At 35.6% G+C, this 140,802-nt stretch overlaps 14 protein-coding genes, 3 long non-coding RNA genes and 5 pseudogenes across 24 annotated transcripts in view; 9 read left to right on the top strand and 13 right to left on the bottom strand.

Moving 5' to 3' along the window:
• The window catches only part of LOC120166469 (myosin-15-like), an 18,151-nt gene extending 431 nt beyond the window's left edge, over positions 1-17,720 (top strand). The window contains exons 3-34 of one of the 3 annotated variants that reach the window (XM_039175724.1): positions 501-647; positions 752-853; positions 1,060-1,117; positions 1,224-1,325; positions 2,631-2,668; positions 2,765-2,891; positions 2,978-3,151; positions 4,004-4,135; positions 5,001-5,110; positions 5,530-5,590; positions 5,703-5,880; positions 6,460-6,665; positions 6,941-7,060; positions 12,775-12,873; positions 13,041-13,262; positions 13,461-13,600; positions 13,858-13,969; positions 14,159-14,209; positions 14,331-14,420; positions 14,510-14,680; positions 14,826-14,978; positions 15,268-15,444; positions 15,839-15,973; positions 16,214-16,284; positions 16,365-16,464; positions 16,542-16,598; positions 16,697-16,753; positions 16,838-16,918; positions 16,996-17,078; positions 17,209-17,405; positions 17,467-17,495; positions 17,530-17,720. In XM_039175724.1, coding sequence (XP_039031655.1) covers positions 501-647; positions 752-853; positions 1,060-1,117; positions 1,224-1,325; positions 2,631-2,668; positions 2,765-2,891; positions 2,978-3,151; positions 4,004-4,135; positions 5,001-5,110; positions 5,530-5,590; positions 5,703-5,880; positions 6,460-6,665; positions 6,941-7,060; positions 12,775-12,873; positions 13,041-13,262; positions 13,461-13,600; positions 13,858-13,969; positions 14,159-14,209; positions 14,331-14,420; positions 14,510-14,680; positions 14,826-14,978; positions 15,268-15,444; positions 15,839-15,973; positions 16,214-16,284; positions 16,365-16,464; positions 16,542-16,598; positions 16,697-16,753; positions 16,838-16,918; positions 16,996-17,078; positions 17,209-17,332 — 3,478 coding nt within the window. In that variant the 3' untranslated portion in view covers positions 17,333-17,405; positions 17,467-17,495; positions 17,530-17,720. Of the gene's footprint in view, positions 1-500; positions 648-751; positions 854-1,059; positions 1,118-1,223; positions 1,326-2,630; positions 2,669-2,764; positions 2,892-2,977; positions 3,152-4,003; positions 4,136-5,000; positions 5,111-5,529; positions 5,591-5,702; positions 5,881-6,459; positions 6,666-6,940; positions 7,061-12,774; positions 12,874-13,040; positions 13,263-13,460; positions 13,601-13,857; positions 13,970-14,158; positions 14,210-14,330; positions 14,421-14,509; positions 14,681-14,825; positions 14,979-15,267; positions 15,445-15,838; positions 15,974-16,213; positions 16,285-16,364; positions 16,465-16,541; positions 16,599-16,696; positions 16,754-16,837; positions 16,919-16,995; positions 17,079-17,208 lie in introns of those variants that run through there. The other 2 variants (XM_039175722.1, XM_039175725.1) reach the window with 2 other exon arrangements.
• A 6,411-nt stretch (positions 17,721-24,131) lies between these two features.
• On the bottom strand, positions 24,132-24,487 carry LOC120166479. Its single transcript, XR_005519932.1, has 2 exons — positions 24,408-24,487; positions 24,132-24,321 (listed from the first exon to the last, which is right to left on the bottom strand). It is a non-coding gene; the product is annotated as an uncharacterized LOC120166479 (long non-coding RNA).
• Positions 24,488-24,996: 509 nt separating this feature from the next.
• LOC120166480 lies at positions 24,997-25,720 on the bottom strand. The gene is made up of 3 exons (XR_005519933.1): positions 25,623-25,720; positions 25,326-25,379; positions 24,997-25,067 (listed from the first exon to the last, which is right to left on the bottom strand). It is a non-coding gene; the product is annotated as an uncharacterized LOC120166480 (long non-coding RNA).
• Positions 25,721-29,981: 4,261 nt separating this feature from the next.
• LOC120166472 lies at positions 29,982-31,367 on the bottom strand (annotated as a pseudogene).
• Positions 31,368-37,869: 6,502 nt separating this feature from the next.
• LOC120166471 (F-box only protein 13-like) lies at positions 37,870-40,256 on the bottom strand. The gene is made up of 2 exons (XM_039175727.1): positions 39,866-40,256; positions 37,870-39,264 (listed from the first exon to the last, which is right to left on the bottom strand). Exon 2 carries the CDS (start codon positions 39,238-39,240, stop codon positions 38,002-38,004), a length of 1,239 nt encoding a protein of 412 aa, XP_039031658.1. The 5' UTR covers positions 39,241-39,264; positions 39,866-40,256; the 3' UTR covers positions 37,870-38,001.
• Positions 40,257-41,721: 1,465 nt separating this feature from the next.
• LOC120166560 (protein TIFY 3-like) lies at positions 41,722-48,463 on the bottom strand. The gene is made up of 6 exons (XM_039175803.1): positions 48,389-48,463; positions 44,061-44,194; positions 42,947-43,058; positions 42,654-42,861; positions 42,469-42,526; positions 41,722-42,216 (listed from the first exon to the last, which is right to left on the bottom strand). The coding sequence occupies exons 1-6, from the start codon at positions 48,461-48,463 to the stop codon at positions 42,054-42,056; spliced, it is 750 nt and encodes a 249-aa protein (XP_039031734.1). The 3' UTR covers positions 41,722-42,053.
• Positions 48,464-55,111: 6,648 nt separating this feature from the next.
• On the top strand, positions 55,112-71,678 carry LOC120166474 (probable E3 ubiquitin-protein ligase XERICO). Of its 3 annotated transcripts, none has more exons than XM_039175730.1 (3): positions 55,112-55,240; positions 55,288-55,884; positions 71,665-71,678. In XM_039175730.1, the coding sequence occupies exons 1-2, from the start codon at positions 55,204-55,206 to the stop codon at positions 55,848-55,850; spliced, it is 600 nt and encodes a 199-aa protein (XP_039031661.1). In that variant the 5' UTR covers positions 55,112-55,203; the 3' UTR covers positions 55,851-55,884; positions 71,665-71,678. The 3 variants fall into 3 exon arrangements, with proteins under 3 accessions (XP_039031661.1, XP_039031660.1, XP_039031663.1); XM_039175732.1 differs by lacking the exon at positions 71,665-71,678 and having other exon boundaries at positions 55,115-55,240; positions 55,288-55,411; positions 55,448-56,096; XM_039175729.1 differs by lacking the exon at positions 71,665-71,678 and having other exon boundaries at positions 55,113-55,240; positions 55,288-56,096.
• Positions 58,894-63,159, top strand: LOC120166559 (brefeldin A-inhibited guanine nucleotide-exchange protein 5-like). The gene is made up of 7 exons (XM_039175802.1): positions 58,894-58,939; positions 61,655-61,688; positions 61,822-62,087; positions 62,310-62,488; positions 62,583-62,664; positions 62,983-63,074; positions 63,148-63,159. The coding sequence occupies exons 2-7, from the start codon at positions 61,669-61,671 to the stop codon at positions 63,157-63,159; spliced, it is 651 nt and encodes a 216-aa protein (XP_039031733.1). The 5' UTR covers positions 58,894-58,939; positions 61,655-61,668.
• On the top strand, positions 62,971-63,718 carry LOC120166478 (annotated as a pseudogene).
• LOC120166470 (pectinesterase-like) lies at positions 65,787-67,661 on the top strand. Its single transcript, XM_039175726.1, has 2 exons — positions 65,787-66,854; positions 66,931-67,661. The coding sequence occupies exons 1-2, from the start codon at positions 65,816-65,818 to the stop codon at positions 67,620-67,622; spliced, it is 1,731 nt and encodes a 576-aa protein (XP_039031657.1). The 5' UTR covers positions 65,787-65,815; the 3' UTR covers positions 67,623-67,661.
• On the top strand, positions 68,175-70,752 carry LOC120166558 (putative pectinesterase/pectinesterase inhibitor 45). The gene is made up of 3 exons (XM_039175801.1): positions 68,175-69,613; positions 69,719-69,879; positions 69,991-70,752. The coding sequence occupies exons 1-3, from the start codon at positions 68,175-68,177 to the stop codon at positions 70,680-70,682; spliced, it is 2,292 nt and encodes a 763-aa protein (XP_039031732.1). The 3' UTR covers positions 70,683-70,752.
• A 550-nt stretch (positions 71,679-72,228) lies between the features above and the next one.
• LOC120166414 lies at positions 72,229-74,248 on the top strand (annotated as a pseudogene).
• Positions 74,249-74,336: 88 nt separating this feature from the next.
• Positions 74,337-77,252, bottom strand: LOC120166434 (DNA repair protein RAD51 homolog). Of its 2 annotated transcripts, none has more exons than XM_039175691.1 (8): positions 76,967-77,252; positions 76,250-76,394; positions 76,030-76,140; positions 75,793-75,884; positions 75,465-75,559; positions 75,026-75,386; positions 74,739-74,875; positions 74,337-74,674 (listed from the first exon to the last, which is right to left on the bottom strand). In XM_039175691.1, the coding sequence occupies exons 1-6, from the start codon at positions 77,060-77,062 to the stop codon at positions 75,248-75,250; spliced, it is 678 nt and encodes a 225-aa protein (XP_039031622.1). In that variant the 5' UTR covers positions 77,063-77,252; the 3' UTR covers positions 74,337-74,674; positions 74,739-74,875; positions 75,026-75,247. The 2 variants fall into 2 exon arrangements, with proteins under 2 accessions (XP_039031622.1, XP_039031621.1); XM_039175690.1 differs by having other exon boundaries at positions 74,337-74,658.
• Positions 74,527-75,145, bottom strand: LOC120166556 (DNA repair protein RAD51 homolog B-like). The gene is made up of 3 exons (XM_039175800.1): positions 75,026-75,145; positions 74,711-74,860; positions 74,527-74,658 (listed from the first exon to the last, which is right to left on the bottom strand). Exons 1-3 carry the CDS (start codon positions 75,143-75,145, stop codon positions 74,527-74,529), a joined length of 402 nt encoding a protein of 133 aa, XP_039031731.1.
• Positions 77,253-77,630: 378 nt separating the features above from the next.
• Positions 77,631-86,444, bottom strand: LOC120166555 (annotated as a pseudogene).
• Positions 86,445-87,047: 603 nt separating this feature from the next.
• On the bottom strand, positions 87,048-88,140 carry LOC120166413. Its single transcript, XR_005519928.1, has 3 exons — positions 87,991-88,140; positions 87,495-87,586; positions 87,048-87,245 (listed from the first exon to the last, which is right to left on the bottom strand). It is a non-coding gene; the product is annotated as an uncharacterized LOC120166413 (long non-coding RNA).
• Positions 88,141-93,287: 5,147 nt separating this feature from the next.
• On the bottom strand, positions 93,288-114,274 carry LOC120166429 (eukaryotic translation initiation factor 3 subunit K-like). The gene is made up of 7 exons (XM_039175680.1): positions 114,213-114,274; positions 114,037-114,099; positions 113,419-113,469; positions 113,275-113,341; positions 113,020-113,102; positions 112,711-112,930; positions 93,288-93,304 (listed from the first exon to the last, which is right to left on the bottom strand). The coding sequence occupies exons 2-6, from the start codon at positions 114,091-114,093 to the stop codon at positions 112,727-112,729; spliced, it is 462 nt and encodes a 153-aa protein (XP_039031611.1). The 5' UTR covers positions 114,094-114,099; positions 114,213-114,274; the 3' UTR covers positions 93,288-93,304; positions 112,711-112,726.
• Positions 93,780-100,796, top strand: LOC120166426 (annotated as a pseudogene).
• LOC120166554 lies at positions 102,991-104,463 on the bottom strand. The gene is made up of 4 exons (XM_039175799.1): positions 103,944-104,463; positions 103,755-103,858; positions 103,520-103,698; positions 102,991-103,054 (listed from the first exon to the last, which is right to left on the bottom strand). Exons 1-4 carry the CDS (start codon positions 104,461-104,463, stop codon positions 102,991-102,993), a joined length of 867 nt encoding a protein of 288 aa, XP_039031730.1.
• LOC120166428 lies at positions 105,932-108,558 on the bottom strand. 3 transcript variants are annotated; one of them, XM_039175679.1, is made up of 5 exons: positions 108,404-108,558; positions 107,212-108,164; positions 106,689-106,889; positions 106,354-106,549; positions 105,932-106,266 (listed from the first exon to the last, which is right to left on the bottom strand). In XM_039175679.1, the coding sequence occupies exons 2-5, from the start codon at positions 108,079-108,081 to the stop codon at positions 106,082-106,084; spliced, it is 1,452 nt and encodes a 483-aa protein (XP_039031610.1). In that variant the 5' UTR covers positions 108,082-108,164; positions 108,404-108,558; the 3' UTR covers positions 105,932-106,081. The 3 variants fall into 3 exon arrangements, with proteins under 3 accessions (XP_039031610.1, XP_039031609.1, XP_039031608.1); XM_039175678.1 differs by having other exon boundaries at positions 107,212-108,176; positions 108,404-108,538; XM_039175677.1 differs by having other exon boundaries at positions 107,212-108,167; positions 108,404-108,538.
• An 8,631-nt stretch (positions 114,275-122,905) lies between the features above and the next one.
• LOC120166598 (sucrose synthase-like) lies at positions 122,906-126,603 on the top strand. Its single transcript, XM_039175830.1, has 12 exons — positions 122,906-123,018; positions 123,118-123,244; positions 123,324-123,475; positions 123,564-123,756; positions 123,918-124,349; positions 124,453-124,626; positions 124,728-124,844; positions 124,936-125,102; positions 125,218-125,442; positions 125,527-126,090; positions 126,181-126,319; positions 126,409-126,603. The coding sequence occupies exons 1-12, from the start codon at positions 122,921-122,923 to the stop codon at positions 126,436-126,438; spliced, it is 2,418 nt and encodes an 805-aa protein (XP_039031761.1). The 5' UTR covers positions 122,906-122,920; the 3' UTR covers positions 126,439-126,603.
• Positions 126,604-126,765: 162 nt separating this feature from the next.
• LOC120166618 lies at positions 126,766-135,561 on the bottom strand. The gene is given in 11 exon segments (XM_039175852.1): positions 126,766-127,328; positions 127,468-127,781; positions 128,016-128,247; positions 128,513-128,668; positions 128,766-128,968; positions 129,534-131,975; positions 132,937-133,359; positions 133,620-133,754; positions 134,018-134,203; positions 134,314-134,590; positions 134,822-135,561. Coding segments are annotated over 11 exon segments (5,400 nt in total). The 5' UTR covers positions 135,547-135,561; the 3' UTR covers positions 126,766-127,021.
• Positions 135,562-140,802: the final 5,241 nt, after the last annotated feature.

Genomic DNA, 140,802 nt, shown 5'->3' with positions numbered 1-140,802 from the left:
CCTTCCTCTTGGATGTTTTTACAATCTAAAGGCAAAATTACCAAATGGAACTTGAGGGTTGGTTTGGGAATCGCGTTGTTTACTTGGTCGACAATAGTTTATGTTGATTTGTTCTGTGACTGGTGTGCTAATTAATAAATCTTTGATAATCATCCTTTTGAGTTTGGTTACTTAATGGGGCACCTCTTAATATAATATTTCAATATTGTTTGGAACGAAAAAGATGAAAATCAAAGTCGTAATTAATTATCATTAGTGTATGTAAACGTTTATTGTATAATTAGGTCAAATTTCAGCAATAAAAGTATATATTTTAAACACCTAATATTTGTCATGGGGGTTGAGTTTATTAAATAGTCTGTAACTTGCAGACCGGCAATGAAATTGTAGGTTGCTGGCTAGTTCAAGCCAGCCACTCATTGATCTGTTCGATTTCCATTGTTCATTTTTTAGGTTTTTATTCTCTTCTTAGGCACGTTACCAAATTGTTCATTTACCAGGTGTGATGTGAACCTCTTGTTGGCGACATTGTGTACTCGTACCATTCAAACCCGTGAAGGTAGTATTGTTAAAGCTCTTGATTGTAATGCTGCTGTGGCTAGTCGGGATGCATTGGCAAAGACAGTTTATTCTCGATTGTTTGATTGGTATGCTTATGTTGATGCATGTTTATAGACATTTATTTTATAATGTATATTTTGTATGATAATTAAATCTTTTCTGTTCTGAATTTTTCTTTTTATTTCCTAAGGCTTGTTGATAAGATTAATTTGTCTGTGGGCCAAGATCCGGATTCCCGTGTACAAATTGGAGTTTTGGACATCTATGGATTTGAATGCTTTAGGCATAATAGGTAAATTCAATTATTTGGTTTTGTATGTTCATTTAATGTTTTTATTTGTTATTATTATTACTATTGTTGTTGTTGTTTAAATCTACTGCTTTAGTGTATCTTATGTGATGTATGCATATGTACTCTCTAGTGCTTTGCATTTCTCAATACTTAGACTTGTATTCCTGTTTCTTTTCTTTGATTGATTGTCATCTTCTGTGCCCTAGTTTTGAGCAATTTTGCATTAATTTTGCAAATGAAAAGCTTCAGCAGCATTTCAATGAGGTTAGTAATCAATCTTCTATGTAATGAAGTCTAAGTTCATTTTGTTTGTGCTATTCTGTCCAGTTTACTTGTTTTTTTCTTATATTCTTTTCTTCACTTATTTCAGCATGTATTCAAGATGGAACAGGATGAGTATAAGAAAGAAGAAATTAATTGGAGCTACATCGAATTTATAGACAACCAAGATGTTCTGGATCTGATTGAGAAGGTTTTTATTCATGGTCTTCTAAAAAAAATGTATTATCTGTTTGTTATTCCTGTCGGCAGTAGAACATTGCTTTTGCTATGTTTATCTTGCTTATAATATGATCATGGTAGTCTCATCTAAGATTCTGCAGTTATCATCATGGTTTATTTGGATTTCACTTGCAATATCCCCTAATACGGTTGGATTACTTCAGAGCTTTGTGTCATTTACCTATGCTGTTATTATAAGTAGTGTTTCTTTTAGGGGCAAGGATGAGTTTACCATCAGGATGTGCACTTGAAATTTGCAGCATTATGATATTTAATTTTTTTTTGATAGGAATATTAGGCCTCATTAAAAACCCCCTTCATGATTAATGGAACTCTGAAAAAGTTCCTTAATCAACGGAAGGAGGAAAAGAGTGCCTTGGAATTTATTAATAATAAACTTAATACAATATATTACAAAAAATTAAAACTCCTTGAAGGAAATCAAAAACCTAAATAGTTACAACCTTAAAAACAACATAAATATTAACCAATTCCAGCCTTAGCTAGAGCGTCCGCCTCTAGATTAGCTGCCCTATTAACCCATCTAATAACACCTTCACACAGTCTAAGTTTTTCAATAATATCTTTAACGATGTAAGCATAAACAGCAGGACATGAAACGAAATCCCTAACCCAGTCAACTGCCACCCTGCAGTCACTCTCAATTATCAACCGATCCTTTAATCTGTGTCGTATAGTGTGAAAGAAAGATAAGCCCTTTAGGATAGATTTCAATTCCATCAAAGTAGGAGGATCAGGACCTGCAGATTCCTTGTAAGAGTCAATGATTGTCCCGTTATCATCTCTCAAAACACCACCTATCCCACTTCTCTTCCAGTCAGTAGTAGTAGCAGTATCGACATTTAATTTGATGAAGCCCTTTGGGGGAGGGGACCAATTAATCACAGTTGCAATCAGTTTGGAGTTAGGAGAACATGAATCCCCTAAGGAAGGATCTGAAATAAGCAAATCCTTAGAGATCGAAACCTGTTTGTACTTAGCTAAGTACCATGAAGCTAGCCTGAATCTAGCTAAAAAGAAGAGTTCTGCTTGATCTACCTTTCCTCCTTCAAAAACAATATAATTTCTGAATTTCCAAATTGTCCATAGGACAACCCCTGGAATAAATGACCATATGGTTGAATTAATCCTCAAATCAGCCCATGCTAGGAGAAATATTTTTGCATCAACATGAAAGACAGATTGAATGTTCTTCTTTCCATTTAAATGTTCTTTGTTCCCATTGAACCTTATACTATTGTGATTGCATATGCAGAAACCCATTGGGATCATTGCTCTCTTGGATGAAGCTTGGTATGGATTAAATCCTTCATTACAAAGTGGTGTGTGCTGTTCTATACTATTTAATGGTTTCTGTTAATCCTTATCCTGATTTTCATATTTGTGCAGCATGTTCCCAAAATCCACACATGAAACATTATCGACCAAATTGTTTCAGAATTTTCGAGGTCACCTGAGATTGGAGAAGGCTAAGTTTTCAGAAACAGATTTTACTGTTTCCCATTATGCTGGCAAGGCAAGTGGTGGAATATTGTGCCCTAGATAATATAACTATGTTCAGATATGGCAGATATAGTAATGATGTACTTCCTTTCTTTTTAGGTTACTTATCAAACAGATTCCTTTATAGACAAAAACCGGGATTATGTTGTAGTAGAACATTGTAATCTCTTGGCTTCTTCTAAATGCCAATTCGTGGCGAGTCTTTTCCCTTCACCTCCGGTGGAATCTTCAAGATCATCGTACAAATTTTCTTCAGTCTCCACAAGATTTAAGGTACAGAACCCTTTTTGGTTTTGATGGCTTTCCTTAGGAGTTAGAGATTTGAAGAAGTTTTTACTAGCTATGCCATATGATATATTCAGATAATTTTTATTAGTTCTTGTTGATATTAATATGCTTGTCACTTGAGAAGTTAACTTCGAGTCCAATCTATGATTCGAAAACTGTTTCTTTTAGTTCTTTGTGCATGGACTCGGCATTTTTTAACCTCCTATACATGTTGATGTGACGGCATGGATTTGTGTGTGGAATGTGTATGACATTTTGATTTTTATTCAGACTAAGGTCTCTTTCTTGTACAGAAAATCTGAAAACCCCAATTCTGTAGTAGTATTATTATATTCGTACAAATTCTTACGATGATCCCTTTTTTTAATCTTATTTTTTAGCCGAATCTGTGAGTACCATATTTACCAGAAGATGAATCTAACACATGGACACAGACTTGTATTGACTACTCATACCTGAGTCCATCTAACATAGTTGAACACTTGTTTTAGGTAGCCCTTGTGAAGGTTCAGGCATGTCATTGATGATATTTTTTAAGGCAATAAACTTGTTACAGGAAATTTGGCTGCTCGTATATTTTCTTCTTTGCGGTGTTGATATTATTCTTTCTTGGACCTTACTTTTAGGAAGTGGGATGGCTTTGAAGATTTTGATGATTTATTTTCTTTATTGATGTTCTTGGTTGAGTGGCTTGATTACTAAAAGATTTCCCTGTTAGTATATCTATTTACATGTGATTTACTGATGAGGGTTTTCTGTTCACTGTAAGCACATCAAACATAATGTCTTTAATTTGTTAATGCCAATGCTGCTAATTATTTTTCGTTTTCTTTATAGCAACAACTTCAAGCACTCATGGAAACCCTCAACTCAACAGAACCTCATTATATACGCTGTGTGAAGCCAAACTCATTGAACCGACCTCAAAAATTTGAGAACCTCAGTATCCTTCATCAACTGCGTTGTGGGGTATGTTGTCTCTTTATGTATGCTTCCTTTTTTGAATTAAAGTGCTATCAATCACAATCGAAATGCCATTCTAAAGCTTTGTGCTCCTGATGTTGATTAGTGTGTTGTAACATTTGACCTAGGCCGTCCATTTTTACATAAATATTTGCTCTTTACTTTCCTAATCTCTTTGACTACAATTTTCTTTTCTTTCTTTACATGGATAACACATCTGTGTGTCTTGGCTCCATTTCATTCAGGAAATTCTTTGATTTCAGTTGATTTATGAGTCTGTATTTGTAAGTTTTAGAGAATAAACTTTCTCTAAGATTTTATTTTTAATTTCACTTAATTACAAATGAAGAGATATCCTTAACTTATACAACTCTTAGAGAACAATCCTAAGTAAAACTTTGCAGAACATATTAGAGATAAGACTAACAGATTAAATTTGAATTTTAAACTAAACTAAATTAACTAACTATTATTCAGGGATCTATAATCTACAGCATTCATTTCTACACGAAAATGGCAGGGGAGTATTTTAAAAGCTTAATAACAACAAATGCATAACTTTTGCATTTTCAATCAGACTTGAAAATGTTGCTTTCTGATATAGTAATAGAATAGACAAGCCTGTTACAAGAAATTCCCGATAACATCAATCAGGTCAAATACTTAGTGCGCTACTTAATTGATGGCAGAGATCCCTGGTGCAAGTGACACATGATTGATTCTTGATTGGTTTTATATTTCTAATTTCAATGTTACTGCCTGTACATTTTGTATTAATCTGGCACATGGATATCTTACTCTTCCAGGTCTTGATTCTTGGTAGATTCTATAGATGTGATTTGCTAAGATAACTTTATTGATTTGAATTTAGGGTGTTCTGGAGGCTGTTCGAATAAGTCTAGCTGGCTATCCAACTCGACGAACTTATTCTGAATTTGTGGATCGCTTTGGCTTGTTAGCTTCAGATTTCATGGATACAAGGTAGTAAATGTTTTATAGATACACCTGCATGCCATGCAGATTACCATAGCACATGTCAAACTACATATTTTCTTATAGGTTCTCTTGTTAGGATGGTTAAATTATAATTGGTAAGTCTCCATATTCCATGTAGTAATCCCTTTTTTCATTTCTGTTAAAATCTGTCTGTGCTGTACCTTGCACATCTAGGTTTCTCAGGAATTTGCTTACAACTTGTTATTCTTTGTTTCTGAATAGTAAAGGGCTTCCTTGCTTCCCGATGGCTGTGTTTTTCCAGAATTTCTTCTAAAGAAATCCATTTCTTCTCCATTTTGCTGTTCTCTGATAGCTCTTTTTCTGTTTCTTTTTATAAGAGTTATAGGCCTCGTTAAAAACCCTCTTTTTCTGTTTCTTATTTAACTTTAAAGTTATATTTGCAGTTATGATGAAAAGGCATTAACAGAAAAAATTCTGCAGAAGTTAAACCTTCAAAATTTTCAGGTAATCATGATTAACATTGTATAATTAAAATTATTTTTAACTTTTTGTTGCTTCTTTTTCAATTTTTTGATGGCCTAATTTTTCTGATTCTGTTTTCAAATATTTTTTGCAGTTGGGCAAGACAAAAGTGTTTCTTAGAGCTGGTCAGATAGGTGTTTTAGATTCACGACGGGCTGAGGTTTTGGATACATCTGCGAAATGTATTCAGCACCGTCTGCGGACATTTATTGCACGTAGGAAGTTTATTTCAGCCAGGGTTGCTGCAATTGCACTCCAAGCATATTGTAGAGGTTTTCTCTCTGGACAGTGCACCTACTTTTCTTACATAAATTACTTTTAATTCATTTTTTTTGTTTAATTGCTTGAAACTTCCTTTTCTTTAAGTTTTTTTCTTCTATATATTCGTCAAAGGTTATGCTTGGCTGTTTTTTTTTTCATTTCCTCACAAAATTAATATCTGATGTAAGACACAAGGGTAGATATGACTTGAGAAGCTAGAAAAAGGAAATAGAAGGAATTTAGGTGAACAGAGGAAAAAGGGAGGATGCTAGAGAATCGAATCTCGAAATTATTCAATCTATCTACATCATAACTTCAATGTTCAAAATATATAATGAGAATTCATGAAACCCTAGTTCTAAATGAAGATTCCAAATATAACCCTCATTAAGCTAAAGAAAACAAAGTACCTAACTAATGAAACTTAAAATACAGAATCTTAAATCAAATTTTTCATTGCATAATACTATAAATGATTTAGCCTCTTCTGATAACAAAGTGTATTTTGGTCATTAACTGTCCTTTTCACAAGATAAATTGTCTCATGTTTGATCTTTGCTTTAGTGTCAAAGTTATCATGATTTCTGCAGGATGCCTTGCTCGAAAGATGTTTGCTGCAAGAAGAGAGGCAGCAGCGGCTGTTTGTTTACAGAAATATGCCCGGAGGTGGCTATTGAGGCATGCTTATCTGAAACTATTCTCGGCAGCTGTTTTTTTACAGTCCAACATCCGTGGCTTTTCAACTCGTCAAAAGTTTTTGCATGGAAAGAAGCATCGAGCTGCCACTGTGATCCAGGTGAGCAAAAAGTGATCATATTTCTGTGCATTCATATGCTATCATGTGGTTTTCAATATGTATATGATTATGTTCATCATGGTTTTAGGAAGTTGCACTCTGGGCATGTGTGTGATAAGCAATTAATGTGTTTCGACTGTCCTCAAATTCATTGCATGCTTATCGTCTAATTGCTTTTTGTGAAGCTTTTTCACCTTTGTTGCTTGTTTTTGGGTAAAAATCCTCCGCAGGCTGGAATTTGACTCTTAATGTCTTCTGTTTCTTGCATTGAGCAGGCTCATTGGAGATTGTACAGATTCCGCTCTGCTTTCCATAATTATAAAAAATATATCATTGCAATACAATGTCGTTGGAGGCAAAAACTTGCAAAAAGAGAACTCCGAAGGCTTAAGCAAGTATGTGGAACTGCTTATTCTATTGATTTCTTTCACTGTAAACTTCGTGTTAAATGTGTTTTGTGGAATCTACCGAGTGCTACCTCGAAGGTCCAGGAAAAAATATTTAAAGAAAAGAGAATACTTGTTTAATGAAAATTGTGCTTTTAGTATCATAAAGCTTTATTTGAGTCTCATTAAGTTGTAGGCATTTATTTAGGAAGTCAAATGGTTGATCAGCAATCTTCGTATATGTGAGTTATGAAATCAGTCTAATTCTGCTGGCTGCTTGGTTTTGTGTTTTGTGCGTATGTGTTTCGTGCGTATGTGTTTCCTTTGTTTAATTCTCTGGTTTGGTTATGCTTCCTGTCCATTGTATTGGGAGCACTCTTTTTCCTCCACCTAGGTCTAGGGAGGATTTTTAACGAGGTCCCTTTCAATGTGCTACTTTCCCTATTCAATAAAATTATTACTTTCAAAAAAAAAAATTCATTGCAGAAGCTAACATAATTCCTTCTGGGCCAGCTTATACAATCAATAAATTTGGTAAATTGGTTCAGAATAGGGAAATTGCAGAAGCTAGCTGTGCTAGAAAACAATATAAGGGGTACTGCTCTATTCCAGGTTTGTCTGGCAGCACAGATTTTGAGGTTAAAAAAACTAACTCTAAGCTGATAGTCCCTAATTCAGAATTATCAAAGAGTTTCTCTAGGGGTAAAACGATGGTTGTGCATAGAAGTTCCCTTTCTACAAAAAGTGAGCCTTTTCAGAGGAGGAAAATGGCCAGCTTCAGAAGAGTCTACAGAAGATGTAAGGAGAGGAACTACTGGTATGGGAATGACCAAAAAGGAAATAATGGTACAAAGGATGTTCTAAGTCCAAAGCAGTCTAATGATCAGGTTTGCAAGACGGTTCAACAGATTTCTACAACAGCAGAGACTAATTTACGGGGCAGTGAGGATCCAAATTATGTGGATAAAGTTGGTGTCGGTAGTTTCGTTGGAGAGCCTGAGGGTTGTGTTGTGGATAAACATTTGTCTTACTACAATTCTGGCATTTCTTTAGGAAAAAGAGAGAAACAGAGAGCAATATCAGAGATTAGTCTCTAACTCTCATCCTTCTTTTCTTTGGTTACAAGAAACTAAAGCAGAGAAGACACAAAGGTCTTTTTTGAGAAGGAATGGATTGACTATTTTTCAGGGAGTTATCGAATCTCCAGCTACTGGTTCCTCAGGGGGGTTATTATTTTGTTGGGATGACAATGTGTTTGAGATGGAAAATCACAGCATTAACAGAAGATTCATTGCGGTTGTAGGGAAATTCATACTTAAACAGTTCAGAAGTGTTCTCATCAACGTTTATGGTCCTTCAGTGGAAGAAGAAAAAGAAAGTTTTTTTGAAGAACTTAGCGTGTTCATTTCTGGACAGAATCTACCGGTTTGTATTGGAGGGGACTTTAATGTTTACTTGTGTGAGAATGAGAAGGTGGGCAGAGCTCAGAACAGATTCTCTGTGAGAATTTTCTCTCAATTTATTCAATCTTCAAGCCTAATTAATCTGCTATTGAATGGGGGAAGGTTCACTTTGTGCAATAACCAAGATGATCCAACTTTTGCTAGGTTGGACAGGTTCTTGGTGGATGGACAATTTTTGGATGCTTTTCCTGAATTAATTCAGTCACTTATTCCTAAATATATTTCAGACCACAATGCTATTCTTGTACAAGATGGTGGAGTTGATTGGGGGAAAAAGCCTTTCAAACTTTTTAATTATTTGATGGAGGAAGAAGGTTTTGAGGAAATGGTTTGTCATACTATAGCAGATTGTAAGAAGGCTGGGGGAAAAGCTGGAATCCTAAATGTTCTGAAGAAGTCTAAGGTTGCCATTAAAAAGTGGGCAGGGCAGAAGAATAAGTTTCCAGGAGCTTCAATCTCAGATCTGGAAAAAAGAATTCATAAGCTAGAGGAGGATGTTCAGCAGTTGCATGACAGTTCGGTTCAGGGGAAAGTCGAGGAGTTAAGTGTTTGCAGATCAGAGTTATGGAGACTCCTTAGAATTGAGGAACATATTTGGTATCAAAATTCTAGAAAGAAGTGGATTAATGATGGGGACCGAAACACAAGATTTTTCCATACTTGTGCTTCAGTTAGAAGAAAAAGAAATGCGTTGAATGCTTTATTAATTGATGGGAATATTACTCATGATCCAGTTGTTATTAAGGGCACTGTTAAAGAGCACTTTTTTAATATTTTCAATAATCGGTCTACTTTGGATGTTGAAGACATCGGGTTGATTTTTCCTAGAATTTCCGTGGATCAAAGCATTCTTTTAGAGAAGGAATTTTCAGAGGAGGAGGTTTGGGAGACTTTGAAGTCTTGCGATAGTAATAAAGCTCCGGGGCCCGATGGATTGAACTTGGGATTTTTCAAAAGGTTTTGGTCTGTTCTTAAAGGAAACATCATGCAGTTCTTTCACAGATTCTATGTGGGGAAAGATTGGGAACATGGTATTAACCATACCTTTATCACCCTTATTCCAAAGGGTTCTAACATTGGGAGCCTAGATGATTATAGACCTATAAGCCTAGTAGGAGGTGTATACAAGATTCTATCCAAGTGTCTATCCAGGAGGATTAGAAGCTGTATAAGAGATATCATCAGCCCATCTCAGTTTGCTTTTATACCCGGTCGACAAATTTTGGATTGCTCCCTCATTGCTAACGAGGGCATTGATTATTGGAGGAAGAAAGGGCTAAAGGGTTGTGTTCTCAAAGTTGATTTTAAAAAGGCTTATGACACGGTTGATTGGCCTATTTTGTTCAAGGTGATGGAAAAGATGGGTTTTGGTTCGACTTGGATAAGCTGGATTAGGAAATGTGTCTCTACAGCCTCCATTTCAGTGCTAGTCAATGGGGCTCCAACCAAGGAATTTTCTATGGCCAAGGGTCTAAGACAGGGATGTTCACTCTCACCTTTGTTATTCAATCTAGTAGGGGAGTTGTTGAATCTATTAATACTACGGGTTGTTTCTGAGGGATTATTTTCTGGTTTGACAGTTGGCAAGGAGGAAGGATCTTTTAAGCTCACACACTTACAGTTTGCGGATGACTTAATTATTTTCTGTGGAGCTTCGAAAACGCAGATTATGAATGTGAAGAGGGTGCTCAGAGTTTTTGAGGTTATGTCAGGGCTACAACTAAACCTTAAGAAGAGCATATTGTTTGGGATTAATATTTCCCAAGAGGAGGTTTAGACTTGGGCAGCTTCTATTGGCTGTTCTATTGGGAGTTTCCCCTCTAACTACCTAGGTCTCCCACTAGGGCCCACTAAGAATGCTTCTGTTATTTGGGAACTAGTGGTGCAGAATTTTCATACTAAATTAGCGGGTTGGAAGGTTGCTACTCTCTCATTAGCAGGGAGACTGGTTTTGATCAAATCGGTTCTTTCCTCACTGCCTACGTATTTCTTGTCTATGTTCAAGATTCCAGCTTCAATCCTTATGGCTCTCAACTCGATCATGTCTAATTTTTTATGGGGAGGGGGAAATGGTTCAAAGAAGATTCACTGGGTTAAATGGGATGATGTGTGTAAACCTAAGAATGAGGGAGGCTTGGGAGTCCGAAACCTGACTAGTATGAACAGAGCATTGCTAGGGAAATGGTCTTGGAGATTTGCAAATGAGAGAAATTCTGTTTGGAGGAATTTTATTTGTAGTAAATACAACATTGATTCTTCAAGGTTACTGTTCGATAGCAAGATTTCTCCTCAATCTTATTGGCTTTGGAGATCGGTGGTTAACAATCATTACAAGCAAGACTCATTTGGTTCTAAGTTTCGAAGTTTGTGCAGTTTTCATGTTGAAAATGGTAAGCTTATTCGTTTTTGGCAAGATAGTTAGGCTGCAGACTATTCGCTTCAGTTTCTTTTCCCTAGATTGTTTTCGGCTTCTTCTAATAGATTTGGCAAACTTTGTGAGTTTGGGGATTTCCTTCCATCTGATTGGGTTTGGGATGTTCAAGTTAGAAGAAATTTAAACGATTGGGAGGTTGAACAATGGTGCAACTTAGTGAGCATCATCTCTCCCTATTCTTTGTCTAAAGATTCCAGTGATATTTTACTTTGGAAAGGCAGTGGGGATGGTGTTTTTTCAGTCAGTTCTTGTATATAAAGTTGTGCTTCAGGCTCAGATGGAGTTCGTTTCTGGAATAAAATTATTTGGAGAGGTTTGGTACCCCCTAGAGTTGAATCTTTAATGTGGCAGGTTGTGCTTTGTAAGTTAGCTGTTAAATCCGAATTGATTAAGAGGTATTCAAGGTATTGAGGACGATTTATGCCCTCTCTGTAAATTGGTTGAGGAAAATTCCACGCATTTATTCTTTATCTGTTCGGTTGCATGGTCTTTGTGGAACAAATTTTTAAACTTTTGGAGGTTTAGTTCTGTGTTTCCTGCTGATGTTATAACCTTTCTTATCGCTTGGGATGAGCTGAAATCTAATTCTGCTATTTGGACTTTCATTCCAGGGGTTATCATTTAGACCATTTGGAAGACTAGAAATTTTATTGTCTTTGAAGGGGGAAAGCTTGAACAGATATAATTATTTTTCTTATCAAGAGTTAGGCTTGCTTCTTGGTTTCTAGCTAAGAATAAAGATGTTTCTATTCATAAGGATTCTTTGATTATTGATCCTTCATTAGCGGATTCCTACTCGCCCTACAATTTATTGAAGTTTTCTTTAATCCCGTGGGTACCTCCCCCTGCTGGCTTTTTTAAATTGAATGTTGACGCAGCCATTAGCAGTGATTGGAAGAAATCGGGTATAGGAGGTATTTGGAGGGATCATTCATGTACAGTCCTAGGTTCTTTTCAGGAGTCAGCTGGTCCGGGACCTCCGACTATGCTGGAACTTAAAGCTATTCAAAGGGGTATTTCTTTCTTTGCTTCTGCTCAAGGGAGGGTTAAAGATAGGCTGATTGTTGAGAGTGATAGCAGGGTTGCAGTAAACTGGATCAACAATGTCGACTCATGCCCAGTTGTTTATGCCTTCGTTGTTAGAAATATAGTTGATAATCTTAGAATTTTGGGGGGATTATTAATTGGGTTGCAAGGACAGCTAATATGGACGCTGATGCTTTAGCAAAGGTTGGAATAGGCTAATTTTTATGTTTGCATTTTCAGTTTTGTCTTTGATTCCTGTTCGGGTGGGTTTTGTTGGCTGTTGTAAGGGTTATTTCGAAGAGATCGCTAGGCTGTAATTAGTATTTTCTTTAATGAAAATCTAAGACATTCTTTTCCTCCTTCCGCTGATTAAGGAGCTTTTTTCAAGCTCCATTAATCAAGAAGGAGGTTTTTAATTCTTTCACAAGAGCCAACTATGAGGGAGGTTTTTAACGAGACCTCCTATTCCTATAAAAAAAAGGAGGTTTTTAATGAGGCCTTCAAATCTTATCAAAAAAAAAAATCAGTCTAGAAAAGTCCTGTATTTTCCTGGTCTATTAAATGTTCTTTACATTTCGATTGTACTCATGTAAGGATTTAAGGAATTGTAAAAAAGGACCAGGTAATTCCTTGTTTTCTTGAGTTTGACTTGAAAAGTGAAGATTCATTTAAGACCCATCTATGCAATGAGATGGGATCTTCTGATTTATGTATTCATTACAGTCACAATTCACCACCAGACTTTCCACATATTAAGAACTTTCTTGCAATATGACTACTTTTCCATATACAATTTTCAGGAGGCTAATGAAGCAGGTGCCTTACGGTTAGCTAAGAACAAGCTTGAAAAGCAATTAGAAGATCTCACATGGCGACTGCATCTAGAAAAACGAATGCGGGTATAACTTATAGTTTCTGAACTGTTGTTTTAGAAAGCTGTAATCATATAAATTTGGAATGTTTGTACTTTGCTCTTAGATCTGTTATCTAGTGCCTCTGTTCTTTTCTTTAATAAAAGTATTCTGTTATTCTATGTTCCATTTTTTTTAAACGTGGCAATCTGCAGGTTTCCAATGAAGATACGAAGTCAGTTGAAATTTCAAAACTTCAGAAAGCATTGGAATCTTTGAAGCTTGAGTTAGATGCAGCTAAGCTGGCAACAATTAGTGAGTGCAACAAGAATGCAGTGTTGCAAAATCAATTGGAATTATCAAGAAAAGAAAAATCTTCTTTTGAAAAGGAACTTACTATGATGGCTAAAATGAGAAAGGAAAATGCATTACTTAAGGTTTGGTTTTTTGTTGATTACCATTTTTTATGATTAGGCTAAGAAAACTACTTACTTTCCACTTTGGAACGTTGTAGTTTACTTTCTTCTGATTTAAACATTTTCTTAGAAATTGAATTTAGAATATGCTTTCTGTATAATTTTCATCTGCTTTGCTATTAATAAGGACTTTCCTTCGACTTCTGTTTACTTTTTCAGAGTTCTTTGGATACCTTGGAAAAGAAGAATTCTTCCCTGGAGCTTGAGCTCAAGAAGGCTATAAAAGATGCCAATGATACGGTTGAAAAACTGCAGGAATTGAAACAAAAGAATTTTGAGCTCCAGAATAATATGAAAAGGTATCTTTCATAACTTGAAACTGTGGTTTAGACTTAAATAGATGCATGCGTATTCTATGCTTTGCATACTGCTTTTTTTTAAACTTATTTGTTTGTTATGGTGACATTGGATTTTGTTCTGCTATGATTTAGTCTTCTACCGACTGCTTTTTACATTGAATTATTTTGTTTTGTCATCTGAAGTGGATATACTAATTTGGTTTGCACACTAATTAATTTTACTTCCTCATTCATTTCGTTTGCTGATTTGTAACAAGTCTGGAGGAGAAGCTCTCACATTTAGAAGATGAAAATCTTGTTCTACGACAAAAAGCATTGACCCCGTCCCCGAAGAGCAACCGTGCTAGCTTTCTAAAGTCATTTTCAGAAGTAAGTGCATTATTGTTTTATCTTAGATGGCTTATATTTGCACTAATTGTAATTTTTTTGAATCTCGGATGACGCTGGCCTTGCATCCTTTTTCTTATATTCTCTTAAATTATTTTTCCTTTAAATTTGCATTTATTTGGGCTTACTGAGAAGTGGTTATTGTAAATTAATCTTTTCTTAATAACCCAGAAATATGGTAGTGCACTTGGTCTTCCTCAGACTGACCGGAAGCAAGCATATGTAAGACACACACACCCAAGTTTCTCATTTCTCCATTAGAAAATTATTGCTGCATTTAACTATTTTCAGCTCTGACTGGTGTGCAAGTTTTAAGCTTTCCTGATTATGTTCTCTTCTGCAGGAATCTCCCACACCTTCAAAACTTATTGTACCATTCTCACATAGCATGTCAGAATCAAGAAGGCTGAAACTAACAGCAGAGAGACAACAGGTTTCTTGTTTATACGGATATCATTTAAGTTTATTCTTTTGATAACTTTGCATTTGGATGACTTAAAATATAAGAATTTGTTTCCGCAGGAAAATTATGAATTTCTTTCAAGATGTATCAAAGAAAATTTGGGGTTTCACAATGGTAAACCGCTGGCTGCTTGTATCATATACAAATGTCTTCATTATTGGCATTCCTTTGAGTCTGAACGGACTGCTATATTTGACTACATAATAGAAGGAATCAATGATGTTCTGAAGGTACTTGCAGTACATCATCACAAACTTTCATGAAATTGAAAGGCCATTATTTGTAATAGATACTGAATCAATCCCATAATATTTTGAATAACATTTTAGCCTTTCGTGAATGTTCTCCATATTCAATCTTTTGACATTTTTGCAGGTTGGGCCTGAAAATGTAACCTTACCTTATTGGCTGTCCAACACCTCAGCACTTCTGTGTCTGCTGCAAAAAAATTTACGATCAAATGGCTTTCTTTCTGCTGCAACTCAGCGTTCTGGAGGAAATACTGGTTTAGCTGGGAGGGTTTCCTATGTGAGTTCCGTCACAATATTTTGAAATGACCTTTTTGGGTTGTAATTTTGTTATATCTAGTAGAGTTCTTGTTTCCTTTTAAAAAAAATTAATGCAATTCCTGCTAAAATATATCCCCATTTTTGTTTATTATGTTATTGTTATCATATGACTGAAGCAGACACCTTTATTTCTAATAATAGTCATCATTGCTGTATTAGGCTTGTAGTCATGTTCTATTCTTTTTAATTTTATCGCGTCATTGAACAACTTTGTCTAGTGAGCTGAATTTTGTTTTTGACACCTCTAGGGTCTAAAATCCCCTTTCAAATACCTCGGGTTTGAGGATGGTATGTCACATATAGACGCAAGATATCCAGCAATACTATTCAAACAACAACTAACAGCCTGTGTTGAGAAGATTTTTGGCTTGATTCGTGACAACATTAAGAAAGAATTATCTCCGCTTTTGGGACTCTGCATTCAGGTTTGTATTGAATGTTAGATGTTAATATCTTGTGCAGATCTGGAAGCTAAACCCAAATATCAAAATTATGACTTACCTGGCCCCAAAATGAGTTTTGATTATTATTTAGCTGTGTTTCTGCTATGTTTCAATCATCTGTTTGTGCTGTGCGGTTCAAGTGCTTAGCTCACTATTGAAGTGTTTGCCACTGTATAATGGAACTTGAGCGAAATGGCATTCATTGTCTGATTATGATTTGATCAAATTTTTTTCATATATGTTTTCATGTATATGCAATTCTTTTATTTATTTGTTTTCTTAAAATAAGGTATATTTGTTTGGATCCTTTGAGAAAGCACCAGAGGGTTGGAAACTTAAAATTGTGATTGTTGGATACTATTTTCTGATTTTGAAGGTGCCAAAAAATGCACGAATGCTTGCTGGGAAATCAAGATCTCCTGGAGGGTTTACCCAACAGTCACCTAGTAGTCAATGGGATAGCATCATCAAATTCTTGGATTCCCTTATGGATCGTTTACGTGAAAATCATGTACGTGTAATAGTTTGAAGCAAGGTGTTCCTCTTCTAGAAACAATAATTGCAACTGATAAACCTTAGTTGATAAGGTCATGAAATATGTGCAATTCTTGATGAGAGAATTGAATAATATCTTTATTGACTAATTAAAAATGGTTTGTCTTACAAAATTAATTAGAGCAGTAAAGTTAAAAATCATCCAAGCTTTTGTTTTCTTCAGTTGCCTTCTCTGACCCAGTCCCTGTGCATGTAGGTATCCTCTTTCTTCATTCGTAAGCTAATAACTCAGGTTTTCTCCTTCATCAATATGTCTCTTTTCAACAGGTATGTGCTTATCGTGTTTAAAATTTTCTTTAGAAACAATTGGTTGAATGATCAAACTATTAAGATAAAATTTTATCCAGTCTTTTGCTTCGACGAGAATGTTGCTCGTTCTCAAATGGAGAATATGTTAAATCTGGCCTAGCAGAACTAGAGAAATGGATAGTCAATGCAAAGGAGGAGGTAAATAACTTTCTTCTGCGAATTATTGTACCAATTGAATGCAATAGTATTTTATTCTGAAATATTGGAATATACAGTATGCAGGAACCTCATGGCATGAGCTAAACTATATTAGACAAGCTGTTGGTTTTCTGGTCAGTGTTCCAGCTTCATACGCACATGCATGTATATATATATACATCTGGTCTATTAAGCTATAAACCATTCACCTTTTTGTTCTACATTTATTTAGGTAATACATCAGAAGAGAAAAAAATCTTTGGCTGAGATTAGTAACGATTTGTGTCCGGTAAGCTATGCTCATCTGAGTCCCCTATTTCATTTCTCCTCTTGGAGGTTAATCGTGTTTCCTTGTATTGTGGAACTTGTACAGGCATTGACTATTAGGCAAATTTACCGAATAAGTACTATGTACTGGGATGACAAATATGGTACCCAGAGTGTGTCAAATGAGGTGAGTTACAGACTCGGTGTCTGGTAAATTTATGTTTTTATAATGTCACTTGGGTTTCTGACATTATCTATCATCAGGTTGTTGCTGAAATGAGGGAGATGCTGAACAAGGACAGCCAATATCTGGCCTCAAACTCATTCTTACTGGATGATGATCTCAGGTAATGTGTTTTCTGTTAAAGTTATTTTTTCTCCCCTGCCAAAATCCTCTTGGTTTTATTTAGGTCGACCCATGTTTTGTATATTTTCACCTAGGCTTGTTATTGAAGTAGAATTATTTTCTGATTACAGCATTCCGTTCTCAACGGAAGATATAGATATTGCAATACCAGCAATAGACCCTTCCTCCATTGAACTCCCTGAATTCCTATCGGAATATTCGTGTGCACAGTGTCTAATGCAGAATCAAAAGTAAGTCCACCACGTGATTCTGAAGCAGCTATTTGAACCCACAGTAGAGTTCGTGTTGAAAGTTAATGCATCGAAGATAAAAGATTTGCGCTGCAAAGAATCTAAAAACTAGTGAAAATACATCTATAATCTCCCATCTCTCTTGATGGAATCCACATTGGGTAGTTGTAGGACGTAGGTAACCACAATATTGACATTGAGTAGGCATAAGCCATTTGTATGGTTTTGAATTGAGAAGGATGCTTCTTGTTTTTTTCACCTGTGAAGCTTGTCCTCTCCTTTTTCATCCTTCAGTCACATTTGGTTTTAACTGTAGAAATGCTTTCATGTTGTATTCCTATGCCTGTACAAAGAACGTTTAGATTGTACATAGAATTGCCATTAATGCTCTTAAATCATGAACATTGTGCTTATTCAAGTGAATTCAGAGTTCAACTTGGTAGCTACTGATACAAACTTGAAATTTAATTTTTATATGTATTTAGCATTAATTATACTGATAATCACTTATGTTTGTGTTTTGTCTATTTTTGCTCACCTATTTCAAAAAACGTAAGATATGATTACTTTTGTTTTTATTTAATGAAGATGTATCACTTTTGTTTTTATTTAACTAAGATGTGATTATAATGGGTTAACTGTCGTGATCAATTGTTAAATATTTTGATATAATCACACATTTAGTTTTTGTTATTTTACATATTTTCTCAATTTAGTCATACTTTTAATAAATTAAAATAAATATAATTATCCAATTGAGTGATGCCACATGTCATGCCAGTAGGGGTGTTTAAAAGTACCTAACTTGTTGACCCATTAACTCAGTTAAAAATATCGGGTATTTATAATAAAAATATATGATTTTCTGGTAGAGTATTTGGCTTGTTATTTTTTAGGATTTTTGGGTTGGACTTGGGTCACAAAGTTTTGCTTAATTGGATACTCGTCGACCCAATATTTGATTTATTATATATATATATATATTATTTTTATTTTATATTAAATTTTTTATTCATAATTCTCAAAATTATTTCATTCTAGCATTTTAAAATATTAATTTCTTAAATTTTGATACCATAACGTTTTAAATTCATAATTTCTTAAATTATTTCACATTAATGTTCTAGATTATTTTTTTAAAATAGTTATTTTAACTTCAAAACATGTGAAATTTGATTATATTTCTATTTTAATTTTTAATAAATTTTATTTTAATTATGTAATTTGAATTTTTTAAACTTTACATGTGGATTATATATATTATAGACTTTTAAAATTTAAATTTAGAATATATATTTATATATATATTAAAAATAATATAATTTAAAGAAAAAAATAAAAAATTATGAATTAGGTACTCATGACTCGAATTATATATAATATAATTTTATATATATTAACTTATTAAAAATATTTTATTATTAGCTTAATTTACATGTATTTTATTTTTATTTTCATTTTAAAATATATATTTTATGTTAAAATTTATTTAAAATTATGACTAAATTAAAAGAATATGTAAATAACAATGACTAAATTTGTTATTATATCAAAATATATAACTGCCGTTCACGACAGTTAACTCGGGTGACTACATCTTAATTAGATAAAAACAAAAGTGGTCATATTTAAATTAAATAAAAACGAAAGTAATTATATCTTATGTTTTTTTGAAATTAATAACTAAAAGTGAACAAAAGAGAAACATAAGTGAACATCCGTAGTTAACCCATGTATTTATATATATTTGTTAAAAGGAAGTACTGAGCAGATGATTTATACACAACATGCATTAACGTAAACAACTTCAAATTGGCATAAAAAAAAGGAACTTGAGCTTGATTCCCGTTTGAGTATATACATCAGACACTGTAAAATCTTCAAATGCTTATCAAGATTGTTTTTTAGAGATGGTTTAATCCTCAACTAGAGATCAACGTGTATGAGTGCTGCCCACAAGTGGTGCATTCCCGTCACATATCAGCCCACAAGGTCCGCCGATTATAGAAATTCCGGCAACTTAAAGACCGCGACGGTGGAGTGCTATACAACTGAAAAAAGTTGTGGTTTAAGGTTGGGTGCAAGGGAGGAAGAAGTTGAGGGCATGAAGTTGGAAGCAGAGTCGTAACTTGTGGTACCGCTCATGGCAACTGCTAGAAAAGCCAATGCAGTTTTGCTTGATCTCTTTGTACCACTTCTTGTTCCATGCAAGGTTGATGGGTTTTTTTTTTTTTGAAAGACTAAGCGGGGATACGAACGAACCTCACAGGCAAAACCCGGTGGAGGCAATCCATGGTGTCGAAGCCACCATTAAATGAGCTTTGAACTTCATCTTCGTCGGAGGACACATCATCACTATTCATCCCGACCAAAGACGACGTCGTGGTAGACGATGAACAATCATCTTCCTCCTCCACCTCTTTCATTTGGTCCACCAGCGTGGGTTCAAATCTGGAAGCATTATACGCTTCTATGCTTCCCAATACATGGAAGTAATTCTTTTAAATTTAAGCAAAAAAAAATCACATTTTTTTAAAGAAATGTTAAGAACTAAATATTTTGTAATTAAACACAGAAAGGAAGGGTTGAGCCGGGGAGGAGTCGGCTTGAACCTTGAATGGGCCGAATGGTTTTGTAGTATCGCCTCATAGGAGTGGGTAATTGGGGCCGAGCCCGAGATGTTTAATTTAATATAGTAAGTTAGTTTTTATAATTAGGTAACTACATATTTAGTACATGAACTATCAGTTTTTATAAAACCACATCTAAAATTTAATTTTTTTTGTTTCATTTTAGTACTCATGTTTAAAATTTAACGTTAAAATTTGAAAATATTGAAAGTTTAGTTACTAAAATAGACCAAAATTGATAGTTTAGGTACCAAACACGTTAAATTTTTAACGATAGAGTATTGATATGAAACAAAAACTAAATATTAAGCATGATTTTAAAAAAATTTAAAAATTTAGGTACTAAAACGGATTAAAATTGATAATTTAGATACTAAATGTATAATTTACCCTATAATTAATAAGTCACGTGCGGAACCAGTTCAACGTTACGTCTTTTGTTTCGCTGTCAATGCAGTTGGGTTTTAGGTTAGTTTCAATGCTTATGTTACTCGCCTAACTGCTGCATCAAGACTCACGCACTTTTATATAACCGGTTCAAAGTAATATTTGTTATGAATACTATTAATTAGGGGTGCACAAAAAATCCGAAAATCCGATTTTACGAAAAAAATATCCGAAACCGGATTTGGGAAAAATCGGTTTTTTTTTAACCGGATCGGATTTTTTTTAAACCGGTTATTTTAACCGGTTTGGAGAAAAAACCTAGACCGGTTTTTTTACCGGATAAAAAACCGGTTTGAAAAAAACCGGTTAAAAACCCGGTTTTTATCCGGAAAAAAAACCGGTCTTGGTTTAAAAAACTAGCCGTTAATATAGCCATTGGGAGGGTTTTGTGATCGTTTTTGACTGTTTTTTTCTTTAAAAAATTACCATTTTACCACCATAAACATGTATAAATAGGTTGGGGATGTATTTGGTTGATTACAAATTTCTCAAATCTTATTACACAACACTTAAACATCTTTCAAATCTTACTTTTGTAATTTTTTGTTCATCATGAGTAACACGGCTGAATCTTCCGTCGGGGGAAACCTTGAAGTCGTGAGAGTGATCGAGCACACTCGAAACAAAGACATTTGGGATCACTACGATTTATGTGAGATGTCAAATGCTCGAGGAGGGCGCGTTGTAAACTTGTCTAAAGTTTCTTGCATCGGAAGGAACACAACGTTGAAGAACCATTTGACAAAATCATGTAAGGCACTTCGCTCAAGATCAGATCCTAGTCAATCGAATCTTACACCGTAAGGTGATGTTTTTGTTTACGACAACGAAAAATTACGAGAAGCGTTTACAAAGTTTGTGATTACAAAAGCATTGTCGTTCGACCACTTTGATGATGAAGATTTCACGATAACAATTCAACAACTAATGCAACCACGTTATACTCAAGTAAGTCGTACGACCCTTAGAAGATGCTATAAAAATGTGGCGTACGGCGAGGGAAAATGATTTTAGGATTCCAAGAACCCATTATGGTGTGAACTTACATGTGACGTGAATTATTGAGAGACGCATACCGGTGCTAATTATTTACACTTTTAAAAAGGGTAATTTGTCTTTATAAATTAGAAAATAAAATTTTTTTATATCCTTTGATAATGCATCGAATAATACAAACGCGGTTCCAAGATGAAAATATTACTTTCACCGATTTTAGACGGTGCGTTTTTCATACCCGTTGCGTTGCACACATAATTAATTTATCCGTGCAAGCCGGTTGGAGGTTATTGAGCCGATTAGATTAGAATTTAAAACAATGATAAAATCGGTTCTTTGTAACAACAACAAAGACTAAATGATATAAACGATTTGTAAGTCCGTTAATAAAAAAAGCTTTGGGTCTTAATTTGGATTGTCCAACTCGTTGGAATTCAACTTGGATGATGATGCATACTGCCTTAAGGCAAAGGGAAACATTGCAAACATTTCACGATCGGCTTTTCGAGAGGGGTCATGTCCCAAACATTTATCCGGATTCGAGTTGGGAAACTATAGCCAAAATAACCGATTTGCTTGAGGTTTTTAAAAATGCAACAACTTTTTTATACGGTGTTTATACCCTACTAGCCCGTTGGTTCTTAATCAAATATTTTGTAATGACAAATTGTTATTATATCAAATATATAACTGCCGTTCACGACATTAACTCGGGTGACTACATCTTAATTAGATAAAAACAAAAGTGGTCATATTTAAATTAATTAAAAAAACGAAAGTGATTATATCTTATGTTTTTTTTTAAAACAAAAGATAAACATAAGTGAACATCCGTAGTTACCCATGTATTATATATATTGTTAAAAGGAAGTACTGAGCAGATGATTTATACACAACATGCATTAACGTAAACAACTTCAAATTGGCATAAAAAGGAACTTGAGCATGATTTCCCGTTTGAGTATATACATCGACACTGTAAAAATCTTCAAATGCTTATCAAGATTGTTTTTTAGAGCTGGTTTAATCCTCAACTAGAGATCAACGTATGAGTGCTGCCCACAAGTGGTGCATTCCCGTCACATATCAGCCCACAAGGTCCGCCGATTAGAAATTCCGGCAACTTAAAGACCGCGACGGTGGAGTGCTATACAACTGAAAAAAGTTGTGGTTTAAGGTTGGGTGCAAGGGAGGAGAAGTTGAGGGCATGAGTTTGGAAGCAGAGTCGTAACTTGTGGTACCGCTCATGGCAATTGCTAGAAAAGCCAATGCACTTTTGCTTGATCTCTTTGTACCTCTTCTTGTTCCAGCAAGGTTGATGGGGTTTTTTTTTTGAAAGACTAAGCGGGGATACGAACGAACCTCACAGGCAAAACCTGTGGAGGCAATCCATGGTGTCGAAGCCACCATTAAATGAGCTTTGAACGTCATCTTCGTCGGAGGAACATCTCACTATTCTCCCGACCAAAGACGCACGCGTGGTAGACGATGAACAATCATCTTCCTCCTCCCCTCTTTCATTTGGTCCACCAGCGTGGGTTCAAATCTGGAAGCATATACGCTTCTATCTTCCCAATACAGGAAGTAATTCTTTTAAATTTAAGCAAAAAAATCACATTTTTTTAAGAAATGTTAAGAAGTAAATATTTTGTAATTAAACACAGAAAGGAAGGGTTGAGCCGGAGAGGAGTCGGCTTGAACCTTGAATGGGCCGAATGGTTTTGTATCGGGTCATAGGAGTGGGTAATTGGGGCCGAGCCCGAGATGTTTATTTAATATAGTAAGTTAGTTTTTATAATTAAGGGTAACTACATATTTAGTACATGAACTATCAGTTTTTTATAAAACCATATCTAATTAATTTTTTTTATTTCATTTTAGTACTCATGTTTAAAATTTAACATTAATTTGAAAATATTGAAAGTTTAGTTACTAAAATACCAAAATTGATAGTTTTAGGTACCAAACGCGTTAAGTTTTTAACGAAGATTGATATGAAACAAAAACTAAATATTAAGCATGATTTTGAAAAAATTAAAATTTAGGTACTAAACGGATTAAAATTGATATTTAGATACTAAATGTATAATTTACCCCTATAATTAATAAGTCACGTGCGGAACCGTTCAACGTTACGTCTTTTGTTCGCTGTCAATGCAGTTGGGTTTTAGTTAGTTTCAATGCTTATGTTACTCGCCTAACTGCGCATCACTCACGCACTTTTATATAACCGGTTTCAAAGTAATATTTGTTATGAATACTCTTAATTATTTGATAATAAACGTTCAATTACACTGGTGTAATTATTATGCTCGAAACTGTGACCTCTAAAAATAACAATAATTCTTTTAACCACTGAAATAAATTAATTCATACATGCACTTATAATTAGATATACTACTCATATGGTCCAATAACAGACCACAGTTAAAGCCTAAGTTTGGGGTACAAGAATAATTTAGAGCAGACTTGGAATTTTATAAACATAGGTGTTGTATTAGTAGGAAATAAATATCTTATCATCTTCATATGTCGATCCAATATCTCCCACACAAAACAACTCATCTGAACAAATCAGCCCCTAGAATCATGGGGATTTTAGAGAGAAAAAAAATGTGGGGAAATCGAAACTTTAGCCGTGATGAAAATAAGGCAGCATTCCAAAGATGGGTGTTTCCTCCAACCTTAAAAACATCCAAATGGTGGATCCACAGACTCAATTATGAACAGTCTTTGCCATCGTTCACAACAACCCGGCCTCGAATAGATCTCTCCGTCTCAAAGACTCGTCAACGAGCTTGAAAGTTTTCTTCACAAGCTTCTGGTCAAGAGCATTGGTCCTGTATCTTAAAGACCTCGGTCTACTCGATCAGGGCCGGAGCTTTGAAAATATAACTCCTCGAATTTCTTTTTTACGAACCTTAACAGAAAGAGAAACATAAACAGTCTTGGAATGAAAATTCCTTCTTTGTAAGATTTATGATGGAATTAAAAAAAATTGCTTACTCGTATGCATGCTCGATCTCTTGTTTTCCCGTTGAAACGGGATGGTAGTCTATGAACCACTGGCATACATTTATTGGAACCTACATAATGTCGGGCGTCAAACCACACTGATACTGACCATAAATATCCTAAAATTTATACCATACTTCTGGACTTTACCTTTAGAGCTTTCTTTTCAATATATCGAATTTGTGAGACAGTCTGAAGGATGTTTCTGCAGAAAAGAACCAGGTTTTAGATAAGCAAATTGCAGCTATGATCAATACTTGATTATTAGATACACAAGGAGCATATATAGCCTAAAGAGAACCTCAAAGCATGGCTGCTTTAACACCCAATCAAAGAGTTCTTAGTCTCCATCATCCGCTTCTTCTGTTCATCCTCGAAAGTGTTTGATCACCTAAAACCTCAACAGTTTCTCAGTTAACATTTCTGCATTTTATACCACGCTCTGATATAGAAACAGCTAGGTACCGTCACCTATACAGACAAAACAGAATTTAGAGACGGCAAAAGTAAAACGGATCTTACTCACTAATAGCAGCACAAAATCACAGCTGTTACACCTTCAAAAAGATGGATCCCCTTCTCTCATTTCTCTGGCCTCCCACATCGAAGAGTCTGTATACTTCACCACTTTTCTTATTCTCCCCCACAGGGCTGCAAAGCAGACGTCACAGACGACACAAATTAGTAATCATATATCCTACAAAATGCCAAACACAGGAACCATGTAGCATCTATGATGAAACCATAATTGAGTACCAATTTTAATTTATCTATATAAGCATATAAATCTGAACTCAATCAGACTTCTGAGAAGGCGAAAACATGGTTCCTTTATTAGGTTTAACTTAATGCTCACATCAATGAATTTGCATAAACAAAGGAAAGACTAAATCACTAAATATAGTTCACCTGAACCGGATTTCGACGACACCAGTTGTACGAACTCTTGCATATAGAACATTCCTCTCTATACGAACCAGATTAAGAAGCTGATTTAGAGAAAATATCTTTGGAAGATAAGTTTATATAATGCAATGCCAACAACGCTTGAATGTTAACAAAGCCAATTTTCGTTTCAAGGTTTTGTTTATCAAGCATGCTCATCTTGAGTGTATTGATCATATGTATGCTGATTTTTTTGATGGGCAAGACATATGCATGACACTAAAACCTCTTTAAGGAGGAGATATTGCAAATTCTAGATACCTTTGTTGGAATATAATTGGCATCCGACAATCTTTGCAAATTTTCCATGAAATAATGAGTACAATCTGGTACTTGAAGTTCATTACCACGAGTATAGGCTTCCTACAAGTAAACAGAGTGATTAAGTACTAAAACACACCATCGAACAGACCTAAACACAAACTAAGCAATGGAGCTACAAATCAGCTTATATCATTTATATAAAGCATACTAGCATATTTCCTGAATTGCAGAATCTACACCTGAAGGGAAATAAACCAACACACCCTTTTCAGGTTTTGCGTACTTTTATAGTCTGGGTCCTCTACATAGAATGTTTGGTCCTTGCATGGTGGTAGCAAAGCCTCAAGGTTTCTTGCTGGCAGTGGATATGTATTTGGTGACTAGCAGGAACTGCTGCATCACTATGGTAATGGTGTAATGTAGCTGAAAATTTGAGATATCCTGCTTCATCTTATGGAGAAGATCATATTTCAGCCAGTATTTTGAACCTGCCACTCAAACCTTGGGACAAGCAACTTGTTAACAGTAATCAGCCGATTGGCAATGGGAGAGAGGGGCAAACATATAATGGAAATTCTAGACATGCATTCGTCAATGATATTTTGGGTGAGCAAACAGACATGGATGATATGATATGAGTCATGTGATGACTTGTATCATCTAATTAGATATTAATTTATTTAATTAAATTAAAACAAATATAAATTGATAAATATTTATATTAAGTATTATATTCATAATTATACCAATTTTAAAATGTCATATCACTAACTCTGTTAAATATAACAAATATAACGATTAGTAGTCTGATTAAAGAATTTAAATAGTTAGGTATTTGATTGATGAAATTGGAACAGCGATGGTCAAATAAAATTGAGCAATAGTTGAATGATCGATCGTGCAGTTTACCCGAAAATAATATATCACTTACATTATCTTGTAATTTGAAAGAAAACTGTACGCTTTTTAAAGAAAAAATTATAAATACTAAGATTTAAAATTGAAATAATTTTCGGTATACAAACATCGGTGTCCTTTATTAGAGTTGACCCCTAATATTATTAAGTAGGGTTCCCACCATATTACTATAAAGTTGTTGCCTTAAAAGCAACTACATCGTCGAAAAGTATAATAATCCAGTTATATGTATTAAACTATTACAAATTAATTATTATATTTTATTAAAATATAAAATAATTATCAAATTTATTTTACTCATATATTATAATATTTAAATAAAATTATATAGATTTCTTTAAAAATACAAGGTCAACTTATTTTTTAAAATGAATATTCATTTATTTTATTTTACATTATAACATATAAAAATTACATAAAACTTTTTCTTTTAAAATTTTTAGGGTTTTGACACCCTCATCTTAGGGAAAAGACGTGTTACGATTAAACGCTATCGGTTTTGTTATTATTTAAATAATAAAATCGGTTAAAAAAATTAACGAAAATATTATTGTTTTACCGGTTTTATTATTATTGGGTGTTTTACCGAGTTTGTTAACAAAACCGATAAAACGCTATCGATTTTGTTATTGTTGGGCACTTTTTCGGAAATATTAAAAAACAATAATGTTTTAGATAAAAATAATAATAATTTAGGTAAATTTTTACCGATCTTATTATTTAAATAATATTAAAACCGATAACGTATTTTTTTAACCGTATTTTAAGAGTGCCGACTCATCTTATGTTGGGTCCGCCAGAAATGATATCAAAACAGTAAGAAAAATCAACCCAGATCAAACGAAACATAAAACAAGCTCTAGTTTTTGGAATTGACCCACCGCTCGGGCGGGTATGCCCCATTTTACATTATTCCGTCCTTTTCTTTTTCTGCATATATTGATTTATGTTTGGGGACGGACTATTGACCGACACAAAGGCTAAACCTAAGCAGAAAGGGAGGTTTGTAGTTAAAGATGGAAACTTTCAATTTTAGCTGTCTAACCGACATCATCGAGCCCAGTTACCGAAGGATGTTCGAAAGACGAGAGCGGGTCAATGGAGCTATCATTTAAACTAATGAAACGTACCTCTCCACTCCCCAGTTGCATACTTGGGCATAATATAAGCCCATGCCTGAAAGCTGCACCGTAAAGAGATTGGATCAGAAGCTGGGCTGGCTTCAGAATTGACCCGAGTGTGTGTGGATTATGGGCAATAGTGATTTGCAAGATATCATTCTCAATATGAAAGATCTTCTTCAACGGGTACGGCGTTGTCGGTATTATTTGTAGATATAAAATCTCTTTTATTCAGTTTTGTTTGTTGACATGATATGATAAAGACATGCAGGAAATGATTTGACAATTTGCAAGGAAATATTGTGCTTAGTAGCATGTGTCGAGGCTTTGACGCTTGCCCCTTTACATGCCTGCATTCCTACACTTGGACCGCCTAAACCTTAGCTTATACCCCTCTTCTACTCTTACATTTCCCCTTCACGTTTCTTCCTTCCCTTTTATAAATACTTTACTTTTATTTAAACCGATTGAGTTAATATTATGCATTAATTTATTATTTTTTAAAAAATTATTACCCAAATTCAAAATTCATTAAAACGAAAGATATTTCGTAAGCACGTTCGAACACTTTTTTTTATTAATTTTAGATAAATATAAAGCAGTATATGTTTTAAAGGTAACTCTCAATTTTTTGACATTTAACCCTTTTTTGACATTTAACCCTTACACTCCTAACATATATGATACTCAAATTCAAATCCTCAAAGATTAACAACAATATATTTACCACGAAGATAATTAATTCGTACAAACACATTCTTTTAAATGTTGGTAAACTCTCATCCATTATTTTTCATTTCACTACTATTTAATACAAACTTAATCACAATTCATCATTAGTTATGATTACCATTCACGCAATCAATAAAATGAATCCTATAAATATTTTTGATAATAATTATTGTATTAGAAAATAATAAATAAAATAATAATAGACTGAATCTCAATCCTTAAATATGGCAAAACTTTCGAGATAATGTTCTCGAATTTTTTATTTAACGATATAACGTACTTCCAAGATTAATTGCTCAAATAGGGCGAATTGCACAGTGTTGGTCCGGGCGACCTACGGCGTGGCTGCTTCCCAGCATAGGTTGTCATGCCCTCCGGGCGACCTTGTAGGTCTCCATGCACGCTGGGCAACCTTGTTCTGCACCCTGCTCCCCGCTGCATGCTCGCCTGCTCCCCACTACATGCAGGCGACCTCTTCCAACGTGCATGGTGACCTCTTCCGACGTGCATGGTACATGCAAAGCTTCATCCTCTCACCACAGCTCGTAGCAAAGCTTCATCCTCTCGCCACAGCTCGTAGCAAAGCTTCATCCTCTCGCCACAGCTCGTATAAAAAACTTTTGTCGTGATTTCATTGCTGCATGCATGAGGGAGATAGGGGTGAGGGAGGCAGAGTCACCTTTTTCGTGATTTCAGCAGAATCACGGAGGAGTTCGAGCTGCTTGCATGGCGACCTACAAGGTCGCACCGAGTGTATGGCTACCTATGATCTCGTTTGGCTTTCATGGCGACCAATCCATGCACTGTATAATTCACACCATTTGAACAATTATTTCTTGGACAACATTATCACGTGAATTGTTTTTTTTCACAGTAATATCTCGTGAGTTTTGCCCCTTAAATATTATGAAATAAATATGTTTGATAATAATAATAGTCTCAACCGTTTGAGCTCAGATCTACACTCGGCCGCCGGAAGACCTGGAAATATTACTGGAGGGGGATGCTAGCAGTAGAGGAGCAGCCAACACTGGCTGATTAGAAGACTAATATTTTCCTTTCTCTTCATGTATTCAAAAAAAAAAAAACTATGCGGATCAAATTAAAATTCAATAATTTTTTAAAATTCAATAATTTTTTTTAAAATTCGACCCTAAAATTAAAATTTACTGGCTCCTAATTGCATTTCCGATAGCTGAACTAGTGTCTTTAATCCAAATGATTTGTGTAATTGTTCTTAAGACTTTTTTGAACAAATTGTTTTTTGGACTCGATCAAACATAGTTAAGACAAAGAAAAATTAATTAATGTATTATTTCATCAATGATATCCCATTTAGCGAAAATGTGATACTATATAATATTATTGAAAAAAGGGGGCAATAAAGAAATTACAATAAAATATATAAAAATGATGGATATTGGAAAATTTGTAGAAGAAAAAACAAACTCTTCTAGCTAGACACATAATAATATTATTTTGCTGAATGACCTGCAATGCATGCCGAACTTCCACACATTTGCAAGCCTGTTATTTAGATTTCTAGGAACAGCAGTGCTTAGAAAAGTGGGAGGGGGGGGGGACTTAAAAATGAAAACAAAAGGGACATAAATTGCCAAAGGTTTGATTAATTAAAAAACACAATCAATCCTTGTTAAGATAGCCATTCCCCATCCATTCCTTCAATTTCTCCAATGTCCATGCTGTGTAGTAAACCCAACCAATTAAGTTAGTTAACTTGTAAAATCTCAACTGATATACTTGTAAAAAAGTTTTGGATTCTTACCAAGGTAAGGCGGGATCCTGGGTAGTCATCAGGGCAAATATCAGTGAAATGGTGTTGCAAGCAGGCGTCATTTGCTTCAACCAGGCAGGGAACTCCATCACTTGATCAAATGGTTGATACTCATCCTCCTCCTCAGCTTTCACTTCCGGTGCCCCAAGTTCCATAGTCTTCAAGTACTTGAACCACCATGCTGATGTTACCAGATTCACGGTGTCATCCCACTCCTTCTGGTGCTGCTCTCCTAACGATCTGATCTCCGTCATTTCCTCGTCATCCGTAGTTTGATGCAGCCCTCCCCCTCCGTGGGATTTAGTTAGATCAGCCCCCACTTCATGTGATGATAGTGCAACCGAAGGAACTTCTTCGGTTACAACCGACAGAGTCGGCGAGGACGAAGACGACGGAGATGATGATGAATAGATTGATGGGTTGTTGTTGTTACGGTAAAGGCTGGTGTCTATGGTGTTGAAATCTTGAAAGTTAAGGTTTAGGCCTAAGGTTTGGTTTGGCAAAGTGAAGTTGATAGCATCTGTGGGAGATGAAAAACAAGGCCAAGAATATGGATTTGCAGGAGCAGGCGTAGGAGGAGGGTAATGTTGAGAGAAAGATGAAAAACTGTATAAATTATAACTAGACAAGTTGTTTGTGGTGCTTGATGGGTATATCCTAGGACTTCTACACTTTGTCTTTGGTTCTTGTTCAAAAGGTGGTGGTGGAGAAGAAAGATGAGAGGTAGTATGGGACAACAATTGCTGCTCTTGCTGCAGATGCTGTTGTTGGCTCTGTTGATCATTTGCATGTTTCATGGAAGCTCTATGGGACTTGAGTGCAGTGACAATTTCTCTCCTAGCCTCAGCCATATTAAGCAGCCTTTCTTGGTAAGGCCTGCTGGTGTGAAGTCTCCTCCTCACCTGCTTCTTATGTTGTTGAGGTTGGGGTTGTTGCTGGGTCGTCTGTGGCGGTGTTTCACTGAAACCCTCGCCGAATCTGGCCGAGTTCTGCCCGTCGAAACCGTCGTCGGGGTGGTTTTTGGTTCCGGAAGTGGTGAGTTGTTTAACAAGGTTACGGATATAAGCACCGGACAGATGAGGCTCTTCTTTGAGTTTACTACTTTTATCAATTTCCATTCTGTCTTTTGTTTCGTGCTTGGAAGATCGACCCTTCATGTCTTCTGTTTCTTTCTTTCTTTCTTCTTCTTCTTCTTCTTTGTTTTTGCCTTTTCAAGTTGGAACTTAGAACCGAATAGAGAAAAGGTTGGTTGGAAGAATCATTGATTTTACACTCAAATATTCTAAAAGAAAAAGGGAGAGAGTAGAAAATGCACAGAGGCAATGGTTAAGAACAGAGGAACTGAAAGGGAAGGGGTACTTTATAAAGACTAGACGGTAGGCAGTGTCCTAGGGTTTCTCATTTCTTTTGGATTTTTCCTGGTTTTGGTAATCAACATTTGTTACCATTTTACTACATGCTTTAAATGGTCATTTCAGGATTCAGATTCTCTTTTACCAAAATGCCAACTCTATTCAAACATATATACATAAACAGTGGAGGTTTTGGTTGTTGGTCATTATGTCAAAGGGGACAGCTTCTGACTCATAGGTTGAGGATTTTGGACGGTGAAAATGAGGTGAAATGGTTGAAATCCTTTTTTTATACACTCAAATCAGGTAAATCGATATTTTACTTTGTAACTTACTGAATTTTAACCAGAGTGAAATGGGGGCAAGGTAGATGTGAAATATATGGTATATTTGTCCGCAAGTACGATGGGACCAGGCAATGAGAAACGTCAGCAACATCCTAATACAAGAGACTGACAGAAGAATCTCCATTACTGTTTAACTTTCCTTTATATATAAGAAAAGAAGGAAGAACGGACTTGGAGTATTTCTGTTTTTAAAAAACAAATTTGTTGGACGTGATTATTTGAGTCTGAACAGAGAACTTGGACCTTTTTCGCAAACCCATTTACGGCAAGTTTGTTTGAGCCTCTTCTGTTCTGTTTGATCAATCAAACAAATTGAGGACATGATTTGTGCCTGTCCCATGCCACCATCTCCATCATCATCTATTAAACTGTTTACTGCAATTTTAACCAGACCCCTTCATTTTTTACTGCAACTTTATTTCTTACTCCAATGGGAGGTGGCAGAGTCAGAGGCATGGCTTTCTGCTGATTCTATCAGAGCTTTTCAGGCACCAGAAACAAACAGTGAAAATAAACCCCAGAGAAAAGATATTATTACTGTTGTCTAATGATAGTAATATAAACAAATCACAGCTTAAAGCCTTTACCATGAGGCATTGGCGGCTCAGAACTTATCTCAAGCTTGCAGTAGCATCTTGAACTACGTTAAGATTACTACAAATAAATCATAAGTAAACAGGTAGAACTGTAGAAGGAGAACAACATACACAACAAAATGGGGGATAAAAGAGAGGATAATTACAGACTGTCAATAAATCACGATTATGGTGAAAAACTATGCAGAGAAAATGGAGTAAATACAGCACAGAAACAAACATGTGAAATGTATAAGCGTGGCCATTGGGATACTTACAAGTGACACCAGAACAGACAGAAATATTTATAGCAAGGATAAAGATAAACATAATATAAGATTTTAATACATAGAGAATATATTGGTGTAGAATGGATATGCATGCATGGCTAGGATTGTAAATTAACCGAATGAACACACGAGTATTTTCACGTTCGTTTGTTTAATTTTAACTGAACGAATACGAACAACTAGACGAACGGATTTTTTTGTTCATGTTCGTTCGTTTAAATGATAAACAAACGTAAATGAAGAACGTAAACGAACATAAAATTATTTGGATTTATATTTGAGAAGAGTTTTTTTCTTTTCAAATAATTTTAGGATTTATATATTTTTTAATTGATTTGTGTTTTTTTTATTTGAGTTTAAAATTAATTGAGTTTAAAAATATTAATACATTTAAGGTTAAGATTGATTAAGTCTTAATATTTCAAACGGTCTAGAGAAAATAAACAAACAAAAACAAATGAACATAAACAAACATATTATCGAATGTTCACGAACGTAAATGAATAAACGAGCCTTTTGTTGGTGTTTGTTCATTTGATTAAACGAACATAAAATCTTGTCCATATTCATTCATTTAATAAATAAACAAACTTCTCATCAAACGGTTCCTTCAAATTTCGTTTACAAGCGGATGCATGGTATTAGGCATTAGAAATGAAAATAATAGCATGACTTTGAAGAGGGTTTCAGTGTGCGTGTGTTTTCCTGAAGAGTAATAAATATGTTCACCTAATTCGGCGTAAAACTATGGTTTCAATGTTTTATACGCCGATTTAACCGTAAAACTATGGTTTTGCTCCCACCTCCCACCTGGTAAATCCTCGTCAAACGCAGAATTAGGAGGACTAATAGCTGCAATTTTAGACCAAATCTGTTCCGGAACAAGCTAAAAAATGGGATTATCGCTGGTCGAGGCAGTTAGGATGTGCACCTTAGATTGCAACGGCAACAAACCAGCTGGCAGAGACCTTCTATCGGATGGGTTAAAGGTAGCTCTGATGGACCGATGGATTGCTTAACTAGAATAGCTTCTGCAGTTGGGGTTTTATGAGGTTCGAACGGTGGTTGGATTGCCGGATTTGCCCGAAGCATTGGTATGTGTTCCGTCCTAAATGCAGAGCTATGGGCTATACATAATACAGGATACGTTGGAATTAGCTTGGAAGTTTGGAGTGCATAAGATAGAAATGGAGTCCGACAGCATAGCGGCGATTGAAGCGACCAAAGGCAATACCCAAGATGTAGCCGATAATCTTGTTAGATTGGCGAAGAGGAGTCCGATTGGTGTGAAAATATTCAACGAACCTCCAATGGAGGTGGCTGATCTGTTGGATCTAACTTAAGTCTTCTTTCTGTTATGCTAGTTCAGTATTATCAAAAATATATATATGTTCACCAATCCCTTGCGCATGATATGTCATGGCAATATGGCATGCCCTCGGATGAAAAAACATTGCTTTCAACGAATCACATAATTATTATTTAAGCCAAGGTAAGGTAGCATACGTTCGCCGTCCATGACCATCCATATATCCATTCATCCCCACATATGCTTCATTCTCTTTCTCAGCTGCATACTTTTGGATTCCGTTCACACCACCCCTGGAGATTTTACTTTACCTTTTGCAAAATTACTATCCTCACCTATACCATCCGTCCATTTTATTTAGGCATCAAAACAAGGCTTCTGTAACCAGCAATCGTAAGCTGTCACCTGATAAAGCGATACCACGTGTTCATACCCGTGTGGCTCCAATCAGAGGCAGTTTGCCACGTGGGATTGCACGGAAAGGGACAACTTCTTGGCTGGCACTTCCCACCGCCGATAAAGCCTGCGCCTTTGCCCTTCATTTCCCTGTTCTCACTTTCATGCTTACGTTATTGTAACCTCAATAACTTTATCTTGACAAATCCACGTAAATGAACAAACGGTACGAGTGTTTATCCAAATCAAAAGAACAAAATGTTGATAAAAAACCAAAAAAGAAAGAGAAAATTCATATCCAAATTCAAGCAACTTGACCCACTATGATTCTCAAACCGTTTTGTTTGAAAAAAACGATCATTTTGTTTTATATTCACGCTTTTATCTCTTACTCTTAATTACTTGCTGTTCAAGTTATTTAGGCAAGTTGAATTCTCTCATCTGACCAAACAGGATCCTGGCCGTAAAAACTAAAACAGTGGGTCATTGCCATCAAGAATGGCTTAAATACAAGTCCAATTTGAATTTGTCTTCATATCCTGCCCCATCTCTGCCACAGCACATTGCTGATGTTTCAGCCTTCGTATTTAATAACTGCAGCTGTTATGTTTTCCACTTAAGTTCGTGTGGTGAATTATTGAATTGAAACTAGAGGAGATGAAGGTGTGCTTCGAGTTATACCGTAATCGATCACGATATCATTTGTTATTTTCACGATCGTAATAAATATGAGAGTATCAAAAAATTTAAAACTCAGTTGTTTTTTTCATGGGATGATGCAGCCCCTCATACTGTGTTTTGCTCTCCATTTACCCTCCAAACTGAATGGTCACTTTCCGCCATAAGTGGGAGGGCATGGGGGTGGCGGTGGCGGTGGGACCATTTTCCATATTTCAATCTGCTACCAACAGCATACTGCTACTGCAAACACAGCTCTCTCTCTCTCTCTCTCTCTAGAACACAAAGATGAGAGAGATAATTAGTAGGCATCAAATGTTTGGAGTTTGGACCCTTGGTTTTTTTCTTTCTTTTTGTCTATTATTACTGCTTTGGTTATGGTTTTTTTTAATGGCAAGTTGCAGCCAATAAAAACCCAGCATTTCCAATCCAATTCTATGCCAGACCACTTTCTTTTCTCTGAAATATAAAGTGCAAGGGGATGACCACAAAGAGAGAACTGCAGTGCAGCAGTCCCTGATATCTTTCAATCTTATCACAATTTTATTTGAGGTGTAATATTGGAAAAGAAATGTAAATTTTATCCCACTTTAATGCAGGAACATGATAGGAGCTGATGGTGAGAGGTGACATGCATGCAGGAGGAAGAAAATATCAGACTCATCAGCCGCATGCATGCATTCAAATTAAGAAGCAATGGGCTATCCATAAGATAATAAAATGCTTCTGCATGCAGCCAGCGTCTTACTGTGGAATTTTCTCAAATCAATTGCTAAGCAAAGATCAATTGATTTGAGAAAGTGAGTAATGAAACCAAGTTTGCTGATGTGGGTGCTGATTCACTTTACATGGTGCATTTCCTCAAGACAATATATACATTTGTTTTTATTACGACTCCTTTTTTCAGTTTGTTGCATCATCTTGTGCATATCCTAGTTCTTTTCCTGTATAAAAAGATGACTTTTCGAGCGTAACCCAATCCATTCATGCACTCTTACATGATGACATTCAAGACATTTAATTCGAACCAAATTCTAAACAAGTGATCTCTTTTTATCCCATTTTGCGACTTTTGTAAGTGAAGAAAAAGAAGAAGGGAGAAGGGTTAGAAAGATTATTCTCAAAACTACTCTCCATGAGATTAAAAACTTTGTATGAATCATCGTAGAAGTAGCAGATGAAACTTTTAATTTTACCAAATAATATGTCGTTATATTTATGTGATCTCGTTTAATAAGTTTAGAGTCAGCAAACAATTTCTTTTTTCATGCAGAATGGGTCAATAATACGAACAAGATTGATAATATCTAAATTAATCAGATCACTTGAAATCCGTTGAACATCATCAACTCTATCAAATTCTACTTCAACCCGTTCAAAATGCTAGTTGTAGGCCGCTAATAACTACCCATAGTTCAACCTTGTCTGGTCAGAACTTATCGGGTTCGGGTCTCATACCCTTCTAACTCAATAGCGCTTGAGGCTTTGACTAAGCTGTCCAATCTTCGGCTTGCCTGTACGAGCCGTCCCAATCCCAGCAGCTAGGCCCACGTTATTAAACATTGAAGCCAATGGCCCATTCCATTAAATGCAAAATGAAAATGGTAATATTTCATATTTTTTTCAAGAATCATTTTTCATCAATAAGAGATCATTGTGCAAGAAGTCTCCGTATTATGACTCACATTTAAAATTAGTTCTTAAAATTCAAAATATTTTTATTTAATTCTTAAACAATGGATCCCATTCTAGATTGATCCCTAAATTTTAAAATATTTTATATTGATACAGTAGACGCTGCATCCTGCAGCCATGTTTGAGTTAAACCAAAAACTACCAAATCGTGGAACCATTCTACAATAAGCATTGCCTGTATAGGCATCGGAAAACGAAGCCGAGTTATGACTTTTATGTTGAACTAAACGGAGTTGAAATGATGGGTTATGGTCACTGTGGCGCTGTTTTAGCTTTTTGTCGCCAATCTTCAACGCAATCCACTGCAATGGTATTACTTAAATGTGCAATCATATAGTTTAGATCTTTATTCAGTCTACCATAACATGCAAGAAAGTAGGCTTACACTAGGGATTAGAGAAGGAGAGAGAGAGGGTGGTAATCATGCAGAAATGTGAAGGGATGGTGCATGTAGTAATCATGATTCCAAGTCTTTGCAATGAAACGGCCATGCTTTTTAGCATGCTTCCTGGTCCACTCCCATATGAAGAGTACAGCAAAAAGAAGAACACCGATAGTTTTCTCTTGCTCTCGATGTGGCACGATTTACATGTTTATACCCCTGCTAAAGTGAAAGAAGAACATCAAGCATTGAGACAACTTCCTCGGATGCATGTCCTTGCAGCGAAGGAAACTTGATCTGAACTTTGGGCTTTTATGGAACAGAGTTGGCTGAATGTTTGGAGAAACATACTCATGGGATGTGACAATGCAGCACAAACTGGTCACTTTTTCGTGTCATCGGTCATGCAAACACGCAAGTTAGGTCGTTATTCGGCACGATTCGTTGAATCGTTGACTACTATTTTCAGATGATCAAGTGTAAAAACCAGTGACCATCTTTCTGGTATAAGGTGCAACTGCATCAAGAAACCAATAAAATTTGATGGAAGACACATTAGCATTCAAAGTAAAAAAGAGAATTTTGTATATGAAAATCAATAGTCTCATTAATTAATACATTCAGCAAAGGAACTGATTTGCTTAAACAAATCAAGTGAAGAAAATCAATGCTCTACAAGAATACAAGAAAGTACAAAATAAATTAAGCAAAGGGTAAAAAAAAGGAAAAGAGAATCACAGAGATCATTATCAAATCCTTCAAAACATAGCAGAGTCCACAATGTGTTCATACACAAGCTTCAATCCTCGGCTCAAAAGAGAAAGCAGACATGAAGTTCATGGCTTCACCATTCATACAACACTTGGGAAGTTCGATCCATTCGTTAGCCACGATATCACAGAGAACATAACTGCAAAGCTCAACAGAGCTTAAGCAGATAAATATCTGGTCGCCTGCCCCAACACAATTTACGTCAACTTTCTTGCCATAATACACGTGTGACATTGCAGGAGGCATGCTTGCAACCTGAAGCCAAGTCTTTGTTTTCTCACCAAATCTCCACACCCTAAGGCTTGCACTTTCAAAGAATTCCGATAACATAACTACCAACATCTCTCCTTTACACTCCACCACATCGATGGAGTACTCGAAAAAGACAGGCAACAGTCTGGGATATTCAGAGAGGTGCTTCTGGGTCAGATTGCAAGCCACGACTGTCCCGGAGGAGCTGAGAAAATAAACAATCTCATCACCGTCTTTAAGAGTAATAACCGATGAATATTGCTTGGATGGGCTTCTCTGCATGTTAGTTGCCACTACGTTTCCAGCTTTGCTAAGGAAATACATGGCATCATCATCGTTGTCATTTGAATCAAGTTCTGTACAATCATCATCGGTTTTTCTCCTTAAAATAATCTTCTCTTCCCAGCAGTCAGAACTAGAGTTATAAACTTTGAACGAAAGCTTCGAAAGATCACCAGAGACTAAGACTAGCTTGTAGGAGTAATTGGAATATGCATTCACTGCTATAGCCAGAAGTGGCGGATCAAGAGAGTCCGGATTCACTGGAGGTAGTTCACGGCATGATCCTGTCACCGGATTGCATACAAAGTAATCACCGGACATATTGCGGAAACACACAAGCCCACCAGCCGCTGCAACCGGGATGGAGTCACGGTTACAGTTACTCGAGAGGAGAGGCGGATGGTTGAGTTTTTTCCAGTTTCTCTCAGCAGAGTCAAAAACCACTGATTGATTAAGGCGGGGATCCACCATGAAAAACCAAGGTTCCCTTGAAGGAATCCTAAAGCATGCCAGCTTAAAACCTTCAGAAGCAGCAACTGATTTCCATCTCTTGCACACTGAAAGGAGGCGAAAGAACGTCGATGTTGATAACCACGAAAGAACCCTTTCAAGGAGGTCGTCAGTGAGCTCATCCAAGGATAAGTTCAACATAGCATTGCCTTCTTCAGGCAACTTTCTTTTCCTGGATGGCCTCGAAATGCAGCCGTTAGCCTTCTCCATTGGAAGATTACTTCAGAAAATAACCTGCAACGATAAAGAGAGGAAGACAACAGCACTATTAAGAAGATACCATTATCACTCATCACTTATACCATCATACAGATGAATCAAAACCTAAATTCCTTTTTTCAAATTAATCCACATCGTAGAGAATATATGAAACGAGGCAAATAAGGCTTGAATATCACATCAATTAAAGATTAGAGAAAAATTGACAACCTAACTAACATAAGCATTAAAGGCCCGCATGTGACTAGAAAGCGCTAAGAGGCTCTCTCTTTTTTTCTCACAAGGGGTCCAACAAGAACACAAATCAGCTCTACTCAATTTCACTTCAATGAATGCAGAGAGTAAATTCTTCAAGGAAAGTTGCTAAAAGAGCAACAATCACGGAAAGCCATATATTAAACAGGGACTCTTTTTTACAAAGGGGTCAATTTTGCTTAAAAGACAATCAATTTGCATTTAGCAAGGGGCACTTCTTTTTTTAAAAAAAAAAAATCTCTTTAGAAAAAACCCTTGAAGAGAAAGGTCTTTTTAAAGCTTGACAAAAACAAATCCTGAATGAGCTCGAAATGGAAGAAGAGGGCAGAAAGGTCAAAAAATAAACGAAAGACAAATGTACCTGATGATACGAAGCTGAAGGGGAGGCGTTGAGTGAAGCTTAGTGAGAGCTTTGGAGAATTAAGCAAAGGGACAAGGTTGAAAATTGAAGCAGCCCCAAAAACAATACAAAAAGAGAAAGCAACAGGGCAAAGAAAGGAAAGCAAATGAGCTTTAGATGAAGAAGGGAAGTAGTAGTAAACTTCCCAAGGTTCCTCTTTTCGTAAGCGTTGACAATAAAAGAGGGCATAAGAGTGAGAGAGCAAAATCAAAGATTTATACTCGTTCGAAAACAAAAGTGAAGGTGAAGCCTCGCACAGTCACAGACTCACATTACTCGCACACACGAACGGGAAGAGAGAAGAAGAAGAAAAAGAAAAAAGAAAAAAGAAAAAAGAAAAAAGCAAAACAAAACTATCTACTGAGTTGACTCTAAATCTACACTCTACAAGGATGAGTAGTCTACAAGACAGGGTCAGTATACGGTAATAGAGAGAGAAGTGTGCATTGGATTCTGGGTCGGGCCGACCCGTGAACTAAAACAAAAGTTCAAAGCTCAAGGATTTTGTTTGTTGTTTTTTGCACTTTAATCGTAAAAGAAAGCGAAGTCACACGTAGCCCTGGTTGAGTAAAAGAAAAGAACGGAATTCCTATGTCAATGGAGCGAGACTGTGAAGGGTTGAGGCATCTCTGAGGAGGCGACCTTTATAATGCATACTAATATTTTACACATAAAGCAAAAGCAACCGAAATAAAGAGAAACAGAGTTTCTTCTGGTTGGGTATAATTTGCTTTGCCTTCCTCGTTGAGGAATCTCTTCACCTCTTTTTCTTTCATTTTTCCCCTTTTGGTTTTGGTCTCAATCAGATTAATATATGTTGAAGTCAAAATGCCCGAGAACCAAGAGCCGATCCCTATAAAGTATAAACCCCAAGAAACCAGTAATCTAAACTGGAAGGACAAAAAAGCCGTTAATTACGTCCTTCTTTCATGCAGTGATTTCAAACAGAGAGACCCGCATCTCGATGCCACCTTACATGGGCGGACCCGCAGTTCTCAGCCCTTACCAAATTTTATCAATTTAGCCCATCTCTTGGACTATCAATGAAAGGGATCAGGTTTGGATGTTATGATGTTAACTCATTTCTTTCCAAAAAAAAAACATAATGCAAACTCAAAATTTATAACAAAAGAGGCTGCATAATTTGATTTGCTGGTATTAGTAAGTACCATATTTCGAAGAAATAAAATACATTAAAATTTTAGTTTTAAAGCTTATAAAAATAACGTTATACATGCCATCAGGTTTAACTTTTTCTTAAAAAAATCGTCATTATAAATATATCATACAACCGTTTAATTGTCCGATTTTACCTTGAACACTCTAATAGATAAAATAAATGTTATACACAATTATATTATGATCTATGACAAGAATTTCACGAGATACGTAAAAAATAAAGTCATAACCTGAAGAAATGGTACATTAATCCATACCGATATTAAGTGGGAAATAATGTCACAATATTACGCTTATTGAGTTTCCCAGGAAAAACCGTTTTTGGCTCGTCCCTTGGGTAAATTACTCCATTGATGCACCTCGGCGTTGTCCATTTATGTTGCAAACGATGATTAATTTACATCTTCCGTGATGGCGTTAACAGAGATAAAACCTGTTAATTAGTGCTCAAGTAGTAGCTGTAAATCCATTATCCTTTTTCCTTTTTCAATTAATTGTAGTGTATGATGCGTATAAACGCCGGTCCAGTTTAAATGTTTCTATGATATAAAGCTCTGTAGATGCTAATCGGAAAACAATGCAACGTCAAAAGTTCCATAATATCACACCAATGACAAGTCTTAGTATATGTAAACAACACAGAAAAACAACCAAGTCAACGTTACATACACATCAATGCCTAGATAGCTTAGTTCTTCAATCGTCAGACATATTAGAGACAGGGTAACCGGGTTTAAAAGACATTACAACTGCCCCTAGATGCAACAGGAAAACAGGAGAATTTCATCCTACATCAGACGGTACTCTCATGGCTGATAGCAAGATCTACCATGAGAACTATCTTAAGTTGTACACTTGTAATCCACATCAATTCCAAACACTGATCAAAGTCATTATCCTAGTGCAGTTTGCATTTCACAATAGCTTTTCTTTTTTATCAAATATATGTAAGGATTCATATATGCTTAGCTTAGGCAGCGGGGGCCGGAGCTTTTGGCTGGAATTCTTCTTCAGGAACAGGTGATTTACCGAAGCAACCCGATTCTGGGGAAGATGCAGCACTGAGGTTAGCTTTGGTGTCATCAAATGATTTTGGTGTTGATGGATTAGGATATGGGTTCCTGTTCACCAGCCTGCAAAAAAAAAAGCATATGGAAACAGTGACCACCTCGACTATATTCCCCAATCCCCAAGCTTGGCACAAATGCTGGATAGTTAAATGTTATCCACTTTGAGAACAGTTGATAGTTTTTATCCAAAGTAAATCACAAAAAAAGGTAACGGTCATGCAACGTCATTTTACAGCATATATGAAGAGAAAAATCATTAATGCTTAGGATTATATATCTAAATAAGAAAGTGGTAGTTCGGTATGGAAGGGGTACCTGTCACGCCGCTTCTCAAAAAACCGCTGAAGGGAGTGTCTCCTTGCAATTGGTAATTCTGATCCAATAGATATTTACAAAAAGCATCAAGCTATATTAGTTAGCATGCACTGAATCGATTAATCATAGAATATTCACATTTCTAATTCATCCATCTTCCAGATAAGTTAGTTAAGAGTTACCACCTTGCAGTTTGCAAAAGGAGGGCCTGTTAACGGGATACACTTGTGCCTGTGGTGAAGCCAAAGCAGTTGCAGTTGCAGTACTTTGAAGCGAAGAAGACCTCTTAAGAGCAGGTGGAGTGCTGGCACAATCAGTTACAACATTCTTCATGTCAACAGAGTTAGCAGCAGCGGCTGCAGCAGATGCAGCAATAAGCATAATCTCCCGCACCTGATGGACATGAACCAATAGTCAATTTTGGTATAAGACCACCCCTTCTGCTTAAGTTAGTAACACCTTCATAAAAAAGACCAACCTTTTCTGCCGGAATTGCATCAAACACACAAATACAACCATTATAGAAAATGGTGAGTTGGGAAGGAGAAGGGCTTGGAGTATTTAGTCCAGATGCCGGCATTGCTACGGAACTTGTTCACCATAACAAAAAGAAAGAAAAGTTCAGATAACATCATAGAAGCTTGTAATGGGAACACAATATGCTGTGAAAATTAATAAATTTATCGCTATAAATATTTGTAGAATAAATGAAGAAGTAAGCATCTTCATGTGCTCTGGGAAAAAAAAGCATACATCAAAGAAAAACATAACGAGAACCAAAAGTTCTGGAAAAAAAAAATTCAACAAAATCCTAACACAACCTTAAAAACTAATATCCAAAGCTCGGTGTAGCCATACGGCCCATACCCATTCCATTTTTTTAATAAATAACTAATTTCAGAATAAAAGAAGACGGCAACTTACAAGCGCTAAAATTTTAACCGATACTTTTTTTTTCTTCTTGAAGGTAATTATAATCAACACAGCTCAAATAATTATTATCATAATGAAGCATTAGAATGAACAATCAGACTAGAAACCAAAAAAATATGGAAAGAGTTCACACATGGTTCACATATGACAGGCTCAACCATGGATTTCAAAGTGGACCACAACCTTATCATTAAACCAACGCCATACATGCTTGACCGGGACTTGTTAAATTACATTTTTAAGGATGACTACACTATCAAATCAAAGGAAGCGTGGGCTGCCTTCCGACCCCATCACAATAAAAACAGCTAGTACTACTACTATATTCTCAAAAATAGCAAAGCACGGGTCACCTTCCAACCATTTAATATCTCAATAAAAACTAACAGTACTACTACTACTACGTTCCATTTACAGTACCGTTAAAATAGCCCAGCAGGAAAAGGATAGATCATAGTCGAATAATTATACTCAACAAATGAGATTAGTTATGGTAATTAATTAAGCATTATTTTTCACGTAATTAAGTTAACCAACACAGAGCAAATCCTTTCCATTTCCGAAACCAAAATTCAACAATAATTGAAAAGAAGTCAAATAATATCATTACCCGAAAGATTTCTCTTCGTTTCCGTGGAAAGAAAATAAAAAACCCTTACCAGTTTTGGAACTTGGAAAGAAAATCAGGGGCTTCAACGGACCCCAGATTCCCGACAAAATCGCCATTACTTTGTTTAACGACGACGTTTGGCTTAATTTCCTCGTACGAACCAGCTTCCCCTTCCGTGAAAACCTAATTTTGCCTTTTCTTTTGATCTTTCCCTTCGTTACTAGATTTTGAACTGCTCCGCTGTGGACAGACCAAAATGTGATTAAAAACTGAGAGAGGAAAAAAAAAAAGCAATATTAATGAAAATGAAAGTGAACCGATCTAAGGGCGGTGGTTGGGGTTCTTTGTTTGTGATCACACGTGTCTGCTATACAAGAAACCAGGCTGTTGATGAGATGATATTTAAATGTTTAATTGCGTGGTTTTCAAAGGCGGATTTGGGACCATTCCACGAGGTGCAAAAGCGACATAGCAAATTGTAGATTTGTAGTACATAATTTAAGTCCAGTTCACGTTTTTTTTTCACTTCAATTAAAAATGGATATTTATTTTTGCTTCTCAAAGGGGTAACTCCACAATAAACCATCCAGCTATAAAAATTATTATTTTTGATCACTCAAATCTAAAAACTTATAAAGTTACCACTAAAAATGCATTCTGTTTTAATTTTGACCACGCAATTATAGCTTTAACATGCCTCACCACTTAATTGGCTCGATAATTAGATGAAAATCAAATATTAGTGTTAGACTTAGGATTATAATTTAGATCTGCCTGGAAAAGCTTTTTATGTCAAACCATTACATACACTAGTGTTTGACAATATTTATGTTAACTTTGACATTTTATATGTGATATGACATACGAATTTTTTATAATTAGATATTTAATTTTAAAATTTATATGTAATACGACATAAAAATTTTAATGGTTTGATGATATATTTATTTTTTATCGTAATTCGTATCGACATAAATTGTAAGTTCAAATACATATATCTAAGAGTGAGTTTATATTCATTTTGGATCTATAATGATACTAATTTTACGAATTTATAAAAAGTAATCAAATATCTATAAATATTTAAAATTTAAATTTAAATTGTCATCCCTACACCTAGACCATAAATGGCCAAATTATATACAATAATTAAACTCAAAAAACTAAATACAATATTTTTTTTTTGTAAATCTATCCAAATTTAAAATGATTTCAAAAATAATTTAAAAGTTCATATAAACAAAGTATCTTCTTCGTATTATTTAACTAAAATATTTTTTTATCAATATTGAATAACTATCAAAATCATATCATATATAATAAATAAATTTTTAAACAAACAAATAAAAAAGGGTAAACTATTCCGTTGACCATTTAGTTATTTAGTCCTTTTACTTTTGTCATCGATCTTTTAATTTTATCAATCTTACTTGCTGTAATTAAGCCACTAAGGGGGCGTTTGGATGGGGAAATGTGAGATTCCCATGGGAATAGAATCCACATTCCCCCGTTTGGTTAGCTCGGGAATCTCATTCTCGGTAATGTAATATTACCAATAGTGGATTTTTTGGGGTATATTATCGGGAATGTCATTACCTCCCTTTTCATAGGTATTGTTGGATTACCGACGTTTTGGACTAAAATGCCCTTAATTTTTTTTCTTTCAAAAATATCATTTTTCTGTCATTGAATAATAAAAATTCTACAAATGTTAAATTACAAATTTATCCTTAAATTATTTTAGATTTACAAAAAAATCTATAATTAAAATTTTATATGAAGTTCATGGGTTAAAATAAAATTTTACTCTTTCATTAAACATTTTTATATTTTCAGTTTTGTAAAAAAAATTATATAAATTTTATGAATTTAAATTTTTTAAATAAAATATATAAATATTTTTCAACTTGTTAAAAAATAAATATAATAAAGACAATTTGGTCAATATACATTCTAATAATCTTTTAATCCTTTAACTAAACACGGTAATCTTACATTCCTGCTAGGCCAACCAAACACAAAATACAACATTTTCAGTATTCCTATTCCTGGTAATCTTATATTCTCACTGATAATCTTACATTTCGTGAACCAAACGCACCCTAAGAATTAACATTTAACGAAAATATTGATGTGACAGTTAAAAACATTGTTATATTTATACAATTAGTCCTTAATATTTATATATTATCTTAATTTGATCCTAATTAAAATTTAATTTAATAAATTAACTATTCAATTAGGATATAAGGATTTTATTTATTAATTTTAGTTTATTTAATTAAATAATTTATCTATCCAATCAAAAAGAGATTAACAAGATTAGATAGAAATAAATGGTCATGAAACTAAGCTAGAGGGAAATCGAACTTTTAACCAAATTTGGAAATTTGGGGCATTCAACCACTGCACCAAAGGCTATTAGCAGCTTTTAACTTACAACATCATTTATTTATCCTTTAAAAGTTTATTTATGGTAAAAGAAAATAGAAGTGAAAAGAAATTAGAATTAGAACATACATAAATTATAAAATAAAAGAGCATATAAATAATTAAAAAAATATATAATATTTTATTTATATCTAAATACACATAATTTGGAGATAACTGTTTTAAGGGCTAAAAAGCTAATTTACAAAGATTTAGGGGCGACCCCTGCCTACCTCCGAAAAATATTTTTCGTAAAATGAATTACATTTTTCTAAAAAACATCTGGAAAACATTTTATGATATTTGGAAGATGTTATTTAAACCCTTTTCCACTAGTTGAAGAGTTTTTTAAAAATTATTTATTACAAATATTAAATGTAATAAATAATATTATTTATCATAAAACTTAATATCATTATTTTAAAATATTAAAATAATTTATTTATTATAATATAATTTTTATAATTTTATTAATAAAAATAATAATTTTGTATATTTTAGTGAAATAAATATTATAAATTATATTAATTATTTTTAAAGTAATAGTGTTATTATATTTTAAAAAATTAATTAGTATATTTTAAATATCTTTATTAAATATTATTTAAATATATAAATAATATTATTCATTATTAAATATATAAATTTTTTATTATATATTATTAAAATAAAAATATAATATCTTATATTATTATAATATAATTGATTATTTTATATAATATTAAAAATATTATATTATATTATTATAAATATTAATAAATAAATAATATTTTGATGAAAATGATATTAAAATATTTTATTAAAATTAAATTCATAAAATAAAATTATTTTGAGTATTTATTCTTTGAAGTAAAAAGTTCGGAAAATGACTTACGGAAAATTAATCTGTAAGTCATTTTACAGAAAACACAAAGGAAATTCTGTTACTAGGAAAATGAATTACATTCCGGAAAACCAATTACGTTAAACAAACATGGGAAAACATTTTCCGGGAAACGAATTACGTGAAACAAACACGGGAAAACATTTTTCAGAAAACGAATTACGTGAAACAAATACGGGAATTCGGGAAAAACCAATTCCGTAATTCAAATTACGGCAAACAAACACATCCTTAATACAAAAATAAGTAACTAAAGAATATATTAAAAAAATATTTTAATATCTAAAGATTTTTTTTGGGTTAAAAATAGGTCATAAAGTTTTTTTCATTATATTTTTAAATGTCTACGGTTTAAAAAAACTCTGTTAAGTGACATGTGTTAAGTACATATTTTTTTTAAAATAAAATATTATTTAAAAAAATCTATTTAAAAAAAATCTGGACATGACATGTATCACTTAACGGATTTTTTTTTAATGAATGAGAACCTAAATTGTAACAGAGAAAACTTTAAACACATATTTTTAAATAAAAAATCTTTAGACACAAAAAATTAATTTTAAGTATAATTTATGCACTTATTTTTATATTAAGCCTTTAAACAACGCATTTACTTGTAGAGTAAGTCCATAGAATATGTCAACCAACCCCATCAGACATTCTAAAATAAATATTAAATACACTTTAAAAATGTTTTCAAGAAAAATAATGAAATCGCATGAATCAAAATTTCTCAGTAGTTAAAAAAATGATTGTTAATGTTACAAATCGTGAATTTGAACATCAACGACTACAACAACAAAGATTATTGAATATTCGTCGTCAAAGAATTAAAATTTTTTAAAATAAATAATATTATTTATAATCACTTTAACTTAATAATAATAATAATAATAATAATAATAAAATAATGAAACCAAATGGCTTGTCTCTTCTCCGTTTTGCAGCATCATTCACTCAGTCTGCTGTCATTGAATTTTGTGTTCATCTTTGAAACGTGGTGCTTTACCCACTCGAAATGCTTCGATAAATTATTTATTTTCGTCCAATTGAAGAATGGAAACCTTCTCTATTTCTGGGCCATCCTCGCTCGATGCTTGTAGAATAATGGGCTTGAAATCTTCTATCAAAAGTTCCATGATTCCATCTGGATAAGTAGAGATTAATTCTAATGAGATTAAAAGAGTGGTGGCGATGAGTTTTTTTTAACGTAAAAAAACCTCATTAAAAACTCTTATTAGACCTAAAAAGGGAAAGAGAGGGACCCCACGACCAAAGAACCAATCTAGAGAGGATAGGTGTGGGTAATGCTTAAAATATAACCATTTCATAAGATATTTAATTCTATTAAAAATAGAATAAAATTTGATATTTTAACCCTCACTATTTAGCCTATAAATAGTGGACACTTTCATTCATTTGAGCATATATCTAAGAAAATGTTTTCTTTGATTCACCCTTCGATAAGTTTTGTTTTGAGTTGAGAGAAGAGAAATACCATCAAAATTCACTCCATCTTTCAGGTGTACGAAATTTGGAGAGCCGTGCTAACTTTGGGGGTGGGACGTGGGGGTTTCATTCGTCTATTGTAGCGATTACACATATCAGAGCGAATTCGCTTTTAAGCTATTGGTTAATACCAAGTCACGGTTATCATTTTGATTGATTATTTCATTTAATATTTTTTAGTTAATGCTAACGCCTCATTTTATGGAAGTTAAGTTTTCTAATAATTTAGAAGCGAATTCATGTGTTGTTGCTTAAAGTTGACCGAGCTTAATAACGAAGCTTTCCATCCCAGTTAAAAGGTACACTATTGTTCTTAAATTATGTATTATACACATGCGTCTAATGCTTTATGATTTCTTAAGGTCATATTGAAGTTATTGGTGATGAAAAAGGCATACGTCTAATACTATTTAAGATTAATTTACCAATTGAGGTTGGGATATTAAGTGACTTTTAAACGAGTAAAGTTGAATGATGAGCAGTCATTAGTAAACGATTCGACGAGCACATGCTGCCGCATAGATTACCGAAAATGTTGCAAGCTAGGAAGTTAAGCCTATAGATTTTGATTGTCTGATGCTTACAGATTTATTGTGAATTAACTTCATAATTAATATGTAATAATTAGCAGCAGCATGAAGGTGTCGTTACATGCGTTAAAGGTGACTAACATATTTATTCACTAATAAGTTTGGGTTGAAACAATTCCATGCATATACTGTAGTTTTAAAAGTGGTTTATGGGCTTTAATGCACAAGATTAATGCAGAATAACGCGGAACGAAAACATCTGTTATGGATATTAAATAGACACATTAAAAGCATGCTGTTTTATGAGTTTAAAGCACGAAAACTTTTTTTTTCTTCAAAATAAACTTTTAATAATCTAAATACAAATGATTTGAATCCTGTCACTATTATTATCATTTATAGATATATAAACGTATTTTTAATATTTTTAGTTTGCATTGATGTTGCAAAATTGAAAAGACAATAGAGACGTGTTTATGCCAAAGAGTGTTGGCACAAGCGGTTGAGATTCAAGAATTTGAGCTAGAAAGGTCAAGTTCGAATCCTATCACTGTCACTTTTGGTGGGCAATCTGTAAATTTCTATGTAGATGTCAATTGAGTCTTACGTATGCACTGACCCTGGATTGGAGGAGTCACCCTTAACTTAAACTTTTTAATACCAATAAACAAAAACAAAAATAGAGACATATTTATTAGTTTTAAACGTCACTTACATAGTTATCTAATGCTTTTAAAAGGGTACAAGGCTATTACTATATATTAGTCAAATGTTGATAATAAAAGCAAATTGTGATACAATTATTTATTGCTTAATATTTATTGAAAATATGGTTATTTTCAATATATGTATTGCTTTCACTACTTTCGTAACTATAAATACTAACCAATTTATGTATAGTGATAGTTGGTTCATGTGGAGATATGAAATCGTTTATTTTCATGTGGAGGGTAAGATTATATAGTTCTTGAAAATTAAGGTAAAAATAATTGTGAATTATTTTTATCGTACTAATAATTCCTTTTTGAGAATTTTATAAAGATAACATGACCATTAGAAATTTATCTGTCAAATATCATTTTGAGTTGAAGGTAGAACTGATAAAACTGAAATGAGCAGACATGATTAAAAAGATAAGAATTTATTACTACTAATTACCTATTATTGCTAGTAAATCATTTTTGAGACAAACAGTGTAAAATCATCATTTGGGTTGCAAAATTAACATATTCAAGATATATGTAATTCAAATGAAGTTATTATCATGTTAGATTTCATACCTTTTTAGAGAAGATGATGCAAAGATTGAAGTTGCAGGCATTGTGAGAACGGATAAGTCTATTTGAAAATTATGATTCTACATGTGAGGTCAGATTATTTAGACTTGTTGCTTGTTAATTCATGCTTTATAAATACATAAATCAGTTCAAATAAGCCTTTAAGTTTGTCTTTAAAACTTGGTGGATACATAATGGACTGAGATAAACCACTTGTAAAATGACTAAGAATAAGACTAAAGCATTAATGAGACCAAAATGTGTATGCTTAATAAGATATTATTGTAAATAAAAGTATCAAACATAATTCCTTAAGAGACCTTAACAAAGAGAAAATCTATAAATGATTTATTGGAAAATATTGTGATAAGTATGAAAGTGCATGTTTGGGATTGGTTTTATGAAGACCTGCTATCTAAGCGTGCCTAGTGTGCCACCTCTCTTAGAACCTTACTTGGTATATTGTTCATTACTATGCTCACTATTCAAATTTCATAAAATACCCGCTTATTGGTACCACCCGTTTTAAGAGAAAAAATATTTTAGGTACTTAGATGAAAAGATGATATAATTTGTTGGTACCTGGTAATGCACAAAGGGAGTAAGTGCATACATCCTATACTGGGAAGGAAAATCGTTGGAAAGGTATTTAATGGGTTACCATTTTCATTTTTTATCACAAAATGGTTGTTTTAATATTTAATTACATTTTTTAGTTATCTAGTCTAACGATTTCATTTTATAGTTTCAAAATTTTCAATGTACTTTAAGTATTTATTATGGTTCGAGCCAATTAAATTATTTTGCCATAAACTCATCCAAATATAGGCTTAAATGTATGGGAAAGTCTCATGTTTTAATTTCCCAGTATTGTTGCCCAAAGGCAGTATGTATTGAAGTGCGATTGCACCAAAATCAGTGCTAAACGCGCCGACAAGTGGGTTAGATACTTAAGTTAAATCCAGAAGGACCCTAAAAGAACCCAATGACAGTCGGCTTAACGCATGACAAAGCAGTCCGCCAAAGGAATCGAGCAAAACAACAGGCAAACAACGATTTGATTGAAGGGGATCATTATATGAGAAATCAAATAGACAAGCAAACGTGAAGGAAGATGGGCAGTTTTACCCTGTTAGTCGACATGAATGAGCTCGACTCGTCACCTTCAACAACAAATTATTTCTCATAATGCTTCATGCCGTCAGCTTCAACAAGAAATTATAAGTATAATGCTGCAAGTGTACGCGATTTTATGATTTATATCTGGTAGACAAACCGTGAGACATGACACACGACAGAAGCTCGATCCAGACAGTGTTTGCTAGTCAGTAATAAAAAGTTTCCAATGAAAAATACCAAACTCGTTAGGTTTGTTACTGTTATGGTAGCAAATAACGAATGATAGAGAGAATATGATGGGTCACCTTGTTAGTACAATAATGCAATTCTGGTAAATCATAATGTGGTCTAGCAAAAATAATACTTAATATAAAAATAAGTATCTAAACTGTACTTAAAATTAACTTTTGGTGTCTAAAGATTTTTTTGCTAAAAATAGATTCGTTACATTTTTAGGTGTCTACCGTTAAAAAAAACCGTTAAGTAACACGTATAACGTTCAGATTTTTTTAAAATAATATTTAAAATAATATTTTATTTTTTTAAAAAAATTGGACACGACACGTGTCACTTAACGATATTTTTAACGGTATGCACCTAAAAGTGTAACAGGAAAAACTTTAAACACTTATTTTTAGATATTAAAATATTTATCGATAGATTCTTTAGACACTTATTTTTGTATTAAGTTAAAAATAAACATAACGTGGTCGGTTGATAAACTATTCTGTTTTACATCTTTCTTTAGGTTTTGCACTCTTTTGAACAAAATCTTCTCAATCATAAGTTTGCCAACGTTGAAATAAAAATACTAACGGTAAATTACAAAAATCATCACTAAAATAATATTTTATTTTTAAAAAAATTGTACATAACATGTCACTTAACGATTTTTTTAACGGTTAACACCTTAAAATATAAAGTAGAAACTTTAGGTATATACTTTTTACAAAAAAATTTAAAATATTAAAACATTTCTCAAAACATTAAAACATTTTTTAAACACTTATTTTTATATTAAATATGAAAATAAACATAACGCGGGCCTTGATAAACTAGTCCGTTTTACATCTTTCTTTATGTTTTGCACTCTTTTCAACAAAATCTTCTCAATCATAAGTTTGCCAACGTTGAAATAAAAACACTATCGGTAAATTACACCAATTATCATTTAATTTTATTTTCTCATATTTTACTTGATGTACTTTAAATTCGTTCAATTTCTTCACTAAATTTAACATAATTAATATTTTTGGTCACTCATCCGTTTTCTCACTAAACGACGTTATAAATAAACTGTTATATAAATACAAAACGATGTCGTTTTGGTGAAATTTTTGTTTTTCTAAAACAATATCATTTTAACGCCGTTAAATATTTAACGGTTGAGTGACAAAAATGCTAATTGTATTAAATTCAGTGAAGAAATTGAAAGAATTCAAAGTATAATGAGTAAAATAAAAGAGATGATAAAGTTTAATGATGGGATAGTTCTGTTGTACGACAGTCTTAATATAAGACTAAAGAAATATCCTATCGAAAATATTAATATTTTTTAATATTTTCGGTAAAGCGCTACCTAAAACATTATCTCTTTTACCATAAATGTTAATTTCGCTACCTAATTTCCGGTAAAAAATCAACATTTTAAGTAGCGCCCAATATTAACATTTTTTTTTTAGAAAAAATAATGTTTTAGGTAACGTTTTACCGGAAATGTTAAACATTATAGGTAGCGTCTAATATTAATATTTCCGGCAGAAAAAATATTTTAAGTAACGTTTTACTAAAATATTAAAAAATTATTAATATTTCTAATAACGACTTTATTTAATTATATATTAAAATTGATGTACCTTATACATCTCCTCTTCAATGGCTTTTAGCTTTAGGTAACAAACCTTCTTTTGTTACCTCAAAGTCAAAACCATCGATGTACAAGTTATTTCATACATCCTTTAATAAGTTTTCTTTTTCGCTCATTGACATGGAGCTGAGTGGGATCTGACTTGGATCGTGGAAACCCACGTTCGATGCGGGGGCCATTTCTGACGTGTCAGTGAGAAATCAAAGTAATCTTGTTTGTTTTTACATGCATATATGGGATGATATTTTCCTTCTCTTCTACCTAACATTCTGAAATTATTATGCTATTGACTTAATGAATGATGTGTGATGATGATTAAAATAGGTCATTATTCCCCCATTGCCCTTGCTTTATTTTCTTCTCTCTTTTTTACCCTTTCTCTACAGTTGATTGGAATGCTGCAGGCCTTCGGGCAATGGCAGAAACGGGGCAGCACATGCAGGAGAAAAGCATTTCAATTAACCTACAAGATGGGTCCGGTTTTAGCCTAATGTACTGCATGATCTTAACCTCTACGGAATCTCATAGTACAAAGGTTTTTCTGTATACGTGCTTTGATACTTCATCAGTAGGAAGAGTTATACAATATGTGTTCCTACATTTTATCGCGAAAGTTGACACCAAATATAAAATTCCATCAATTTCTTATACTCCATTAAGTATTCTTAAATATAAATGTCTAGAAGCAAATAATTTTTTATATATAACATTAAATTATTGAATTACGTTTATATATGATATAGTGGAATTTACTCCTTAATTTAGATTGACAATGCGATTTCTAATAAATGCCCAGAAGTTTAAATTTCTCTTTTTATCTTACTGTTTAAGAAAAATTGAACATTGCAGCAGCGATTTTAGTGCTAGGCAGCCTTTTGACGTATTTCCATTACCAAGTTGCTTACGAAGCAAACACCATATTCACTCAATACATCCACAGGACCACAATCTCATGATCCGATCCAGTTGCTTCACTTTAAATATTTTTAGAACCCGATAACTTTAAACGAATGCAGTTAAAATTTAAAAAATATATAACGGAAAATGGTTGTCCCTTTTTTCTATATGTATGAAGTAAGGGGGAGGTAAGATAGTAGACTACCCTAACATCATGTTGAGAGCAGCTTCCGTAAGAGACCTCCAAATTATGAAATATCCTCCGTGGGACTCGATCTCACAACCACAAAATTAAGAACCTTGTGCTCTATCAACTGAATTGTATGATCATTTCTAAAAAGTATATAACGGACCATTATATATATATAAAATTTAATCCATGTGTTATCTCCTAGTTTTTTTTTCCTTTTCCTTAGTGCGATTAATATTTCCAATTAAATACCCCCCCAAAAATAATGAAAGATACTTGAGATTATCGACCACCGTCCTTGTGAGCTGTGACTTACACGATTGCACGCGAATGGTGGCGTAATCACTCACTTGGCACCCTCCAACCTCCCTCCCGTCTCTATCTTTCCTTTCTTCAAAAGCTTTACTCGCACACCGACAAGATTCCAACAAAGCAATCCACCATCTCTCCCCACTTGGGCTTCCCCCCTCCTTTTATATAACTCCCCAAGATGCTCCTCAAATCCCCCCCCCTTTTCCTTTCCCTTCCATTCTCTTGAGAAATTACTTTCAATTCTCTTCCCCTTCATTCTTCTTTTTTCTTTCAAAATTTCCAATGAGTTTCTTTGTAGAAGATCCGGGGTTAATCGTCACCCACCTCCTTTACAAAACAGCTGTTGTTTTAGCAGTTTTAAGATGGGTCTTGTCTTGGCTACTTAGTTTCAAAGACATGAGCCTATTTAGTATCGTTTTATCTTCCGACTCCCAGGACAACTCTTCTTCTTCATCTTCCTCTGTTTCTTCGCAAATGATTAGAGACAGTCTGGCGCTGACGAACTTTGAAGATGCTAAGGAAAGGATGCCTTGGGTTTCCGACACGTGTGCGGTCTGCTTGAGTCAGCTGAAGGAAGGCGACGAGGTCAGAGAGTTGAGGAATTGTTGCCACGTGTTCCATAGAGATTGCATTGACAGATGGGTTGACTACGATGAAGATCAAGACCACGATCACGTTCAAGAAGACGACGACAATCACAAGACTTGCCCCCTTTGCAGGGCCCCTTTGCTCACTTCTTCACAATGCTTGGTGTGGCCTAAGAATGAACCCAGCTGGGCCGTCGAGCGACTTCTTTACCTATTTGGGGACGATCTTCTCCCTTGATCCACGCCATTTACCTATTCTCTACATCTTCTTCGTCTTCTTCCTTTACATATTGTTTTCTCAATTAATCATTGAGATGGAGCTTGGAGCAATGGTTATTGTATATTTTAGTAGTCAGTCGATAGTTTCAGCTTAGCGAAAAGGGTCAATTTTGTTATTTGGAGTGGTCAAGTGGTCTAAACTCTAGAAGCTTGACCCTTTTAATAGTGGTGTGTATATATATAAATGAATACGTCTTAATTTTAATTTTTGTTTTCATTAAGTGCCTATCATCTCTTGAGCAAAAATACCATGTGAAATTATAAAACTGTATGGGTTGTGTATACCTATACTTTATTTTTTAAAGGAGCTTTCTACTTTCCAGTGAGTGGAAGAACTGGTCAATAACTTTAGTTCAATGAAGCCTTTGATTGCCTATCTTTTTAAGTCTCTAGTCTAAGTGGTAGTTATCACTGCCATTAATTTTTTGGGTAAACTACACATTTAATATTCTAACTATTATTTTTGCTATGTTTTAATCTTTTAACTATTATTATTTTTAAATCATGCATAACATTACGTTTTATTTTCATTTTGGTCACTGACTTGTTAGAAAATTAAAGAACCATAGACGTTATATTTTAAAAAATAAATAACGACATGGCATTACCAAAACAATACTATAGGTATAATTTTGAAATATAAAATAGTTCAGTGATCAAAACAAAATAAAAGTGATAGTCAAAATACTAAACGTGTAATTTACCTAATTTTTTATACGGTTATCTTTGGACCGCACATGGTTCATTTTATTTAAAGTTTTTTCCTTTGTGCAGGTCGCTCTTTCATACTTTAGAAATAAGTTTAATAATGGAATACGAATCGTGAAAATGGAAAAAGGAAAGTAGGAAAAAAAATGAGCGGTTGTTGATAGATAATCAAGAATCTTCATTAGTGACATGGCTGCAACTGTTTTGCCTTTGTTTCTAGGCTCATTTGTATGGTATGAAAAAAATGAGCGGTTGGTTTTTTGAAGCACATCAAATGTTTTTCATGAGATTATTTTTCATGCTGATCCTCCTGTTTGATGATTTCTTTTGTTAACGAAAGACTCTTTGGATCGATTCATTGTATTTTATTGGTATGAGTATTCTTTTTCTCTATTCAGGGTCATGGAGATTTTTAACGAGACTCGTATTAATATTTTTGTATTACCGTTTGTAGTCATGCATTTCACCAAAAAGAAAAGAAAAAAAGAAACCCTCTTTTCACTCTTCAATCTTAATTTTGTTTTTGTTTTATATTCTTTCCAGAAAAATAAGTGTAAGCGAAGCGAAGGGGACTGTATTTTATGCTCTAATGCTATGGAAACAAGGGACCATCTGTTCTTACTATGTCCAATGACTATTTCCTTATGGGATTCTATAATGAACCTTAATGGGTTGAGAATTTCTACTTCGTCATGGGAAGACATGGAAAGATGGGCATGTAATGCTTGGAAAGGTAAATCGCTTCTCACAACAATATTAAAAATTGCTTGGTATGCTTATATATATACTCTATGGGAGGAAAGAAACCGAAGAATGTTTCGAGGTAGCGCAAAAACAACCGAGGATCTCCTCAAAGTCATTAAGGAAAGCGTAGGAATACAATTGAAAGGGAAACAAATCAACATAATTGATAGTATAAACCTCACTCTTTGTGATTATTGGGGTATTGTCTAACCGATCATTTTCTTTTGTATAGTTGAATGTTGAACTATGTTGATGATTGTACTTTAGCAGAATTGTGATTCTTTCGAGCAATACAAATTTGAATTATCTAAAAAAAATAAGTGTAAGAAGAAAATATGTGGCTAAATTGAAGAGTCAACCGAATAGTATGTGTGCTAATTCAATTGGTGGGGTGATTTTTCATCCAATAGGTTTGGGTTCCACCACATAGGATCATTAACATTTCTTGATGCAGTCCAACAATGGTGGGGGGAGTCAATCTCCCATATGCTACTCCTCATTTCAATCTTTTTTTCAAAAGGCCCTTTTACGGATCCTCCATGAGGCATCCATGAAGTTCAAACCGACCATCTCTGTTTTACTAAAAAAGGGACGATTTACCATAGGAGCATACTTGTTGATATATGCTCCCCCAATAGTACGATAGAGATATTCAAACGGTTAATTCAGTCACTGATCAAATCAATTTTTTATAAACCAAATCAGTTAAACTTTTTTCTTTAACCATTAATTGAATCGAACTTTTTTTTAAAAAATATTAACCAAACATAATAAAGTTTGATTATTTCACTCGGTTAACCTGATTAACCGATTTTTTTAATAATTTTTAATTAGATTAATTGACTTTAATAGAAGTATTTTTTTTCTGGGTTAAAATTTAATTAGGTATTAACAATTTAATGAGCTTATTGTGGTTAAAATATAACTTGATCTTAATTCTTAATGCGTTTTAGCTTAAAATATGTATTTAATATATGTATATATATATATATAATAATTTCGATTAATCAATTGATTCGAATCAAATTAACCGTATGAATATTTAAAAAAGTAACCGTTTCTCGATCGAATTAATTGAACTAATTCGTTTCGATCGATTAATTCGGTTAAAACCGAATAATGAACACCCCTAACCATCCAAGACTACCCAACGAAGTAATCCTCACAAACCCTTGCTACATGTTAAAAAGAGATGAGCTCAACAGATCCGCTTGACTAAGTCCTAAATAAAGTAATACACGATCGTTTGATTCTCCATTTAAGGTCACTGAATACGATAAAGATTCTACATCATGTATCACTTTTCCTGTACTTTTTTTAATGCAAATGATAACAGTTTGTTTATTAAAAAAGAAAAATTAAAAATTACAACGACATTTTTCTCTCGGCAAATATAATTTTTATTAGAATAAACATAAGAACAAGTCAAATAAAATGTCTTGTTCAAAACATCCCTAAACCTAAATGGAGGAAAAAAGTACATCATACCCGGTAAAACAAGGACAACACGACACAAAACCAGTCAGGTAAATGTTGTTGGTGCATCTCTTGGTGCGTTGGTGCATCTCATAGAGGTTGGTGGACACCAATTCAGTGAGAATTGTTGAGTTTGTAATTAGTTTTCTGTTACTAATTAGTTAGAAATAGTTTTGAGTTAGTTAGGTGGTTAGATTGGAAGTTTGTATATATATATATGTGTGTGTGTGTATGTGTGTGAACAGATTGTAAATTTATCTGACGTATAGATATGAAAAACAATTTCTCCATTTTCTCATATTACATTTAACATGGTATCAGGCTAGTCCGATTCTACTGGGCCTTTTCCTTCTTGGGCTGGTTCTTTTTTCTTTTATTTCCTCATTTATGAAGCCACTCCGTTTACACCATCACCGAGTTTGTTACGATGCCACCAACGACGATTCCGACGACCGAATCCACGCTCGTTGATTTTAATCACCCGTTGTATCTCCATCCTTCGGATACTCCATGCACGATTTTGATTTCGCATCAACTGTCTGGACCAGACAACTACACCATATGGAGTCGATCGATGCGAATCGTGCTCCTTACCAAGAATAAATTAGGGTTCATCGATGGAGGTTATTGTCGTAATGATTTTCAACCCCCTCTCCTAGCTCAATGGGATAGATGCAACGCCCTTGTGTTTTCATGGATCATCAATTCCGTGAGCAAGGAATTGTCTGTTGGAATTGTTTTTGCGTCAAGCGCAGCGTCAGTTTGGGTAGATCTTAAGGAACGCTTCGATAAGGTAGATGGTTCCTGAGTGTTTTTCCTTCATCGTGAGATTGCGACGATGGTTCAAGGTGAGCTTTCCATTTCTACGTATTTCTCGCGGTTGAAACTCTTGTGGGACGAGTATGATGCATTGGTACCTTATTCGAGTTGTACCTACGAAAATGCTCAGTCCAATTCGAGGCATGTTTCTCATCAAAGGTTGTTCCAGTTCTTGATGGGGTTGAATGATTCATATACTGCCATTCGAAGTCAGTTATTGTTGATGCAACCCTTACCTTCAGTCAACAGTGCCTAACTTCAGTTGTCTGGTGTTGTCCCTCTCATAGATTCTACAACGTTGTACTCCAATGCTTCTGGCAATCGTCGAAGGTTCACTGGAACCTGTGAACACTGTAAGGTGAAGGGCCACAAGAAGGAGAATTGCTATCGCCTTATTGGTTTTCCACCTGACTTCAAGTTCAACAAGAAAAAGGGCTCCCAAGCTGCCATGGTATCTCACTCTGATCGTGAGTTGGTTTCTCCAGCTCCACCAGTCTTCACGTCTGAACAATATCAACAACTTTTGGGGCTTCTGAATCAGGCTTGAACTCAACATTCTAGTCCAGATTCCTCTGCGAATTTGGCAGGTACCTTCTGCTATTTTGCTCATAATTCAATAGAATGGATCCTGAATTATAGAGCAACTGACCATATTCTGTCAGACCTTAAATGCATGATTGATCTTGTGTACTTGATAGACTGCAAAAATCATTGTATGGCCTTAAGCAAGCCTCCAGGCAGTGGAATCTGAAACTAACATAAACATTGGTTTCAAGTGGCTACGTTCAGAGCAAGTATGACTACTCCTTGTTCATCAAGAGGCAACAAGGTAAAATGGCCTTGTTATTAGTCTATGTTGATGATTTGGTAATCACAGGTGATAGTAATGAATTGATTACTGAATTAAAGAAAATGTTGAATAGTCATTTTAAAATGAAGGATTTGGGTGAGCTAAAGTATTTCTTGGGTATTGAGGTATTGAGATCAAAGAAAGGCATACTTTTGAATCAAAGGAAGTATGCACTTCAGTTAATCAAATATACTGGTTTGGAGGAAGCCAAGTCTGTTGCTACTCCTTTAGAACAGAATATGAAGTTGACTACTTTGGATAATGATAAAATTGTGCAGCAAGATACTAAAGATGAATATAATCTAGTTGAAAAGTCAGTTTATCAAAGACTTATTGGGAGGTTGATTTATTTGACATATACAAGGCCTGATATTACATATGCAGTGAATTTTCTCAGTCAATTCATGCAGCAACCTAAGAGATCTCATATGGAGGCAGCCCTAAGAGTAGTTAAGTATGTCAAGAATGAACCAAGACAAGGAGTCTTGTTAAAATCTTCTTCAGATTGTCAAATTTTAGCTTATTGTTATTCAGATTGGGGATCGTGCCCAATGACAAGAAAATCAGTGATAAGTTTTTGCATTAAGATTGGTGATTCACTGGTTTCATGGAAATCAAAGAAGCAAAATGTTGTAGCAAGGTCTTCAGCAGAAGCAGAGTATAGGGCTATGATAGTAGTTACTTCTGAGCTGGTATGGTTGCAAGGCTTACTTGCAGAGCTTAGCATAAAAGGCCTGAAACCTGTAAAACTTTATTGTGACAACAGAGTTGCACTTCAAATAGCTACTAATCCTGTGTATAATGAAAGGAAAAAGCACATTGAAATCAACTATCATTTCGTGAGAGAAAAAATACAGGAAGGGATGATTCAAACAAAACATGTTTCAACACATGAACAACTTGCAGACATCTTGACAAAAGCTTTGGGAAGTCAGCAACATAGTTATCTACTATCCAAGTTAGGAGTTGAAAATGTTTTTCAACATCCAACTTGAGGGGAGTGTTGAGTTTGTAATTAGTTTTCTGTTACTAATTAGTTAGAAGCAGTTTTGAGTTAGTTAGGTAGTTAGATTGGAAGTTTGTATATATATGTGAACAGATTGTAAATTTATCTGATGTATGAATATGAAAAACAATTTCTCCATTTTCTCATATTACATTTAACAAGAGTGACTGGGATATGTTGTTGAAGAGCATAAGGTCTGTATGTATTATGGTTTGATAATAGTTCATAATTTTTTGACAATTAGAATTAATATTTGTTAGTTATACGTAACAATTGGAATTTTTATTGTTATTTATATGTATTTTCGTTACTTTTTCCTATCACCAGAGATGCATCGTACACAACACAACCACTTGAGCTACTCAATGTGTCGGTCCTAGAGAATCCAATGAACCCCTCAATTTTAACAGGAGATTTAAAGGCTCGTACAGGTGGTGAGGTCCAGCAGTTTGATTCTACTGATAATGGGAACATTTCACCGTTTCCATCCTCAAGTTCAGGCATTAATAGCAGCAAAAGAGATACTAATGCATCTCTTTCACAAGATCACAATCAAGAATCTGGGTTACAATCTAACCCAAATGGATCTGAAGGTTAGCTGCTGAGTTGTATCTGTCATCAGTTTATACCATTTATATTCGGAATCAGTTTGCATAACTCTTACAAACTTTTTAAAAAAGTTAAATTCTCCTCTGGTATTATTCTGATGCCCTGTTTTCCTTCATACTATGAGTGAAGGGAAGAGCCTTGTGCTATTGTTGAAACAGCCCAATCCATTCATTAGTAAACCTTATGTGTACATTGTTGTTATGTAGGTATTCCCTCACCATCAGATAAAGCTCAGAAATCTGCTGAAGCTGCTAGTCTCCAACGAATTCAAACGATAGGTCAAAGAATCATGGGGAATATGATGGATAACCTATTTCTTAGAAGTCGTTCTGCAAAATCAAAGAGTGGTACATCAGATATTCCATTTCCTTCTTCACCACTAAAGGTAAGCTAGTCATCTTTGGTTGTGCTGTTTGGTGGTTATCAATTTCCTGCCGTGGATGTTTAATGTTCCCCTATCTGTGGAGGATTAATCACAGGAGATGTTCTATTTATGGGTTCACTTTTACCTTATAGAAGACACTATAGAAGTTCTTGATTATCAGTCTCCACACTCCACCGGTATCAAATATTATTTTATTGGAGCATTGGTTCACATAAGCCTTTAAAAAGATTTTCTTGCTTATTTATTTCACTCGTTATAGAAAAAGAAAAAAATTACTTATTTCACTCAGTTTGTTTTATGTTTACAAAAATCTTTGCTTGCTAAAAGCTATTTTTATCATTTCAAATCCACTAATGCTGAGAGGATATGCCACATCTTCATTTATGCATATAATGTGTAACTGACGTAATATGCCTAATCCTTTATTTAAGGTCACTCACCCCTTGTTTATTTCATTTAATGTTTCTCTAGCTTCCTGAGGGTTGAACCTGAAGCCAAGGATGAGGAGGAAAGCCCCCTTATGGAAACTTTTAGGGGCAAGCGCATCACTCAGTTAATGATTCTAGGTTCTATTGATGGCATTCAGGTTTGCATCTTTGGACATTTTGTCGTGGTATATTTCTGTAATTTTTTACCGATTAAAATGTCTGAACTGGCAGAAAAAGTACTAGGAGAATTTGAAAGCACCTCAGAAGATTGCCATAATGGACGTTTTGTTATCCTCGATAGAGTTTGCTGCATCATATAATTCATATTCTAACCTGAGAACACGTATGCAACACATTCCTGCAGAAATGTAAGAAAAATCACATCTCCTGATTTCAGTGTTTATCATCACCTAATCGGTTCTGGGAGGAAGCTGGCTTTCAAATAACTTCATATCTCGTCAGGCCCCCTCTAAATCTTCTTCGCCAGGAATTGGCAGGAACATGCATTTATTTGGATGTCTTGCGCAAAACAACTTCTGGATTTACTGACAATATAGGACAAAATATAGAATCCAATAGTTCCCAGGATACTGATATATCTTCAGACAACAATGGTTCAAGATTGGCTGAACAGTCTTATGCAGAAACAAAATTAGAAGGAATAGCAGAAGAGAAGTTGGTCTCTTTCTGTGCGCAGGTACTCGGGGACACATCTGACCTCCAGTCTATGATAGGGGAAACTAGTTCGGTGGATATTCATCATGTTCTGTAGTTGCGGTCTCCAATTATTGTTAAGGTATAAAGAATGTCTAGTTGCTTTCTAATAATTATGCTTTGTATGTGAAACAATAATACAATATAGTCTTGCTAAAATCGTATAAGTGCAAATCCATGAATGGCTGTATCAGTATATTTTCAAACATTGATGTTGTCTGTTGAACTATTAGCGCATTGCGTATTGAAGTGAAATGCCTACCTTACTGACATTCTTTCAGTGGATATCTTATAACTCTATTTCTATTGATCAGATTGTTTGCTTGAGATAAGCTCCTTCTTGGAGTCCATATTAATTGTTAATTTACCAACTTGATTCTCTGCTCTTGTGATCTTTTTAGGGTGCAGTTGAAAGCTCTCCTACCTAAACAGTTTTAGCAAATTATTTTGTTGGGAACCTTGCGGAATGATTTTCAGCGTTGCTGCACATTCCATATGAACATAGGCATGAATTATTTTGGGGGTGAGAAAATAGGTCGGAAATTCACTTTTTTTTTTGGTACGGTCCGGGTGCTTATACTTATAGGTATCAGTTAAGAATTAATGTTATCCGATTAAGAAAAATAGGATGTTGGAATTGACATTTTATTTTATTTTATTTTTGTAAGGTTCGAGTGTTTATAGGGATCAGTCAAGAATTTCGTAACATTTTAAGAAAATTTTGCCCATTTAATATGGTACTTCTGTTTTCTTTTTAAATCTTATTTTGATTAAATGGGCAAAACTTCAGTTTAATTCTGATGTGGGTTCTTGGCTTTGAAACTTTTCCTCATGGCAGGAAAGCATAGCGATCAATTTACACATTACAGGGCAGCAGACAAGATGGGAACAGCTGTTGTGCTGAAGAATTGCCTGTCTGCCTTAGTTATAAGCATGTTTGGTCTTACGATGTTTGGAAAAGGAGTTCCCAGCACCGAGAAGGTTCCACTTATCACGTGATGGGCAGTCTCTAACCATGGAGGCCTGTTGTGGCGTTAAGAATCGACAAACCCAATAGAGTAAAAGTGAGTCTTCAGTAACTTCTTTGGCAAAACAATGCAACAAATTAGGCACCAATAGTTTCCCTTTGTTACTTGTACCAACAGATGCTTGAATGTAATCTTTCATTGACCTTTTTAGCAAAGTACAGAGGTTCAGGATGATCAATTGTATACTTCTGCTGCTCGTTAGAAGAGTTGAATTTCTGAACTGCAAGAGCCTCGATAAAAATTTTCATTAGTAGAGTTGAATTTCAGACATTCGATTCCATTAACACCTAAAAGTTGTAACTATTGATCAAGACAGCAAGAAAATGCAGAGGATTGTCAGAAACCAAGGATCTAAAACGAGAGACTTCAACTGCTGGCTGTGGCGTAGGTCCCAATACTACATTCCAGTCAATGCAGAGCAGAGAAGATTAGGATCAAAATTTGACCGTATGACTATTGTGTAAAATTTCTTAATCAATATTTGTATAAAATTTTACTTGTAATTATAAAACCCAACGGTAACTGAATACAGATCCGCAAAACGAGGCTTAGCCTGTGTTGGTGCTTCCTGATGTCGGTTACCGTTGCATATAAAAGAAAAATTGTCGTCCCACGACCTAAACTTTCAATTTTTAAAACCATACCTAAAGTTTAATTATTATTTCATTTAAGTATCACATCGTTAAAAACTTAAATGCGTTGAGTACCTAAACTACCGATTTTGATTCACTTTAGTACTTAAAACTTCAAAAAAAATTCAAAAGTTAATGTTGAATTTTGAACAAGGGTATTAAAATGAAACAAAAACTAAACTTGGTATGCTTTTAAAAAAATTAAAAGTTTAAGTATTAAAATGATCAAAACTGATAATTTAGATACTAAATGCGTAATTTACCCATATTTTTATTAAACAAGTCTATAGATAATCCCACTTGCCACTTCAAGAGTGCATTACAAGTTTGCCCTTAACCATTAAATTTAGCGAAAATCGTGTTTGATGCTACTACAGCTACTAATTAGCTCATTATTAAACTGACAAATCTTGAGTCTTGATCCCCTCATCTTCTAGTATTTAAGACCACCAAAATACTATCAGTTCTCTTCATAATTTCCCTTAAGACTTAGCTTCTAACTCTAGTCATCGGCTTCCGTCGAAAATGCCCATCTCCGGTGATGCTGGATTTGTGACATCCCAGCGTAGGAAAAAGCTTTTCTTGGCTCTCTTTCCGTCTATCCTTGTCGTCACTGCTATCGTTGTCTTTGCCACCACCATTTCCAAAAGGAAATCCAGCGACGAAAGCAGCAATAACACTGCAGCAGCTCACTCCATCATCAAATCATCATGTAGCGCCACATTGTACCCACAGTTATGCTTCTCAACTATCTCTTCAGCCCGAAATGCTAAGACCGAAATCAAGAACCCCAAGGATGTTATAGAACTGTCATTGAACTTGACGGTAAGTGCTGTCCAGAGTAACTATTTATCCATCAAGAAGCTCATCAGTACCCACCGGAAGAGCCTCACGAAGCGCGAAATGACCGCCCTCTATGATTGTCTCGAACTGGAGGATGAAACTTTGGATGAGCTATTCAAAGCGGAACAAGATCTCGTAGATTATCCCGACTTCAAAAAGTCGATTTCTCAACACGCTGATGATCTCAGGAGCCTTCTTAGTGCTGCAATGACCAACCAAGAAACTTGCCTCGACGGGTTTTCTCACGATCGTGCTGATAAAAAGTTGAGGCAAGCGATACTCGATGGGCAGATGCATGTTTTCCGTATGTGCAGCAATGCCCTGGCAATGATCAAGAACTTGACCGACACGGACATGGCAAGCCAGGGTTATCCATCATCCGGGAGGCAACTTAAGGAGCAAGACGAAACCGAGTGGCCTGAATGGTTGTCGCCGGGAGATAGGAGACTATTACAGGCGACAACAGTGACTCCTAACGTAACCGTGGCGGCTGATGGCAGTGGTGATTTCCTCACGGTGTCTGAGGCGGTGGCGTCTGCGCCGGAGAGAAGCAAGACTAGGTACATTATAAAGATTAAAGCTGGAGTGTATAGGGAAAACGTGGATGTTCCTAGGAGGAAAACCAATCTCATGTTCGTGGGAGATGGGAGGGTCAACACCATCATCACTGCTAGCAGAAATGTCGTTGATGGCAGCACCACTTTCAACTCTTCCACTGTCGGTGAGTACCCCGTTTAAAATTTTGAATGAACAATGAAGTTGAAATTGAACAATTTGTATCTTAATCATTTTTGCAGCTGCTGTGGGGGACGGATTCTTGGCCAGGGACATAACATTTCAGAATACGGCTGGACCATCGAAGCACCAAGCAGTAGCACTTCGCGTTGGATCGGACTTATCAGCATTCTACAGGTGTGACATGTTAGCATACCAGGACACTCTCTATGTCCACAGCCTTCGTCAGTTCTATTCAGAATGCCATATTGCAGGCACCGTGGACTTCATTTTCGGAAATGCAGCAGCCGTGTTCCAAGACTGCGACATCCATGCTCGTCGGCCCGATCGGAACCAAAGGAACATGGTCACCGCACAAGGCCGCGATGACCCGAACCAGAACACTGGCCTCGTGATCCAGAAATGCAGGATCGACGCTACACATGACTTAGAAGCCGTGAAGGCCAATTTTTCTACCTATTTAGGGATACCATGGAAGCAATATTCGAGAACCGTTATCATGCAATCCGTCATAAGTGATATTATTCATCCCGCTGGTTGGTTCCCGTGGAATGGTGATTTTGCACTAAACACTTTGACATATCGGGAGTATCAGAACAACGGCCCTGGCGCAAACGCGTCAAGTAGGGTTACATGGACGGGGTATAGTTTGATCACCAATGCATTGGAGGCTCAAAGCTATACTGCTCGGAATTTTATCGCCGGAGCTAATTGGTTAAACGCAACCGGCTTTCCTTTCTCTCTTGATCTTTGAGTAATGTCGAAGTTTAGATAAATTCTTAAGACGATTCACTAACAAGTATATGAAGTACAAACTTTCCCCTTCTTCATGCATTCGTCTTAATAAACGACCGGAGTTCATCGGAAAAGCAAGTGCCGACAGGTCACAAGTTAGTTTATAGCTTTAACAGTCGACCAGAACCACAGAAAAAAAATGTGTTTTTTTCCCATGTTTGGAATTAATCTTCTAAAATTGAAGCTAATTTAACACAGCAGCCATTTTTAGCATGCGGTTGAAAGCAATTGAAGCCCAATGTGAATGATAGACACGGAGGGAAATGCGGTGAGGAGAGAAGAAAAGTGTATCATTCATTAGAATAGGATGCCTAAAACTTCTCCTGCCCAGACTTCATTTGTATGTTTCATGGCAATAAGATTGAAGCTGAAAATCCGAACCAAGAAGAAGGGTGACAAGGGAAGAGACAAAGGGATATATAATCACATTGGGTTTCCTTGGTTGCCCTCTCTGCCTTAGCTTGAAACTAAGGCAGAGAGAACTCTCTGCCTCAGCCCAAGATTGATAAAAATGGTGTTCCAAGATTTTGATTTTATACAAGAACGTCGGAGACAGGAGAGACAAAGGGTACTCAAAAAGAGGATAACCATTGCCTTGTCTATCTTAGTCCTTGCTGGTATTGCGGCAGCGGTTGCCATGGCTTTTGTTTCTATGAAAAGTAGCACCGAAAATAGTAACAAAAAGGAGAACAAAGGTGATAGTAATAACTATCATCAACCTCCTCCATCAACCCCGCCAGCAACCCCACCACCGTCTCCTAAACCTCCCAAACCATCCGGTCCGAACGCTCCTCCTCCAAAACCATCATCTCCCAAAGCTACGAAAGCTCCGGCGCCATCTCCTCGAAAACCATCATCTGCTCCGGCTCCATTTCCAAAACCACCATCACCTACACCGGCTCCGGCTCCATTTCCAAAACCACCATCACCTACACCAGTTCCGGCTCCATTTCTAAAACCTCCATCATCTACACCAGCTTCATCTCCATCACCTTTACCAGCACCATTATCTCTACCTCTATTACCTGCACGAATACCATCATCTCTACCTCCATCACCTGCACCAAAGCCTTCATCTCCATCACCTGCACCAATACCATCATCTCTACCTCCATTACCTGAACCAATACCATCATCTCCATCTTCATCTCCTTCAACAGCACCATCACCTCTACCTCCATTATTTGCACCAATACCATTAAATCCGCCAACTCCAGCTCCAGCTCTTGCACCATCAGCAGCACCCAAAGAATTAGTGACATCGTTTTGCGAGGGTACAACTTACAAGAGCTTATGTTCGGACACTCTTGCGAAGATTATAGCACAAAATCCAAATTCGGTGACTCAACCCACAGAACTTGTCAAGTCTTTCATCATGTCAACGACTGAAGAGCTCAATAAGGCCTTTGCCAAAGCCAGCACGATCATATTGCATACCGAATTGGAGAGAAAAGCGTTTGATGTTTGTAGAGAAGTGATGGAAAATGCCAAGGACGAATTACAGAGTTCTGTTGATAGAATAGGAACAATTGTTCCAGGGAAGCAAACAACCGATGGGGACTTGACCACTTGGTTAAGTGCTGTAATGTCGTACCAGGAAACGTGTGTCGATAGCTTCCCTGAGGGGCTATTGAAGCTCCAGTTCGGTACTACCCTCAACAGTAGCGAGGTTCATACTAGCAATTCCCTTGCCGTGGTTTGTGAATTGGCTAGATTGATGAACCCACATCAGGAGAAGCCAACCCTCAAACGCGGCCTCTTACAAACCAGATTTCCTTTGTTGGCCGAGGATGGGCTTCCCAGCTGGATAAACGATGAAGAACACAGGCTGTTGAAGGAAGAGGAAGATGACACGCTGACACCAAATGTAACCGTGGCACAAGACGGTACCGGAAAGTTCAAAACAATTAATGAAGCACTTGCTGCCATGCCACCAACATATGAAGGAAGGTATGCTATATATATAATAATGATCCATCATTGAATTCACCTGATCATCTCCGTCATAATTCTCATTCATACATAGACATTTATCCACTTTCAACCTGCATACAGGTATGTGATATTTGTCAAGAAAGGAGTATATGCCGAGACTGTAATCATTACAAAGAAGATGGTGAACCTTACCATGTATGGTGAAGGATCACAAAAGTCCATTATCACAGGGGATAAAAATTTTGTCGATGGAATCCCCACTTACCATACCGCAACTTTTGGTATGTTGACGATTACTTTAAGCTTTGGAACTGAACTCATAATTCAGAAACTTGTTCATTTTTGTTCCAACTTTGAGATATAATGAGATGCTTTTTTTGTTTTTGTTTCAGTGGTTGCTGCCCCTGGATTTATGGCAAAAAGCATGGGATTCAAAAACACCGCAGGGCCCAACAAACATCAAGCAGTGGCCGCGAGAGTCTCCGGCGATAAGGCGATTTTCCTTAACTGTCGATTCGAGGGGTTCCAAGACACCTTATACGCGCATACTCACCGCCAGTTCTATCGAAGTTGCGTGATCACCGGCACCATAGATTTCATCTTCGGTGACGCAGCCTCCGTGTTCCAGAACTGCTTGATTTACGTAAGGCAACCCAACCCCAACCAAAAGAACATCATCACTGCCCAAGGGAGGAAAGACAAGCACGAAACGACCGGCTTTGTGCTACAAAACTGTAATATATTACCAGAAGCACCATTTAAAGTGGTCTCAAATCAATTCCAAAGCTACCTAGGCAGGCCCTGGAAGCTATACTCGAGGACCATCATAATGCAATCACTGATCGAGGACTTCATTGACCCTGCCGGGTGGCTTGAATGGCAAGGCGACTTTGCACTTAACACCCTTTTCTACGGAGAGTTCAACAACACAGGGCCTGGCGCGAGAACTGACCGTAGAGTGAAGTGGGCAGGGAGAAGGGATATTAACAAGGAAGAAGCCATGAAATATACAGTAGAAACATTCTTAGAAGGTACATGGGTAAAGGAAGCAGGCGCTAATGTTCGTATGGGACTGGGGAGTTAAGGATTCATTTTCCTCGTCTTTGATTATCTCATGAAAAACAGTAGTAGTAAACTGAGATAATTCAATGCCGTGAATATTGATGTTTTTTAATGTCCCTCTCGTGAAAAAGATTTGAGCTTAATCACATTATTTAAATTTATTTTTAATAAGCTTCAACTAAATCAATAAATAATCGAATATCATGTTATTGTATATCAAAAGGCTTAGTACCCATAAAAAGAGAGAAAAACATGCAACGTATTATACAAAAGTTTCCTCTTCATTTTTCTATGAACCTTAAGAAATGATTACAAATGAAATTCAGAATAATTTATAGGTTTGTATAAGTATTTTTTAGGATAGGTTTGTATGGTCATTAGTAGTTGACTTTTTATACTTCAACTTTTCAATCTATATTAGGGTAAATTACAGAAATGGTCATTAATATTTGAGTAAGTTTTCGTTTTTCCCCACTAAAGTAACAAATTAGTCACAAACATTATCGATTTGTAACAAAACGGTCATTCTCCATTAACAGTAGTCACTGCAGTAGCAAAATGCTGATGCGGCACATTAGTTGACATATGTGGTCCTATTTGACCATACAGGCTGACTTATCTTAAGAACCCATTCATTTTCCCTTATTTTCTTAGCAACCAAACAATCATTTTCTTCCCTAAACCAATTCAAACAAATCTCTATTCCATCAAGAAATGATTCTCTGTAATTCTTTTATCACAAATTTCTCAAATGTGTCCGTTAGCACAGATCTGGAAATCACCAATACCATGTGATCTTGCCAATCGATTCTTCTTTATTCCATGTGAGGCATCATCATCATCTATCTCCATGGTTCGTCCTAAAAGTGCAACTATTATCTTCATCCCTAGTAGAGCGACCAATTTGTTACAAATCGATAACATGAGTGACTAATTTGTTACTTTTGAAACTTTTCAGTATAGAAAACGAAAATTTATTTAAATTTTAGTGATCGTCTGTACAGTTTACCTTTTTTAAAAAATTATCAAGTCAAGTCAAATTTGATATCAAATCGACCCACATAAGCTTTCACTGGTTTTTGCTCGTGGCCGTGGTAGCTCAAGAAACAGTAGTAAAAACAATTAAAATGCAGTAAAACGCGTGATGGAATTGTCGCCATCGGTTTCCCGTAATCAGTAAGTTAAGCCGGCCAGACCCGTTCAAGAAGACGTAGTCGCGAGTTCTGAAAGTTTCCAAGCAGTTGGACAAATGGAAAGTGGAAACTGCTTGTGACCTGGAAAAATAATTGCCTCTTGGTGTTGATTGAAAACAACGAACGTTTTGTTTTTCAGCAATTGGCCTCTTGCATAGTACAACTTCGTTACAGTTTCCCTGCAAATACTATAAAACTTCAGATTGATGTTGACTCGGCTATTGCCGAATGCCGATTTGTCAACGGAGAAAGAGTATATATATTATACGCAAATTGTACATCAACCGTCACATCTGGTTCGTCATCAGTTTGGCTATTTCAAAAGAACCAACAGCATCTCTATCCCATGACCGTGGTTAGTCGACCATGGTTGATTTTTTTTTTTTTTATATTGTAAAATGGGTTCATATATATTTCTTTACTCTCTTGTTCGTAGCATTTGTAATAACAACGAGAATAGTCATACATGGATTCAACGAAATCCTTTCAGAGCTATTGCAGGGCAGATGAGCTTGAAGAACAGGCGTACCGGAGAAGGACTCGAAAGCGCTGCATCGTCATCGGACTCTCTACGGTCATCTTGATAGCCATCATCATTGGTGCAGTCTTTGGTACGCTTTTTCCTTTGAAAAACTCAAAGTCCAAAGACGATCTACCGGCTTACACTGCCGAGAGCATCAATGCAATATGTAATGTAACGAGGTATCCTGGTTCTTGCGGTTCAAGCATAGCTGCCCTTAAGAGCTCCTCGAATGATACCGATCCGAATCCTGGTCCTTCAAAAATCTTCATGCTGTCCATGGAAGTTGCGCTTGATGAACTGACTAGCCTCTCATCTTTGCCCCAGAAGATTATCTCTCGTCATGTGAAAATTAATCCCCAGGAGCGTACTGCGTTGAATAGTTGCGAAAACCTTTTCGTGGATGCAGCCGGATACATAAATGAATCAATATCAACTATGCAAATGGGGCAAGGAGAGAAAACGGTGTTGTCAACGGCCAAGATCAACGATATCAGGACGTGGCTCAGCAGCTCAATCACGTACCAGGAAACATGTTTAGATGGCCTAATTGAGGCTTCGAACAACACGGCTGTACTTCAAGAAATGGAACTTGCCATGAGGAACTCCACTGAGTTCAGCAGTAACAGCCTGGCTATTGCATCCCAGATAATGACCATCCTACGTCAATTCCAATTTCCGATTCATCGTAAGTTGCTAAAACACGACAGCTATTCTGATCACGAACATGAACCTAGTTTTCCTGGCTGGGTCCATAGTGGGGACAGGAGATTGCTCCAGGAGGAAATACTAAACCTGATATACCGTGGCTAAAGATGGCAGTGGAGATTTTAGGACAATAAGTGAAGCAGTCGAATCAATCCCAAAGAAAAACAAATCCAGGTTCATTATCTATGTAAAAGAAGGCGTATATTTGGAGAACGTGACAATCGATAAGGATTATTGGAATGTAATGATTTACGGAGATGGAATGTACAAGAGTATTATCTCTGGTAGCTTGAACAAGGTCGATGGAACCCCCACCTTTTGGTCGGGCACCTTAAGTAAGTGAAATGTAAATTGTCATTAGTTATTTTCACCTTTAGCATATTGATGTTTTCCTCTTTGATTAATTAAAAACAATGGCTTCTTCCCTTTACAGTTGCTGCTGGAAGGGGATTCATGGCAAGAGACATGGGATTCATAAACACTGCAGGCCCGGAAAAAGAGCAAGCTGTTGCAATGCGTTCGTCATCGGACCAATCCGTGTTCTACCGCTGTAATTTTGATGCATACCAGGATACTCTTTACACACATTCCAATAGACAGTTTTACCGTGATTGTCATGTCACTGGAACCGTAGATTTCATATTTGGAAATGCAGCGGTGGTTCTACAAAATTGCAGTATCCAACCAAGGCAGCCTGGGCCTGACCAGTTCAACACAATTACTGCACAAGGCAAGACTGACCCGAATCAGAACACCGGAATTTCAATCCAACAGTGCAAGATTACTCCTTTTTGACAATCTGACGGTTACCACGTACTTTGGTAGGCCATGGAAGGATTTTTCGACTACAATATTCATGCAATCATTCATCGGAGACATTGTGGACCCAGCAGGTTGGACCCAATGGACGCAGGGTGTCGATCCACCTGATACTCTATTCTATGCCGAGTATGAAAATTCAGGACCTGGATCAGGTACCAGTGGACGAATTAACTGGCCTGGTGTAAACCTCAATGCCAGCAGTGATGAAGCAAGAAGATTCACGGTGGAATATTTTATTCAGGGAAGCCAGTGGTTGCCCAAGGATAATATATTGTATGAATCAAATTTATGATGAAGATACCTGTGTCTTTAAATTTTTTCCAAAAAGCTAATTGTTCTTTTCTTAAATTTTAACATCCAATTGAAGAACTTGCAACAATTGAAATAAATTATGAAGAAAAAACACAAATAAATAGCGTGTTGTGATTCTCCAGTATAATAAACATAATATAACAGATGTCAAGGCTATACACAACGAAATGGACAGCAAGATTTTATAACGCCTTCCAAATTCCAACAATCTTCATTTCAGATAAGAATTACAGAGATTTGGTATGCAGTTGGCTATTAAAACATATTGATCAATAGGAGTTTGCTTTACTTTTGTAATGAGCTAAAATGGGTTAGTCCTTGACATCAGAAACACCACCTGGAGAAATTTGAAACCGTGCTTTGGCTTCAGCCAAGCAAGGCGAACTTATTACTTTACAAATACGCTCTTCCCCTCTTCCCCTCTTCCCTTCCGGAGAGCCAATCTGTAGTCAGTGAGAGCTTCTAGTTAGCAGCTTTCAATGAAGAGTGGGGAACATGGGATATTAGGGCTTCTAGAACAAACCTTGTTGTGGAAGCATGAGTCATGATGTTACCACCGATAGGCTTGATTTGAGGTCCGGCAAAGATTGCTGAACCATCCACTTGGGAAACTACTTGGTTTGTGATTACAACAGCCACGCCAAACTACAATAGCAGACACTGCCAGGAAAAAACATCATAATAACAAGTGAAATAAATGACCCAATTCCATAAAGCGTCTCACACAATAAAGTTCCAAATGCATTAGATACTGGCAGTAGTAATCAAAGCCTCAGTTATACTAGTAGAAATAAATACGTAAACACTCACCTCGTCTGACAACTTCTGAAGGCTCCTGAGGAATTTTGCAAGGTGCATTTGTCGGGCAGAGAGCTCACCCCTCCCAGTAAAATCTGTTCTATAGAGGGCAGTAGCGCTATCTACTATCATAAGCGCAAATCTACAGATAAATCCATCAAATGATCAATCTGGTCTGCAGCTTGTTTGCTCCAAGTATACAAGAGATAATTCTTCTTGGTAGAAAATTAGGGACTATGTGCGCGGTGTCAGGCAAAGGAAATGTTTTGAGAACATTGAAGCTGCTTCAACCAAGAGCCTCGACTGATGGTCAGTGTTATATGCTCTAGCATAGGCCACATTCTCCAAGACATCAGCACTATTCAATCCAAACCTGCACAATTCAACAGTTCCACTATCAGTGCTGCTTTCAGTGGAGCAGCATTGCCATATCAAGGAAGCCATGTATCACCTCTCTCCTATCTGAAAGAGTCTTTGTGACCTGAATGTCCCTTCAGCATCTATGTACATTGCTTTTCCCTCACCGCCTCCTTGATCTAATGGAAGCTGAAACATAAAAAGAAAAATTCAAATAAAATATTACAAGCATACCTTGCCAAATTAACTTACTGGGTAACATAACAACAAATTTGCAATAACATAAACTTAGGGGCTCTGCCACACAATGAGCAGATATTAGGAAGTAAAAATGAAGTGCAAGCAACACACACGAGAAACAGTAAACTTCAAACCTAGAAAACACCTGTAGTTGCTGGGAACATGAAAAAGAAAACTCTTACTTGGCATGTGACACATAATATGTGACAGAGCTGAGTCTTTCCAGAACGGAACTCACCATATATGTCAGTAATAGATCCTGTCTCAATTCCACCTATTATAGAAAATGATACAAAACTTAATTAACAAGCAGAAAGATCAATCTAAAGTTCTTAAGTGTTAACCGGTTAAACAAGTAGACAATTGGGTGTTTAGAATCCAAATCAAACGAAACTTCACAGGCATCAGAGCACATATACCTTCCAAAATTTTATCTAGTTCACTAGACCCAGATGTTATCTGAATTATCTCCAGCCTCTGGGCATGGAGCTGGCTAGCACTGGTGAAACCCAACGAGACCAATTTGGAAGCTGCCAAGAACCAAAGAAGATGAAAGTACCAATTTCGGATCATTTTACAAGTGATGGTAAATGTCATCACTGAAAGTTTAAACAACTGCGGAAAGTGGAAACAGTATACCAGCTTCCATGATCTTGTCAACTTTAGCTTCACTGATTCCTTTGATCTGGAGAAGATCTTTCCTTGGCGTGTAAACAATAGATTCAACCGTGCAAAGACCTGCATCCTTAAGCTTTTTTATGTCCAAGGATGCAATGCCGGATTCCTTTAGTTGAAGACAAACAATAAGAATAATAATTAGAACTGTTAAGCCAAAAAAAACATGGAAAATCTCATGAAAAACAGGAAAATGCAAAAATCCAAATACGAGTCATCAAACAAAAGAAAAGTAAATTAAACTTGCATTTCAATTAATAGAATCTTGATCTCCCATAGCTCAAAAATATTAAAGCTTTTTGAGGATCAAATACATATAAAATTGTAAAGAAAAAAACTAACAGAAAATCATCCACCTAACAGGAGATCGAAATAATATAACCCATTTGATCTAATATTAGGTAAACGAAAGGTAAAAGGCGATACTGAAAAGAACCCATGCTGAAGTAAACCTAAAAGCGGTGAAAAGGATGAACAGAACTCGTTTTTTATTTTCAGAATCTTGAAAAAGAACGAACGGTTTTTCTATTTTCTCTTTCTGTAAATGTGGACAAATCAAGAAAAGAAACAGTTTTCGGAAATTTGGAGAAAAAATAAAAGAAACCCCACATATAAAAGCGTCCTACTTTCCAATAGAATTGAGAAAATAAACGAAATCTTGAAGATGATTTCTTGTTTCACCTGAAGTTGCTCCATAGGGAACGGGCCATGTTGTATCTCCTCAAGCTCCTCTGGCTGCTGCAGTTGAACCACCGTCTGGTTTCTCTGCTGTTCCATTTGTATATTTATTAACTATCCAAGTATCTAACTTTAAAAGAAATAACAATCGCAGTATCTATTTGAAGAACAGATCCAAGCCTGGAGAAGGAGATGGCTTAACACAGGGAAAGAAAATGAAAAGAGGCAGGGGACTAAGTGCGATGGTGGAGGGAAAGGAAAAGAGTTCGAAAGGAGTTAAAATGGGAGCGCCAAAAGCTTGTGAGGGCAAGTTTGGAGCTTTTATCGGGCACTTGTCGTTTAAATGGGCATTTTACTTTGTTGCAGTTTTCAAACAAAGCTGATATTGTATTGTGATTATTTTTAGCGTTATTGGTTAATATGTCCTCAATCTTTTTTGAAAAGTCAATTAGGTCCCTCATGATATTTTGTATTTAACTGTTCAACTAAATAGACTCTTTAGCCAACATTGATTGTTGCGACACTTAACAAATAAAGAATCAATATTTTTTATTGACTGAATCATATTTATGATTTTATTGGTGCGATCACTTTATTTTATATGTCACATTAATAAATTTTAAATTTTATTAAAAAGATTTTATTAATTCCTCTATTGAGAAAGTTACTCAAACAAGCTCTTATTTATGATAACTTAGAAAATAATTGAAATAATTATAAATTGGTGGTGGCACAAACTGAGGGCTTCAATTGTCTGGACCGAGATGACCACAACTGCAGCCATTTAACAATTACAATTGGACCGAAGAAAAAAGAAAAGATAGGCGAAAATGAATTTAAAATAAAGGTAAATGTATGCAAGTATGAAGTGAGGGAGATGTGGGTATTGAACTTACATCTTGACATATACAGACAAAAGGACTCGAATTATAATTCAACAGGGTTACCACTGTGAGTGTTTTCTTCACAAAGGTCTGTCTGCGACCCACTAGGAACAGTTGTTGGAGGAGACCATTGATCTGGCACCATGAGAAAATAAGCAGTCATGGCTTTCCTGAATCGTTTCTTGTACTGTTGAGGCGAGATGACCGTCGGAGGTGCATTTTTAGGCCCACCGAGGATGCCCGAGGTCTTCACCCATGTTTCAAGGTGCTTGTCCCATGTGTATTGCCTCATGAAATCAATTATTCCAAGAACAAGCTCATGTTTTTCCTCATCCACGCCAACTAGTAACGAATAGTCCATTACATCAACCAACTGTTCCAAAAATGTACACATAATTATTAGGAAAGATACCAAGTAGCAAATCAGACCATCAATTCAATTAGCTTATATGCATAGCAGAGATATGAAGAGCCCATCGCCATGTAATTCATAGCATGAAGAATGCTAAAGAGAAATAAACAATCCAACACTGTGCAATACAGCCCACACCGACTACATTACCCACCATAGTTTCTTTCATTTCATAATGATAATTACCAAAATATTATTTGTAAAATATAAAGAAAATATACGGAATGGTACGCGCAGCCCAGTGACAAATGAGAAGTTGAATTCCAACTTACAGCAAGGAAGGAAGTGTCATTCCAAACGGCCCTCTCCAACAACCGCTTCGACTGGCTTCCAACAAAAATTGGAGAAGTTGGCATTGCTTCAATCAAATTTTGATCCAGAAGAACTTTGTTGCTGCCACTTGTATCAGGATTATACCTTGATCGTGTAGATCCTTTAAGGTCATAAAGTCTTGTAATCTTGCGCCTGAAGAGGAGATTTTCCATCACCAAAACATCCATTTTCGATTCCTTACCTTCTTTAAGGTGTTTTGATGAAACCTTCAAGGCAATGACACCGGAAGAAAAATTAAACCAAAAATAAAGGTATAATTATAACGAAATAGTAGAAGACTAATTTTGGTTTAGGAAACTAAAACATAATAAGCAGATAAAACTTGAAAATTTTCTAAGCGAGGTGCACTTAGGTTGCTCATATCTCAGGCTTTATAACATCTATAACATTAGAATATCAAGTGTTGCCACAGCATATTTGGACACATCTAAAGTGGAATTCATATACAAATCAGCAAGGAGATGCGCACGCACAAACACATATCCCAAATAAATCACAACATGAAATGAGCTTTAAGCAGAATGAGAAAAGAGGAAGAACCGACAGATGATTTAACCAGAGTGCCTCAAGAATTGGAAAGCATAATTGACAAGATAACAATGCTTTGTGGTACTAAAACATTTTTTCCCAGAATTATTTTCAGATATTCACTCATGAAGTTTAACTACTTTAAAGAATACCTGATATATGCCCAAAATCTTTACCAGGCAAATTGGACTTCTTGTATTGATTGAATCAGACAAATACTTGAAATAAGCAGGTCCAAACTAATAAATGATTCTAGTTCTGTCTTTGTGACTTGTTTGAGGATAAATCGATCATCTAAAGTTTTTGCAAAGAAAACTTTGCTCTTGCCGCCTTGGGCATCCCACTTCTTACAACGACTGAGAGACCGTATAAAATCCATCTCAGAAGGACAGCAAGTCATCCTCAAGCTCTCAAAACGCTTTGCATAATAACAAGTCACCGAATACTTCACCTTCCCAAGGGAACCATCATCGGAAAAAGAAACTTGGGCATGCAAATTTTCTGTGTATGAGAGGGGATCAGAAGCCAGGGAGTTATGTGACCCAGACAGAGACAAGATACTATCATCACCAGATCCAAGACTTCTGAAAGTATCAGATGATATGTCACTAAAAGAATCAAGTGAAAACAGTTTCATTGAATCAATAAGTGATGATGAAACTGCAGAGTCTGCACCATCTTTTCTCTCCAGCTCAGACAATTGTGAATGGTAATCTGATGAGATAAGTGCATAAGCTATAATATCATCATCATAAACAGGCACAACTGTGTCATTAACACCGGTAGGAAGCAGCAACCTGGCACCACTTTGCTTTTCCAACTCCCTAAATGATGAGACGTAGATTGGATTATACTCACTGATATTGAGCTTTTGAGCATTGAATGAAGAATTCTTATTAAATGAGTCAAAAATTTCGAAATGGCACACTTTCCCTGCTCATGGATTTCTCCAAAGTTTCAAGTTCCTTGGTGGGCAGAGCAGACTGAGGAGAACATGCCACTTCCACCTCACCATGAACACTAGCATGAATTCCCATATCCGAAATTACTGCAGTTGACATATCTGACACAGCCGAAACAGGATCAATGTAACCATTCTCCTTGGGAAGTATGCTAACTGGGTGACCTTCACCAGTCCACACTGCCTCAAGGGTGTCAGATACATCTTCCATATTCGGAAATTCCCCATCTGACAGGGACCTTCCAACAGCTCTTTCAAATTCCACAGCATCAGGTTTCTCGCTGCAATTTAAACTAGAAGAAAGAGAAGATTTAGCCTCCTTCCTGTTATTAAAGTCCTGGTCCATCTCTTTTTCTTTGTGGTCTCCACCTGGTTTTCTAATTTCACCAGTATTGCCTCCTTGATTCATGTTTATATCAGGCACGTTATCAGCTAGGGCAGAGTCGCAACTACTAAAGCCTTCAGTTGACTTGGGACTAACATTCATCAAAAAGCTTATCCACAGAACTTATAGGCTTCAGTTCAAACTTTGGGATGGAACTGCTTCTAACTTCCTGGATATTTTTGTTAATTGAACCATAAGCATGAATCAGGAGTTGGTCCCAAATGTAAGAAAGAAAGAGTAGTTGCCTGCGTAACTTATTGATCTCAAGAATGTCAATGACAGGTTGGCCGACTTTCACCTCCTTTAAAGATTCCTAAGGAAAAGTAAACAGATAAGAAATGAGGCAGTGTATCAAGCTCGTTTTATCCACTTAAAGATAACAAATCAAAAATGGGGTAAAACTTCTGAACAGCTTGGTTCAAGCGTTAATTATAACCATCAGATAGCAGCTGTTGCTCATAAGGGACAAGGAGAGGATGCACACAATGAGTTTCAAATAAACTACCTGAAATTCTTTTCTATCCTTTTGGAGCATTGCTTCCAGTTCTTCGATACAGATTCTTCTTTCAGGTGCCCTTATGCCACGACTATCAGAACCTGAACCTAATAAATTCTCTGAAAGCTTTCGAAGAGCATTATACACTTCAGTAAAAAGGAATTCGGCCCTGTTACTCACCTGCAAAACAGTATCAATGGTTTTGTAGGTATTAATTTGATTCAAGAATAGTTTTATGAACTGGAACAAGGTTTTAGGATAGTCAAACCTCATTTGCTTCACTTTGTATCCATTCCTGATTACCATAATTAAATTCCAGTTTTGATGGTGGAAGATAAACAGAATGGACATGATGGAAGCATATCGAAAACAAGCAACCATTCTCCCGAATCTGCATGTAGTAACACAGTACAATCAGAGGATATCAATGCAACTAATATACTTCATCTGATTATTTCTTACACCTTTGAGTTCTCTTACAATATATCTCATACCATTAATTTACCCTACCCTTTCCATCCCCTTCTCGGCCAATAACCCTCCTTATCCAGAAGGGAGTAACTGGCTTGGGGAATACTAGGATTTAAGGCACTTTATCTTGGAGCAATAGCCACTTGACCAAGTTCAGGTGTTCCCCAAACCATGGAAACCTCATACATGTATAGACAGCTACATCCCTTATTAATGAATATCCAGGGAACCCATAAGTCAGTATTAAACACCAGATACACTATACAAAGGGATGATTGTTGATAACCATTATGATAAAAAATAAATACCAATCTATCAAAGAGAAACAAATTCATTGCTTAAAAACTAGAGAGAAATTGCATAAACAGAATAGAAAGACTAATCCTACACAAGTGTCATCACTGCAAGTGATCACTCCATTTAAAATGGTAACCTTTATGCTCTAATTAACATAATACTGCGCATTTCTTAAGTAAAGCCTTACCCATAAAATCGAAGACAATCTCTGTGAAGGGAATGACCACACCTTGCAACTCTGCTAGCAGCTGCATGGTTAGAAAAGCTAAGCTCCAAAAATTTCCCGAAGGACAAACCCCAAGCAGCATCAGACATTACAACTCTTCTTGTGGCTGGAGGGAATCCATTGATCCAAGGGCATCGCAAGCACCTATGCCACATCCAAATCTTTCCTTCCCGCTCTCCTGGTAAGGGAGGACATGGTAGTTTCTTAACAGATATTATCAGGCTACCTTGCCGATGAGTAAACAATGAACATGTGCTTCAGATGGCATCTCACATGAATGACAATGGAAGCTCTGATAAAAAAGAATCTTAAGTTCTACTAATGAGAAGCAAAGAGGAAGATCAAGTTTTCTACATGAAATAACAATAAAATACCTGATCAACAGATGATCTCGTAAAAATCGGCCCAGCGGCTTATCAGAGCTCCATAGTATTTGATTCGGAAGAGATGAGACCGTTCACACACAGTGCTTGTCCACACACAACGGGTTGATAATGACACCAAAATGCTCTGGTGGTCTGAAGGTGGAGTAAACTCTTCCTTTGAGGATCCTGCTGCTTCATTATTGCTAGCAGGCTCTTGTTTTAAGGATGCCAACTCTGGGCCATCCAGGTGATTTGCAGGTGATTTGCATGATACTGCCTACCGTGCTGTGGTGCTTCTGATAATCTTTGAGAACAAAGATGATCCATCCTTGAAGCTGACAGTGAATTCAAGGAAGAACTAGCTTGAACATTGTCAATGGCAGATTCCTCATAGTTTGACATACTTTGAGGACATTTTGACCAGCAAGATAAACTGGCCTCTGTAGATTTGCAAGAGGGCTTATCGTTGACAGATGATGGTCTATTGAGATACATCTGTGTTGGATTTCTGCAATTCATGAATAGATTGGGAATCCATGGGCTTCCTGGAGGATGGGATGGTAAAGCCAGATACAATGGAAATAGACCTGTCAATACCGATGGTTTATCAGGTAAGGCAACAGTTATAGGAGACTTTAAAGGGAGCTCTGGAAGTGTGGCACCTTCATCGGCTAGAAATGATGTCTCAAGATCAAGGTGATAAGCTGCAAAAACTCCATATTGGACAACATGTTTCACTTTTTTCAGTTCATCTCCATGCGCACCCTTGAGTAAAATCTGAAACAAAGTTAACCATTGGACCATCTTAGCACCAAAAATTTTTATTTGGAAAAAAACAGTAAGATTACAATGTAAATGGCTGACATGAATGACCAGAACTTCATGTAACACATTCTATGCATCACCATCCTAAAAGTTAGCAAAACACCTGATTGCAAACAGCCACAATAGTTTCTGCTACACACAACCAAAAATTTGCATGATAAAGAAAACCTAAGTGGACTATTGCTGCCACGAGGTGCTTTAATCGATGCAGTTGTAGATGAATATTAGAAAGCATGTTAAGGTGGCAGATAGGTTCTTCCCCATGCAAGTTATGAGACGACCAGAAGAAGCTAGATGGCCGAAATTTCCCTTTTTCATATTAAGGAAGTCATGGTGTCACCTGATAATAAAGGGAATTGCTCAATCAGCAGAACCTAATGGCTACAGTAACAAATTGTTTCAGGTACAAGTTATGGTCAGTGAACCTCAGAAAATGGCCATTTCTCTTCTTGTGGTTATGTTACAACCGTGAGTTTGGGATTGAGTCATGGGTGATGGACCGGAAAATCACTCATACTCATCAAAGGGAACCTGAAACCTTAGGGCTCATTAAAGAGAGACCCAAATCTGTTTTAGGGTTTTGATAAATACTCAACTTTGTTTTTAATCATCCCATAAATAAAAATTAAAATAACTAAAGAAATATATAAAACAAAAAAAAATTCCTACCAAACACAACTATTTTAAGAGCCCTAAAGCAACTTTTATTCTAAGCATCCTACATGAAAACTACTACTAAGAGTCCTACCTAACAACTACTAAGAGTCCACAACAGGCTACTCCAGGTAGATTGGTTAGTATAGTAGTTGTTCCACATGTGCTTTAGAGAGAGTGTTAAACTACTGGACTCAAGTCAAATATTATAAAGAATGTTGAGTAGACTCCATAATTGCTCATTAATTTCATATAGCCTGATCTGTTTACCCCATTTTTAGGTTTAGCAAGAGCTTTTTAGAGTTTTTTGAGTCCCTTCAGCATTTATGTTGCTGAGGGTGTGGTGCCTTAAAAACTGTTTATGCATACTCATCTTTGTTAAAAAAAAATGCATCTTCAGGTACTATGAAAAACATCAACAAAATAAAAGATTACCTAAGAAATATAAATAATAATCATACTTATCATGCAAAAGTTTTGATAGCTAACATTGTAAAATCAGCAACATATATTGAAAGATTTTCCAGATTATAAGATTTTTTTCAGCAGTAGCACTAGGAATGGATATATGTACCATGCATACTGAAAGGACTTACTGTATAACCAGAGCTTTGGCAACCCTCAAAAAACTTAGTGTCTTTGTCAATTTTTTCCCACCTTGCCCAGCACTTCCATGCTCCTCAAAAAAAATTTCTCCACATGGAACACGTCACAATACCCAACTTTGGTGATGTCAGATGATCAATGGATGGAACAATTTGAGCACCAGTGCAGCGGGCTATACGCTCTAAGAGTGGCCTCTTAATATTGAGAACAAGAGATATGTCTTTGTCAAGAAGGTACTCTTGAGCATACGGGACACAGATTTCTCCACCAAAGAACATTAGGATGATGTGCATCGATTTTAGCAACTGCCATCTTCAATGGTCCATTTCCTAGAAGGTAGGAATCAAAGGAATGTTCCTTGTTTAGCCCGTATTATGAACCTAGGTTAATTAACAAACCAAAATAGAAGGGAATAGTTAGAAATACAAACCTGCTGCAACAATGTATCAAACTTGACAAGTGATTAGAAATGCGCTGATATTCCAAAGCTCCTCCAAGAATTAGAAAACGAGGGTTTATCGATTTTTGAAGTCATTCGTCGTGAGCTACATTCTTACAACTCTTTAACCACGGCACTGCAGAAAATATTAAAAAAGGAAATCAGAATCTCATCACAGAATGAAATAGAATGAACAACTGCATAACATACAAAGCATTCTTTTTGTGACATGTTTGATTTATTGCTAATTGTAACCATCTCTCCATGTTTGTTCTCTCCAAACTGCCTCAAATGAGCATCAAGAATCACAGGAAAATTATTGTGAATGCTCAATACAAATATGAGGCCTATTCACAAATCACAAATAATAGCTGAGAGAGAAAGGGATGTGATTGGGAAATAACTTTAGGGTATGTTCATTCACATTAAAATCAAAGAACAATGATCAGTACCCATCACCCAAGAAAAAAGAGATGGGGGAATTATCAACCTTTAACATGGGAATTATAGATGCCAGAAGTATAAACCAATGCAACAATTACATACTTCAAGACCTAATGAGTCTGATGCTTGGCCATGAACATGGTTAACCATCTTGAAGTCAATAAAGTTGATTAGTAAGAACAAAAAGTTATTTGTATGTTTGGATTGTTAAACTATCCTGCTAAGAATATGAACTAAGGAGAAGTTGTTCCTGTTGATGATTAAGAAATTTTCAAATTGAGGTCGCCAATATTACCTTTCACTGCGACGCCCAGCAGCTATGCATTTAACTTTTACGTATCCTCCAGGATCCATTCCCTCCCTCGCTTGTATCTGGCTTCAGAAGTGTTGCAGCTTCCCATGACAAAGATGTGATTATCCAACCAATTCTCTTTGCCATCATCATCCCCAACAGGAAGGTTCAGCCACAAAAGCTGAGATACCAAAGCTCTAAAATGCCCTTCTACCACATTTTTCAGGCCTTCCTGTGCTCCTCAACAGACCCTGCTACGTTCCCTAGTTCCAAACTATTAGATCGTAAATATCCCCACTCTCTGTAGCACCCATCATCGTCATCATCAAATAAAGCAGCTTCTTCTCATCCTCTTCATCCACAGGCTCTGGAGGGAGCCACAGTACCTCATTGCTCTCAAAATCCACAGGCACGACACCTGTACCATCCACATCATAAGCAGGAGCTTCACCCTCATCAGCATTCTCTAGCTCCTTTTTTCTACAAATTTCTTGATTTCATGCACACTTGGTATATCAAAATTCTTAGATAACGGTGAACCACTCAAAGACTTCGCCTCTGTGTTCTCAGCATGAGCATGCATTTTATCTGATTTATAAACACAGTCAAATTCATGATTGTTGGCTGCACCATAATACTCTTCAGCATGAGCATAATGCTTCGATTCTGAGTCTGAATATGCACCCATAATCATCATCTTCATCATCACTCCTGGAATCAACAGTTAAGAAAGTATAAGTATTTATCACTAGCTCGAAATCGTAAAATAAAGCATAAGACTTATGGATTCCATCCAAAGCAGTTTGTGTAACTTGAATATGAATTGACAAACACAAAACATAGAGCAAAGAAGTAAAGGCCATCCCAACACAATTGATATCATGAAGGATTCACTGGTAACCATTAACGCTATCCACCCCACCCCCAACAAGCCTATAATATATATGCAAAGGCGTGTGAAATTTCAGAGCCAGATTCATAGTAAATGGAGAAGGTACCTGTTACCACAAAAAAGCCAAAATTTGCAGAAATCTACTAAGGCTGAACTTTGATCTGTGCTCATCCTAGATGACTCACTGTTTGTTCAGCCCATTCATATGGGCAGATTCACAATGGCTAAGACCAGAATTATGTTCATACAGTAGTCAGGTTCAGTTGAATGGAGTAGAACCAACAATACCCACTACTACTATTACAGGTGCAGCTGGAGTTGATACTGGCCAAGCTTGCTGCAGAAAGATGGACAGAGACCAGAACTAGGTGTTTTTGTCCATTATCGACTGCTGCTATCCCTGCTCCCTTGCTTGAAGCAGTAATTACATACCCCTAATCCTTTCTGAATATTCACGACCAGCCCTTGGCTCATCAGATGGGACAAAAATTGAGTTTTTGTACAGTTGGCACAAACACGGCCACAAAGTCGACAATGATGCCTGCGATTAAATACTGTAAATTGGGAGTCACACTCGTAGCATACTCTACACTCTGATCAGGCATCCAAATCCCTCGACACATTCAGAGGCTCCTCCTAGGGATCCACGACTTTGTGTCTACATGGTCAGATTGTTTGTCGTCAGGGTGCCCATCTACAACTATCCCAACAGATCCAGTAATCATGATTCATTTTTGTCACTCTCACAATTCAAACCACAAAATCGCCACCCCTAACACCATAGCCATTATTAAACCACAACAAATAAAATACACATACACAATTAAGTTCCAGCAAAACTACTACCCTAAAGCTTATTATCCAAACAAAGTAGTAATTGAAAGTGGAGGGAAAACTTAGATTGGAATTGACACAACAAAAAATTACAAGTTTGAGCGACTAATTTAAATTACATTAAAAGCTTAACATTAACATTTTCAAAAGAAATAATAAGAAACTAAAATTGCTGGAATACTAGCACCTCAAGTTCCGCTATCCAAATCCCCAAATTCCAATATCTTCTTTGCTTCTTCTTTCTTGTTCTTCTTCAGTTAGGGATGTGACTTCTACTCACTGCTCAATACGATAAAACCACGAAATTAGAAAGCAAAATAAATAAACTCATAGAAACCCTAAAATCAAATTAGTAAGTTAATTCTTATTGAGACCGATTAACACAGGAAAGACAACAACAATAAGATGACGAGTTTCTTTCTGGAAATCTCATCAAGAAAACTGAATTACTCTTTAATTGATTAAAACTAAATCAACACGTTAAGTAAATTTCCACAAGTACAACAATAAAAATTACATTGAAACTGCCCAACAGAGAACGATCGAAAGCAAAAAGCTAAAGCCGTTAACCTCCACAGTTAACTTCGTGGAAAATTTGACGGCAGTGATGCAATGAAATGGGGGAAAAAACACGATCTAATTTTCCAATAAAAAAGGAAAATTAATAATACAAAATCACGTACAACACTTTTCTTCGATTAACTTTGTTTTTCTCCCTCGGTTTCACGCTTCGCTTTATTTATGTATCCTGTGAAGTCTGTGCTTTTTGTTGTGTCCGTTCTAGACCTCTCGTTTGATTGTTAGCTTTTGTTTTTCTTCTCTCCTTTCTGCACATGACAACGGTTCTATGGTTTTCAGAACCGGATCGGTTAGCGAACCGATCATGCTATCGGTTTATTGGTTTAATCTGTTGAACCGATTTGATCGGTCGAAAGAATCGAACGACGTCATAATTATTTAAAAAATTAAATAAAAATACCAAAAATATTTAATAAAAAATAATTTTTTATATCATAACATATATAAGTTAAAAACCATAAAATCAAGTGAACAAAATGATTCAAATTAACTACAACATAATTTTATGGTAAATATATTAAATAATAAAATATAATTATATAACTAATTAAAAAATAAATTTGGGTTAAAAAATCATAACAAAATTATATAACTATAATTATATAACTATTCTTTCACTTCAATCAAGCTCGAATTTTAGGCTTCAATCGAGCTTCTAATTTTTTTTTGAGTTCAAGCCTTTTTGAGTTCAAATTTCAATATTATATTTCGAGTTTGAGTTGAACTTGATAATTTTTAGCTTGTGAGTTTTAGTTGAGTTGAGCTTACTTTTAAAGTTTTCAAGTTCGAGTCGAGCTCAGCAATACTTGAGTTCGACTTGGCTCGTTTAACAAACGATGTTGTTTGATTTAATTTTTTTTTTAAACAAAAATCCCGATTTTTTCCGGTTTTTTCCGATTTTCTGTCGGTCCGGTTCGAACGGTTCAACGGTTCTGACCGATTCATTAATAGCGGTTCAACCGATTTAGATTGAATCAGACTAAACAACGATTTTCGATTAAACCAATTAAACCGACCGATCCGATCCAATTTTCAAAACAGAGCTCATAATTCATTAATTTGGTTAAACTTATTTCACAAAAGTGTCATTAATAAATGTTTTTCTATTTTGATCCTCTGTTGTCAAAAATAATAATTACTTTTTAAATAGAATAACAACACGTGCCACTATCTTCTCAGTAAAAAATGTGTTAAAAATAAAAGAACTTGAACGATCCTTTAAACAAATATCCGAAGTTTAATCATTACAGAAAACTAGAAATTTTATAAATGATTGATAAAAACAATATTTTATTTTAAATTGTGATTGAAATTGATTGTATTTATATAAATTAATTCTTTTCCATCTTAATATATATATATAGATATATATATATATATATATATATATATTTATAGCACGAATCAAGCAGTCTTGATGTAAATGAATTGTTATTAATTTATTATTTTTTGAGATCTCGGATTTGAACATTAGAAATATCAAGAATGTAAGCGTTCAATGTCAAATAATGAAAAGTTATATATGAAAAATATTATATTATACTTGTCTAAGATTAATAAAAAAATATTTATTTATAATAATAACCAAGAAAAGTAAACCTAATATAAAGTAGACGTATAATAAAGAAAAACAATATTTTCTTTATTCAAGAGAGCTGGTATATCATCTACAAACACATTTAAAATAGTCATATTGTAGTGCGTATAGTAAATTATCTTCATTTTATTATTATTTTTATTGTATATACACGTTTTGCATAAAAATGATAATTGCAAAAACTTTTAGGGTGAGTTTGGTTAACGAAATATAAGATTACTAGTATGAATAAAAAATTATCGGGGAATATGATTATTGGAATGTTGTATTATGTGTTTGGATGGTTTAACATAAATTTTAACAGGAATTTAAGATTACGATGTTTGGTTAAAAGAATAAAATATTATTAAAATGTATATTTTACCAAATTATTTTTATTATATATTTATTTTTTTAACAAGTTGAATTCTACTATAATATTATTATAATTAATTTATATATTTTCTTTAAAATTTTAAATTCATATAATTTTTTTAACAAATTTGAAAAGATAAATAGGTTTAATGAAAGGGTAAAATTTTATTTTAACCCCTGAACTTCATATAAAATTTTAATTATAGATTTTTTTTTGTAAATCTAAAATAGTTTAAGGATAAATTTGTAATTTAACATTTGTATAAATTTTATTATTCAACGACAGAAGAAAGATATTTTTGAAAGAAAAAATTAAGGGCATTCTAGTCCAAAATGTATGTAATCCAACAATACCTAAGAGTAAGGAGTAATCAAATTCCCGATAATATACCCCAAAAAATCCCATGTTGGGAATAAAAGATTACTGAAAATAGAATTACTAATTGAGTGATGCTCCGAATGTTTTTTATTAAATTAAAATGATTATAAAATAATATTTATTTTATATACTTTTAATTATTTGACAATAAATTTACAATCATTTTATTGCAGTTGTTGGGGTCAAAAATTATATATATTAGTAAGAGGTGTCATTTTAAGACTAATTGTCAGGTTTAGGTGGTAACATAATTGTAAAAAAAGATTTAGGTACCATTTTGAGGGTTGGGGGATCAAATTTTTGAATTAATACATTAAACATAAATGCGATGCTCATATACGAATCCTTTAGATGTTGAGATTCATTTACGACTTGTGACCATTGGTGATAGTATTTGGCAAAGGAAAAGCTAACAAAAGTAAAATTTCCCATAACTTCTTTTTGCCATTTTTAACACTAATCTAGAAACTCGATTACAAAGCTTGGATTTTAATCGCCTCTTATATACACTTATACGATAAATCCTCGATTACAAATTAACGGATTGATTCAAGTGATAGACAGTTTGATATCATTTAAGTAAAATCTCACGTTCGAGTCATTGTGTATATAGTAAATATTCGTTGGGAAGCTAAAATTAGGTGTACGACTAGTGGTATTGCATTTGTTTCTTAAGAATTTTCTCTAAAAAGATAGTATTCGCGCGGACGTGTCGAAGACACGTACGACCACGACCACGAGACGAGACGGACGGCGGCGGCTGCGGCGCGCGAGAGTCCCCCTTATTCTCTATCACTCAACAAGGAAGTGAGAAAGCCAAGCCTTAAATACCATTCACAATAGTGTTTCCAATACTATGTGAGATTGAGCATTAACAACACTTGTTTCCAATACAATGTGAGATTGAGCCTTAAATAGTGATATTATTTTTGAATGTTTTGCTTAAAATTGCAATAATCGTGATTGATTGTAAATTGACATTTAATTATGACATATTTAATCGTATAATACTAATGCAATTGGTTACTGATTCAGTTGTTTTAAGGTGCATGATTGTTAATTGTTTCCTGAATAATCACATTGTATTGGAAACAAGTGTTGGTAATGCTCAATCCCACATAGTATTGGAAACACTATTGTGAATGGTATTTAAGGCTTGGCTTTCCCACCTCCTTGTTAAGTGAAAGAGAACAAGGGGGACTCTCGCGCGCCGCCGCCGCCGCAGTCTGTCTCGTCTCGTCTCGAGTCGGGTCGGGTCGGGTCGGGTCGGGTCGTGGTCGTGGTCGTGGTAATGGTAATGGTAATACGTGTCTTCGACACGTCCGCGCGAATACTATCTTTTTAGAGAAAATTCTTAAGAAACAAATGCAATACCACCAGTCGTTGCGATTTTGGATTATCACAATGCGAACTTTGACTACCGCAATGCGATAGTCGAAGTTCGCATTGCGATAGTCCAAGTTCGCATTGCGATTTACATATTCACATTGCGATAGTCAAAGTTCGCATTGCGATAGTCTAAAATCACATTGCGAATCTGGAAACTGATTTGCGATACCGGAGATCGCGTTGCGAATTATCGATCGCATTGCGATTTAGTTAGTCATTTTGACAAATCTAAAAAAAATTGATTAAAATCGTATATTATAATGTATTTTTTGTCACTGAAGTTATTTTCTCTAAATAAATAAACTCCACGCACAATTATATTAATGAATTTTAACTATATTTGTAATAAGCAAAGGATTAAAAAATAGAGTGTAAAATTTTAATATATAATTTTAAATGAGTATGTATTTTTCCTTTTTCCCTTTAATATATAAAATTAAATTTAATGAAATTTTAAAATAATGGATATGTACCCTCTCCCTTATGGGGCTTAGTGCAGTTGATCGTGCTTTCATGTAAGATTGAGTAAACTTTATTAAGTCAATTTTTTTGAATTAATCAAGTTGTCAAATTCTATTTTATCATTTAAACTTTATTTGATTTTTTTTAGTTAAGTTGAATTTCAAAAATTCGAGTCGAGTCGTTTAAGTTTATATTCAAAGTCACTTATAATTACTTTATGGGTAAAGTATAGTAATAGTTACTGAATATTTCTAAAAGCTTGTATTTAGGTCCCATAATTTTTAAAACTTACAATACAGTCTCCCAACAGTTAATCCGTTTGCAATATGGTCCCCGCCGTTAAACCGCCTTTAGAAGAAGATGACGTGATAGTTAGATACCGTTTGCAGCTATGAAAATCATGGTAAATTATATAAATGTCACTAAACTTTTTAGGCACTTGAATTTAGGTCTTCCAACTTTTAAAACATACAAAATAGTCATTAATTACATTCTAAACCCCAAATTCCAAAGTAATTCAAGTGCCTGAAAAGTTTAGTGACCATTTATATAATTTATCCTAATTTTCATAGCTGCAAACGGTATCTAACTGCCACGTCATCTTCTTCTAACGACGATTTAACGACGGACCATATTGCAAACGAATTAAATGTTTGGAGACTGTATTGTAAGTTTTAAAAGTTGGGAGACCTAAATGCAAGCTTCAGAAATATTCAGTGACCATTACTATACTTTACCCTTATTTTATAATATTATGATATGAATTGATTCAAATTTAAAATAAATTTCTCTTACCATATTAAATATACATATATATTTTTTATATTCTCTTTCACATGTGAAATTAAATTTTGTAATATTATTTAATAAACTAAATTTCATCTAAAATATAAAATATATTTATAATATTATTTTTTAATGATGAGGGTTTGAGGATAAAGTATTGATATGAGTATAAATAAGTAAAAGATTTAATGTAAAGAAGAAATTTATAAAAAAATACAATAAAATGACTAATTGAATAAAATATAAAGTTGAAGGATTAAATTACAAAATGATAAATTTTATTATTAAATATAACAATTGAAGTTGCAAAATATAAAGTATTCTCTTTACCCTTATTTTATAATATTATGGGTTGTGATACTGGGAGCATGTTTTACTACCAATGTTCAAATCATATTATACATTTGATATTGATAAACGCAAATGAATTAAAAAAAACAGCCATTTTTCTCTTTTCTTTTCTTTTCCTCCAATTCCGAAGACATAAATTAAGAGACAGCTGAATAAAGAAGAAGAAAAACAAGGAATTGAATCCAGAGAGTCGCGGTTCTTACACAGTGAGCGGACTTTGTAAATAAATTGTATTTAATGCAAGACCCAAGAGCAAAAGACTGATGCCGATGATCATCGTCATCATGATTATGATAATGGAAATGATAATGACGATCTCGGACAATGAGAATAGAACCAACCGGTACTGGTACTGAATTAGTGTCCGAATAAAAAACCAAAGAAAGAATCCACTGCATAAGGGAATCTTTATGGTAATCGACTAATCTTGCGGCGTAGGAGAATTTTTAATGTCAAGAACACAAAAAGCTGGGATCAAATAAAGCAAAAAAATTTAACGTTCTCGAAGTTCGCGATTTATGTTTATCTTTTGAAAGCAGGGTAACATGAAGTAATATGCTTGGAAGGGCTTTCTAGTATCAAACAAACGTGAAACTTCAAAGAAACAGATTAATAAAAAGTCAATTTAGAATTTAATTAACAACTGGGTGTATATTTTTTCTTATTTGTGGGTTCCCCTGATCAAACGGTTCATGGGAATTTTTGTTTTTGACTTGGATTAGATAGACGAAAATGTGATTGGGGAAAAGGAAACTGTAGTTATTAAAATGCAAACCGACAACAAGAGAAAAAGGGAAAAGATGGACTGGGCTGTTTGGTTTTTAATTAAACTACCCGAAAATGTTTTTGTTGCAATAATTTATAGCGCGATTTTGAATTTTATCGGATTTTGATTTTCGGTTTTTATTTAATTTCTTTTTAGATTTTTATTAGGTGAAAGGAAGATGTGTACTTTCGAGGTTCTTATTTGAGATTTCTTTATTATTAGAGTGAGTCTTCTAAATTTAGGGTTCTTTCTTATTCTTTTTGGGTACTTTTTCGATTATTGTTCTTTGGGAGCGTTGCATCCCTCTGTTTTTTAGAGAGAATTTTCTCGGTATCCTCTTTCCTGGTAATTTGCTCATCTGGGTTTCCGATCCCCTTAATATAATCTCATCTGCGTCGGGGGTTTTTTTTTTAAGATTTTGAAGTCGTCAGCTTTTGTATTTTAGGGATTTGAAGTATCTCTGAATACAGAGGGAAGTTCCATTTTCGCTCTCCGGTGGAATTTTTGGAAATTTCGGAGATTTTTTATTGGTGTGAGTTTTTAGTTATCTGGTTTGCAGCAAGCCTTTCAGGGTTTTCATATGATTTCACTCTAGTGTTTTGGGTTATTTAGATTTTTTTTAAAAAAAAAGCGGGCATTGGTGTCTTATACATAGTGACAAGCCTGAGTTTTATTGGTTCTGGCATGTTTGCATGATGTTTAGTGCTCAAGGGTCTTCGAGGAATCATTGCAGTGTCCTTGCAGTTCATTGTAGTAGTGAAGTTTCTGATAATAAACATAGGAAGCGAACTTCTGATCATAATCCTAGATACCCGCTTCCAGAGCTTGCTTCTTCAGGGCGCCTCGAGGTATATAACTCATGCTAAGAGTCCTGCAATTTTGAAGCTTAGATGTTTTAGCTTAAAGTTATTACTAAGTTGTGACATTTTCATGTGTGTGAGTGAAGGTCCAGCTTCTGAACAATCCTAGCGTTGATGAGTTCGAGCGGGTTCTTGCATCTTCAGAGCCAAATATTGTTTATTTCAAGGGGAGCAGAATGCAGATCATGAAGACATTGGCTCTCTGGTTTGGGGAGATGTTGATTTGTCTACTCCTGAAGCCTTTTGTGGACTCTTTGGTTCCACATTGCCCACCACTGTTAGTGATGCATGATTTTGTTACTTTAATTCTTTTTAGAGTTTATTACTTGATCCTTTCTCAATCGCACAATAAAAGTGTTAAAGAGCTGAATTGGGTTGATTTTTTTCCTGGTGTGTGCGCTTACATATTCTCCTTTAAAGTTATTTTTACATTCATTTTTCCTTCTATTTAGTGTTTTCTTTTTACAACTTCTGCAGGTTTTAATGCTTATTTAAAGTTGTTAATCATTATATATGTTGAATAATCTATTCGCAAATGTTTGTAGGTTTATTTAGAGATCCCCAATGGTGATAAATTGGCAGAAGCACTTCACTCCAAGGTAAAATGATTTATTCTGGTTGTGGGCAAATGGTTGAAATTCATTCTTTATGTTTTTATAAAAGCTAACATTCCTTTATCGTTGCCAGGGAGTCCCTTATGTTATATATTGGAAAAATACATTCTCACGATATGAAGCCTGCCATTTTCGTCAAGCACTTCTATCAGTTATACAAAGGTACATCTTCTACTTCTACTCCTTGTATACACAAAGCATGACCAGCTTTCTAGACCTCCCTGAATAGTGGCTGCAGTGCGTTAGTTGTCCAGAGGGGTTGCTGCCACTACTGTTAATTTCTGGAATGGGTTGATAATTTAAAGCTATGCCTCCATTTTAGACAAATTTCACCTTGTTTATTTACCTACAAACTGGAAGAAATTTTATTTGGAAACAGTACTAAAATTTTGCAGTTTTGGTCTATTGCAGTTCATGTAGCCATACCTGGGATGCATTCCAACTTGCCCATGCTTCTTTTAGACTGTACTGTCTATGGAACAACAATATTGCCTCCTCTGATAGTCAGAAACGAAGTGTTAAGCCAGGACCATGTTTGCTTGGTGACCCTCCCAAGATTGATGTTTCTCAACCAGAAGTCGATATGCAGGAGGAAGATGGCTCTCTCGAAAATCTTCATGCCATAAAGATATACGATGAACATGTTAATATGAGGTTTCTTGTTTGTGGATCACCACGCCTATTGGTAGGTTAAGTTTTCCTTTGTTCAAAAAATAATCATATATACTAATATTTTGTTCATCCTTTTATATTGGTTATTACTGTATGCCCTGCAGGATGCGTCCCTATTGGGATCTTTGGAAGATGGACTTAATGCCCTCTTGAGCATAGAAGTAAGTTCGTAGAAGTGCTTTTTTTTCCTCCTTGGATGTATATCTTTAGTTTACCTATTTCAGCTTATATGTTTATTTCCACTATCATCTTTTGAACGTCAGAATATGAGAGATTAAACTAGTTATTGCTGCATCTAGATTTGGTTAGTCACTTGGTGAGTTTTAATGCCAAATACAGGACAGCACAAGATCTTATATTCCTTCTATTTTTTAACAGTTTCACATCTCCATTGTCTCATCCTAAATGTTCCAAATTATAGTTTTATTAGAATTTAGTTAACCATTCAGTCTTAAAAGGCATTATGAGTTCTCCATTGCAAAATTCACTTTTGCTTGAAAAGATCAGCTAGCTGAAAAAAGAGTACTGACACGCTTATCAAGGGTTCAGATATCGTCATCACCTTGATAATCAAAATGGCATTACAAAAATTTATTAATGAGATCAATATTATTCTGTGCCAGCCCTCGAATTGAGTTGGATATGGTTGCACATACAGGAAAAAATATTAGATGGATCCGGTTCACCACATTATCCGTGGTCCCAACCAATAAAATCCATCCATCTCATTTTTTTCCCAAGGTGAATCTTCTCCTCTTTCCTACATGTAAATAAGGAGTGGGTAGTTATTTGAAAGTTATTTTGAAATGGATAATTTTTTTTTGGTTGGGACCATGAATGACGTGGTGAGTCGGGTCCATCAAATAATTTCTCCACATACTGTGGCTTTGCTATAATAGGGCCTTATGGCATGAAAATGCAGACATCTATTCAATTGTTTGATGTTCATGTTCACATGGGAAAGCATCACCATATATTCTAATGATTATACAATTGTCGTGTGTTGTGGGTGTGGGTGTGTGAGAATTATCTGTGCTAATACTTTTAATCCGTTTTTAACCTCTTATTAACTAGAAGGCTATTGTTTCAGATACGTGGGAGCAAACTCCATAACCATGCGAGGTATCAATAACTTTGAGCTTAATTAAAGTTTCTTTTGGGAGGTTAATTTTTTTTGGCTTTGTTCAGGTTTTGAGGTTTAGTGTTTGTGCCCTTGATCTTTTCTTTTATGGACTTCCCATTCCCCACCTACTGCTACATCAAAGCTCCTTTTGTTTGATTATCATCAACATACTAATGGCATCTATTTTTATAGTGCTCCACCACCACCACTTCAGGCTGGGACATTTTCTCGTGGTGTAATGACTATGCGTTGTGATTTCTCAACCAGTAGTTCAGCTCACATATCACTTTTAGCTTCTGGCAGTGCACAGACTTGTTTTAATGATCAGGCAAGTAATTCTGATCAGGTTAATTGCTATTGTTATGTCTTTAAGTTCACACTTAACAGTCTTGTTTTCTTGTTCCTTATTTTGCTGTCTCAGCTGTTGGAAAATCATATAAAAAATGAGCTTATAGAGAATAGTCAGCTAGTCCATGCACAGTCAAGCTCTGATGGAAGCAAAATGTCTTCATCTGAGCCTCGCAGATCAACCTCAATTGCCTGTGGTGCAAGTGTGTTTGAAGTGTGCTTGAAGGTTCCCTCATGGGCTTCACAGGTCTAATTTTTATCCTTAACCCTCTTTTTCTTGCTGTAATATTAATTTTTTTTTATTATATGTTATGGGTGCTTCTGTAAACTCTTGTTTGTTCTTTTTACCAAACTCCATTAGAGGTATTGATAAAAATTTGAAGGAGAAACTTTTACTGAATTATGTTTTGAGAAATACTTATGTTATGAAGCCTTTTTTATTATGGTAATTTTTTTTTGACTTAGCTTGACTTAAATTTTTGTAACCATGATCTGTTTCTGGGAATGGCTTAACAGGTTTTTAGGCAACTTGCACCAGATGTATCCTACCGAAGCTTAGTTATGCTGGGAATTGCTAGCGTTCAAGGGTTGTCGGTTGCTTCTTTTGAAAAAGATGATGCAGAACGCCTGCTTTTCTTTTCTGCGAGTCAGGAAAAAGATCCCCTCTGGGATGGTTCTATAATTACCAGATCTCCCATCTGGTTGGTGCCTCCAGCACCTTGTCGTAAAAGATCAGAGTCAATAAGGGACACTAAACCTCTAAACTGTATTATGATGGAAGGTGTAAATGGTAATGCAAGACCGAAACCAAATGTTGCTGCTATGAGGCCAATTCCTCATACCCATGGTCATAAAATGCTTCCCTTTTCTGGATTTTCTGAGGCTGGGAGATATGATGGTGACCAAGGAAAGGTTAACTTGCCAGTCGTGCCTGTGAAGCAGCCTGCTCCTATTACACATCGGAAAGCATCGTCGAATTCTTATCAGGCTCAGCAGATGATTTCTTTAAATCCATTACCTCTTAAGAAACATGGTTGTGATCGAGCACCAATACAGTTTTGCTCTGAGGTTAGTCATCTTCTCTGAGTTTAAGAATTTGTTGATATGGCTTCCATATTTTTGTTTCATTTACGTACTGTAGTGCAAGATTGTGATCTATGCTCAGACGCATATGCCTTTATGGATATTTTTCTTGAACTCTACTGGTTTTTTTCCACTCTAGCTGATATTGCTTGTCTGATGTTATTGTCTATTATTGCATGCTCAGGTATAGAGATGAATTAGCACTGTGATAATGAAGCTTTCATAGAAAATGTGTTGTCAGAATAACCTTCTTATTTTTATTTCCAATGTTTCCTTTTATCCCTTCCCTTGTAATAAAATTTGATGGGTTCTTTCTCAAGTTCCTGCTGAAGACGGGGAAAGTCGTACATCTATTTTTCCTTATATTCAACCTTCTTTATGTTATTTGAATGTGCGAATCATTTATGTTTATGAGAGATTGAAATATTTTAAAAAAAATTGTGGTTTGTTTTCTCTGTTATACTTTGTTGATCTGCTTTTCCTCGCCATGAACAATGACAAAGGTTTGGGCGAATCTCACAATGCGACAAGAGAAGTAATAGTGAAACTTGCATGATTTAGTATCTTTGTGAGTATATTCGTCTAATATATCCTTTTTATGCCTGTTGGTTTGTTTTCTCGCAGGAAGAATTTTTGAGAGACTTGATGCAATTTTTGATTCTTCGGGGACATACTCGTCTTGTTCCTCATGGTGGGTTAGCTGAGTTTCCTGATGCCATTCTGAATGCAAAGCGTCTTGACCTTTTTAACTTGTATAGAGAGGTAAACCATTCTTTGTTGTAAATATGATTGGGAATCTGGTAAAAAAGTTGTATTGAAAGATATTTCTTACAGGTGGTCTCAAGAGGAGGCTTTCATGTAGGGAATGGCATCAACTGGAAGGGACAAGTTTTTTCGAAGATGCGAAACCACACATTGACAAATAGAATGACTGTATGTTTTCGAGTTGTCAGCCTTGTTGTTTCCCTTTCTGAAAAATATTTTTATTGATATAGTTTGCAGTTTTTGTAGAGCTTCACTAAAAATGATAAATCCTGTGTTGTTTCAACTGTTATATTTTTTATCTCAAGTTCTTTAAATGACATTTCATGTTTTCCACTCTGTCTTTTTCATATCTTGGTTCTTTCTATTGAGTTTTAGACTTTTAGCTTGTCGTCGTAGAACTTTTCTATTGTCTGTACGACTTATTGGGTCTTATTCCGTTAATTACCTAGGGAGTGGGCAACACTCTGAAAAGACACTATGAAACTTACCTTTTAGAGTACGAATTGGCTCATGATGATGTCGATGGAGAATGCTGCTTGTTGTGTCACAGGTCTCTCTCTCTCTCTCTCTCTCTCTCTCTCACTCACACACACACACACACACACATGTGCATGTGCACGAGCACATTACATGATCACTCTTGAGTTTGAAATACTGACTTTGGAGAGCTTTTGTGGCAACAGTAGCGCAGCAGGTGACTGGGTAAACTGTGGAATTTGTGGCGAGTGGGCACACTTTGGCTGTGATAGGCGGCAGGGTCTTGGAGCCTTTAAGGTACCTTCTCAGAACTTTCTTTTAAAGTGATTATAGGCTAAACAAATTTATAAAGAGAACCACCAACAGAGTAGCCTAAACTATACCTTGTATGATTTTGAATGAGATCAGCAGAAGCGGCCTATAACTGCTGCAACTAAATGTATGTTTGATATGTGCTGAAGCACTGATTATGAGACAAATTGTATAATACTAGTGTCAGTGTCATCTTTTGAGTAGATTCTGTTGCCTTGGTAGGATTTCAATTAACTCCATCTTCTAAACGACAGGATTATGCAAAAACAGATGGGCTGGAGTATGTTTGTCCACACTGTAGCATCTCAAATTTCAAGAAGAAACCCCACAAAACTGTGAATGGTTATTGACTCGCTTTAGATTCCCTACCACCATAGAATTATGGGCTCATTTAGTTTTAATTTCAATATTTCTTTTTTGGCTTTTGCCCACTCCCCAATATTAGGATGTAATTATTGTATTGTATTTACACCTCCATTGTTGTTCCCATATATAGATAAATGCCATTGACCCACATTTTGTATTCTGCAAAACAGAGATGAAGAAGAGTAAGTGTAGAATATATTCGTATTTTGTTCAATTCACATTAATGAGCTAGTTTTCCCCTACTATTCACTAGTAGGTTGCGTTTTGGTGCATTGGGAAGATCTTCCATTCGATGATTGTTTATTGGCGCTTGGTAGAATGATTTCTCATCAATTAATTACTTCAATCTTTAGCATATTCAAATGTTTTCGACTCATTACTATATGGATCCCAATCAGATCAATTTATCTGTTCGCTTTGCCCGAATTTATGTTGATAAAGACCTTGTACATATGATAAACTTTTGATCTATTTTATAAAACCACGTTTTTATAAGTTCAAAAAGAAAGCTTCAGCCATCAAATATGTTGTTGAGAAAGCAGAAAAATGACGGGATATGTTCAGTTCAACTGATAAACTACGACTGAGGGAGACGATAACAAAAGTGCGACACTTATTTCGATATTCCAATGCTACTGAGTTTGTACTAGTAACAAATATTTATTCGTGCTGTTACGAGCTGGGTTTTAAAAGGTGTGTCTAGGTGCGAGGTGCATCCGGACAATGAAGGTAGCGCCCGCCTAGGTTGGGGTGAGGTGATTTACTGGAGGTGCGTGCCTACGGACTTTAGGCGCCGGGCGTAACGCCTTTGTGCTCTTCAGATTTCCCCCCCTAAGAAAATAGGAAAAATACTAGATTAAATAGGAAGGAGTGGATAGACAGAACAGAAAAAATAGAAGAATGGCATGGCGTGACCATAACAATAACACATAAAATTACTTATAAATCGGTCCAAATCTATAGTCCGCTCTAATATTTAGTTATTTATAAAAAGCCATAGATTCTTTCAATGTTTACATGTTTTTATTGAAAAAATTATTGTTTTTATATAAAAAATTTATGTTACTCAGCCATTAAATAATCAACAACGTTATAACATAACTACTTATACCAAAATGATGTTGTTTTGGATCTCTAAATATATCAAATTTAGATAAGAATGTCGTGATTTTAGTCTAAATAAAAAAAAACTACATTTCCTTTTTTCCCCTTCATTTATCTCTCTTTTCCTTTTTTTTCTTCTTTCTCCTCATCCCATTTCTCTCCATTTTCTGTCCTCAACCTAAGATCAACAATTTGTGAGGGCACTGCTTCACATGGTTGTCCCCTGAAGTAAAAGGAAACACGAGCAAAAGATGATACAGATAGCGTAGTTCTTCCCTGCTGTCACTTAATGATTCCATTATGTAATAACCGGACTTGACCACAATGTGCCTTGTTGTTGTTACTAATCAAGGAGAAAACTTGAGTTGCAGAATGCTCTTGGGGTTCAATTTGTTTTCTTGCAAATCTTTAGACTTTACTAATATTAGATACGATATGAACGAGATTAAAAAAGTTGAGAGGGATTAATCGAGAGCCAGTGACGGACCCAGAAATTTATGTCGGGGTGCGAACATAGGAAGTTATACTAAAAAATTTAGAAGGTGTGAATTTATAAAATTTTAAGGGTGCGAAATTAGATAATCAATAGAAAATACAAAAATAAAATCTAAAATATTATAGAATTAATTCGAAAACTCTAAAGGGTGGGATCGCACCCCTTGGTCCATCCCTGGTGAGAGCTGATACTGTCATTTTGTGGATGCAACATGCAAGACAGTGTTCAATGAATAATCTTTAAACAATCTCGTTTTTGGTTTCTCCGGACTTTCCAATTTTCTAATAAAAAAAATAAATTAATTAATCCTCTCATACCATGATTTGTTATACTTAAACATGTCCCAAATACTAATAGTTCAAGAATTTAAGTTTTTGCTGTCCTTTCTTCCGAAAACCATTAAAAAGAAGAGGAGCAGGGCTTGTTCTACTTCCATGATAGGGAAGGAATGAAAGAACCCGGTCAACAAGTCAAAAGATAACAAAAAATGCCATGCCATCTAATATTTTATTTTATTAAATTATAAATCCTACTTGACAGGTAATAATTCACCCTATCAATGAGAAAATGGTAGACTGACAAAAAAAAATATCAATGTATAAAAATTCAGTGATTAAATTAAAAAAAATTAAAAGTATAATAAATGAAATAAGAAAAAGAGTAAAATTCATTGTAATTTACCCTAAACAAAAATCACCCTTAGGAAGATGTAAAAATGTGTCTTTGCATGATCAAAATATATAACAAAAAGAATTCTCTGCAGAAGGAAGCATGTATAAATGCATATATTAAGATTTGTGTTAACGACAAGAAGTATGACCCACTTGAGATGATCCACAGCCGTAGCAGAAAGCAGCTCCACACCTGTTATTGAAATGTAGCAGAAGGAACAAGACGAGACAAAGAAAAACAACAAGAACAAGACAACACTAGTTATTGAAATGTAGGAAAGATTTAAAACAGAATCCAAAAGGTTTTCCATATCCAAATTTCACTTCTTAAAGCTTGCAATCTATATGATACCAGAACAGTGTAAGTTTCTAAAGCTCTTAAAGCTTGCTTAAAAGCTTTTAACTGACTGATAAAGTAGTTTTTGCTATGAGCAAATTTCCTGATAACTATGAACATGGCGTAGGGTTAGATGTCAGCAAACTTAAAAACAATGAAGAATGCTTGTTAAAATAGAATGCATGTTAAAATATGCCTCGTTCAAACAGTAGCAATCAAACCCAGAACCATAAGACATGCAGATGGAAACGTAAACCAAATAAACGCCACAAAACTGATAGATTAACCCACTGTAAAAACGAAAAAGAAAACAGATCTAACCTGCAACTCTTATACTTACAACCCTGGGTTCTCGAAACAACGAATCCACAGGTAGGGCACCTAACCCACTTGTTTTTTGTAGCAAGCTTCATCAACATAATATCTTCCCTTTCTCTTTCATCTTTATGCAACTTTTGAAATTCCCCGCAGTCAATCTCAGCATGCCACGGAACCTTACACTGTGCACAAAAGAATCTATTGCAACTAGGGCATTCTGAACCCCTCAGTCCCTCACAGTCTCTCCTCCATCGTCAATCAAAAGCATGGAACAGTCTTTGAAAGGACAATAAAACTTTTGAGACCCTAGAACCATGGCCTCGCATAAAGCATTCCCCCCACCTATCAAAAACTTATTTAGGAAGTATATTGTGACAGTACTCTAGTTCAAATAAACCGTCACATTTCTCAGCGGGGCAACTTATACCCGTAATCTTGTCTTGTAATCTGGAGGCTACGTATTTGACCATGCAATCGGTACAGTAAGCGTGAGAGCAGCCTTTTATGTTAAACAATTCGTTTGCTTGCTTGGGTTCGACACAGATTTCGCAGACAAAGGCTGGGTCTTGGTGAGCTTTGGAGTTTGATACCTCCCCAGGTTCAGTAATGGGGTGATCGCTGAAGGGTTTCTTCTCTTTTTTACGCTTTTTACGTGAAGGAGTCTTTGAGGGCTTGAAATCAAGTACGGACAAATCATCATCGTAGTTTGCGAGGCCTATGAGGTTACTAACCGAGGGCGTGGTGGAAATCTTGACGGAAAGTCGTAGGTCTCTTTCTTCACTGTACTGTGCAACGGAGATCGAGTTACTTTTGGGGCTGCCGTTGTCTTTAAGGGGTGTAAAACAAAACGAATCGCTTTCGAGGTCAACGATCTCAATCCCTTTGCTTTTGCCTTTTCGCTTCATTCTTGACGTTCCTTCATCAATGGAGGGAACGCTCGCCACCATGAAGGAAAAAAAAGTAGCGTTTCTTGAATTTATATGCAAACGGAGAGATATTTGAACCCGCATGCTTTTCTTTAGGGTTTTTGCTCTCCTTTTCTTCCAGGGATTCTATTGGTTCTTCCCCGGAGTGGCGTTTCAAATCGCTATAAAAGCTGCGATGTTTTCGACTTCAGAAAACGATTCTCCGATTGCCTCGTTAATTTGGATAGAATCATAAATATATTGAATTTATGAATACGTATAATAGTGTCTTATGAGAGTCCTCTATTTGTATTCTTTTATTATTACTGGTAGTACAGAGTATTTTATCTATTACTACTTGACTTTATGAACTTCGAAGAATTTTATCTTGTTGACGTTATGTTTCAATCAGAATTGTGATTAAAGTCGTGGGGTTGAGTACATTAATTGTTTATGGGGAAGCTCATGGAGTCGGAATAAGACTCTTTACTACGGGCTGTTCGTGATTGCTTAATTATATTATTCAGTCTAAACAATCGGTTAATTGTATCGTTTAGTTTAACGGTCAGTTAACCGTTATAACGATTTTTAAATTTTGCTAACTATAACCTAATTATTAGAAAACGGTTTTAAAAATTATTTCGAGTTTAGGTCCGGTCAGATCGGGGTTTTTTAGGTTTGGGTTGGGTCGGGTTCGGATTTAGGGTGAAAAATACTCAATCCGACAAGAAAAAATATAATTTTACCTTATATATTTAGGGATAATTATAATAACACCCCTCTCTATATTATTTTTTAATTAATTTTCTATTTTTATTGAATAAAAATAATATATTTTTAATAAATATACTAATTCAGGTCGGATTCGACTCAAGTGGAGGGTGTATATTTTTTAAGTCGGATCGGGTTGACCGAAACCCTACCCGTGACCATCCCTATTTACAATGATGGAGTGATGGAAACATATATATTAACATATATATTTGTAAAAACATATATATATTATGAGGTATAATCATTTTTTTCTGTTTAAAATCTTATTTGTATATTTATATTTTGCAATTTAAAATCATATATTTCTTTCATCTATGTTTGATTTAATATTTCATCTATGTTTGATTTAATATGATCCTATATAAGATAAACATGATAACTAAAAAATAAGAGGAACCGTTTGAATTTTATTTCTAATTATATTCTTTAAAAAATATAATTAATTAATTATGATTTATAAATGGTTAACTGATGATTAACAATTTATTAAAAATTTATTAACCGTAACCTTAACCGTTAATCAATATTTTCAATGATTAATTGAAACAGTTTAATCTTACCGATTCAATTAATTAACCTATAAAATGTAACGGTTACAGTAATTAATATTTATTGTTAACGGTAACGGATTAATTTGAACACCCCTACTATTTTCACGGTAATTGAACGGGTTGCTCGACAACTATAGATACATATTTGACGCAATGCGAAATTTGGCTTGCAGAATGAACAAAAGGGAAGCATAAAAGTTACTCGTCCATGATATAAACACTCCATCCACATGTACGTAAACAAACTATACAGTCCGATCATCCATAGCGAGAAATGCACTCGAATTGTTGCACGTCTCACGAGCTGCAGAACCAAATGGCAAATGGTGTTGGAACTAACACCGTAGGCTGGAGTAGAGATTACGCAGAGCAGCATATAAGGGCTCAGCAGCCTTTGGTCTGTCCACGGTCCCAAGTAATATGTCCGCAGTGGTGAGATACGGATCACCATAGAACCGTAGGTTGACGTCCATTCTTGTTGCAACGATGTTTCCTTCTAATGACACACCGACAAATGCCCCTGCAAAGTTCGCAACAAAATGGATGGATGGTCAAATCCATCAAGAAGGCAAAAGAAGAATATAATTTACATTGTAGGATGAAATACCTTTGCTACAACTATAGGTATAACACATGCCGGATCCACTATCCCCTGCTCGAAGATCGGCTTCCACCACTCTCCCCAAAGGTCCTGCAGCAGCACTGCAGCCAGCACCAAGAGAAAAATGCATTCGACTACAAAACGTCTTCACAGCTTTTGAATCATGAAGCACAATTATGAAATCCATGAGCTCACCCCCAATCTAAGGAACACATAAAAGCAACATGTAGATAATAGATTAAGCATGTAAATACTTTGGAACTTGGAAGGCAAATGATCTTTTAGCTGCCTAGAGGTGTATATTCAGCTAGGGGGTATATTTTTCTTGAATAAAAGTTTACCTGAGCACCCCATCCTAAACCAGCAGACAACAAAGCTGATGGGGCAGACCATGTTCCATCTGGCCTTCGAGCAATAACAAGACCAGTCCCAACTTTGTATGCAACAAGAACTCCAGCTTTAGCAACAGTTAAAATGGCTAAGCCTTTGGCTCCTTTCAGAACTGCCAATGGTATGGATCTCTCTGGATTCAGCCTAGCAACCTGTCCAACTAAACAACTGTTACTAGAAGCTTCTGACAGTGTCAAAACATAGTCTTTATGTAGCTCCAATATACAAAAATTAATTTAACTTTCTTTTTTAAGCTGAAGTAACCAGATAAAGAAATGGAATGTCTTCTTGTTTATGATTTCAATATGCAAACCGTGCCCATATAAAAGCTTAATCTAGGTGGCAAGTATGAACAAGTCAAGATCTGTCTAATAAGGATTACATTATATCAAGGTAAGGAAATTACAAGGTCGATGAGAGTTCTGGACAAACAAAACAATCGTCTAGAATGAACAATGAAAATTAGGATCTTACCTGGCAATAGCTTCTTAAGGTATTGGATGCTTTGTAGATCTCATGTTCCATGGTCAAACCAACAGGCAAGTTCAACCAACCACGAGTACAGGTCCAATCCATGACATCATGTTTAGCTACTTGAGCAGCATTGCTAATGGTGTTGATAAGAACACCCTGCAATGGATCAAGCCTGTCATAGCAAGAATCACACACCCTCTGGGGATTTCTTTCCCTAAATTTAACAGGTACCAAGCACCTTCCTTTAGAGCATGCTCTGCAGAAAATCCCTCCACAAAACCTGCAATGATGTCTGCCACGTGTAAGTGCAGTGAAGGGATCACTGCACTGCATGCAAATTGTGGTAGCACTATCAGGAATCCACTCCGGTGGCTCAGCTTCCAAAACCTCTTTATATGCACTATAATCTATCCCACTTGCCCCCAAAAGTGGCGGAGCACTTGGTATATAAACAGAGGAGTGCAAATATGTATCCTCGTTTTTTCCAGACCCCAAAAATGAAACATTAGAACTTCGGTATTGTTGATTCAGAGAAACACTCGAGGAGCCTTTATTACGTCCAGTTACAATTGCAAATAACCCATTCAACACATTCTTCACGTTCACCTCTGGATACAAGCCATTTTGCATTGAGCTACGGACATCATCACCAGAATCGTATCCTCCATCAATAAAATCATCGGACTCAGCAGGAAACTGATAAACATAATCATTCTTCATCGACTTTGAACCAAATGGGACAATACTTTTGTCTTGTGGATCAGTCCAAACAGAGCCACTATAATCGTCATCAAATTGATACGTGTTATTATTTCCGTTTTCTAGCTTTGGAAACGACGAAAATGAAACCCTGTCCTCAAAGGTAGCCATGCAACCGAACCAGCAGGAAGCAGATTCCAAAGTTCAACAAGCAATTTCACAGCAATTCAAAAATTGATACCCGACTTAGCAACCTGCTGAAAGCCCTAAACAATAGAAATTTACAAGTTTGGCAAATTAAGTACGAAATTATCATAAAAAAAATAAAAAAGGAACATTTTTTCCTTTTTACTATACACAATTCAAACAGAGATCTTTCACAAAACAAAAAAAAAACAGTTCTCCGGATTAGGGTTTCGCGACGTTGATTTTCAATCATAATTTATCGATTGAATGCTGGAAACAAAAATAGAAATTGGGACAAAATTAGTACCTTTTTCGTATATGTGATTAGATATCCGACCGGAATTCTTATTTCGAAGCCTAAAAGCTTCAATTCTTAATGATAACAAGAAGAAGAAGCAGGAAAGCGAGTTCTCTCGTGTCGTGTCTTACTTACGGAGTTACGGTGGAAGTCGTTCGAAGATAGAAAGAACGAAAACAAAAGAACAACCATTGCACGAAATCTCTTGGAATAAAATCGAGGATAAATTACAGAATTGGTCACTTTTATTTAAAGTTTTATAAATTTGTATTCATTGAATTTAAAAAACATAATATTTAATCACTTTCATTTTAATTTAATTAAGATGTGATTAGTGAAGATTAACGAACATAAAATCTTTAACGGTTTATTGACGTGACACGATAAATATATAAAATTAAAATTACATCATTTCCACTTAGATAATACGTGGATTAAGTTTTGGTCACTTTCCTTTCATATGTGTACACTTTTACTCATCAAATTCAAAAAAGTAAGTTTTGATCACTTACGTTATTGTTTTATTAAGTTTTAGTCACTTACGTTATCGTTTTATTAAATTTTGGTCACTTAGACGTTGAATGTCGTTAGTTTAATGAAGTGACCCGTTAGAAAAATGATTTAATTTTTATTTTAACCCCTAAGCATTAGACAAAATACTGACTATGAGTTTTTTTTGTAAATTCAAATTAGTTTAAGGTCAACATTTTAATTTACCCATTTTTTTAATTTTTTCCCCAACCTCAATATTACATCTTCTACCTTCTTCCTCATACATCTATGTTCCATTGTAATAGCCTTTTTATTTATAATTATTAGTTGAAATTAGGTGTGTTATCAGTTGTAAGAAAATGTATAAAAAAAAAGTAATGAAAATCATGAAAAATGTAAATAATTCACTATTAAAACTCTAAAAATATTCACTACCTTTGTGATTTCATTGTCTCGAATCGAGAAAACTAGAGTTTCCAAAATGGGGGCATTATTGATGACACAATATCGAATTTCCATCTCCGATGCGTTGTTGACCAACAAAACCCTTGTTATACGAAAGATCGTCGAGAACGTTTCGTCGTATCCGATCGTGATTAACCTCCACGACGTTTACGAATATCAAATCGAGTTCACTTAGTACTGGAGCTCTGCTTCGATTGTGAGTTTTTCAATCGGGTCATTGCGGAAATGAGGTACTAGGAGGCCGACGTAATAGCGGTGGTACGACAAATCACGTAAGTCGCATGGGTTAATAGTGATTCATAAAGCAAACATTATTCATAGGGATCTAAAATCAGAAAATTGCTTATTCTTGAGCAAAAACAAATATTCGACGCTGAAGATCGTGAATTTTAAATTGATTTCAGTGGATAGATTCACGAATCCAACTATCATGTTGTTTGATCCATCGATTATGTTTCATTGGATGCATTTTCTCGAGGGAAAATCAACACGAAGAATGATATTCGATTTTCGAGTTATTTTAGATCTATTGATTTGTCTTCTTATTCCTCGATGGATTTGTCATTATGCAATCTCAATCTTTGAAAATTGAATTTTAGTTTGTATAACTGAGATTACCTGACTTTATTTTATCTATAGATACCTACCCTATCATTTTTCTTTGAACTCGTGGTGTTATCATTTGTTATCAAAAGTTGAAAATCTTACATTATTCTTGAAAATCAGTAGTTTGTCAAAAATTTAGGGGTTAAAATAAATATTAGATCATTTTACTAACGAGTCAAGTCATCAAACTAACGACATTCAACGTTCAAGTGACCAAATCTGAATAAAATCATAACATTAGTGACCAAAACTTAATAAAACAATAATGTAAGTGACCAGTTTTTTTAAATTTGGTGTGCAAAAGTGTACAAATGTAAAAAGAAAGTGACCAGAATTTAATCCATGTATCATCTAAGCAGAAATGATGTCATTTTAATTTTATATGTTTACTTTACTTCGTCAGCAAACCGTTAAAGATTTAACGGTCGTTAACCTTCAGTGACCAAATATTATGTTTTTATTTCAATGAGGAAAAAATTATAAAATTCAAACAAAAATGACTAATTCTGTAGTTTACCCTAAAATCAAATAAAATGGAAAGAAAAATCTCAAGGCATTTAGAAAGTCTGATCTGCTTAAAGTCAACAAAAAAATTTGATCTGCTTAGATCCTAAACTCTCAGGCCCAGCCCATGAATTTGATTTGGGCCCTTATAGATCACAATTAGGCTCTTAGATCAGGTGGTGGGCTGATTGGAGCCTGGGATTCTACGGTAAAATTGACGCAATAGATCAGTGGGTGAAAAAATTAACCCACTAAGTTATCTTCAAAATTAATTTGAGTTATACGGTAAATATTACTTTGTAAGGCTGATTAAAGCCTGGGATTATACGGAAAAATTGGCCCAAAATTAATTGAATTCTAATTCTGAGTTAAGTTTTTGTTGGTTTCTTATGAGAATTTCAGAATAACCTCTCTCTATCTCTAACATGTTTTAAGCAGACGATTTCGCGTCTTCAATATGCAGACGATTTGATCATGTTTTGCGGTGCTTCTGAGATTCAAATCAAGAATGTGAAAAGGGTGCTCAAATTTTTTGAATTAGCTTCGGGTCTTGAGTTGAATCTGAAGAAATGTATGTTGTTTGGTGTAAATATTGAAGAGGGCAAGGTTTTGGAATGGGCAAAGATAATTGGATGTGCTGCTGGAAATTTCCACGCTGTATACTTGGGCATGCCTCTTGGGGCAGGTCAGAATTCTGCTAGGTTGTGGGATCTGGTGATTGTTAAAGTCGAAAATAGGCTTGCCGGGTAGAAATCTGTATCTCTTTCTTTTGGAGGCAGAATTGCTTTGATCAAATCTGTTTTGTTTAACCTCCCTACTTATTTTTTTGTCTCTATTCAAGCTGCCAATGTCTGTGTATAAGAAACTCAATGGGTTGTTCTCTAATTTTTTGAGGGGTGGAATTCAAGGAAAAAAAGTCCATTCATTGACTGAATTGGGCGGAAGTATGTAAGCCGGTGAATGTTGGAGGTCTTGGTTTTGTGGATCTTAAGCAGAAAATTTTTGGTCTTCTTGGAAAATGGTGCTGGAGATATTATGATGAACCTTATAGTCATTGGAAACAGGTGGCTATCGCGAAATATAACCTCTCTAGAGAGGCTATCCTCCCCCCCCCCCCGGCATCCTCGCGGAGCCTCATGGATGTGGCGAGGAATCTTTTCTACTTGCATTGGGGAGAGGAGGAATAGGCGGGATTCTTAGAGATTCTAGCAGATCAGTTTTAGCTTCTTTCTCGATCCCAATTGAGGGAGTTTCATCGGTGCAGGCCGAAATTCTGGTCCTGGATTATGCAATTAAGTTTTTCATTGGTTCAAATTGGTATAAATCTACTGATCTTGTCCTTGAATGCGATTGTGAAGTAGTAGTAAGTTGGTTGAAAATGCCTTCGTCGATTCCTATTGAATGGGGAGGACCTTTGGCCGATTATTGAGTTGATTGCTAGAGAAAATTTCGTGGTGAAGCACGTCCCTAGGAGCTGTAATTCGGCAGCAGGTCAATTGGCAAAATTGACATCAGATCTACAACCAGGATAGTGCTTTTGTGTTGGTTTTTGGTTGTTGTGTTTCTGTTTGTGGTTTTAGCTGTTGCTTTGATTATAGGCCATGTATCGGACGGTTATGCTAGTCCTTGGAAGTTGTTGGTACTCTTTTTTCTCCGTTTAAAATTAGGGAGGTTTTTCAATGAAGCCCTAAGTGATATTATCTTTTCAAAAAGAAAAAGTTTTAAGCAGAAACTGAACCACCTAAGAACCAAAACAATGTTAGTGTGCAACAGTTGTGACAAGGGAAAAGGCAAAACGCTACACAGGTAAACATGCCTTCCCATGGCCACCATTTCCAGCATATGATAATGTGTGGGTATATCCTCAAACATGGACCACTTACACGACTAAGTGCTCAAATTGCATGCATGGAGAAGTACCCATAGTATCCCCCTTTAAATAATACGACCAGAGAGGGCATGTCCAAGATTCTCACCATGTTAAAAATAAACGCCATTCGACCGGGTAGAAACATTTCATTCGTCTTCTTAACAGTTTGAGGTTTCATTATCCATTGATACGCTGACTGGAAAAAAAGAGAGCATCAATACGAAAAGCTTCGTAAACCAATAAAAAGAGTAATTCCACCGGCAATGTCATGAAACCATTATATCCAAAGATAATAAAATAATCAGCTTTATATTTAATAAAATATCTACTGGCAATGTCATGAAAACATGGGGGAAATAACTCCAAAATGGTCTTTCGCTCCTACTCAAGAGAGGTTAACCAAGAATGGGGAAAATACGGGTGATGTGCTCCAATGGAACAGTATCAGCAGCAATTTTCTTCAGCTCGGGATGATTAAATTCATTCCGAGGTAAGACTATCAGTTGACCTCTGCCGTGGCCCTTCTCAAGAATCCAACCACTGTTGGCTGACTGGTGTTCAAGGAATTTGTCCAAGGATAGGCCATCAATGTTAATAGCCTGTCGAGCACCCGAACCAGAGCGTAAGTTCGATGTATCACGCATAAGAGATTGTCTCAAAAATCACAATACAAATGCATATCACATACCCCAGCAAGTACAGGTCTTGGAATCTTCTGATAAGTCAGGGAGAGGACATGGATAGCATATGTCTGGATTGCTTGCTCGAATCCTGCATTCGATACTCTAGTAAGCCGCACACAAAATATAGGAGCAAGCAGTTAAAGAAGGCCAACTTGACATCCAGATTGATCGTTCCTTGAAGACCAGCAGTGCCCTTTTCATAGGTTGATGCATGTTTTATGGATAGAAATAAAAAAATGCGAATCATCACAGTTCATTACCTGGCACAGCTTCAACTATATGACGACTTTTAGTGGCTTCATCCCAGAACTGACGAAATCTTCCTGTCTACAAATGAGATATGTACGATGAAATCATCCATCATATCACTGTTAATAGATTACCGAGCAAGGAAAAATGCATACCTCCAGATAATGGGAGAGAACAATCAGTGTCTTGAACTGCTCCTCCATTTGCTGATATAACACACAAAAACGTAAATTCAAGGAAAATATTTTCAGCTAAAGATGGAATGATAAAACAGAAAAAGGTAGAATTTTAGACTTTACAATGATCATGACTTTGACAAATGTGTACTTCCCTAAATAGTTCTCACATGTACATTAATGGTCTATAAATTCGTATGAAAATACAACTTATTATGACTTCAGATACAAATAACTCAATATGCAAGATTTAGACACTTCTAGCAGTCATAGGCAGAAAATTTTCCAAGTTTAACAAAGAGTACGCATATTCAAATTTACAGCAATGAATCAATGACTAATGAATTGTGCATAATTTTCTGGATAACAAGAATTATTTAATTTCTCATTTCCCCATGATTACAGTTATATTATTAAAATGTAGTCATTGATCTCTTGGAAGTCCAGATTGTTACTGTTTAAAATGATCAACTAAGCTTGGTTAACTCCAAAGCCAAGAGAAATTGTGTATGCCAACACCCATTAAACATGCTTAAATGTTGATGTATAAATGTAAAATGGAAATCAGAAAGGAAATATCTACAACGAGAATAATACAACTCGCTCTGGGATCAAAAAGAGACGAAGGCTGAAATCTGGAGCTGGCATTGCCATGAGCGCCTGCAGAAAAGCAGGAGGGAAGGAGGAAAAGAAAGCATTAGAAATGACAGTTCCTAGCCTGATAATATGCTGATAAATTGTTCTAATTTGGAATAAACAAGAACAAAACATACCTTAACCAAAAATGCGTGCGACAATTTGGATGCTCATACGCTCAGGTTCAAACTACAAGGACAAAGAAAATATCATACCAATAACAACTAAGAAAGTAGTAACTCATTAAACTTGAATTGCGTTTCATCTTCTTCTTCATTAGATAGGCTAAACTAGAAATATTAAGGGTGCGTTTGGTAAAGCATTTTAAAAACACTTTTAGTTAAAATGTTCGATTTGACCGCAAAATCAATGTCAAACGAGTGAAAAATAGGGGAAATCACGGTAGAAACAATGGTTTCAAACCAACCTCAAAAACTAAGATTTTTAGTTTTTTTTTTTCATTTTCAACTTTACGTTTTGAAACAAATTATAATTTTACTCTTATCATGGCTCCACGTTTACAATTTATTTTAATAAGTTAATACTAACCTCCTTAAAAAATAATTTATTACTTTTAATAATTTAAAATTAAATAAAATTTATTAATTATATATTAAAATATTAATATAGTAAATCTCAAAATAAAATTGAAAAAAAAGGGACTGCCCTATTGGGCCAAAAAAGGGAAAATAAAGCGTCAAATCACAATCCAAAATTCCACCATCTGAACCTTTACCTCAAAGTCCATGTCGAGTACACTTGAGAGTGGAAGGTGATTATTCCATTCAAGTTGAAAAGTGGATCTTTCCTTTTCGTCACCCAGCAACATTTGAATGGTACAATTTTCGCCACCAGGGAAAAGATTTTAGAATATTTAAAATAATATTATCTGATTTGATGGAAATTTACAGAAAGAAATACTTATGGTGTACAAAATATGGAGATGAAACTATTATTTTATAAAAGTAATAGAGTAAAAAATATAAAACAATAATTATCTGCACTTTATAATTTTCAAGTTTATTTTCTGAAATATTCTTAACTTATTTGCATTATTCATATTAATTATATTTAAAAGAGATGACCATCCAGCTCAGTTGGTAGAGCACAAGGTTCTTAATCTTGAGGTCATGGGATCGAGTCCCACGGAGGGCATTTCATAATTCGGAGGTCTTCTATGGAAGCTACTCTCAACCTGGTGTTGGGGGCAGCCTACTATCTTACCTCCATCTTACCCCATTACATATGGGAACAAGGGTCAACCAACCATATTAATTATATTTAAAGATAAATTGAAATTAGTAACTCCTTATACAAAATCTCATTAAAGAAAAACCAACAAATATAGGGTAAACTATACATTTAGCATCTAAACTATCAGTTTTTATCCGTTTAGTACCTAAAGTTTCGATTTTTCAAAATCATACCTAACGTTTAATTTTTATTTCATTTTAGTATCCCACCCGTTAAAAAATTAACGTGTTTAGTACATAAACTATCAGTTTTTGATCCGTTTTAATACCTAAACTTTCAAATTTTTCAAAACCTAACATTAATTTTTGAACGGATATTAAGATGAAACAAAACTAAAATTTTTAACGGCATGGTACTATAAAATGAAACAAAAATTACACTTTAGGTATGATTTTGAAAAATATTGAAAGTTTAGGTGACCTAAACTAATAGTTTGGGTGCTAAACACATAATTTACCCCAAAATTTATTACTCCATTATATAATAGCAATTCAGACACAGTTGAAATATATTTTGAAGGGAAAGACGGCAGGTAATGTTATTAGGTTTAAGCCCAGATTGAAGACAGGAACAAGCCAACAATAACAAGTTGAGCGATCCAACACCCAACACCCAAAAAGCAAACGACAATGTACAAATCACTGGGAGTCGGATTGGTAAGCGGTGACGCTTGGAGCGTAAGACAAGTCGGTAACCAATGACAAACCTAAATTTAACAAATCATTTCATGTAAAAATGAACGGCCCAACTACCGGAAAAATTATTACATGGTTTTAATTTATTATGTCATTCGAAATTCATCTTTTTTCTACGTGTAAAGAAGAAACGGTAATTATTTAAAAAAATATTTTAAAATTTAAGATTCTCATTTATTAAAATCACAAATGACAGACCGACTAGATTCATCAAATAATTTTTCCAACTACGGTAATCATTTTCTCATTTAAAATGATCATTGGATGTGACTTTTATATAATACGATGAAATAAGGGTCAAATAATCATCAATGAACAAAAATTCCTTGAGAAGGGGCAAAAACAAGCTTGTTTATAATTTGGTATTTTATTTCCTTTTCGATGTTTTTTGAGGATGAGTCCTGTCTTTTCATGCGTTAATTGCACGCAAAATCCTATATGCTTTGACCTTCAAACGATGAGATTTCAAGATGCTTATATTTGTACATCGAATGATATGTTTTTTTATTTTATCTGTTTGATATAATATTATGTATATTGCTTAATTATCTTTTTACTTACAAAATGAAAAATATTAAATGTTTTTTACGTCATTTTATATATTATATTAACAGTTTATCTATTGAATTTAACTCAATCAATAAATCAATTTTGAAATTAAATGAAAAGAGAATGAAAATCAAAATCAAAAGTTAAAATTATTTAAAAAATATTTTCACGTAAAAATTTGTAAAATTATATATATTTTTAAAAATTGATATAATTATATAACATATATTTTATTAAATGATTAGATTTTAAAAAAAAATAGTTTAAGAATATTATAAGATACTATGCATATGTTCAAAATTCTCTTAATCTATTGACAACACACATCCTACAAACGATCCGCTACTCAAACCCGGAACCTATAGGGAGATCAATATTCTATTTTACCACCGAATCCATCTAAGTCAAATATTATACAAAATTATTATAAGGGTGACTAGTCCCAAATCAAATTACTTCATTCACAATACTAAAATTCAATTATTAAATATTTGTATTGTTTAAAAAAGTTAATATTTTATCTATTTAAATTAATAGTAATTAACCAACAGGATTTGTTCAACTTGTTGATATCGCTTAAGTAAGGTCTCGAATTCAAACCATTGTACGCGCAAAAAATTCTTGTTGGGTGACTCACCCACTAAAATTAAATGTGCAACATAAATAAGTTCAAATTAATTAATGTAAAATCTTGAAAGACTATCAAATAAATTAATAATGATTAAAAATACTCATTAAAAAAATACTTACATGCGTAAAAATATTTGTATCTTTGTTAATTAATACGGCTAATTTAAAATTTTAATATATATTAATGTTTTTTTTTGTAATAAAAGGAAACACTAAGCTAATAGTGGGAAATACTACGACTCACGACCAAATTTTGTCATGCTGTCAGCAACACTGTTGGCTAATCGGGGGACGTGTTTGAACACCAGCTGCCATTGTTGATCCACGTAGTGCCTTATTCTCCTAACAATAGCATGCCCGTTAGAACCAACATTGGAATGAAGAATCCGGAAGACCGTCTTGTTATCTGTTTCAATTTCCAGCTTTCGGATGCCCCGATCCCATGCACGCAACTTGGAGATCATCCAGGATCGGCTATAGTTCGGCCTACAGGATAGTTGTGTAGCCGATGTTTCTAGTGTTAGCCGGTGATCCAGTTTCCGCTTTCACTCCGGATGACCCCGCCACTCGACGCCCTCATTCTACCCGGACGAACTCTTCCATCCGTGTTGAGTTTGAAGAAGCCATGCCGAGGGGGCTGCCAATAACTCGTCTTCTGCATGTGTTAGTCATCTTATTGTTTTGACCCGCTTGCATAAGGATGCCCGCCAAAGTTTTTCCTGCTTAAATCGTTTTCATTACTACCCAGACTTTCCGATTGAAAACAAAGTCATTTCTGTTTTTCCAAAGCTTCCATATGATGATGCCAAACAAGTGCCTCCAGTGCCAATCTTCGGTTCTTATTCCTGCAAAAGTGACAAGATTACACTGTAACCAATCAAAAGTGACAAGAGTGACAGTGCCACCTTTTCAATTTTTCTTTAACATTATCGACAACCGTTGTTCTTACGGTGACCACGTGAATATAAACCATATCGAAAATTGCATTTCAACGAGACAACGACAACCACATCGGTACATTTAGTCATAGTCTACATCACCACAGGTGAATCCAAGATATTTTTTACAGGATTGCGGATTTGGCAACATTAATTTCTCCTCCACTTCGTAGTTATCGCCACTTTCAGCTTTTAGGCATTGCAAGCTACAGTCCGGACCTGTACTTCATTCGTGCAATGTAAACATGTGAATACAACATATTAATATTTTAAAAATATACTAAAAATTAAACATTGTATATTTGTAATTGTACGTAAATTGAAATTAAAGGTGTTAGGTGGAACAAACTCCCTCAATCAACGCAAATATATACTAAAGATTAAACATCGTATATTTGTAATTGTACGTAAATTGAAATTAAAGGTTTTAGGTAGACCAAACTCCAACTGCAAAGATAGTTGGGCAAGGACTTATCCATAGTGGATTTTGGTTGAGGGACATACAAAACATTATCCATTCGTACTGCTGTACTATAACAAATTCCATGGCTGTCAATACACAAGCATTTATTGAATCCATATTCATAAAGTTGAAACTTCATGAATGTGATGAAAATAAGATATTTCATGTGCTGGCGATTTCTGTTTTTGTTATCCAACGTGGAATTTACGGTTTTATTATAAATATTGATCTCATATAATTTATTTAATATTAAATTATTTATATTAAAATTTTATTAATCAAAATACAATCAAGACGATATCAAAAGTTCGCAATCACTCAATAATCTTATTTGATAAAATTGTTTACCTATAAAAGAGTAAAATATATAAATGGTCAGATGACTATAGAAGATTACTTTATTAAACCCTCAATTATTAAAAGTTATAAAATATTCTTTTAATTATAAAATTTGTTTTTAGGTCCCTTAACTATTAAAAGTTACAAAATGATCACCATTCATTATATTCCAAACCCGCCCTTTGTTGTCGTCGCACATTACTCCCAGAGCCATCTTAACTACGTACGGTCAACTTGGCTCTCATTTAGCGTAATTCCTTTTCCGTCTCTATCTTCCACAGGCATCTCAACGTTATCCCTAATCCACCATTATAGGCTCCAAGTATAACACAAACGACTTCACCTTTTAACTTTCTCCCCAATCTTTAAAAATATATTAAAACAAGTGCTAGATTTTATAATTACTGGAAATACTAACGCCATCCATTTAGTCAACAATAAGTCACAAACCATAAATAAATTAGTCAATTTCAAAAAATACAAATAGACTATTTAGTTAATTAGAAAAGAAAATATATTTTAAGTTTTGGGCTTCATAAAGATCCCATTCGACGATCTAGCTTATGGAGAGGTTACCATTGACGAGAAGAACATATTCTAATACAGAGGCCGTCTAATAATGGAGAGTGTAAATTAAAATAAATTCAAGATTTTTGATGAGTAGTAGAATGCGAATATTTGAATGAATTTTATGGTAACAATTAGGGTTCATCATTCACTTTAAACGACAATTGATAGTGGCCAACGTAGTTATATATGATTTAATGGTTACACCTAATTAATTATAAAATATAAACTCTTTAAAATGTAATATTCTTAATGAATGGAATATTATACTTTATGAGGCCGTGTAGTATTTAATAATATAGTGATCTGTTTGTAATAATCTATCAATTGGCTTGTTTGTAATATTTTGAAATTAAATATTCAATTTGTAATCTTAATTAGTTTAGTGGCTTGTTCTGGAATTTACCCTTTATTACATCTCGTTCAAGAAAAAAAAGTAGAGAAAATTTAACACAAAATCTGCGGAAAATTGAACTTTTTTTAATATATAGTTAAGAAAAAATATTGTCAAAAATGTTATTATTTTTTAATATTTTCATTAAATTATTATTTTTTATTAAAAATATTAATATTGTGTGCTACCTAAAATATTATTTTTCTATCGAAAATATTAATATTATACACTATCTAAAATATTATTTTTTGCTACCAATTTTTTAATGGCTAAATTGACGAGATAATGTTGTGAGAAAAAAAATTTTACGACATAATACGTTCCAACAATTAATTGCTGAGAGAGAGTGTTTGCTACAGTTCGAACATAGGTCGCCAGGTGATCTGAGCGACCAAGAAGGTTGCCATGCCGCCCCGCATCCCACCAAGAAGGTCGCCATGTATGCTGGGCGCCATGCAGTGGAAGTTGAAATGTAGTGTTCTCTTTCTAGTCAAACACTAGTTGTTTGGGTTAAATGCAAATTTGGTCCTCATAACTTTGCACTCTCATACGCATGTTTTAATATTTAGGGGATAATAACATTTTCGGTCCCCTATGCTTTGTAATGTCTTTGTTTAATCATTTAGTGACATTTTTAATGTTTTGCTTAAGGCATGTATATTTTAATAATTATATTTTAGTCACTAGTTGTTTATTCTGTCAAGTTTGTGAATGCTTCATTTTGATCATAATATTTTTAGTTATTTCATTTTAATCACTGATTTCATGTGTTTTATATATTTTCCTTAATTTTTTAAATTGGCCATGAAATTTGTAAATATGTTTTTAAAACATGAAATTTCCTAACCCAAAGGTTGATGGCGACTCTATCCAATTTAATTTCAAAACACCAATTTTTTCAAGATTAAAATCATAATTGTTTTTAAAACAATAAATAATTGTTTCACCTAAAAATGGTTATGACAGATACATAACAATATAACATGTAAAATATGACAAAATTGGCTTCATTATGACAAAACCCTAAACCAGAGATCCCAATAATCAATTTTAAAATAAATACATACTAAAATAGGATAAACAAGAAACATATATGACTAAATTATAATAAACATAAATACTAAACAATGGCTAAAATAACATGTTTACAAATTTCATGGCCAATTTCAAAAATTAAGGAAAATATATAAAACACATGAAATCAGTGATTAAAATGAAATAACTAAAAATATTATGATCAAAATGGAGCATACACAAACTTGACAGAATAAACAACTAGTGACTAAAATATAATTATTAAAATATACATGCCTTAAACAAAACATTAAAAATATCACTAAATGATTAAACAAAGACATTACAAAGCATAGGGGATCGAAAATGCTATTATCCCCTAAATATTAAAACATGCATATGAGAGTGCAAAGTTATGAGGACCAAATTTGCATTTAACAAAAACAACTACTGTTTGACTAGAAAGATATAATACTACATTTTAACTTTCACTGCATGACGCCCAACATACTGGCGACCTACATTCGAACTGTAACAAACACCCTATCTCAGCAATTAATTGTTGGAACGTATTATCTCGTAAATTTTTTTTTCTCACAACATTATCCCGTCAATTTAACCATTTTTAAATAGTAAAATCAATATTTCCAATAAAAAATAATATTTCAAATAATAATCACAAGCAGCTGCCTTTGACCCCACTCATTTTCCTGCAGTTTCTGACTTCTGACCCTACACTTTTTTTTCCAATTTATACTTCAAAAATTTGAGTCAGAAAATATTGTTAATTAAGGTACACGTATATGTACCTTTTAATAGTTCATAGTTTGATTTATTTAAATAATTTAAACATTTTTACTAAAATTGAAATTTATTAAAATATTAATAAAAAAGTCACTAATTAAATATATGTGAATTATCAATATTCTTAAAAATTATAAAGAAATGTTATTTAATGTTTGGTCATTTTATTTTAAAGAATATATTTTATAATTATAGAAATAAACATTTTAACTCTTTAATTAATTCACGGGATTTTCTTTTTATTTTTGGTCCAACTAGCGGTTTTTTTTTTGTATATTCGCAAAGATAGACACATTTGTTTGACATCTCGTCAACGTTAAAAATAATATTGGAAATTACCAAAATGCTCATGAAGTTTCTTTCAAAATCATCAGATTCGTACACTTTTTGTTATATTTTAATATTTTACCGCAGTTAATTTTAATTTCTTGAATCTATTTATTAATCGATGCCATTTTTATTTTTACCATAATTTACTGCCCTTCCTTCTATAAATTCCCTCTCAAACTCCACCTTTCTTCATTGCGTATTTGCGTTAAACCCCTCCCGTTATTTTTGTTTAGGTGCTTTCTCTGTTCCTCTGTTCTTTTCCATTATCTTCAGTTCACTTAGTTTAGTTTTTATGTTTGATCTGTTGTTTATAGTTCATTTTATCTTGTTCATCTTAAGTTCGTTACTTTTGATGAATGATTCACTTCATTCACCATGTTACTGGTCTTGTTTTGAGCTTCTGGGGTTCGACCCATGTTGAACTAAAGAGATTAAGTTGAAGAAACAAAACTCTGCCAAAATGCAACCATGGTTGCTTAAGTTGAACCGGGTGTTGGGGGGGGGGGTTCGACCCAGATTTATCTAGAAAAACAGTGCCATATGATCCCTCAAAGTGATGGTTTGAAGGATTTTCTTTGGGCTGCATTAAGATTTACATAAAAAAGGATCTCATATGATTTGAAACTTAGTTGGACAATAAACATAGTTTGATTAACACTACATATATTTCCTTGTGGTTGGTGGGTTATGGTGGTAGGTTTGGAAAATCTTGTAGTCTTCTTCTGAATCATGTTGGTTCTGGATTTTTTTTTGTGCTTATCCCTTTTCATTTACAGTTTTGATCATTTGGATAATCTCTCATTTGCTTGTCTTTTTACACTTACACTCTGTTTTTGGGTTCTGTTTTCTCTTTTTTCAGTTCAAAGTAATGGCTGAGCGAGCACTTACCCGTGTCCACAGTCTCCGCGAGCGTTTGGATGAGACCCTCGTTGCTCACAGGAACGAGATTTTGGCCTTGCTCTCAAGGTAATTTCGAGGATTACTTTCAGATTTGCTCCGCATGTTTTTTTGTTTTTGTTTTTGTAATGTTTATATTTGCTTATTGGTTGTTATATTTTATCGTAGGATCGAGGGTAAAGGAAAAGGAATTCTGCAACACCATCAGATCATTCTGGAGTTTGAAGCTGTCCCTGAAGAAAACAGGAAGAAGCTCGTCGATGGTGCATTTTATGAAATATTGAAGGCTAGTCAGGTAAAACAAACCCTCCCATTTTCTTTTCGTTTCTTTTGGTTACAGAATCGTGATCTTGTTCATTTTCTTGTGTTAATAGGAAGCGATCGTGTTGCCTCCATGGGTTGCACTTGCTGTTCGTCCGCGGCCTGGTGTTTGGGAGTACATTAGAGTGAATGTTCACGCCCTTGTTATTGAAGAGCTCTCTGTTGCCGAGTATCTTCACTTCAAGGAAGAGCTTGTTGATGGAAGGTAACGATATGTACACTGTAGAGTTCATTTGACATATTTATTTAAGTTTGTTGATTTTTTTAACAATTATTCTGGCTTTGTTTTGCAGTTCGAATGGAAACTTTGTTTTGGAATTGGATTTTGAGCCCTTCAATTCATCTTTTCCTCGCCCAACTCTTTCGAAATCGATCGGTAATGGTGTGGAGTTCCTTAATCGCCACCTTTCGGCAAAATTATTCCATGACAGAGAGAGCATGCACCCTTTGCTTGAATTCCTCAGAGTCCACTGCCACAAGGGCAAGGTATGCCCCATAAAAACATCAGTCAAATTTATTGTCAGTGCATAAATCAGACGTAGATTTCCTTGCAGGTTGATGTTTAGGTTTGGTAGATTCTTAGTATAGTCTATTTGTTTTGTGGGTTTAAAATACTGAGGGTTTTCGTTGGTTTTCTTTGTTTGCAGAATATGATGTTGAATGACAGAATTCAGAACCTGAATGCTCTCCAACATGTGCTGAGGAAGGCGGAGGAGTATCTTGGTACAGTGCCTGCCGAGACACCGTATGCCGAATTCGAGCACAGGTTCCAGGAAATCGGCTTGGAGAGAGGTTGGGGTGACACTGCCGAACGCGTGCTGGAGATGATCCAACTCCTTTTGGATCTTCTTGAGGCACCTGATCCTTGCACCCTTGAGAAGTTCCTTGGGAGGATCCCCATGGTATTCAATGTTGTAATTCTTACTCCCCACGGATACTTTGCACAAGACAATGTTTTGGGGTACCCTGACACCGGTGGGCAGGTTGTTTATATCTTGGATCAAGTCCGAGCTTTGGAGAATGAGATGCTCCTCCGTATCAAGCAGCAAGGACTCAACATCACCCCTCGTATCCTCATTGTGAGACATCTTGATTACTGCTAGTAGTTTAATAATTTGTTTCGGGCTTCTTCTGTATATGATTCGGCTATCTTGTATGCTAATTTCTTTGTTTCTTTTTCAGATTACTAGACTTCTTCCGGATGCAGTCGGAACAACTTGCGGTCAACGGCTTGAGAAAGTATACGGAACGGAGCACTCAGATATTCTTCGAATACCCTTCAGAACAGAGAAGGGAATTGTGCGTAAATGGATCTCAAGATTCGAAGTCTGGCCATACTTGGAAACTTACACCGAGGTGAACCACTTGAACCATTGATCTTCTCATGTGATCATGTCCATTTCTATGCTGGTGGATCACATTTGTTTCGTTTATAAGTAAATCTGTTTGCTTCACAGGACGTTGCTCATGAAATTTCCAAAGAATTGCAATGCAAGCCAGATCTGATAGTTGGAAACTACAGCGATGGCAATATCGTCGCCTCCTTGCTCGCACATAAATTGGGTGTCACACAGGTTTGTGGGGAGCTAATTTACTAGGATCTTATATGTTGTCATATATTCGATCACATTTCGGTACAATAACTTGGTTTTCACCCTTGTGTAGTGTACCATTGCCCATGCATTGGAGAAGACAAAATATCCAGATTCAGATATCTACTGGAAGAAACTTGAAGACAAATACCATTTCTCCTGCCAATTCACAGCTGATCTTTTTGCCATGAACCATACAGATTTCATCATCACCAGTACTTTCCAGGAAATTGCAGGAAGGTATACATAGACGATTTGTGTTCTAAGTATTTGATTTGATGTTTTCTTGAAATCCCGTTCTCTAACTCGTCATATAAAGATCGTTAACTCGATATAATTCTCTAATGATTTCCAGCAAGGACACTGTTGGTCAATACGAGAGCCACACTGCTTTCACTCTTCCTGGTCTCTACCGTGTTGTACATGGTATTGATGTGTTCGATCCCAAATTCAACATTGTCTCCCCCGGTGCTGATATGGAGATATACTTCCCTTACACCGAGGAGAAGAGGAGGTTGAAGCATTTCCACCCCGAGATCGAAGACCTTCTTTACAGCAAAGTTGAAAATGAAGAACACCTGTAAGTGCAAGTTTTCCACTAGAAAAACCGATTACTAAATTATCTGTTGTTTGATCTAACATTGTGTCCATGATTATCCGACAGATGTGTGCTCAATGACCGCAACAAGCCAATTTTGTTTACAATGGCAAGGCTGGATCGTGTCAAGAATTTAACAGGACTAGTAGAGTGGTATGGCAAGAACGCAAAGTTGCGAGAGTTGGTTAACCTTGTAGTTGTAGGTGGAGACAGGCGAAAGGAATCGAAAGATTTGGAAGAGAAAGCTGAAATGAAGAAGATGTTCGAGCTGATCGAAAAGTACAACTTAAACGGCCAATTCAGATGGATATCGTCCCAAATGAACCGTATCCGTAACGGCGAACTTTACCGTTACGTCTGTGACACCAAAGGTGCATTTGTACAACCAGCATTGTATGAAGCTTTTGGGTTGACAGTTGTGGAGGCAATGACTTGTGGTTTGCCGACATTTGCAACTTGCAATGGTGGACCGGCTGAGATTATTGTCCACGGTAAATCTGGTTTCAACATTGATCCATACCACGGTGATCAAGCCACTGAGATACTAGTCAATTTCTTCGAGAAGTGCAAGGCAGATCCTTCTCACTGGGACAAGATCTCACAAGGAGGCTTGAAACGTATTGAGGAGAAGTAAGCTGTCATAAATTTTGTTTTACTTTTCATATTCGTGCATACGTTTTAAGTTCGTTCTAACAAAATACAAATGGTTGGAAAAATCAGATACACATGGAAGATCTACTCCGAGAGACTATTGACCCTCACCGGAGTGTACGGGTTCTGGAAGCATGTCTCCAACCTTGAACGGCGTGAGAGCCGCCGTTATCTCGAGATGTTCTACGCTCTAAAGTACCGCAAGCTGGTAATTTTCTCATTCACTTCCCCGTTTGTGTTTGTTTCTTCAAGCTCTGTTGTTTTAACTATATTGCTATGGGTTTGTGATTGTTACAGGCTGAATCAGTTCCTTTGGCAGAGGAGTAAACTGAAGGAGATGAACAACAATGGTCGGCTTCTTTTGTGGGGAATAATAATTGTTTTCGAACTTGAATTGTATCTCATTTTTTTCCTTTCTGCCGGCATTGTTTGAAATGGCGTTTTGCGCCCCTCAATTCAAGCAACAGATTATGTTTTGCCTTTCAAGTTTCATCATCTTCTCTTAAATCTGCTTTTTATTTGATAAAAACATAAAACTTTAACTGCACACAAAAAAAGGGAGCCACTGCTATACGTATTAGATTATTGCTATATACCTTTACAAGATTGACCTTTCAAAACTTACAAACTGTACACTGCTATACTTCTCTTGCGCTCGGAGGGCATTTCTGATGGGACATTGTAGCGTAAACTATACATAAAGACGACAATAATGTTGCTACAATATCTTCTTTGTTCTTCAAATCTCCCCTCATGCATTTACAAATATTTACATAACTCTCCCACAGAGTGTTATAATCACAAAGATTGAATATGCAGACAGGCACCGTTACACAAAACTATTGACCAAAAAATGCAGGCACTTTGTGGCAAAGGCTGCTGCCCTTCTAGACCCTACAATTCTCTCCATCTATTCTTCTATGGTAGTTTTCAGGTTTTTGAGTTCCAGAGGCTGTCGCGGATGAAAAATGGTTGCCAACACTAAAGCAAATGCAAGACCTACTACTCCACTAAAAGGTTGAAAGGGGTAAGCTTTAGTTATCCACAGAGGATGTTTGGCCTTATAAATTAGAATTCCACTTGTTTGTAGAACAAAACTTGAAGCCATTATCCCAGTCCGCAATCCGATTGGAATTGAGAGGCTGCCCTCGTTTCTCTGCCGTATGCCTGACAAAGCTAAAGATAAAAGCCATAACCCAGGTATCGCCATTAGAGACCTGCAATCCCATTGAATCATTTTTGGGGCAACTATCAGCAACATTTTTATTTTTAAAAAATAGTAATAGATTTACAAACACAGAAAATAATACCTCGAAAAGAAGGGGAAATAAGTTACAAGAGAGCAAGGAATGTTACCTCTGGATCAAAGAAAATGCAAGTCCAGATATGATAATTCCCCGATGATAGCCAAAATCTGCAGCAATTTCATCAGGCAACCATGCTCTAAAAACCAGTTCTTCAATTAGCACAATGCCAGTAGTGGTAACAATTCCTCGAACAGCCATCACAAGCAGTTTCCCATAAACTTTGAGCCTAGCCGTGAAATCCACACACGAAGGAAGAAAATTTGAAGGCAAAGACAAACTGACACAGCCAAGCCAAGCATTTACAGATTGTATTAACATAACAAGCATGACTCCTCCAATCAAACCCGTAAGGAGACCTCTGATCTGAAAGTAATAATAGAGATATTAACTCACTCTGTCTAGGATAATAGCAGCTGTACATAACTGTTAAATTTAGGGTTTCCTCCCAGAATAAAACCCCTAATTGACCAGGTGCAGAAAAGCAACAACCTCGGACATAAACCAACATGCATGGTTAGAATCAGAAGCTAACTTATGGGATAAACAGCCCTTCATCTAGTTTTTTCTTCAATAAGAGATTTCAGCTAGAATCCATACCGTTGATGATGTTGAATCCAGTCCATATTGCTCAAGTGGATTTTCATAACCACGTATTCTTTTGCCCCATAACATGACAAGTATCATGAGAGCAGCGTACAAGCCAATAATGGAAACAAGTTCAGCAAACTTGGAGGGATTATTCGTTGTCCAGCTATGCACAAGAGTTGGAAGCAATGGAACAATAACTGGCGACCACAGAACAAGACCCATGCTGACAAAGCCAAGAATCCTTTCGGAAGAAAGAAGGATACGAGAGGAAAAGTACAACATCAGTATAACAAGAATAGATAGACGACAAACATAAATCCGTGTAAAAAGTAGAACACCACCAGCACCTAGCACCTAGGACTCAGATATATATCATAAATATGAAACGTATATGAATGAAAAAATGTTTTAAAACATTTAACAAACATTCTCTTGCCTGAACAGATTGATTCAATCGTAAATTCAAATAGAAAGGTGGGTTGGAAAGGGTTCCACCCACTTAATACCTTTGGCATAAGGGGCGTTCAGCTAGACGGAGAAATGAGATAAGCCTATCCGTTAGACTCACTGCAGCACGAATACCACCCCAAAGCAAAGCAATTTTACCAAATAGCCTCAAAATGCCACCCCTTTGTCCCAAATCTGCTAACATAGCAACCAATCTGCTGACAAAGATGCACGTAAGTAGAGCTCTGAAGAAAACCAAAGAAACAGAACTTCAAATGCAACAGAAACATAAATCAGGCATATGATAAAGACCTTTCTTGATCCAATTCACCATCCTCCTTTGTAGGTACAATAGGACCAGCAACTGCTAAAGCTTTCTCCGCAAGATTACTGACCATGTTGATTTGATTTTTGTCCCCTACTATTTCCTCAGGAGTTCCAGGCTCTTTATGCTGATGACCTTTCTCCTTGAATGTCTTGGATGAACTTTCTGCAGTTCCCTCTTCTAGGGGATCCTTTGCATTTTTGTATACCAGCAAGAATGAGAAGAATACTAAGTCGGGATAAGGAAACATGTATGTAAAGCTCAATCAACATGCATACATATAACAATAGAAGATTAAAATTTTGAACTAAAAATCTTTTAACTCAAAATAATTCAACATTTCCTTGGATACTCTTGTGCAAAATGATATGACGTGAGCAGGCTTTTAACCATTTTGTCAAAAACTAAAACTGGTCATTTAACCATGAAAGATAGGGAGCAAGGTCAAACAGGTTCCTAGGGCATCAAACCATGACATAAACATGAAACAATAGTTAGAAGCAATTAAATGAAGTAATTATAAGCATAATTTCTAGGAAACATTCATACCTAGAAGTTAATGACAACACAATTCAAAGAACACCTTGCTGATAATAATATTGTTGAAAACCCTTATTAATTGTCAAATTTTGTTTAATTTCTAGAAGCAAGACAAGGATAACCCTGTCAAGCCAAGCTCGTGCTGATAGGTTAAACCAGCCAACAAAAAAGATATAAATGAACATATAAAAAATTCTAAAGAATTTAACTATTACCTGGTTTCGCAGTGGTGCTAGCAAAGCAGATGCTCCCAGAGCAGCTGTAACAACACCAACCATGACACCATCTTTGTTTAGGCTTTTCAAACTGGTTTCTACCTCTTTTTTGTTACTGGGGCCATGCAGAGTACCATCTTGACTAGTTTTATAAACAGGTGATTGATCAATATCTGTTACTAGTCCTACCATGATTTCCCCCCCCCCCCCCCCCCCCCGAGATCTTTGCGTTTTTTCAGCAGCTTTAACTTCACTTTGATCATCATCATGAACTGTAGATAGATGAAAATACTTCCTCAAACCAGCTAAGCTAGATCCTATAATAATACCTATCGGCAGCACTCTCCTTAGATAACTTGTGCTCTGAACAGTAGATGAAATAACCTTGATAACATTCTCTCCATTAATAGTACCGACTTTATCTGAGGTATTGTCAACAACATTCTCCTTGCCCTCAAAATCATTAAGCTCATCGTCTCTAATAGACAGAGACACTGCAGTTGCGATTGTTTCAATATCTATAGCAAGTTGAGTTTCCATTTCTTCCATGTCAGATGCAGTCAGCCTGCGATCAACTTCCACCCTCAAAGAATCCAATATAGCATCTTTCACAAGCTGCATCAATTCCTATAGCCCCCTATAGTCCCATCCAGCACTTCCATTCATATTGCCTGTAGTCTCAAACTCTCCAACGGGGTCATGCTGTCTTTCAGCATCTAATATTTCATATGATGTTTCGATGCAATTTTCCATTTCACTCATTTCAGCAGCTGGAGCCTCAGGTTCTCTGCTACGAGTAAGATAACCAGTAGAATTTCCGTTCTCTCCTAGTTGTTCCAAGAGCATCCACTGGCCTCCTTCTGGAAAGTAGGCGAGCAATAAAGCAGTAGTTGTATCTACATCTAGTGGTTTGGTAGTTGGTTTTGAACGCAAATATCTGTTGGAGTATTTATTATACGGAAAGACTTCATATTGACTTGCATTTATGTGCAAGGGAATGCTATTTATGGGTCTATCTGAATAGTCAACCAGAGGTTTATCATTGTTTCTTGGAAAATCCAAACTACTGCCTGCAATATTTCTCTGAGAATCATCACTACCAGTCTCCTTAGATGAAACAGGATTTTGTGGGGATTCCTTCTGCAGCCATTCACTTGTTGAGTCATCCTGCAAGGCTGTGCCATTGCCATGATCGTTATGTGTGGGAGGATCATGCAACCTATCAGAAATCATACTCGGGTTATTTTTACTGCCTTCTGTTTCTCTTAATTTGTTATCATTTTTACTGCCCTCTTTTTTTTCAGATATATCTTGCGTCTCAGGCAGAGATTCAATATTCTCGGTCCTGACCTCATGTCCAACTTTAGAGTCATTTTCTTTTTCCTCAAATTGATCAATCATATTTTCTATCACACCAAACACACTGTTAACAGCCACTTGGGTGGAATCATCCATCCCTGTCAGAGCCTCTAATGCTTGAGAAACACTGAAGGATGTATTGGAATCAGTGACGGCAGGCTTATTTTGATCTGATGAACGTTGCAGATCTTTTTTCTGATCATCATTCCTTTCCCCTTCCTCTGGTTGGGCTTCAGAAGATCCTGCCGATGCCACTTTATTCTGGTCAGTCAAAGAATCCACGAGTTTTTCTTCCTTTTGCTGGGAATTATTATCATCCTTCGTTTCAGTTTGGTCTACACCATCTTGCTCTGCTTCGGACTCACCACTAAGTATTTCGTTCATGCTACCTTCCTTCTCTGCTTGGTTCATCAAATTAGGCTTAAAGCTAGTTTCTGATCCTGGTTCAATCAAGTCAGCAAGTAGAGAAGCCTTTTCCTTATTGAGATCATCACTTTCATTATTTTTTCCCGATTCATTCGTATCCTTCTTGACTGAAGAAGAAATATCACTGTGATCTCCATTTACTGGGTAAGATTGACCTATATCCCCAGACTTCTGCATATTGTCTGAAGGCTGAGATTCTGATCCCTGTCCAGCAGTACCTTTCTCCGAGCCAACTTGATTGGTATCAGCCCCATTAGTATCCTTCTTGACTGAAGAAGAAATATCACTGTGATTTCCACTTGCTGATTGAGATTGACCTACATCCCCAGACTTTTGCATATTGTCTGTAGGCTGAGATTCTGATCCCTGTCCAGCAGTAACTTTCTCCAACACAACTTGATTGCTATCAGTCCCATTTGCCAAATCCTGAGCTCTTTTTATCTCATCTGTAGAATGAGCTTTACTGGCACTTTGTTGGACTTTTGACTCAAACCCTGATTGCATTTTGGGAATCCAGTCAATTCCCTGTTTTAAATTTGTGCCTTGAGAATGCATAATAACGGATACAGCTCCCGTGAGTTTTTCACGAACATCTTCTGGAACAGCATCTTGCAAAGCTTTCATAACTGTTTCTCCTTGATTAACAGCAGTCAATACCTGTATGTATAAACTAAGATAATTTAAAGTGACTAAATTTTATGTCCGATTCTTAATACCTAAAGTTCATATCTCCAAATTCTTAGTCATACCAGATTAGAATTGATACTTAGTAACCAAGCATGACACACCAGAAAATAATAAAAAATCGGAAATAACATAATATAAGCAAATTGTTCCTGAAGATTTATTCAAAATCTTGGTGCATGAAGTTGATCCTTCCTTCAAACCTAATTCTTGGGTTCCTGAAGATTGCGATATTTCTTTAGATCTTGATCCTCCAATTGGGTTGTGATTGTTCGGCTGCTGTATTCAGAGGCGTTTTTAAGTTTGTGGTTGTAATTGTTGGTTTTTTTTTGTTATGATATCTTACATCTTGAGGTGATTTAGGGGCTTTTTGGTTTACGATGTAAGATTTCTAGGTGATATGGGTTGTATTGGTGTTTATTCCCGTATGTGGGTTTGGTGTTACCTCATGTACTTAGTATTATATTTAATAAAATATGAGGCACTCTTTTCTCCCTTCCTTGTTCTTCAACATACTTCTAAGTATGTGGAAGAATACGAAGGGAGTTTTTAATGAGACCTCCAACTTCTATCAAAAAAAAAAATATAAGCAAATTTTTACATAAAATACTTTAATAAGGAAAACAAATATAGATACCAACAAACCATGACGAAAATCATAAACTGATTAAAGAAAGTCAAACAAATACAAGAAATATATCATATATCTAAAAAATTGTACAGGTTACATATTTCCTTCCTACAAGCACACATGCAGAAGCCGTCCTTTAACATTAGCTTATCATTTTGATTGTTCAAAATTCAGATTATACTTTATGCAAACTACATCAAACTGAAGGCTAGATATTGATGAATATGTAGTAACATTTTTGTAAATCCAGAATGATAATATATGTAAGATTAGAAAAGAAACAGCTATGTTTATAAGTCTTACCTTCTGCTTCTCTGCTTCTTTCAAAGTTCCGGGCATAGTCACATCAAGCATATTCATAACTACTTGTGCAGTTTGTAAAACTTGTCCTATTTCATCATCTTCATGTACGGCTTCCTCTTTGACCAGCTCTCCTTCACGAGGGTTGGTTTGTGCTGATACATCTTTGAGTGAATCTTGTCCGGACTGTAGGTGCATGTTAGCAGCTATACTACTATCTTCTAACATGTCTCTTGTAGGACCAACAGAATAGCCATTTATAGAATTTGATCTAGAAAGATCCAAAAGCTTCTTAGTGTTTCTTCGTTTACCAGTCAACCTACCTTCCGTAAAAGCTACGCCTTTTGAGGGACTGATGGTGACATCAACATCTTTTAGAAGAGGATGACGGCCCTTTAGAAGTCCAAGCTCCACAGCAGTAAGCCACTATATAAACCAAATGATAATAATGAGGAAGATCAATTGCAACATTCATGGTGAAACTTTATCAAATGTGATGACATAAGCTGCAGAACATTTCACTCCAGTCCAGTTAACACAACTTGCAATAACCAGGATATAGTTGGCAAATGGAAATATCTTATCATGAAATATGAAGTAGATTTTGTATGACTTTAATTGTTCAGGATTCAAAATACAAATGAGTGAAGGACCACCGATGAGAAGAGAGAAGATGAAGATACTACCTCAATAGTAAGATGCTGGCACCAAGATACTGTAGCTCTATATGAAGAACAAGAACATAGAAGTAGGCTAGTAAAAGGATTTTCTGCAATCAAACCACGTGGAATGGAGAACAGTGGAACTGATCCGTCATCACTCTGTAAAAATAAAAGATTGCAAAAAATAAGGTTTAGCATCTAGGTTCCTTCCTTTCCCAAAGGGGGAGTTGGGTTCTGAACCACCGTACAAACATGCAAAGGACAGAAACAGAAAAAAAAATACAAACTATTGCAAGGCAAGTCCTAAAATATATCATCCCAAACGAGACGGCAAGATTACAATACCTTTGGTCGGAAATTTGACATGTAAATTATGTACCTCAAAGTGGTATAGCATTGGCACCAGAAGTTCTAGAAGGTACCTGTATAAAAAGAACAGGAATCTTCACATTGTGAACTAAGCTTCGCGAACTAGATTTGGAGTAAAAGTCTTCTATGTCCTCAAAGCCATAAGAGATCATAGATATTGCCTCATCAAAGTCACGAACAGATTCGGCCGATAAAGCCTTTTCCACATCAAACCCTTTTGCCCGGCCTTGAAATAGCTCCTAGATCATTCATGAATCAAATGAATTAGTACTGAATGTTCAATGTATAAGTATCCTAAACACAAAAGGCATCAAGCATTCAAGCTGCAAATTTTGAAGTGATAACCAACCTTATTAGATCGTAGAATATCTATAAGCCCACCGGTGAGTTTTTTATTTAGAGCGATTTGATAAGGAGTCAATCTTGTGGCCTCCTCCAAATCAAAAGGATTGTCTATACAAGTCGCAGCTGTCAAAGGTGTTTTCTCACCAGCTTCTGCCAAGTATTTTGTCAAAATGTTTGCACCATATCCCCAGCCAACACCCATTAATGCGTTCCATGGTCTTGCCTTACTGATGAACTGTATAACTGTGGAGATATCATCACTGTCAGCAGCTGTAAACAACCTACATAAATAAAGCCGTTAAGTAGGCGTGATTCCAGATGCTTTTCAATGAACTTCCAGGGAATAAAAAAGCACCAAGCTTATAATACATAATTATTTTGAGTGGCTTACCTTTCAATTTCTGTCAAACATATTACAAACATTTTAAACAAATGACAATAAACAGATGAAGTAAAGAAATCTACTAACTAAAAAAAATAACAGATTTCACTTCCAGAACACAACAGCTTACCGCGGAGTGGTGAGTGGCGAGCTAACGCAACCTCTAGGATTCATAACGACCGGAAAGAACCCACAAAAAACAGCGTCCTTAACAAAATCCTTCACCTTCTTGTCCATACTACCCTCCGCCGTTCCCGGGACCACCAGAACCGTCGTGTCCAATCCATGTTCTTCGATCAAGTCTAAATTCGCCGGCCAATCAATTGAAACGACAGCGCCATCCTCCGTGTTTATACAAACTCTCTGGTATTCCACCTCACTCGGCTCCTCTCCTCTGTTTCTACTCGTCCGTATCATCCTCCCGCTATCTAGCCTCACAAAATGTCTATCTTCCTTCACCAGCCTCTCGTTCACATCCTCCATCAGCACACTCCCTTCGAACGATATGGAAGGGCACCGGAGGATGACGAAGATATTAAACGGCGTCGGACTGGTGAACAGAACCCAATCCCCGATTTCGAAGGCATTGTTTCGACCCCGGGATGCTAAATTCAACCGCGACGACAAATAAAGAGCGAGGGCGGAAGTTAGACCCAAAACCGGAGCGAAAAAATCGATGGAGGAAAGGTTCTGGAAAAGGCTGTTATCGAAAGAGAAATTGGATTGGCTTTGGAGAGTGGGGTTGGAGCTGGAGAGCTTGAAACGGCGTCGTCGTCTGAAAACGCGAAATTCGTCGTCGTTGGAGCGGTTGGGCGTGATACGAAGGCCGGTGGTGTAAATGGAAGAGAGGCTCATTTATTTTTATTTTGGGAAAATGAAAATTTGAGGGTCAGGGAGGAGATTCTAAAGAATAGACAAAGACCGGAGGAAGAAAAGGATGGAGGGGGAATGTTCGGTTATAGGATAGAGTAAAATTATAATTAATAATTTGAAAAAATAAAAATGAAGATAAAAGAGACACAAAATTTACGTGGAAAATCTCTAAAAATTTAGGGTAAAAACTACGGGCAATGGTAGAAGAATTTTACTATGAGAAAATAGGAATTACAACTTCTCTCGATCTACCAATGAGAAAACAATGATAATTCTCTCTATATAAAAAAGAGAAAACAACTCTCAAGAAACTCTCTAAAATTTCTCTAGTATTGGAATAAAGCTAGAATGTTTTGGGATGATTTTGAAGCTAAATGAGTTAGGGTATTTATAGTTGAAGCTTAAGGACTAATCTTATAAATACCCTAAAGTACAATAACTAAATTGTGTAATTTACCATTTACCAAAAATCAACAAAAATACAACCTTTTTGATAATTCCATCATTCGGTGGAATTATATATTTTTTCTCCCAACTTTCGGTGCAAGTTGCACCAATTTTCAATAATCTCTCACTTGAAGATTCGATTGGAACAATCTTATCTTCACACTATTCTTTCTACCTTGTACCTTCATGTTACTTACGTTTCTGACAGGCCACAGGAGGATCGACACCAGGTAAATTTATCAGCGTTGATCGCCTTCGTCATGAAATCTGTTATGTTGTCTTTGGTATGGATCTTCTGCATATCTAATGTCCCTCCTTCCACCTTTTCAATAATGAAATGGTACTGAACTCGTATGTGTTTTGTCCTTGAATGAAATGTTGGATTCCTTGCTAGATGAAAGGCGCTTTGACTGTCACAAAATAGAGAGACATACTCTTGATTGTGCCCAAGCTCCTCCAATAGCATCTTCAACCAAATTGCTTCTTTACTGGCTTGTGTAACTGCTACATATTCTGTCTCTGTTGTGGATGTAGCCACAATTGACTGTAATTTTGAAACCCAGCTTACAACTCCACCAGCAACTTTGAACACATATCCTGTAGTAGATTTGCTTTTATCCAAATCCCCTGCATAGTCAGAATCTACATACCTATTGATTAGTAAGTTTGATCCTCCATAACATAATGTAACATTTGAGGTCCCTTTGATGTATCTCAGGATCCTCTTTACTGTATTCCAATGCTCTTTGCCTGGATTCGCCATGTATCGACTAACCACTCCCACTGCTTGTGCAATGTCTGGTCTTGTGCATATCATAGCGAACATTAAACTTCCCACTGCTGATACATACGGTACTCGAGACATCTCCATCCTCTCTTCTTCACTGCTAGGACTCATACTGGAGGATAATTTGAAGTTAATAGGAAGAGGGGTAGAAATTGGCTTACAATCTTACATGCTAAATCGTGACAAGATTTTCTTCAAGTAATTTTTTTGTGAAAGCCAAATCTTCCTATTACTTCTGTCTCGGTGAATTTGCATCCCTAGAATCTTATTTGATGATCCCAAGTCCTTCATTTCAAATTCCCTAGCCAGTTGTGCCTTCAATTCTTCAATATGATCTTTGTTGGGTCCTGCAACCAACATGTCATCCACATACAACAGCAATATAACAAAATCGTTATCACCAGACCTCTTGAAATAAGCACAAGGGTATGCATTAAGTCTGTTGTATCCAAGGCACATAATGAAGGAATCAAATATCTTATACCAACACCTCGGCGCCTGCTTTAGACCGTATAGAGATTTGTTCAACCTGCAAACTAAGTTCTTCTTTTCTTTTTCTTCAAAACCTTCAGGCTGGAGCATATAAATTTATTCTTCAAGATTTCCATGAAGAAAAGCTGTTTTAACATCTAGCTGCTCTAGATGTAAGTTCAATGTAGCACACATTGCCAAAACTACTCGAACTGTTATTAGTCGAACCACAGGAGAAAATATTTCATTGAAATCAATACATTCTTTTTGAGCATATCCTTTGACCACCAGTCTTGCACGATACCTCTCAACTTGATCGTCACCATTTCGCTTGATTTTGAAGACCCATTTGTTACCAATTGGCTTCCTTCCTTGTGGTAGTGGCACAAGGTCCCATGTATTATTTTTATGAAGGGCTTCGATTTCTTCTTGCATCGCCATCATCCACAGTGAAGCATCTGAGCTGTTTATTGCCTCCTGGTATGTTGATGGCTCACCGTTCTCTGTTAAAAGGCAGTATGCAATATTACCTTCTATAACATAATCTGAGTGCCAATTGGGACGTCTTCTCACACGATCTGATTGACGAGTTGTTGGAGCTTCATAACTCTCTAGTTCTTGTTCATCATGTGCTGGTTCTGCTTCAGAAGAATCTCATTCTTCAAACTCTTTTTCCACATGTATCTGAGTAGTCTCTGACTTTTCAGCGCTATCATCGTCTTCTTTTCTTTGTAGTTTATCCTCTACAAAGATAACATCCCTGTTGATGATCACTTTGCGGGCAGTGGGATCCCACAAGCGATACCCCTTTACACCATCAGCATATCCCAAGAATTTGCATTTCCTGGATTTTGGATCTAGCTTTGAAATTTCTTGGGCGTTGTACATCACGTACACAATACTTCCAAATATATGGAGGTTTGAATAATCAGCTGGTTTACCAGTCCACATCTCCATTGGTGTCTTCAGCTCTATTGCAGTTGATGGAGCTCGATTCACCAAATAACATGTGGTATTGACTACTTCTGCCCAAAATGATTTTTCTAGGCCTGCGTCCCTCAACATTGCTCTTGTTCTTTCTAACAAGGTTCTGTTCATCCGCTTTGTCACTCCATTTTGTTGAGGACTATTCGCCACTGTGAACTGTCTTTTGATGCATTCTTTCTTGCAAAAGTCATCAAATTCTTCGCTTGTGTATTATCCTCCATTATCTGTTCTGAAACACTTGATCTTATTTCCAGAATCAAGTTCCACCCGCGCTTTGAAGTTTTTGAAAGCTGAAAACACGTCTGACTTCTTCTTAATAGGGTGCACCCAACATCTCCTGGAGTAGTCATCAATAAATGAGACAAAGTATTTTGCTCCACCTAGGGACATTACTGGTGCTTGCCATACGTCAGAGTGAACCAATTCTAGAACACTTTTGCCTCTAGAATTTGATGTGTTGAATTTCAACCGGTGCTTCTTACTTGTTATGCAATGCTCACACAAAGGAAGTGATACCTTTGTTAAGCCTGGAAGTAGCTTTTTCTCCAAAAGGACTTCCATTCCTTATTCTGACATGTGTCCAAGTTTCTGATGCCATGGCATTGTCGAATCTGAACTACATGAGGCAACATAGGCTTCTGTTTCTACCAAAGTCTCTCCCTTCAGCATGTACAAGTTTGCAGCTATCTTTTCGCCTTTCAGCACCACAAGCGCTCCACGGAACACCTTCATGATTCATTTCCGTGTTTCAATCTTGCTTGCATTATTATCCAACAATCCGTAGGATAATAAATTTTTCTTCAGGCCTTTCACGTGCCGCACATCTCGAACAACTTTAATTGTTCCATCATACATCTTCAATTTGATGGTTCCCACGCCAATGATTTCTAAGGCATGATCATTGCAACTATACACAGATCCTCCTGAGACTGGTTCATAATGATGGAACCATTCTCTTCTTGAGGTCATGTGATATGTTGCTCCCGAATCAATGAGCCATATATCTGCATATCTCTTTCTACCTTCCACGGTGGTTGACGCTTCACAACATAGAGCATCTCCATCATCTGAAGTGTTTGCGGTATTGCCTTATGGATTGGAGTTTTTTATTTAGACTCCAACAATCCTTCTTCAAGTGACCATTCTTTCCACAGTGGTATCACTTTAAATTCTTCTTGCTCCTCGACTTCGATCTACTATGTTTATGACTGCTGTTTTGGCCACGTTCTGTTGATTTCCCTCTCATCGTTGTCAACGCTTCTGCTTGTTGCAGATTTACTTGTCTGTCTTCCTTGTTCTTGCGCCGATTTTCTTCTTGTAGAACAGCAGCTGCAACATCATCGAAGACTAGAATGGTGACATTACTGTTTGTCAAGTTGATGATGAGTTGATCATACGAATCAGGTAGACTTTTAAGTAGAAGTTCAGCACGTTCTTGTTCTCATATTTTTACAGCTTAAGGATGTAAGCTGAGAAAATAAGGTGTTCAGTGTATTTAAGTGCTCCGTCACTGAAGTAGATTCTGGCATACGGAGAGTGTACAATTTCCTCTTAAGGAAAATTTTATTGTGCAACGATGTGGCCTCGTACAATTTGGTGAGATGATCCCATATCTTCTTAGATGTATTTTTCTCCTCGATGCTTGACAATACTTCATCTACTAATGCTAGATGAAAGTTTGTCATAGCATTCTCGTCCATCTCGTTCCATTTGATGTCATCTGCGAAATCCACCGGCCTTTCACTGATAGTTGCTAGACAACCGTCTTTCCTCATGATGGCCTTCATCTTCAATTTCCACAATGAGAAATTTCTCCCATTGAATTTTTAAATATCAAATTTCGTTGCCATAATTTCGTTGCCATAACTTCTTTTACGGATAGCTCCCACTATTTCACTATCGTGAATAGTTCTCTGGAACCTTTAAAGAATGGGTAATAACTTCTTATTTTCTTATGTTGGAGGATCCACTTTTTGGTGGCAACCACAAAGACAATAAGTAGATATTACACACTCTAATCTAGCTCGGATACCAATTGTTGCGGAAGACGGCTATCGGATAGAGCAAAATCGCAACTAATAATTTGAGAAAATAAAAATGAAGATAAAAGAGACACAAAATTTACGTGGAAAACCCCTAAAAATTTAGGGTAAAAACCACGAGCAACGGTAGAAGAATTTCACTATGAGAAAATATGAATTACAACCTCTCTCGATCTACCAAGAAGAAAACAATGATAATTCTCTCTAGATAAAAAAGAGAAAACAACTCTCAAGAAACTCTCTAAAATTTCTCTAGTATTGGAAGAAAGCTAGAATGTTTTGGGATGGTTTTGAAGCTAAATGAGCTAGGGTATTTATAGTTGAAGCTTAAGGACTAATCTTATAAATACCCTAAAGTATAATGACTAAATTGTGTAATTTACCATTTACCAAAAATCAACAAAAATACAACCTTTTTGACAATTCCACCATTCGGTGGAATTATATATTTTTTCTCCCAACTTTCGGTGCAAGTTCCACCAATTTTCAACAGGGAAAGAGTGA

Source organism: Hibiscus syriacus, unplaced genomic scaffold, assembly GCF_006381635.1.
Source record: "Hibiscus syriacus cultivar Baekdansim isolate YM2019G1 unplaced genomic scaffold, ASM638163v2 tig00111640_pilon, whole genome shotgun sequence".
NCBI lineage: Eukaryota > Viridiplantae > Streptophyta > Magnoliopsida > Malvales > Malvaceae > Hibiscus > Hibiscus syriacus.
The sequence above is the reverse complement of the archived record's forward strand: the minus strand, read 5'-3'. Positions and strand labels throughout refer to the sequence as shown.

What these genes read in the sequence shown, in the direction of transcription:
- LOC120166471 (XM_039175727.1), bottom strand. Translation starts at nt 39,240, where the DNA reads ATGGAGAAGGCTAACGGCTGCATTTCGAGGCCATCCAGGAAAAGAAAG.
- LOC120166560 (XM_039175803.1), bottom strand. Translation starts at nt 48,463, where the DNA reads ATGGAACTTTTGATAGAAGATTTCAAGCCCATTATTCTACAAGCATCG. An exon ending in ATGGCCCAGAAATAGAGAAG is followed by an intron (nt 44,195 to 48,388) that starts GTTTCCATTCTT and finishes AGGCAAAATTAG; the next exon opens with GTTTTCACGGAAGGGGAAGC. An exon ending in TTTGAGAAGCGGCGTGACAG is followed by an intron (nt 42,217 to 42,468) that starts GTACCCCTTCCA and finishes TTTTTTTTGCAG; the next exon opens with GCTGGTGAACAGGAACCCAT.
- LOC120166474 (XM_039175730.1), top strand. Translation starts at nt 55,204, where the DNA reads ATGCTCCTCAAATCCCCCCCCCTTTTCCTTTCCCTTC. An exon ending in CCCCCTTTTCCTTTCCCTTC is followed by an intron (nt 55,241 to 55,287) that starts CATTCTCTTGAG and finishes CTTCATTCTTCT; the next exon opens with TTTTTCTTTCAAAATTTCCA.
- LOC120166559 (XM_039175802.1), top strand. Translation starts at nt 61,669, where the DNA reads ATGTTGTTGAAGAGCATAAG. An exon ending in ATGTTGTTGAAGAGCATAAG is followed by an intron (nt 61,689 to 61,821) that starts GTCTGTATGTAT and finishes TCCTATCACCAG; the next exon opens with AGATGCATCGTACACAACAC. An exon ending in TCAGTCTCCACACTCCACCG is followed by an intron (nt 62,665 to 62,982) that starts GTATCAAATATT and finishes TTGAACCTGAAG; the next exon opens with CCAAGGATGAGGAGGAAAGC.
- LOC120166470 (XM_039175726.1), top strand. Translation starts at nt 65,816, where the DNA reads ATGCCCATCTCCGGTGATGCTGGATTTGTGACATCCCAGCGTAGGAAA. An exon ending in TTTCAACTCTTCCACTGTCG is followed by an intron (nt 66,855 to 66,930) that starts GTGAGTACCCCG and finishes TCATTTTTGCAG; the next exon opens with CTGCTGTGGGGGACGGATTC.
- LOC120166558 (XM_039175801.1), top strand. Translation starts at nt 68,175, where the DNA reads ATGGTGTTCCAAGATTTTGATTTTATACAAGAACGTCGGAGACAGGAG. An exon ending in CCACCAACATATGAAGGAAG is followed by an intron (nt 69,614 to 69,718) that starts GTATGCTATATA and finishes ACCTGCATACAG; the next exon opens with GTATGTGATATTTGTCAAGA. An exon ending in TTACCATACCGCAACTTTTG is followed by an intron (nt 69,880 to 69,990) that starts GTATGTTGACGA and finishes TTTTTGTTTCAG; the next exon opens with TGGTTGCTGCCCCTGGATTT.
- LOC120166556 (XM_039175800.1), bottom strand. Translation starts at nt 75,145, where the DNA reads ATGATAGTAGATAGCGCTACTGCCCTCTATAGAACAGATTTTACTGGG. An exon ending in TTCAGAAGTTGTCAGACGAG is followed by an intron (nt 74,861 to 75,025) that starts GTGAGTGTTTAC and finishes CTGCTATTGTAG; the next exon opens with TTTGGCGTGGCTGTTGTAAT. An exon ending in TAGAAGCCCTAATATCCCAT is followed by an intron (nt 74,659 to 74,710) that starts GTTCCCCACTCT and finishes CACTGACTACAG; the next exon opens with ATTGGCTCTCCGGAAGGGAA.
- LOC120166434 (XM_039175691.1), bottom strand. Translation starts at nt 77,062, where the DNA reads ATGGAACAGCAGAGAAACCAGACGGTGGTTCAACTGCAGCAGCCAGAG. An exon ending in TCCCTATGGAGCAACTTCAG is followed by an intron (nt 76,395 to 76,966) that starts GTGAAACAAGAA and finishes CTTCAACTAAAG; the next exon opens with GAATCCGGCATTGCATCCTT. An exon ending in TGACAAGATCATGGAAGCTG is followed by an intron (nt 76,141 to 76,249) that starts GTATACTGTTTC and finishes GGTTCTTGGCAG; the next exon opens with CTTCCAAATTGGTCTCGTTG.
- LOC120166554 (XM_039175799.1), bottom strand. Translation starts at nt 104,463, where the DNA reads ATGGTGGCGAGCGTTCCCTCCATTGATGAAGGAACGTCAAGAATGAAG. An exon ending in TTGACGATGGAGGAGAGACT is followed by an intron (nt 103,699 to 103,754) that starts GTGAGGGACTGA and finishes TTTTGTGCACAG; the next exon opens with TGTAAGGTTCCGTGGCATGC. An exon ending in TGTAAGTATAAGAGTTGCAG is followed by an intron (nt 103,055 to 103,519) that starts GTTAGATCTGTT and finishes TTTCAATAACAG; the next exon opens with GTGTGGAGCTGCTTTCTGCT.
- LOC120166428 (XM_039175679.1), bottom strand. Translation starts at nt 108,081, where the DNA reads ATGGCTACCTTTGAGGACAGGGTTTCATTTTCGTCGTTTCCAAAGCTA. An exon ending in CCTTAAGAAGCTATTGCCAG is followed by an intron (nt 106,890 to 107,211) that starts GTAAGATCCTAA and finishes TTAGTTGGACAG; the next exon opens with GTTGCTAGGCTGAATCCAGA. An exon ending in TACCTATAGTTGTAGCAAAG is followed by an intron (nt 106,267 to 106,353) that starts GTATTTCATCCT and finishes CGAACTTTGCAG; the next exon opens with GGGCATTTGTCGGTGTGTCA.
- LOC120166429 (XM_039175680.1), bottom strand. Translation starts at nt 114,093, where the DNA reads ATGGCAATGCCAGCTCCAGATTTCAGCCTTCGTCTCTTTTTGATCCCA. An exon ending in TTCTCTCCCATTATCTGGAG is followed by an intron (nt 113,342 to 113,418) that starts GTATGCATTTTT and finishes TCTCATTTGTAG; the next exon opens with ACAGGAAGATTTCGTCAGTT. An exon ending in CAAGACCTGTACTTGCTGGG is followed by an intron (nt 112,931 to 113,019) that starts GTATGTGATATG and finishes GGTGCTCGACAG; the next exon opens with GCTATTAACATTGATGGCCT.
- LOC120166598 (XM_039175830.1), top strand. Translation starts at nt 122,921, where the DNA reads ATGGCTGAGCGAGCACTTACCCGTGTCCACAGTCTCCGCGAGCGTTTG. An exon ending in TCCACTGCCACAAGGGCAAG is followed by an intron (nt 123,757 to 123,917) that starts GTATGCCCCATA and finishes CTTTGTTTGCAG; the next exon opens with AATATGATGTTGAATGACAG. An exon ending in TTGAAACGTATTGAGGAGAA is followed by an intron (nt 126,091 to 126,180) that starts GTAAGCTGTCAT and finishes TGGAAAAATCAG; the next exon opens with ATACACATGGAAGATCTACT.